The sequence below is a fragment of the Erpetoichthys calabaricus genome, chromosome 13, assembly GCF_900747795.2.
Source record: "Erpetoichthys calabaricus chromosome 13, fErpCal1.3, whole genome shotgun sequence".
Taxonomy (NCBI): Eukaryota; Metazoa; Chordata; class Cladistia; order Polypteriformes; family Polypteridae; genus Erpetoichthys; species Erpetoichthys calabaricus.
Genome location: NC_041406.2, coordinates 327,995 through 469,720, shown reverse-complemented (window position 1 = coordinate 469,720; position 141,726 = coordinate 327,995). Strand labels below are relative to the sequence as shown.

Genomic DNA, 141,726 nt, shown 5'->3' with positions numbered 1-141,726 from the left:
CCCTTCAAGCAGAAAAAAATCCAAATAAACCATCAAGACAATTGGAGACCACCGGGGGCCCCCCAGTGTGCGCACCTGACGACGCCTGCCTGGGCTCCGCTAGCAGCCCCCCCCCCGTCCCCCTTCCCATTTCCTCCGCTCAAATCTCGGCACGCATCCTGTTGAGCAGCAGGCTTCCTTCCCTGGACTGAAGCCCACGGCACCTCCCGGCTCGGAGTTAGGCTTCAGTTCATATAGCGCCATGCCTTTCACCGCAGGGGCCGCCACGAGGCTGCGCGCATGCTCAGTGCCTGCTGAACCCACCTACCTGCCGGCCTGGCCGCCCGCGCTCGCCGCGCGCACTTTGTGATCCGCTCCGTTTATTTGCTTTTACTCTTCTTGATGAATGAAGCCATTCATCGGGCGTCTGCGTGAGGACACGTGTGTGTGTGTGTGTGTGTGTGTGTGTGTGTGCGCACCGGGGTCGGGCCTGCTGCACGACAGGTCGGGGATCGCAATTCGAGGGTTTTAGAGCACCGGACTACACACCCAAGGCACCTGATAGATATGGGGTGTGTGTGTGAAATGGCAGCCTTGAGGTTTGATATAGCGCCTTACATAGCGACTACCACCCCAAGGCGCTTTACTGATACAGGATGCTGGTTATGGCCCCCTTTCAGGCTTTTTATGGTGCCTTTTAATAGTGAACACCACGTTTACAGGGACAAGATGTTTGATTTTTTATAGCGCCTTTCATTGTGACTGCCACCCCAAGGTGCTTTAAAGTTACACGATGTTGGGAATGGCCTCCTTTGAGGTTTTATATAGCGCCTTTTCTACTGATTATTACCCCAAGGCGCTTTACAGATACAGGATGTTTCAAATCACAGCTGCCCGCTTTATTGTCCATCATCTCACCCTGAGCTTTAGTTAATGACCACAGACAGAAAATGGAGCAATGAAGACTGGTGTTTGGTCACAATTGGCCCACAGTCACTGTGCTTGCCACCAAACTGAGCTGCTCTGCCCACCAGGAATTCTCCTGCTGGACAATCCATCAAGACCCTTGTAAGATGTACCCAGTGGGCCCGAATGATCAAAGTGTGACCAGCCATACAGCCTGGCAGAGCTGCACACAAATAAAGGGCATCAAGTGTGGGCCACGAGTGACCAGACTGCACTTCCGTGTATGGCACAGAGTGTCCAAGGCCACACGTCAAGAACACGTCTCATCTGACTTGTCACCTGCCTCCATGGCACGCTGGTCTATCGCCTGTACTCTTTGTCTTGATGTGCCTGTCCTCGTCATCAAATGCCAGCCCGCCATCTTCTCAAGTGCGCTCTCCTTGGACACAAGTGGACAGTCAGCTGGTGTATTTTTGAATGTCTGCTGGCACCAAACGCATCCCAAAAATGTAATGAACTGTGCAGTTGTGGCCACGGTGTCTCTCTGCAGATGGCTGGACCAGTCACAAGGGACAGGGTTGTCCCCTCACCTCCTGAGGTGGCCTGGGTTCAGGGCAGCAGGGACATCAGGGGCCAGTAGAGGGAGCTCTTGAATGGTGGCTTCAAGGCTTCTAGAAGTGACCTCTAATGGCGACTGGGTGAGGGAGTGTGGAGCTGGTAGGTGAGCAAAGAGCAGTGGGCGACTGGCATGAGGAGGAGTGGGCAGCCATGTGGAGACAGAAGGAGAGACAGGCAGCATCCTGGTGTTTGGTCACGTGGATGAGCCCCCCAGCTGGTAGGGACAGGGACGCCACACCTGAGGGAGTCACTTGAACTGCAGAAACATTAAAGGCAAATCTGCCACATCGCTGAAGGGATCTGAGGTGGCATCATAAAGTCCCCGCTTTAATCCCATCGCATCACTCTCTTGGCCAGTGATGTTGTACCAATGTTAGACCAGTTGGAGTGGACCCACCCAGTAATGGACTTTGGGAGGAAGGTGCTATGTCACTTCACAGGGTCACAGGTTTGGCTCCCTGGCACCCCTCTGTGTGCCACTTGCCAATATGAACACAAATTCACCGAACCGCTGAAGAGCTTTGGTCCGGAGCTCCACCATAAAAACCTCCAAGCCTCCCGCGTGTATAAAGTGCCTTGGGGTGGCGTTCACTCTAAAAGGCGCTAGAAAAACCCCAAGGCTGTCATCTCACAGGGTGACAGACGCTATATAACATCAACCCTGACTGGCGTGTCCTGTGGTGACATCCCCCGCTGTCCTCTGTGTTCTTGTGCTCAGGACCCAAGGAGGATGACGGCCCCCCAGGGTGAATTGCTGTGCCGTTACTCAGACTCCCTGTTTGTGTTTGCCCTGCCGGCGGCTGCTCCACGTCTTCTGACACGCCGGCTGCTTGTCCAGACTTGAGGCACAGAAATGTGCAGACAGCCGAGGAGACGGCGAGCACGGAATCGGGCAAAGGGCGGGCCGCACTGGCAGGGATGAGGGTGCGAGTGGGGAGATATGCATGCCAGCAGTCTGGGGTGTGTATGGTAGCAAAGTGCCAGTCCGTCTGAGCAGTCAGTCAGGAACAAACCCCGAACGGGACGCCGGTGTGGCACACAAGTGGTCTGTAGGCCGGGCGCTTGGCAGGCTTGGGCGCTTTCATCCCCTTTGTTTTATCAGCTGCCCTGTGGGTTACTTGGCCTGGACGCAGATGACCTCCTGAAGATCAGAAAGACTGACAGACGGTTCATCGGTCGGCGTCATCTGTTGGAAATGAACCAGCTGTGGGCGCACTTTAGGCCTGCGGGGGGCGCCGTCCACTTCTGAAAGGCAGCGTGAAATCTGAGCTCAGGAGTCCCGGCTGCTCACCTGTGAGACTTCATGAAACGCTGCTGAAGGACGTCTGTGTAGTTTATCCGCAGCAGCAGCAGCAGGAGGAGGAGGAGGAGGAGGAGGAGGAGGAGGAGGGCGCTTGTTGAGTTTAGCAGGACCGTCAGTTCTGACAATGGAACAGGAATTGCTGACCTTTCGTTAGGGGCAACTGAGGCATTCGTTCGTTCGTTCATTTCTTTGTTCATTCGTTCATTCATTCATTCGTTCGTTCATTTGTTTGTTCATTCGTTTTGTTTGTTCATTCATTCGTTCGTTCATTCGTTCATTCATTCATTTGTTCGTTCATTTGTTTGTTCATTCATTCATTAGTTCGTTCATTCATTCGTTCGTTCATTTGTTCGTTCATTCATTCATTTGTTCATTCATTCGTTCATTCACTCGTTCGTTCGTTCATTTGTTTGTTCATTCGTTTTGTTCATTCATTCATTCGTTCATTTGTTTGTTCATTCGTTTTGTTCGTTCATTCATTCGTTCGTTCATTCGTTCATTCATTCATTTGTTCGTTCATTTGTTTGTTCATTCATTCATTCGTTCGTTCATTTGTTCGTTCATTCATTCATTCATTCATTTGTTTGTTCATTCATTCGTTCGTTCGTTCATTTGTTTGTTCATTCATTCATTCATTCATTCATTCGTTCATTCATTCATTCGTTTGTCCGTTCATTTGTCCGTTCGTTCGTTCGTTCGTTCGTTTGTTCACTCATTCATTTGACCATTGTCCATCACCTGAGCCCAAGCTCATTCCACAGTCCAAATGATTTTTTAAAACAGAAGGAAAGTCTACAAAGCTGACCGGGTGTGCCAGGGAAGAAGCTGGCATAGATGCCCATCTCATGACACATGGCAGCGACTGAACATTACAACATTAGAAAAGTTTAGACATGACGAGGTCAGCAAAACTCACCAGTCCTGTTCAGTTCATTCCTCCCAAGCAACAGCAAGTCAAGCTTTGAGGGTCCATAAAGTCCTGCTGACCCCCACACCCCTCGCACACCTTCAATGCCCATCTTTCTTGGCTTCCTTTTGTGTCACATGTTAAATTTCTTTATGGACGCCCTGCATTATCATTATTGGCCTGCTGGACAAGAAGATGGCAGAAGTAACTTGATGTAGGCATTGGGCAGCATGCGGTGCAGTGGGCATATATAGAGAAGGAATGAAGCCAGGAGGGGCCGGGAGAGGGCTGAAGACCACCAAGGCAGCAGAGGGCAATACGTGGTCCCAGGCGTTACCCATTTAAGACATCAGGCAGGCAGCGCCAGTGACACCAGGGGCCACTAGAGGGAGCTGACGTGAAGTGCCAGCCAGAACAGGATAAAGAGTCCCCGAAGATGACTGTCAGAAACAAGCAGGGGTCTAAATACCAGAGGGGGTCCGGGTCAGAGCACCAGGCTGGAATCAAAGTCTAAAATAATGCAGCAGGACACCAACTTGGTCATCGTCCACAACAGCCCACCGAACTTCATGAAGAGGAGTTGTGGTCCAGACTGGGACATCTTGAGCTGGGCGCAGCCGTCTCAAGTAGGGGAAGAAACTGAAGTCATGTGACCTGCAGTGGCCATAGCAACGGTAAACAAGATGGCAGCTCCTGTGCCAAGAGCACACAAAGTGGCCTTTGAAGGAAACAGAAACCCAAAACTGATGCCATGCTGACAATTCAACCCCAAGAAAAGCAAAAGTGGCAGGGGACAGAATTGGATATTGGAATACCTGCAGGAAAAAGAATTGGCGGGTCAACCACATCATCAAATCATCGACCGCCATCCTTGGTGCCCAGGGTCTCAATGGCACACATGTACCCCTTCTAATGCACCCTGCACTTGGTGGCTGGCTGTGACTGGCAGCCTCTAAATAGCACTAAGTGTGCCATCTGACACACTCGGCCACCTTGCCTCTTCCCAATCTTTGTCCCACTTAAGTGAAGCAGGCGGCCATTTCATTTTCCATTTCCAGGGCTTGTTTAAGTGTTACCATCCCGGGATGGCGTCATCTTCCTGGCACAGCCGCACTTTCCCTTTCCAAAGCCAACAAACAACAAGAGGAATAAAAAACGAGCTGAGAGGCGAGGCAGGGCGAGGAGAGGGCTGCCAGCGGCGTGTCCAGTGGCTGATGACCCCAGATGTTTTCACTCGCAGGAGACACTCGAGAGATGGGGCGGGGCGAATGAAAAGGCAAAGCAAGGAGGGATGAGCACAGGGGGACCCCTCAAAGCCCACATGAAGCCTGAGCAACTGAACCATGCCAGATGGCACACCTACAGTACCTGCTGACTTAGTGGGCATCCATCTGTGCCTGGCTCCCTCTCACCTATTAATATGTGGCACCTCCAACCCAGCTGGCACAGCTTATACATTTGTCCTATCTCCAGGGGTTCATGTCAGGTGCCCTACAAAGCTCTGGCACATTTGAACCCAAGGTCGGGCTCCTCCTTCAGTTAAAGCAGCTGCCCACTGCTATCTGTTGTCTGATTAGCTCCATGCCAGCCCTGCTGTATGACAGGTCTCTCATACTGATGTGCCTAGGGAATTGCATTCTGAAGGCACACCTAACACATGTGCCACCCTAATAATGGTGGGGATTTGGGCACAAGGCAATAACTATCCTTGGTTGGGATGCCACTCAATTGCAGAGCTTTAGAAGAAAAAAATGTGCAGAAGGGGAGGACACCATGTGGTCAGTGCCTGGGCACGGGATACTCACCTAGGAAGTAGGGTCTTCCAGGAAGCAGGCCTAGCCGCTGTGCCACCCATGCCATAGAAAGTCTATTATCCCTGGAGCCACATTTGTGTTTTAGTGGTGGATCTGAATAAAGCTGGACTGGCACGTAGCAGGGTGTGGGCAACATAAGCCAGGAAGAAGGCACAAGATCAAGGAGCACAGTGCAGAAGAGTTAAAAGCACAGAAGGTCGGCAGGCCATGGCATCTGATAAGTGCCCACTTGAGCCTGGCAGCTGATATGGTAGAGGGTGGCCAGCCCTGGGGTATAAGCATTCCTGAGGGGTGTCATCTGGAACACGAGCCGACATGGGTTCAAGAGTGCGTGATCAGCAGCAGGCCATCGAGCTGCACTTCAGCACTTGTGCTCAGGGTGGCGCCGTGGGTATCCTGTGCTCCGCACTCATTTGTAGATCAGCACAGGCCTGCTGTGCAAATTCAGACTTGAAAGTGACTCAGAAGTCAAGTGGGACAGGAGTGGAGGGTCTCTGCACCCAGAATGATGCCAAGACAGGCAAAGGCAAAAGCCAGTTACATGTGCATTATGAAAACACACAAAGGGCGAGCAGTCAAAAAATAAAACAAAATCCAAAACAAGAGCCCTGCAGGGTCTGTCTAATAGGGTCTTGAACCCGTGTCTGCCAGGTAGAGGGGCCCATTCACTTGCTAATCTTTAAAGTGCCACCAGGCCCCCCCCCCCCCTCTCTTTTTCAGCCTTGACCTTTTCCTCCCTCCAGTGAGGTCTGAGCCCCCCTACTGTGCCCAGACCACTGGTTCAGTGGTACACAGGGTGGTCTTTAAAACCCATGCTGGGATCACTTCAGGTGTCTGGGCATTATTTCAGACAGCAGCTACCATAGCTCATGAGCGCCCTGCCCTCTTCAAAGGGCAACCCAGTCTCATTCAGGAATTGTGTGCTGCCCCCTAGTGCTCAGGGGGGATATCACCCGCTTCCTGCCAGTCTCCGGCTTGAGAAGAGGCCCAGACACGCTCAGCAAAGTTGGGCTGTCAGCCATTTAGTGTCCAGTGGCAATGCTGCCCTTTTCCAAAGAGATGCCACTCCCTCTCTCTTTCGCTCATTCTGATGCCCACGGGTTAAATAATTAGAGTCATTCATTAACCACCCTTGGCAGTACACTTTTTCTCACACTGGTGTGTTGACTTTATTACTCACTGCCATTGTAGGCACCATGCTGAGCTCTGTGCCTCTCCGATGCCAGTCTTACCTGCCTGGCAGACCCATCACAGCAGTTTTTTTTTCTTAATCTATGACAGTGTGGCCTAGTGGCTAAGGTGTGAGCCTGAGAGAGCTGCTGATTATGCCAACAGTTCACCTTGTGGGCACAGATAAGCAACTGCATCCTAGTAGGGTGGAAAGACGCTATATAGAGTCATGGCCATCACCACTGACTGCCCAAGGACTCCCAAACTAATGAAACTTTAGAGATGATTCCATTACAAATAGAAAACCAGAGGTGCCCACCTCTGGCAGCAAAGTGAACAACCTCAGCTGCTGGTGCCATGTTGTGGGCACATGAAAACAATTGGACTTGATTTGTAGGTTGATTTGGACAAATCCATCCTTTCATTCATTCATTCATTTATTTATTCATTCACACCTCCTTTTCATTCCTAATCTGCACCCAGGACCATCGGGTTCAAGGCAGTGGGTGGGTGCCAGCCTGGACCTCCTAGTCTTGTACAGCACACCCATGTCTATTGTATGGACCTCCATGGCAAGGTCACGTGGCACCTTTAACATGTCTGTGATGTAGCTTAGTAACAATCTTTAGCTTATATAGCACCATGCACTCCATGTTGTAAAGTGGATTTCCAGACATGGCAAAACGGAGTGGGAGGCCCCAAAGAGACCCCTAATGCAGGCCAGGACCGAAGCAGCCTGTCCACGTAAGGCCCCCCTCCCCAAGTCAGGCAGCCCCCAACGTCCACATGCAGGCTGAGGCCCACACAGGCCTATAAGTGAGACGCTGCCTTTAACAACCCGAAAACACAAAAACGTCTCACAATCCACAGACAGGCCTCCAAGGGAGAGGGTAACCGCAAACCTCTGGCTTGTTCTGATTTATGAATGAAGATGTTTCTTTACAAACGCAGGAGCAAACAGAAAACTATCAAAAATACAGGAGAAAAAGGGCCGTCCGAAGGAAACAAGTGCCAACACCTGTGCCTGCCACACCACCGAGCTGCTCAACGCCACTCTTGAAAAGGATTATGGGATGGCGGCCCACCCACTTTCACCAGCCCCCTCAGATGACCACACAGAAGTCCCCTTAATCTCGGGGGGCTCTGACTGTTTGTCCCCTCAAAATGGATGGCAGCTCCCCATATAGGGATCAAGCCAGAAATGTTAGAGCTGTGCCGTGCCCACCGCCATTACCCCAGTGTCAGCTGTCCAGTCACAGCAGGTACCCCACCATCAACACCTTTCAAGAGAGCCTGTGCTCACAACCTGGACAGAACCCTCTCATTTTCTTGAAGTACAAGTCGGCTTTAGCTGGAAACTGAGAATTCATGCCCGATGCCAAGTCTGGTGCGCAGGTACTGGCTTCAGGTGGTGCCCTGCTCATTCCAAGCTGTACCCATGATAATGTGGGCAAACCAGAGGCATTGATGGGGATGGAGAAGGAAGAAAGAACCCATCAACTGCATGGCATCTGGTGCCTGTTTGCAGCCACGTGCTGACTTTGGAGAAGGTACACCACCAGTTTGCCAGTGGCAGCAGGGCAAAGGCTGGTGAGCTGTGTGGAGGCCATGACGGCACTCATCCACAACCACCAGCTTCTTCACCAGGACCTGTGGGGCTGACCACTTTTTATGCACCTTTTGACCAGCAGCCTTTTCATTTGCCAGTACAATGCCAGTATGATGCCAGTCCAGTTCTCAGTATTTGCTGTAACAATGTTCATAACGGTAGCCATTCCAGTGCTGCCATGCCAGGGTACTCCTGCTGGGCCACTGGGTTCATCATGCAGCCGTTGGCATTGGACATCGGTTTGAGCCGACAGACTGGTGCTGTGCCTGTCTCTCTGCAGGTTAATGCCCGCTGAACCAGGCCATGTCTTTTATGGCACCTTTGGCTGTGACCATGAAGACCCCTGCAACTTGGTGGTCTCACTCCTAGGCTGAGTCAAGTGAAGAGGCTTTCACCACTAGGATCTTGAAGCGTGCCCATCTATTGTTACCACTTCCTCAGTGTCTTGACCACTAGTCTACTTGGCATCTTCAGACAGACAGGAGGGGGCTCCCTTCTGTTTTTAGTGCCAGAAGGTAGTGGAGAAGAGGGCATGACTGGTTACCTGCAGACTGAACGAGTGGTTTAGCTGACTCACCATGCAGGTAAGGGTGCTGGTGGTGGGCATGGATGACTGGCAAGATGGACTTTCCCTTTCAGTGTAGCCCCCTCCTGTGTTTATGTTGGCATGAGTTTTGGCTGCCACTTCTTTTCATGATTTCAGTAAAAGATGAAGGCCTCTGATGTGCTGAGTCCTCCTCCTCCTCCTTCATCTTGCCACCCTCAGCTGCCTGTCATGGCTGATTGTGCTCTGGGCCTGCATCCCCCTGGCACGCTTGAGTGCACTATGGGTAGGAGAGTGAGTGGGCCACTCTTACCAGCATCCTCCATGTCTCCCCTCTGTTTTTGCCAGCTGGTCCCAGTGGTGCCCGCTGGAGCCTCTGGTCAGAGTGGACACAGCATTGCTTTTGCTATGAATGACCATCAGTCCTGGCAGTGGCGGCCATTTCGGTGCCAAGCCCAGCACAGCAGAAGTGGTGACAAAGGACTGGACACTTGGAGGTCACCGTGAGAGGGCGGTGGGACGTGCGGGCCGAAGCTGTTGGAGGCTGGGCACTTGTGGCTTTATGGAGGAGGTGGTCTGGAGAGCCCACCAGAAGAGGAGGGGTGGCGCTGACTTGGGATTAGTCAGATGTGTGTCATCTGCTGGACTGGTCACTCCCGCCTGACTCCCACTTGTCTTATCACACGCCGAGTCATCTTAAACTCATGTGATGGTGTGAAAGGCGCCATACCAATGAACGCTGATTGATGAGAACTTTAAAGCTGCCTTCACCTGTCCTCTCGGGTACTCGAGTGGGTCCCACCTCCAAATCAGGGGTACCTGTGAGGTGGACGGGGGGGGGGGCTTGAGGGGGGTAACCAGTTCATTATCCTGGTGAGCTGTGTGAGGGTTAAAGGCAATGAGGGGGGCACCAGTACCCCCACAGAACATGCAGGCTCTGAAACTGAAGAGCCCACAAAGAAGGACTGATTGACTGGAAGGCTCCTGGTGATGAATGGCTAAGCCCCCCCAGACATGTCGAGCCCCCCCAATCCATGCTGTCAGCTATACTGTCACTTGTTAGTTTTGAGATCATGTCATACCCCCCACCCTGTACTTCAGATACCCCTTACCACGTTGGCAGCCTTTTTGTGTTCTGTAAGTGCTGCCCGAGAAAGGCGCCATATAATCTTCAAACATCAGACACTCAGTGAGGTACAGCATAGAAATGAAAGGTGGGTGGAGGGGGTCATGGAGCTGTCTGGACCACTGCTCACTCTCACTGTTATGACCCTCACGCTTCCCAGCTGCCTTCTTGTGGACCCCCAAGCCTCCCACCTTTGATGTCTGATCACACAGAGTGTCCCCGTCCCCGTCCCCGTCCCTGCAGTGCTCAATTTCAGTTGTGTAGTTGTGTTAGGGGTCCGCTGAACTTCTTATGTGCACACGTGACCACCAGAAAGTCACAGAATCAGGGAGACGTGTCTATGACGGCCGTCCGGGGTGTGGTGGGCTCTTATCTGGGTGAGCCAGACGCGGGTTACCATGGCAACGGCTCTGTCATTGGCCTGTCACGACTCGTCCTCGGGCCATGTAGTTACGTGATGAGACAGAAGTGAGAGAGGCCGCCGAGTGTCAGCGCGCACACACACACACACACACACACACACACACACACACACACCGAGACCCACATTCAGGCCTGTCAGCGTGGGGGTCTGATAAGAGGAGACCCCTCAGAGCCCCCACTTTTAACCCACTGTGTTAAACTTGTGCTTGAAATCTTCTTTATCCTGCAGCAGAAGTTGAAATGTGGCGTAGCAGATGCCTGTGTGTGTGTGCCAGGGGGCACCCCGCCTGCTCAGTGAGGTCTCGGCTTCATTGGGTTCAATGGAAGCTTTTCAGCGAGACTCCTTCTGGAATCGGTCACCCTCTGAAGCCTGGGTATCAAATGGCACAGCTTAATTAAACACTTGGATCAACTCGCCAACCTCCTCACCAAGTGCCAGCTGAGCCGCCTTGTATGGCGATAACATTTGGTGTGTGTTGAAGCCCCCTGTTGTACCCTGACGGCCAGCATGAGAGGACAGCAGTTATTGATGGGAGTGTGATGTTTGTGACACGTGGGTCTCTGTCCTTCTTGATGGAATGCGGGTGATGAGGATGGCGCCTTCGCCACCATCGCCAGTCCTCTGCTTGGTGTGGCTCGCTGACTGGAGGCCTGTGCCGCACCTCAGAGCCCCTGGCCCGTGTGGACTGGCCAGCTTAACTAATTTCACTGCAACGCAGGACAAATTCATGAGAGACCACCTCACAGAGCGAATTACGAGAAGGGCTGCTGTTAGCCCCCCATGACGTGATGCTTGTGTCACAGCAAGTCCCCCCATCAGTGCAATCCAACTCTCATCCAACAATGGGGGGCTCTGTGCAGGGAGTGCCAGGTTCACACAGGACCTCACTAGAACTGCAACTCCTCTTCACACTCCAGCAGCATTCAGAATCGCCCCCCACACGGGCATAGGTGACACCATAAGCCAATCACTGTGCCACAGTGTGCCACTTGGCCCTCTCTGTCCTCTGCACGTCTTCAGATGGCTCTGACTGCCACTTCTGTACTGTGGGGTCCACTGCTGCTGGACACTGGGGCTGCAGGCTCACTGCTTAAGCTTTTTGTCCACGAGACCCCCGGTGGGCTTCCTCAGTCTGGCACTCCGCTGTGCCCCAAACATCTGCTTCCCTTCACTGTTCTCGTGATGGCACCACCATTTTGTCTATGTGACGTCTTTACAGCTGGCCCACCTAAATGTTTAATGGCGTCACCTGTCAGCACAGATCCTCACTCTGGCACAGCAAAAGTATTCTGTGGGTCAGCAAGAAGCACTGGCATGCATTTGGGATTTCAAGGGATGGCACATGTCCTTCCACGGGCAGACATACCCATTGTGCAAAGGTCATCACGCTGTCACAAAGATGCTCGAAACATCTGGAACAGAACACGGCCACTCGGAGTCCCCACCAGGACAAATCTGCTGTCACAGGCCACACTCCAAATCCCAGGAGATTCTGGTGCCACCACTGCCGTCCTCGGGTCACAGTGTCCCTTCAGGAGCTCCAGGAGGTTCCACTGCACGACTGTGGTCATTCGTCACACTTGCTGGCCACCCAAAGTCCCTGAGACTTCATTTCCATCCCACAAGGTAAAGAACACGTCGAGCTGCTGGGACCTGCAGCCTTCATGCATGTGTTTTGGACATGGCACATGAAGGTGACAGTCCGTGTCAAACAGACATAGACCTTGAGCGTGTCCCACCACCACAGCAACCCCTAGAAATGGTCACTCTATCTGTGGCGTCACCTAAAGCAGAGTGTCACACACCTCCACCGAGTCCTCCTTGCAGTCTGAGTGGCCCGGTGTGCTGCCTGCCACAGGCTCTGTCACCACCCGTGCAACCATTGATGTCCTGCAGTCACTCTTTGCCCTTGTCTGCCTGCCACAGTAACAGACACCCAAAGACACAAAATCAGACAAGTACGTGACAATGGTGGCTTTTTGAAACATGTGACAAGCAGTTCAGTGTGGAGGCCCCATTTGTGTCTGGTCACACCTGGCATGAGTCGGGCACCGTGCTTAGTGGCACAAAAACAAAGCAGGATGGTGGACCTGTGGGCGACACTCGGACCTTCTACCTTCATGTGTACAAAGTGAGGAAGAAGACGAAGACCCTTGTGTGGTCTTTAAAGGGGGCTGCAGAAGGAACGACCCACCCATAGTCAATTAATGGTAGAAAGCCATCAGGATCTGTGCCAGGACCCCTTTACAACAGGAGGGCACTGAAGCCACAGTGTGTGTGTGTGTGTGTGTGTGTGTGTGTGTGTCTCTATCTGAAGTACTGTACTGTATATGGATAGCCCCCTAACTGTCATCTATCTATTGATCCAGTATGCAGTGCATTCGTGAGATCTACTGTAGCGCCTCTCGCTCTGTTTGTCTCTGTTACTGTGGCTTTACTGTAACTTTATAGTATTGTATTGTATTGTATATAGTATTGTATAGTATTGTACAGTATTGTATTGTACAGTATTGTAGAGTATTGTATTGTATATAGTAGTTTCACTCTGTTTGTCTCTGTTACTGTGGCTTTACTGTAACTTTATAGTATTGTATAGTATTGTACAGTATTGTATTGTACAGTATTGTAGAGTATTGTATTGTATATAGTAGTTTCACTCTGTTTGTCTCTGTTACAGTGTCTTTACTGTTTTCCAGTATTGCTCTGTGTAGAATGTACAGTGCGCTCATACAGTGCCTTTCACTCCGTCTCTTTGAAATTGTGCGTTCATAACATATAGTGCCTGTCACTCACTCACTCACTCAATCACAGTCTGTTTATAATGTACTGCGCTCACATGACTGATATGTCAGCCTGTTTATAGCGCCTGTCCCTCTACCTGACTGTCGTCGCTGCCTTTCCCTCCCGTCACGCGAGTCTCCTCTAGTATTTAGTGCCTTGACAAACCGCACAGGACCACCTCAGCACCACCTCAGGACCACTCGCCGCCCACGCCTTCTTCCCCTCCGTGCGCACGAACCACGCCGCCTGCGGGGCTCTGCTCACGTCCTCGTTTCCGCTCTGCACTCCAACAGAGGAATTCTGGGATTTAAATCTGCGAGAATTTCAAGGGAAAGGGAAGGGAATCACATGGAAAAAAAGGAAAAGGGAAAGTCCGGCGGGTCCCCGCAGTGGCCGCCCACGTCTTTTACTTCGCAGGCGCCCACCGATGGCTGCGCACTGATTCGTTCTGTCCGCCCGGCGCGACTCGCCTGCTTCTCGGCCCGTTGGTTTTCGCGCCTCACCTGTGCTCAGGTGTGCTCAGCAGTGCGCATGTGCAGATCCCCCCCCCCCCTCTTTCGGTGTGCTCGTCCTCATCCTCATCATCATATGGTGACTCCGTCGGTTACCCTGAAGTGGTCGCTCAAAGCCGCCCCCCTCCCCCTTTATACACACACAATTGTCGTCGCGTGCTGGTGGCGGAGGTGTCCGGTGATGGCTGCCGGTGTGAGCGGCGTGTGACGCGGGTGGCCTTCGCTTTGATTGCCTGTCATTTCAGGTGCGCCGCCGTCGGCTTTTCCTTTTCTTTTGCGCTTACAAGTCTCGGATTTTCACGACGCGTGTCTTTGTGCGTCTGGCCTTGTGACAATAATGGTGGCGGTGGTGGCGGCGGCTGGCCTCTCAGAAGCGCGCTTTGATTTCGCTGCGCCTTTTCTTGTCGTTTTTGTCCCCTGCTAAGCGCGCCTTTTACGGACACTTTACACCTCCAATTACCGTCAGCACAAAGGCGTTCACATTACACCCTCGTGCCAGGGCCTGCGGGCAGCACACGCTCAGGGAGAGCACGGGCTGGCACATAGGCGGGCGTCATTGTGGGCCAGAGTCCACAGCCGCTTAACTAATCAGTGGAAGTGGGAGTGTGGGGGTCACAGCTCTCTTGGCAGCCTATGGGTATTGAGTGGTACTGTGTGGACTGTGCGTGTTCTCCCTGGGTCTGTGCCACCTTTCTATTGCCCACTTGTTTCACTTCAACATCTCAAAGACAAGCAGGTATGACGGGTGTGTCTGAGTGTGTCCTCAGGTCAGGGTGGGCTCCTGCCTTTACCTGATGCTGCTAGAGTTGGCTCCAGCTCCTGCTATGACCACCTCCACCTAGCTGGATGTGCCCAGTGTCGGTCTCCATGCCAGTGCACACACATCGGATTTTGAACAAATTGAAGATGAAATCAAAAACCCTGCAGCTCAGAAGACATGAAGCTTTCTCCACAGGGCTGTCTGTGACCACTGACATACCAGCCTTGGCAGTGCTTGCTACGCACATATGGACCAGTGGTGCCCACATTGGTAGGAATTTGCCAGCTTTCTTGGAGGAAACACTAAGCCTGTGTTAGAACATGGCACTCCTCCTGGATGGGGGGCAGACCTGGACAAGCCGAAAGCCGAGGGACACTCAGCCAAAAATGAAGTCCCTGAAGACGAGTCTCATGTCCAGGATCAGCCTTAAGGCGGATGAAAGTGGGGGCCTGCTGGGTGGTCTGCACATCCTGCCTGTGATGTTGTGGCCATAAAGGGGACCACCAGAGCCCCTGGCCCACATAAACAAAACTTAGATATGCAGTTAGTTACACCAGCAAAAGTAAGTTCAAACAAACCCAAGGAGTACAAACACTTTTCTGGGGCTGCAACCCGCCTTGTACCCGCTGCTGTGCCAGGTGGATGACTGGACGACTGACCACATACTCCAAGTTCAGCAGATAAGGCGATTAACACGACACTAAAAGTCAGGGCTGGGGTCCTGAAGTGGTCCTCCCATGGGGTCCTGACGCTGTCCTTTGATGTGGTCCTCCCAAGTTCTCGACTTTCAGGCTTATGGCTTTGATGGCCCTTCGCCTGTTTTGGGCGCCTTTGCCCGACTTTTCCGCTTGACTTTTCAATCTCGACCCCTTTCTGTACCTTTAGACCCAAACCATCACCATGGCAGGACACACGGACACCCCGTCAGGCTCCATCTTTGTGCCTTCAAACACCTACCTGCCATGCCTTTGACACTCAGCGCCCACCCAGATCTGCACCCCCACCTGGCTTCATGCTGTCTCGCCCCTGATGAGGTGCCATGTTGCCTGGCAGGACTTCAGATTGGAGCTGCATTGAGTGTGCCATCTGCCTATCTCTTATATAGTGCCTTTCATTATCTATCTGTCTGTCTCAGGTATGGCTCGAGTGGAGACCACCAGGGCGGCCCACCTTAACATGCCTCACGTTTCAGCTTGTCTTATGGCCCACATGTGACAATTCCAAGCGTGACGAGCACACAAAGCACCGTAGCGTCGGGCAGCGACTCTCAATACATGAAAGCAGAAATGTCTTCCGGTCGACGCGCCTGAACACCTGCCACGTCAGACAAAGGTGCCAGTGTGTGTGCCAAGGGGGGAGAGCAGGGGCAGGGCACACAAACACACACACCTTGCTGCGTGTTCATATTAACACACCAGACACACAGACGTGCGATGACAGACGCTTACACGCACACACACATATGCAGGCACAGTAACACAGACTCCGGCTAACACACACACACACACACACACTCACAGACACGCATACACACTTCTACTAACACACACACACACAGCACATCCTCACACTTCTACCCTGTGTGTGCGTATGTATACTCACACTCACACACTCACACTCACACACTCACACACTCACACTCACACACACACTCACACACTCACACACTCACACACTTCACTCAGTCCTTGCCCTTTCTCGTTTGCACCCTGATGTCTCCTAAAGTGTTTTTATTTTTTTGTTTTCTTTCCCCCTCTGGTGGTCCCACACACACGCTGTCAGTCGATGGCAACAAGGTCGTCACTCTTTCTGTCTCTTTGACGTTTCCTCCTCTCACCTTCCTTTGTCACCACCCATGGTCTCCCTCAGGTTACTCCACTGGGCCCTCGCTGGCTCACACGGGTCTGCACCCCACCATAAGTGGACCATAGCTGCCATCTTTAATTGTGCTCTTTGTCACCAAAGCCACTTCATCCTGTCACCCCATATCCAGACAGATCTGTATAGTGACCACTAGGGGGCACCAGAATTCGCAGGACCTCCTGTTTGGGTGACTCGGACCTAAACGTGTGGGCTGGAAATTTGACAGATGGGTATGGCAGCTGGTTACTACCAAGGCTACCACTTCAGTGCCCACTGCCATTCAGACGTGGCAGTCCTTGTCAGTTGTGGCTTATTGGAGTGAGGGGTCCCCCTATAGTCTCATGTCACTGGATAAACCGTGTGACCTCACAGTCCAGGACCACCTCTACCCCCCCCATGGGCTTCATTCACGGGGCTGTCTGCAGCCTGTAAAGTGACCAGTGACAGAGAGAAAGACGCTATAAAATCTACAGCTGACTGACTGAGTATTGGGACAAGTGACAGTGTCTGGCAAGGCAGGTGCTATAAACCAATTTGACGGTTTGCTGAATGTAAGCAGGTGACAGTCACTTTAACATCTTTAGATTACTTGGGTTGTGGCAGGTGACAGTGCTCAGCCAGACAGGTGCTTTACAATCCACAGCTCCCTCGGTTTGTGACAAGTGACCAGGGACAGGCACTAAGAAATATGCATAATGATCGGTGACAGTGATCAGTAAAAAAGGGCGCTAGAAAATGTACAGCATGTTGGGTTTGGCAAGAGAGGCACTATATATATCTACAAGGGACAGCACACTGAATTAGTGACCAGTAGCCAGTGACAGGAGCACAGGGTGACATACCAGAGTGGAGGAAGATGCACGCAGGTAGATGACATCCTATGAAGAAGAGTCAATCTGAAGGACATTGAGGACTGCAAAGTGGTGGCAGGGGAAAGTGTAGTTAGGTGGCATAGGATGGTGGTCTGTAGGATGACATTGGAGATCAAGAAGAGGAAGAGAGTGAGGACAGAGCCAAGGATCAAATGGTGGAAGTTGAAAAAGGAAGACTGCAAGGTTGAGTTCAGTGAGGAGGTGAGACTGGCACTGGGTGGCAGTGAAGTGTCATCAGACAGCTGGGAAACTACAGCAGATGTTGTAAGGGTGACATCAAGAAGGGTGCTTGGAGTGATATCTGGACAGAGGAAGGAGGAAAAGGAAACCTGGTGGTGGAATGAGGAGATACAGGAGAGTATACAGAGGAAGAGGATGGTGATGAAGAAGAAGTGGGATAGTCAGAGAGATGCAGAAAGTAGAAAAGAGTACAAGGAGATAAGGTGCAAGGTGAAGAGAGAGGTGGTGAAGGCTAAAGAAAAGGCGTATGATGAGTTGTATGAGAGGTTGGACACTAAGGAGGGAGAAAAGGACCGGTGGGCTACAGAGAGGGGGGCCGAGCTGGGAAAGATGAGCAGTAGGTTAGGGTGATAAAGGATAAAGATGGAAACGTACTCACAAGTGAGGAAGAGTGTGTGGAGCAGATGGAAAGAGGACTTGAATGAAGAGAACGAGAGAGAGAAGAGTTTGGATGATGTGGAGATAGTGAATCAGGAAGTGCAACGGATTAGCAAGGAGGAAGTAAGGACAGCGAGGAAGAGGATGAAGAATGGAAAGGCCGTTGGTCCAGATGACATACCTGTGGAAGCATGGAGGTGTTTAGGAGAGATGGCAGTGGAGTTTCTAATGGAATCTTGGAAAGTCAGAGGATGCCTGAAGAGTGGAGAAGAAGAGGACTGGTGGGCCGATATTTAAGAATAAGGGGGATGTGCAGGACTGCAGTAACTACAGGGGGATAAAACTGATGAGCCACAGCATGAAGTTATGGGAAAGAGCAGTGGAAGCTCAGTGAAGAAGTGAGATGATGATTAGTGAGCAGCAGGATGGTTTCATGCAAGGAAAGAGCACCACAGATGAGATGTTTGCTCTGAGGATGATGATGGAGAAGTTTAGAGAGAAGGCCAGAAGGAGTTGCATTGCGTCTTTGTGGACCTGAGAAAGCATATGACAGGGTGACTGAGAGGAGCTGTGGTATTGTATGAGGAAGTCGTGAGTGTCAGAGAAGTACGTAAGAGTCGTACAGGATATGTACGAGGGGAGTGTGACTGTGGTGAGGTCTGTGGTAGGAGTGACGGAGGTGGGATTACATCAGGGATCGGCTCTGAGCCCTTTCTTATTGGCAATGGTGATGGACAGACGAGATTAGACAGTAGTCCCCATGGACTGATGTTTGCTGATGACATTGTGATCTGCAGGCTGAGGAGACCCTGGAGAAGTGGAGATAGGAGAGGAATGAAGGTCAGTAGGACCACCAAGACAGAATACAAAGTGTGAATGAGAGGGAGGTCAGTGGAATGGTGGGATGAGGGAGTAGAGTTGGCGAAGGTGGAGGAGTTTAAATATTTGGGATCAACAGAACAGAATAATGGGGAGTGAAGAAGAGAGTGCAGGCAGGGTGGAGTGGCTGGAGAAGAGTGTCAGGAGTGATTTGTGACAGACGGTTATCAGCGAGAGTGACAGTGAAGGTCTACAAGACAGTAGTGAGACCAGCTATGTCATATGGGCTGGAGATGGTGGCACAGGAGGCAGAGCTGGAGGTGGCAGAGTTAAAGATGCTAAGACTTGCATTGGGGGTGATGAAGATGGACAGGATTAGAAATGAGGACATTAGAGGGTCAGCTCAAGTTGAACAAAGTCAGAGAGGTGAGATGGTGTTGGTTTGGAGGGGTAAATTGGGAGAAGGGTGCTAAGGATAGAGGTACCAGGGAAGAGGAGAAGAGGAAGACCTAAGCGAAGATTTATGGATGTGGTGAGAGAGGACATGCAGGTGATGGGGGTGACAGAGCAAGACGACAAGGACAGAAACATATGGAAGAAGATGATCCGCTGTGGTGACCCCTAACAGGAGCAGCCGAAAGAAGAAGAAGTCAGTGACAGGGTGACAGTTTGCTGTTTTGGCTGGTGACCCTGCTTGGTGAGAAAGGCGCTATAAAATCTCAAGGGTTCTGGCTTATGATTAATGACCGATAGCAGAGCTCAGTAAGGAAGGCTCTATAAGGTGATCAGCCCACCAGTGCTTGGTGACTAAGGTGCCATTAAATGGCTGGTGATAGTGATTGGCATGAAAGACGCTATAAAATGCCTTATCAATTCTGGTTGAAGATGGAGTGCGGCAAGACAGGCGCTATAAATGATGTGTTGAGACGTCAGACAACAAAACTCCCACCTAATTGGGAGGAAGGGGAGAAGAACAATGGAGCATTGTGTGAGAGTGGCGAGGGCAGCAGAGAGCAGAAACACAGGAACTGGGAACAAAAGCCTGGAAGTAGGAGATGGGCTGGCAGGGAGCTGGCGCAGCAGAAAGCTGAGAACAGGGAGTGCCACATCAGGAACGAGGCCCCTAGTGGCCAACTCTCACATTGCAGTGGCAAAGATCGAAGACCGAGCCCAAGGGGGGCACAATCCCACATGTCATCGGCTCTTGGTTGACCACCTTCAGTGACCACTTGGATAAAAACAGGCAGGCACTGACTGAATACTCGAAATGCCAGAGTAAATGAGGGGGGTGGCTGGGACCACCTCATGCAGGAGAGCCCAAGCTGGTGGTCGCTGGCCCCTCCTCATCCTCACAGTCTGAAGCCCCATGGAGGTGTACTTTGGCTCAAATGGCTAACGTGGTTGATTTGTGCCTGGTGGAGGTGAATGGCATAGTGAGCAGTGCCAACATCATTCACGTGCCATCACACTGCTGCCCACTCTGCAGGTGGTGGCCAGGGCTGGTCAGTCACTAGACAGTGAGCTAAGAGCTTACAGATGACATAGGGCCGGTGGTCTGCAATGGTCAGTGCAGTGACCAGCATACGTGAAGCTCAGGGGCAAGGTGGGGGCCATCAAACAGTGGTTAGTATAGTGACCACCACATTACAGGTGGGGGGGGCAGTGACATGGAGTGGTCTGCTTGGTGACCGGCAGACTGGACGCTTGCAGATGACGGGATGACTGATAACTCTTTCTTCAGTCTAGAGGCAGGATGGCTTTAAAAGGCGCAACATTAAATAAATAAGAGGCACGGGGGTCCAGCCGTCCAGCTGTAGCAGGGGGCAACTGAAGGGACCCAGGTGGGCAAAAAGAGCTGAGGGGCTGACGGGCGGAAAGAGGAGAATCTGGCACAGCTCAGGTGGACGGTGTGAAGTCGGCCCGGGGTCTGGCGGCTTAAGCCATAGTTGGCGCTGTGGTCACTTGCCGCAGGGTGGTCTTGTTTTTATTTTTGTGATTTTCAAAGAGTAAATGATAATAAAGCCACAGAAATGACAAAAGTCACCGTATGTCAAAGATCAAAGAAGTGTGTCACCTTCAGCTTGAAAATCCGCTTAGCCATTCTGAGCAGGGGTGCCCAGACTTTTGCATGCCACTCTAGATGTACTGACACTAGAATGGCTGGCCACCCACGGCATTGCCCTCTGACCCACTCCCGGTGGCTTTTCTTTATTTGTGTAAACCTGAAGAGCTGTCACCGGACTGAAGGGGGACAATGGAGCGGACTGGCGCGAGATTAAAGCAAAGGAAGCCCCTCGTATCCTGCAGGGAGCTCGGGGACAGGAAACACCGCCATAAAGATGGGGAAGTGACCAGAAGGCTGGCATGAGGTGAATAGCAGGATGGGCCCCTGGAGGTCTCTCAGGCCTGGCAAGACCCCCTGCTCTTTTCCTGCCTCTCCTGCTTCATTTTGCTCTTCGCTTTTTCCGTCCTGGCACTCATCAGCCCACTGCTTCACTTCTTGTGCTCTTCATCATCGTCATCAGAGTGGGGGCGTGGCTTCTACACCACAAGGGGCGTGGCCTAGACCTCCTCACATTCCAGACTTTCCTTTTGATTCTCTGATGTCCAGGGGGCTTCCTCTGTGCACTTTGCATGTTCTCCCCGTGTCTGTGTACCGACATGCAGGTTAGCTGAACTGGTGGGACTTGTGCGTGTGTGTGTGCGTGTGTGAGTGTAGGGGTGTGTGTGCGTGTGATGCACTCACGTCCTGTCCGGGGTTTTTTCCTGCCTTGTGCCCTGTGTCACCTGTGATAGACTCTGACACCCCCCTGTGACCCTGGTCTGGATTAGGTGGGTTATAAAATGACCTGATGGTCTCATCGCTGGGCTTCTCCCACTCATGGAGGTACTTGAGATGGTCACCAGGTGGCGCCCCCTACCACACTTGAACTATTTTGTACCATCGTCCCAACAGTTACCCTTCAGTAATTTAGGGTCTGCCGCTACGTTTCTCGATTTCCGGTGTTGTCTCACGTCCACGCCGTCGCCCCCCATCATGTTACGACTGCTTTGATGGCTCCATCTCGAGGCTCCCAGTTTGTCTGAATTTTGCCCACTGACCTAGAACTGAACAGCTTGTTGTTTCTGAACCCATTCTGGTCACTCGTCCTCCTCCAATCTCTCCTGATTGTTACCAAAAGCTCAGGACCACCAGCCCGAGGAGGGCAGCAGACCCCAACTTGGCTTTGTGTTCTCACTTGTCTCCCTTTGTTCATCCCTCCCTGTCCCCTGGCGGCCACTCTGCTCGTCTCCTCTCTCCTCACATTCAGCACTTTGGCTTCCATTGTGTGAGCAGCGCCAGGCCCACCTTTGGCACAGTTAGACCATTTGAACCTCATAAAACAGCTGAGCGCTGTCGGGGGTCCACACGACGGCTCAAATGAGGTCAGGGGCCAGAAGCTCGGGTGGCTGGTCAGCTGTCCCACATCTAATTGACATCTCCGGGTGACAGCAGCAGGTGCCATGGGCCGATGGAGGTAGTGGCCTCGTCTCTTTGGCTGTTGTGACCAGAGTGACATGCAGAGTGTCATGCAGAGGATGACGCAGTGACATTCTGATGTGTAAAAGTAATAACAATAACACTTGGGAACGCAGCTGTGACACCCACTGAATGTCACCACCGGTGCAGACAAACACTTGACTGGTCAGCCAGCCTGGGGGAACACAGGTGGGCTGAGGTGAGTAACAGTAACAGACCGGGGGGCTTGGGCTGGATTGGGGGCGGAGTCAGGCCTGAACAGGACTGGGAGTCAGCTGATCCCATTGGTCCATCGGTGACAAACATAACGAGAAGGGCACAAAGAAACTCGCCGTCTCAAGCAGGACCCCAAACTCAGACAGAGCGCCACCTGGTTGGAAACATCTCCTGAGTTTGTCACCTTTGCCTTGACTGTGTTTTATTATTTTGGCACTTTATCCATCAAACACAGACACGTCTGTCACTTTTGTCACGCTTGTCCCCAGCCTGGGTTGTTTCTCCATCTTGCTGTCTGAGCTCGTGGATGTCATAGGTGGTGTGACATACGGGGGCTACAGCAGGGATTTGGGGGCATTTTGGCCAGCTCTGCGTAATAAAAAGATGAGCATAAAGGACCCTCACAGGACAAAACACAAAGGTGTGACACAGCTGGCCTGCTGACTTTACTGGTGGTCATGGTCTCGGATTTAGAGGTGCTGATTCTCATCCCAGCCGCTTCACACTCGGCTGCGAACCGATCCAGAGAGAGCTGAAGATCACGGCCTGATGAAGCAAACAGGACAACATCATCTGCAAAAAGCAGTGACCCAATCCTGAGCCCACCAAACCGGACCCCCTCAACACCCTGGCTGCGCCTAGAAATTCTGTCCATAAAAGTTATGAACAGAATCGGTGACAAAGGGCAGCCCTGGTGGAGTCCAACTCTCACTGGAAACGGGTTCGACTTACTGCCGGCAATGCGGACCAAGCTCTGGCACCGATCGTACAGGGACTGAACAGCCCTTATCAGGGGGGCCGGTACCCCATACTCTCGGAGTACCCCCCACAGGATTCCCCGAGGGACACGGTCGAATGCCTTTTCCAAGTCCACAAAACACATGTAGACTGGTTGGGCAAACTCCCATGCACCCTCCAGGACCCTGCTAAGGGTATAGAGCTGGTCCACTGTTCCGCAACCAGGACGAAAACCACACTGTTCCTCCTGAATCCGAGGCTCGACTATCCGACGGACCCTCCTCTCCAGGACCCCTGAATAGACTTTTCCAGGGAGGCTGAGGAGTGTGATCCCTCTGTAGTTGGAACACACCCTCCGGTCCCCCTTCTTAAAGAGGGGGACCACCACCCCATTCTGCCAATCCAGAGGCACTGTCCCTGATGTCCATGCGATGTTGCAGAGGCGTGTCAACCAAGACAGTCCTACAACATCCAGAGCCTTGAGGAACTCCGGGCGTATCTCATCCACCCCCGGGGCCCTGCCACCAAGGAGTTTTTTGACCACCTCGGTGACCTCAGTCCCAGAGATGGGGGAGCCCACCTCCGAGTCCCCAGGCTCTGCTTCCTCATTGGAAGGCATGTTAGTGGGATTGAGGAGGTCTTCGAAGTACTCCCCCCACCGACCCACAATGTCCCGAGTCGAGGTCAGCAGCGCACCATCACCACCATATACAGTGTTGACACTGCACTGCTTCCCCCTCCTGAGACGCCGGACAGTGGACCAGAATCTCCTCGAAGCCGTCCGAAAGTCGTTCTCCATGGCCTCCCCAAACTCCTCCCACGCCCGAGTTTTTGCCTCAGCAACCACCGAAGCCGCATTCCGCTTGGCCTGCCGGTACCTATCAGCTGCCTCCAGGGTCCCACAGGACAAAAGGGTCCTGTAGGACTCCTTCTTCAGCTTGACGGCATCCTTCACCGCCGGTGTCCACCAGCGGGTTCGGGGATTGCCGCCACGACAGGCACCGACCACCTTACGGCCACAGCTCCGGTCAGCTGCCTCAACAATAGAGGCACGGAACATGGCCCATTCGGACTCAATGTCCCCCACCTCCCTCGGGATGTGGTCGAAGTTCTGCCGGAGGTGGGAGTTGAAGCTACTTCTGACAGGGGGCTCTGCCAGACGTTCCCAGCAGACCCTCACAACACGTTTGGGCCTACCACGCCTGACCGGCATCCTCCCCCACCATTGGAGCCAACTCACCACCAGGTGGTGATCAGTTGATAGCTCCGCCCCTCTCTTCACCCGAGTGTCCAAGACATGTGGCCGCAAGTCCGACGACACGACCACAAAGTCGATCATCAAACTGAGGCCTAGGGTGTCCTGGTGCCAAGTGCACATATGAACACCCCTATGCTTGAACATGGTGTTCGTTATGGACAATCCGTGACGAGCACAGAAGTCCAATAACAAAACACCACTCGGGTTCAGATCGGGGGGGCCATTCCTCCCAATCACGCCCTTCCAGGTCTCACTGTCATTGAAGTCTCCCAGCAGAACGAGGGAGTCCCCAGAAGGTATGCCCTCTAGCACCCCCTCCAGGGACTCCAAAAAGGGTGGGTACTCCGAACTGCTGTTCGGTGCATACGCACAAACAACAGTTAGGACCCGTCCCCCCACCCGAAGGCGAAGGGAGGCTACCCTCTCGTCCACCGGGGTAAACCCCAATGTACAGGCTCCAAGTCGGGGGGCAAGAAGTATACCCACACCCGCTTGGCGCCTCTCACCGGGGGCAACTCTAGAGTGGTAGAGTCCAGCCCCTCTCAAGGAGACCACGGTGTGCGTCAAGGTGAGCCCGACTATATCTAGCCGGAACCTCTCAACCTCATGCACAAGCTTAGGCTCCTTCCCCTTCAGAGAGGTGACATTCCACGTCCCAAGAGCCAGCTTCTGTAGCCGAGGATCGGACCGCCAAGGTCCCCGCCTTCGGCCACCACCCAACTCACACTGCACCCAACCTCCTTGGCCCCTCTCATAGGTGGTGAGCCCATGGGAAGGGGGACCCACGTTGCCTCTTTGGGCTGTGCCCGGCCGAGCCCCATGGGTGCAAGCCCGGCCACCAGGCACTCGCCATCGAGCCCCATCTCCAGGCCTGGCTCCAGAGGGGGGCCCCGGTGACCCGCGTGTCCGGGCGAGGGAAAACAGCATCCAAAGTTTTTATTCATCATGGTAGGTTTTCTGAACCGCTCTTTGTCTCATCCCTCACCTAGGACCAGTTTGCCTTGGGTGGCCCTACCAGGGGCATAAAGCCCCGGACAACAGAGCTCCTAGGATCATTGGGACACGCACACCCCTCCACCACGATAAGGTGGCGGCTCGAGGAGGAGACCGACTAAGATGAAGGTGCTATGGGCTATAACATGAAAGGCGCTATATAAGAAGATCTGGAGCTCATTGCCCAGGGTGCAATGTACTACTGGGATACTGAAGGCCTGCAGGATGTTCTGGCATCATCATCGTCATCTGAGGGTGGGCCCAAAGTAAAGGTACAGCAATCCACCCAGCAGGGGGTGCCAGTCCATAACAGGCCAGTCAGCACCCTCAGCGATCACAAGGAGAACACAAACACATCATTTATGGACCCTGTAAAGGTGAGAGGCATGGCAGCGGACTGAAGGCGGGCACTGTGATGCCCAGTAATGTCTAGAAAAGCAAACCTGGAGACTGACGTCACGTAGCCCCCCAGAGACATTCGTAGCACTGTGGACCTCCTGACAATGCAGGGGCCACAGCCTTTTGGGCAGGAGCTCTCCAGTCCTCCGGGTGGCAGCCTTCTGTTTCTACCTGAGGCACTTTGAACAGGGAGAGCTGAGGCCACCAGGAGGTGCTCTGACCATATGTGTTTCTGCACAGCCTTTATAACCCCAGAAGTGGTCTTGGATTGGCACCATAAAGCGACCCCATTATCGCCAGTCTAGAGAGTCAGAAGTTGGCAGTGGGGGAAAAGAAGAGGGTGGAGATCTGGAGGGTGGTAGGCGGGGAGCAGGCACCCAGGTGGTAGTGAGGGTCCGCCAAAGTACCAACATGGGCTGTTAGGCCTCATGCTTCGTGTTCTCCCTGTGCTCTTTTCTTTGAACCTTGCACTCTGATGGACTTACTGGGGTCCACACTTCAGCCTCCTGGATGCTGGTTTGGGGTTGGCACAAGAGCAGCCCCTCGAGGGCACAACCAGCTTGTGTTCATAGAAACAGTCACCTCAGCTGTGGTTCCCATCCCACGGCTTTGGCCACGGGTTCAACTGCTATGTAAAGAGCCCAGTGACATGTTGTGGATTTCTTGGTGGTCCTAACATGACAGAATGCATTGAGCTTAGAGAGACCAGCAGAACAGTCACAGAAAGCAAGCCGACCCCCCCAGCCCCCCAGATCTTTCAGCTTGTTGGCTGTTTTCTTGCCCCCTTAGGACTCATTGAAATGCTTTCCAGGTTCCAGGCACATTTTCTTCCCGTAGATCTCAGCATTGACGTTCCCAGAAAAGTTGTGTAACGGGATGGGGAGCTGGCAGGGCACGGGGGGGTGGGGGGGGGATGGCGTCAGAAGACTCCACGGCCCCTTGTATGAATGTGCTCCGGTCCACAGAGGAGGGGCCATCGGTCAGCCCTTCTAGAGCCCACCTCGGTCACCTGAAGTGCACTCAGGGCTGCAGACACCCCCTCAGCAGCGCCACCTCCAGGCTCGGCGTCACACACCTTCATTTACGCTCAGTACTGCTGTTGAGCCAGTGGGAGGCAGCGCTGCTCAAAGCCCCCCCCCCCCCCGTGCCCAGCAGTCCAGCTGTTTTTAGTTTCATTTTGAGGGTGGGGGACTGCGGCCCTAAGGGACTCATATAGCGCCTCTGAAGGCTCAGGGTGCCCACCCACTTCCAGAGCACAAGGTCTTCAGTCAGCCTGCTGGGTTTCAAATCCACAGCGCAGGAGGAATGGCGGCCCTTGTGGCTTCTTTCATCTGGCCGGCCAGTCAATGGGGTCTTTGTTCTGTCAGCAAGGCCTTGGGATAAACTGAGAAGAGCAGACGGAGCCCACCGGCCTGCCCACCAGGAAGACTGTTTGTTTGCTTTGGGAGTCACACCTGAGCTGTCAGCGTCCTTTCAAAGGCCAAATCTGTCAAGCGTGGCCACTGCTCCATCAAGACGGGCCAACAGGAAATGAATTCTAGGGACCCCTATGGGAGGGGGGGTGCAGGCAGGGGTCCCAAAGTGCATCAGGGCTGGTCAGTTAGTGAGGATGGGCACCATGTGGGGGTCAGTTCAGGGAGGGACGAGCACAGCAAGGGAAGTCAGTGTCATCGAAAGGAGCTATAAAAGATAGATGGGGTCAGGCAGAGAAGACCCTGAAACACCCAACAGGGTGGGCTGAACGACCAGGAAAAGAAAATACAGAAGGGGTTTATAGAGGACAAGAGAAAATAATAATAATAATAATAATAAGGAGGCAAAAGTGCACCGAAACACCCAAACAGGCCACGACTCACAAATGACCCCAGTGTGAAAAAGTATCTGCCCCCTTCCCAACATCCCCCGACTGTGTGTGTTTGTCACCACACTTGGCTTCCGACCTTTAGACAGACTGGAACATTAGATTAAAGGAACCCGAGGAACCAAGTAGACCAATTTCTACTTTAGTATGTTTAAGTAATAAAGTTGTCCAACACCTGTGAAAAGGTAATTGCCCCCTCAGTTACTCCTTCACACACCTGACCAAAGTCCACTGCTCATCTAAACCTCCCTCTTGACCCTCAGCATGACAATGAAGTCACCACAAGAAGACCACCAGGCCTCCATCAAAGGAAATTCCAGAAGAGATGATGAAAAAATAAACTCACCAATCAGGACCATTTCAAAGACTCTGCAGGTGAGCCATCATCTGCCCATGGCCTGCCAAAAGGACCCAAGGACACAGCGATGGCTCATTCAGGGGGTGACCTTAGAGCTCAGAAGGTCCAAGGAGCTCCAAGGAACTCCATGATTAGAAAAGAAAGAAACTGAGAAGAACTGGGATTCATGGGGGAGCAGAAGGAAGGAAACACCTGATGACCCCAAGCTGATCTTCGGACAGACGAGTCAAATGGCACAAGGCCTACTTGGTCACAACGAACGTCAGACCTACAACAAGACGTGGCAGTGCTGGTGAGATGAGGTTTGTGATGCTTTGAAGACTTTGAAGGAATTGTGCACTTGACTGGAATGTCCATTTGGCTGTCATGACGCTGAAGCTGAAGCATAATTGGGGTGGGCAGCAGGACGGTGAGCCAATCCACAAAGTGCATGGACAACCCAACAGCTCAGAAGTCTCGGAGTGGCAGGTCAGAGTGCCCACTTGAACCCACCAGTGAGGACGTGAAGCAAGAGGACCTGCCAGTGTGTCTGTGTGGACGCAAAGAAGAGCGGACAAAAACAGTTTATGACTTCTAGAGGAACTTTAGACAAGTGCTGGAACTCTGGGGGGCACTGCCTTTTTCACATGGGTGGGAGGGCAGCTTTGTCCCTTGAAGAGGACACTCCTGATTTACCGGCTCTCGTGAGCGTCACTCAGGTCCCTTTTCTCCAATGTCAGATTTCATCTGATGGGCTGAGGTCGTTCATTGGGTCAAATATGTAAAAACCACGGAAGTTCAGAAGGGGCAAATCTTATTTCACAGCACTGCAAATAACAGTTAAGAGGCAGGACTGGGCACCTGAGTAAAGAGATAAGCAGACATGGGGGCCAAATCTGGACGGCAGCAGGTGGTCTTGTTGCAACAAAGGCCCCTCATCCAACCAGAACTGGTGGGCTCCTCACTGGGCTAGCGCCACCTGCTGGCTGACCATTTTGCGTGGCATTGATCTACTAGCGAAGAGCACATTGGTAACTGAGAGAAAGTCACCTCCTCCAGGTGTTAGTGACAGTGCGCTGTGATATTAAGGGGCTTCGTCTTGGACAGGCTGACCTGGAGATGGCGCTCCTTCGTCCAAGCTGAAGCATGTGGAGAACATACCAGAGACCGGGTGGTCGCCTGAAGAGGAATGGTAGCTGGGTATGGCTGGCATCTCTGTGGGACATGGATGATAGGCCTGGTGAGGTGGTGTATAAGGACAGGAGGGGACAGGAGGGGAGAGGATGCAGCACTCACTCGGGGCACTCCATGCTGGCCTGATGTGACTTTGACACCTGAGAGCAGTGCCAGCTGTGCCCAGGTCAGAGAGGGTGGAAAGTCAGGAAACTGAGACACCTTTGAACAAACCTCAAGTGGCTGCCATGTGTTTGGAGGAGCAGCAGATGGAGAGCCAGCAGTCTGAAACCAAGCAAACATCCAAATACCAGAAGGTCCCCATGAAGCCCCCAAGCCCACCAGCCGATCCCATTGTGAGACCCAAGCAATGGCTGCAGACATCCAAAATGGATGCTCCTCCACTAGCAGCTGCTGGGCATCCTATCGCATCTTCATTCTTGCCAGCCTTGCCATGTCTCAGCACAGTGTGGGTCAATTCATTCCATGAAGAAAGATTCCTTGTGTTTTCTTCTGAGAGTTCAGTTGGCCATGGCAGAGGTCAGGGGGTCAGGCATCTTCCTCAAAGTCCACTTTTGGCCTAATAAAGAAGTGCCTGTCTGACAATCCTGGGGGTTTTTTTGTCTTCAATGGCCGTTTTCATGCCAATATAACAAAGCCCGTCCTTCAGAGTGGCAGAGAATCTCAACCATGCAGAGGACCCCGGAGAAAAATCCCCTCAAGAATGGTGGCCTTTCATCTCCTTCGGGGTCTGACGTCAGGCATGGTGACGCCATGAGAAGGGCTTTGAGTGACCTCTTTGGGAGACCCACCGCAGGCTGTCACCACAAAGCTGGGTCGTTGTGGGCGATGGCACCATAGGGGGGACAATCGGCATCACCTACACTACAGTCCTAGATCTGGGGGTTCACTCCCTGAAAAGAGAGTACAATGGACTGAAGGCTCCAGCGCCCAGTGGGCACAGAGCTAACCAAAGAAAAGCGAGAGGCATCAGAGCTTGAGCCACTTAATGAGACTGGTGTTGGCATTGTGTCCATCAGGGGTCCTTCACGTAAATCAATTGAGCTTCAGAGACTTCAGGACTCAGAAAAGGCACAAAGTGGCAAAAGTGGTGCCCTCATTCAAGAGAAAAGCACTTCAGGCCTCAGTGATGTGCCAGCACACCACACATGACAAAGTGCAGAAACTGACCTGCGGGCACAGAGGGCACAACCCAAGGCTGCAGAGCATCCATGACTCAGGTTGGTCAACATGTCTGAGGGTCTTTAGGAGACAACATTGGGGGTCCGACAGCTGCAGCCCAGAAAATTGTTTTTAGGAGCCCTCAGGGGGTGTGATCATCAGGGAGGACCGCCCACTTACTCTCTTTAGACATGTGATTGATTAAACACAAGCTCCACCCTCTTAAACAAGTGAGATGTAAAGAAAGGGGGAGAGAGAGCGAGAGAGAGAGAGAGAGAGGGGGGCAGGCATAGTGTGAGCATCAGGACCGCCCACCTATACTCTTTACATGTGTGATTGGTCAAACACAAGCCCCACCCCCTTAAACAGGTGAAATGTCAGGAGAAGAAGTGAGAGAGAGCCCAAGCAGCAATCAGTGGGTGGAGACTTTGTGCTATCATTAGGACCGCCCACTTCCAATCTTTAGAAATGTCATTGGCCTTACATAAGCCCCTCCCCAAGTGAGAAGAGAGTGAGTCCTAGTAACAATCTGAGGGCGGAGATTTTGTGGGATCATCAGGACCACCCACTTGCACTCATTAGTCACGTGATTGGTCAAACACAAGCTCCACCTCCTCCCCCCTTTCAATTGGCAGGATGGAAAGAAAGAGCATGTGAGCCCAGTGCTGACCCCTGAGTGCCACCAACGAGGACCACCCATCTGCACTCAAAAGACACATGATTGGTCCAACTGAAGCCACACCCCTTAAACAAATGAGATGTAAAGTGAACACATGAAGGATAGAGAGAGAGTGCAGGTAAGTCTGCCCATGATGAGGACCACCATGAAGACCCTCGCACCTGTAAGCCTGATGTTACCTGTGCTGGTGTGGCAGCCTCAGTGCTCTTTTTTTTATTTTTCATTTTTTAAACTTCTGCAACAAACCAAAAAAAGAAAATGCCACCTGAGTACATACTGGGCCTCTGGGGGGCATAGGGCACATGCCCAGAGTTTTGTGGGTAAAGCACCGAAGGGGAAGGTGATCAGAGGGTGAAGCAGCAGAAGAGCTGACCCTGAGCTGTCCAGAGTTTGTGTTTGATGGTCTCTGACAGCAGGTGGTCAGTAAGGGCACAATGGTCCACCATGCCAGCCAATCCCTATGCAAAGCACTTATTGCTCACAAATCCTGAGACCTGTGAGTTCCAAACTCCTGCAGATGAGAAGAATCTCAATGAGTCCAATTATGGCTGCTGAGGTGCCCAGTTGACTGGTACTCATGGCATGCCAACTGTGCGCCCAAGCCAGAGTTCCCACCAGGAGTGGACATTAATGAAGAAGTTCAATCCAAGTGATTTTGCTATGACTTTATAACTCAGTGTTGGCCAGATGCCAGCCTGTGTGATTATTATGGGTATGGGCAGTGCCACCCTTGCCATTAAAATCTAACAAAGTGAGACGGTCCCTCTGGCTTTCACTTCCTTTAGTGACCCCCTGGGCCATGTGAGATGGTGACAGAAAGCTCTGTGGTGCCCACTGATGTGCTGCCAGTCCACTGCCCACTGGGTGTTGCTTCAGTGCATGCTGGGACATGTGGCCGGTGGCCCCACCCCTTCTGGAGCACCACTGAGGTGGCATGTAGCCAAACAGCCAATCAGATGCCAGTGTACTGAGGCATGCCCTGCGGCATTGTGGCATTCACTGAGCGTTTGGGGGTATCTCATTAGTAACTGGGGTCATCCTTCTGGACACCTCTTAACGCTTTCCGAGTATATAGCGACTTTCAGAGTGGACGCATTTCTCCTCGCGTTTAAACAGATGTTTCTCCAGTTTTCATGAATATCCTCATGAGGCTCAGAGTGCCCTGCTTTGGGTTGGCACCCTTGTACCCTACAGTGGATAAGCAGGTTAGAAAATGGATGGATGGAAGTTAAAGACAGAGGAGCCCAACGGTGGTCCTGAAGCCCCCCGTGTGTGCAGCTCCTCTTTCCCACGTCCGTCAGCTGGTTTCCATTTGCTCGTCTGGAGCGGTGAACTGGCCTCCTCCCTCGTCTGGGCCGCCTGTCGTAACGCCGGTCACCGCGGTCCACCCGTAACTCGGAATGCCAGACAGATGATGGGGCCGCTCACTCCGAGGGGCTCTGCTTTCGCTTCTTACTTCACTTCTTCCTTTTTTTGGGTTTCTCTCTGAGCCCGGGGGGCTGAAACACGGCGGAGGCGTCACAGCGCGGCTTCTTTTTTTAATTATTCTATTTACTGGATTTGTTCTCCAGCGTCCAGGAAAAGGGCTATAAATAATTTGAGCGTCTGAATTCTGGGAAGCGATCAGCAGTGGGCCCACCAGTCGGGGTAAGGTGGGCGAATTTGTTAACACATCTGAGCGGCAAACTGAAAGGCGCTATATAGAACCACCAAGAAGTAAGAAGTCAGCCATCCAGGTAACAGGAAGCAGAGCCCTGGAGGGGGCGCCGTGCCACGGGCACTTCAAATGGCAGCTGGGGCCAGTGGTTGGTGGGTGTGGGCCAGGAAGTGTAACTTTTGGATCAGTGAAGTCACAAAGACGTTTTGTCACCTGGGCTGAAGTCGCTGTGCTGTTGTGTGTCCTGCCACTAAGTGGTCCAAAAAGGAGCAGCAGACCTCCAAAAGCCACCCATGATGGCTGCCCTCATGTCAGCTCCACTCAAAGGGCAGGCTTCTGAAATGGGGCTACAGCCTCAAAGGGGTGCCACAGAGAGAATGAGGGGACAATCCGTGACAACCTCAAGTCAAAGGACAAAAAGGTCAAAGGGGATCACAAAAAGGAAAGGCAGAATAAAAAAACGGAGAAGCGTACAGGGAGGTCCCAACACCCATCCGCAGTACCATAAATAATCAGCAGGGGGCGGCGAAACACAAATCAAAAGAGGACCTGAGCAACAAGTGCCAGCGGGCAGGGGCAGGGCAGAGAAAACAAAGCGGGGCATGGCGACGTAACGCAGAGGGGAAAACAACAGTGCGGGGGCAACAACAATGCGCAAATCACAACGTAACCCATTTAAGAGGCAAGGGACCACCAGCTGACACACACCTGGCACTGCCCAAGTAGGCCAGCATTGGCATGGCGGTGGGTACTGGTGGGTTTTCTGGTAGGTGCTCAGCGTCTCACCTTCCGAAGGTCTGACTTTGTAGCTTGACGCCATCATCTGAAAGCGCTGGGTGGTGGCTCCACTCCTAAAGGCACTATATATGCCAGCGACTTCTCAAGCCTGGCATCACAGAGTTCAAATGCCTGGCACTGCTGTCTCATCCTCGTGAATGAAGTTGAGTATGTAGCGCCCAGGCAGGTGGCACACTGCTGACTGAGGGCGGGTCCTCACTTTGCAGCAGAGAGCTGTGCCAAGGCCACACACGGGTTAAAGCAGATGGAAGTTCAGTGCCGGAGACTCCCTGTTGAGTTCCTGTTTTTTTTGGGCACCTTCCAGATTGGCATGCCAGCAGAGTGGCAGAAGCCAAGCTGATCTGATCGTCTTTATTTAAAGATCCTTGAGTGGGCCACTGGTAAGCAAGCATCTTAGGTGCCACTTTGACACTAAGTAGTGGAGCAGCAGTGGCCGGGCAGTGTGGACCCCTAAGAGTGCCAGTTCAGCCTGGACCCTTTACTTGCCATGAATGTAAAGTGCCCTGAGGTGGTACTCACTATGAGAAGCGGCTAAGCTTTGTTTTATATAGCGCCTTTCCCCAGGAGATGCCCTCCCATTCATGTGTTCTTTACAGGCGGCTTAGGTGAACTGTCTAGGCACACTGTGCCACACTGCCCACCGCCATGAAATACACAGGCACTAAAAAATAAAATACGCTTGTGTCAGAGCTGACACTGAAAGGCGCTATACAGGCTGAGCCTCGAGTACCCCCCAGCTGGGTGAGGGTGGTCAGGTGGTAGATAGATGTTGGCACAGCTTCTCTTCAGTGACCGACTGGCACTCAGCGCACCTGCAGGACTGAAGGACCAGTTTTGCCAGTCCACCCACCTCTAAAAGGGGGCAGATGAGCGGTCAGTCCTTTATCTAGTATGGCACCATTCACAAAGCACTGGCATAGCAGGTTAATCCAGTGTGCATAAATGTGCACTGTATCAGATTGGCACCCATTCCCTGCTTAGTAGGGGACACCAGCTTCCTGTGACCCCAAACTGTACAGATGGGTGAGCGTCCAAGGAGGAGAATCAAGGCTGTCATAAAGTGGGCAGTGCCAGGAAGAGGCCCCGCAGGGGTGCCAAAGAGGTACGGATACACAAATCTGGAGCTGACAGGCACTTCCCGGCCCAAGCGCTGGGCTCACTCAAGCGTTTCCCTGACGTTTCCTGTTGATTGGAGATAAAGCCCAAGGCGGGCAGGAGAAGGGAAGGCGGCATCTATAGGGGCAGAGCAGGTCCTCCATGTCACCCTCCGTGTCCAAGTGGTGACACTGAAATGCTCAAAATGCTGCCACCTGATGGTGGGTGGCCAAACCAGGAAATCGCCAACATTGCAGCCTCGTCCGATACGATGAAGATTGGACTCGTTTGATCGAAGGTGGGCACAGAAAATGGTCAGAAGGATGCCAGAATTAGCCTTTTGTGAGGTGGCCTTTCTAACTGAGCCCCCCGTTTGGCACTTCGATGCCCCCCCTTTATTCAGTCCAGGGTCAGGCAACAGGAGTCTCCTCAGGGTCGAAGGTGCCACATCACAAGGTCTGCCCAGTTCCATGCCCCACGAGCCGTTCCCAGTTTTAAGGTTTGACTCTGTGACCTTTGAAGCTGCATATAGCGCCTTTCCACACTGGCACTAATTCTTGGGTATTTTTGTGTGCCAAGACAGGCTGGTGAGGATCACACAGGCCATTGGTGGAGCGGACTGAATCAGTAGCCCAGCATGACCACTAGGGGGCTGCACTGCCAGCCTGGCTCTGCCTAATCTGTCGCTGTTACTGACGGCCCCCCGTTTTCTTCACCCACTTTTCCAGCTCACAGCTGTGAATAGCAGGAGTTGTGCCAGCTGCGTGCTGCCCTGTAGGGGGCGCCAGTTACTCACAGCTAAAGCCAGATCTTCATGCTGACGAGTCAGAGATTACAGTAAGAATGGGCACTGCATGTTCACTGTGAAGCTGTGCCAGGCTAAGTGCCATGTTGTGTGGGCATGTGTGCCCTGTGACTCATGTTGTTGCTGATGTTAATGAGGCTGGGGTTCAAGAAATGGATGGTTTCAGGAATCGAGAACCAATGGTGGCAACAGTGGGCACCCAAGAACACCCTTCATTTTATGTGATGCCCTTTCTAAATTGGGTGGCAGCACCATGCTCAGGTGCTATAGCAGTATGGAACTGTGGTGCAGTCCACTTCTTCGGTGCCCAGACAGGACATATGACAATCAGACCGAGTGCCACATGGTGGTGACAGTCCAGTGCCTTGGCCACTAGCCACACTGCCACCCTAAGCCTTCCTCCCATCCACCCAGTTTCTTGTATGTTTAGCCTGGCACAGGAGCTAATTATGAAGCACTGAGCAGAAACCCACCCCATATAGGATGCCAGTCTGTGGTTGGGCACACTCACTCATGCCAAGCCAAACAGGCACATCTTGGGATGTCTTAGCAGAAAACCCACATTGACATGGTGAGGGGGCTTGGATACTACACAGAGACACTGGTGGGCCGGGGTTCAAACCCAGAATCACTAACCACTGTGCCACCATGCCACGTGTAAGACTGGCATGTCCAAGTTAAACGAAAGGAAGAAGTGGAAAGTTTAACATCAAGAACGGCAAAAAGATGTGCCAAGCGACTGGCCTGCTATTTGATTTTGAGCTGCTGAGGCTCATGCTTTGAGCACAGGAAAGGCACTATATGGATCAAGAATCACAAGACCACCGGGCATCCCCTCAAAGGCGTCTCCCCATCTCACTAAGCGCTTTTCCAGCCCAGGCTCAGACGGAGGGACACTCAGCTTTCCGGAAGGTTCCATTTAGGCTGGCAGGACAGGAAGGTGGGCCACGGGCTGGATGACCATCTTGGGAGCCACAAGTCGAGTGGCTGACATCACTAAGCGTTTAAACAGCAGGTACAGGGGGCCGTAAATCTCCGAGGGGGCCGAGGGCCTCCAACTGGAAATTAAATTCACTTCCATTTTGGCATTTGTGAATTTCCGGAATTCTGCCATAAATTGTCCCGTCACAGAAAATGAAAATGAAAAAGCGGACGTGAAGGTAATCAGACGGCGGGGGGTCCTTTGGAATCATCGCTCTGGAAAAGTGAGGCGAGGGGCCGGAAGATGGCCTGAGTGACATGAGGGTCACAAGCGGTGCCACCCTACCACAGACACACCACTCAGGTGCCAGGGTTCAAGATCACAGGGCAAGAGAAATCCAAGGGATGGCGGGCATGGTGGGCACTGCCACAAAGCTCCAGGGGCACAAGACGGAGCCATCCTGGAGATCAGAGCAGCCTTTTCATTTGTCCTGTCTGTCCAATCGTGACTTCAATGTGTGTGTGGGCGGAGTTACAGGGTGGAGGGTGGTCTCTGGTGGTGTGGCTGAAGCCCCTGAGCCCTTGGGGGGGTCCTCTAAGTGTCCACTTGCCATTCAAGTTGTGTCTAATAGTTCTGGAGCTGCGACTTGGTAGTTTTCTTTTTGGCATGTCATTGTCACCGCAGGGTCCTCCTCTTCCAGACAAGAAGGGCATCAACAGGACTTCAGTATCGTGTGACCACCACAACGTCCTCACCTGCTCTTCTCCATATTCTGCCCTAAAGACTACCCAGGTGGCAGAGACTCCGCCACCCAGTAAAATGAGCAGTTCGCTGGCATCCCTGTTCCTACCTGAGTGCTTCTCACACCACAAATGTGCTTCAGTGGTCTCTGACACACTGGCATAGAGAGCACAAGGCCCTGGTGGTACCTACTGTGCAGACTGGTTATGGGTGCCGTGTCATACCCTAATTTCTGTCCCTCCCATTTGATCTGGTGGGCACACGTCCATCAGTCCATTATGAGATGCACTTGATCTGAACCAGGGCTGTGGGCACCTCTGAGCAGCAGGGGATAGAACCCTGAATCAGATGGGCACACTCACTCACTAAATATACAGTGTGGTCTCACGACCACAGTGCTCCTCATTGATACCAGTGGGCTGTGTCTGGAGCGATGGGCCTGCTCTTCCTCCTCATCCTCCTCCTCAGGGTTGAAGGTCATCAGAAGGTCTCGGGTAACTTGTGGCCCGCTCCATCTCTTCTTCCCTTTCCTCATGGATGGCAGACCCCCATTGGTGACCCCACTTTGCAGAGCTGATTGAGATGACCCACCTGCTTGTGATGGAGGCGTGCAGGCTGCTCATCCACACAGGGTCACCTATTGTCCCCTTAGAAGCTGGCTCTCAATGCCACGTTGTGCTATGTTAAGTTCTACTTTGGTGTGCCAACCCGCTATATCCGAACACAGGGTCACGGGGGTCTGCTGGAGCCAATCCCAGGCAGCACAGAGTGCAAGGCAGGAACTACAACTTCATTCATCAATTCCAGTTTCGGGGGAATCACAGCCTGTCCTGGGAGCACTGGGCACCAGGCAGAAAAGCAAGCCTTGATGAGATGCCAGTCTGCCACAGGAGAACACGCAGGCACCACCGTGACTGGGCCAGGACTTCAACCCGTGTCTCCAGAGCTGTCAAAATATAAAATGGAAAATAATAAAATAATCAGATAAGCAAACAGCAAGTGAAATCATTGGGCGCTGCATCCAAGGCGCTATATAATCACACTGGCCAGCGGGGTCACTCAGGGTGTGGACTGCAGTCTAATATAGCGCCTTTCCAAAGGGGTCACCATGCCAAAGAGCTTTACAGGCATTTTCTAAGGTGCGTTAAAGCCCACCAGTTGGCATAAAAGTCCAAACCAACAGATCAGGAGCAGCCCACACCACACATCAGTTGGCATTCCTCATCAGAGATCACCCACAGCTGGCATCTCTGGAATGCTTGGATACATAAGTGAGAAGTCAAAGCACAAAGACCTCGGAATGAGGGGGCAACGCCAGTGGAAAATGTGAGTCACGCAGGACAAAGGCGCATTGTTCGGAATTACAGTCGGGGCAATTGTGGATGTGACAGCGAGGTGACAGAGTCACTTAGGGGCTCTGGGCAGCTTTGGGTGCATGAATGGAGTTAATCCTGGGGAGGTGGCACACTTACTCTACATTCCTTGCTGGCATTGCTGTCTCAGATGTCCATTTCGTAAGTGCCATCTTTGCCCCACTGCCCTTTGGAATGTAGGTGGTGGTAAAGACACAAACAACTGCAACGTTGGCCATTTGGTTGGCATTGTTATCCGTCCCATATATTGTGGGCACAGCCTGTTCCAAATAGAGCATCAAGTTGAGCAAAAATCCACATTTTTAGTTGTACCTCTAAAAAAGCCAACAGGTAAAAAAAGGTGACGCTGCTTTACAGCGGGCATCGAGCAGAACAAAGCTGGCACAGCATCTCATCCTGACGAATCCCAGTCTGACCACTGTGAGGCCAAGGTGAGGATTAGAATCATAGAAGTGCTCAGGCTAAACCCGCACCATACTTCTGAGGTGCCCGCTGACCACCCCCGGCATCACTTGATAGAGTGGCACAGCACCAATGACCAGGGATCAGATCCTGGCCTGGCTACATGGTTTTTCTTACCTACCTCACGACGTGCAGGTTGGCCCCATTGTGAGAGTGCCCTGTGTCAGACTGGCACCCCATCTCAGTTAGAATTTATAGTGCATTTACATATGGGATACCCCCTTTATCGCCCAAGTTCATATAACGCCTTTCATGGTGGCAGTTTACATCAACTGTCCCACTTCTGTCATCTGTGTATAGCGCCTTTCCCAGATCACTGAAGATCCACCTCCACATTTTGACAGGCACGCTATGGCTGGCTGGGTGGCTGGCTGGCTGGCTGGCACAGTTCTGGGTGCCATTTCCTGTATTTCGAGTGACGACCGATGACAATGTTCACCTTTCTTCCCTTAAAGAGACGCACCTCAGCCTTTCATTTCATTTCATCAAAAGCGTCGGCAAAATAAATAAATGGAACACGCATGTGTGTGTGTGTGTGCTGTGTGTGAAAACAGCCATATAGCGCCTTTAAGGGGGGGCCTACACTCCATCTTTGTGGGCGTGTTCTCTTGATCAGCGGGTGGGCCGGCTCCGCCTCCTTGAAGAGCAGACATATATTGTGCCTTTGGGCTCTTTTCGGTCCCTGGGTGAATTGAACCCTGGACAGCTCCTCGTAAAGGTGTGTGCGGTGAAAGGCGCCATATAAGACCGACTGACTGACACACCTGGCTGGACACCAACAAGGGAGCATCAGTCCACTGGCGGACCCCAAATAAAGTGGACTGGTCAGCTGCTCAAAAAGACTCAAGTGGTCTGTCACCCATCATGTCCCCAGCACATTGCAATGACAGCAGATGATCGGACGAGTCACTGAGCTAATGCCATCTCGGTTCCAGTCTGGGTGCCTGGCATTCGTATCAGCCAGCAAGTGCGTCTCGTTTCCTGGTGACAGATGGGGGGTGTACTTGGGCCACGAGTTTGTGTTCCCAGATGCCACCATTGCAAACTGCTGTCTTTGGTGGCCAGTGTGACTTCTCTGCCACTTTAAGCGCCTTTGGGGTGTTCACTGATTAGGTAAAATGGGGGCAAGTTGGGGGGGGGGGGTTTACAGCTGATGTGCTGGTTTGAGACAAAAAAAGGAATTGGTGATCTGGAGTCTTTGATGCTGAGTGGTCCAAAGGGGCCACCCTAAGCTTAGCAAAAGTAAAAGTGAAGTCTGCCAGCCTCAAGACTGGCAGAGGGGTGCCCACTTGCAGAAGGTGAAACAGCAAAACAGCAATTAGGGTGGAGGCTATGGGGTGGAGGGTGGGGTTTAAGGGGGTCCATGGAGTTTATTAGAGGTGTCCCCCCTAGTGGTAAGGAGGGGGTAGCTGGCAGATGCCCCCCACCTGTCTTCCTTGTACTTGTTTGCTTCTCAATTTCTTTGGCACGCCTGGTTAAAATGAAGCTGACTGAAGAAGAAATAACAAATCATCAACATCGATGCGGTAGCAGCGGCCATCAAAACAAAACAATAAAATAAAATAAAATAAAATAAAATAATTAAAAAGATTAAAACAATTAAAAAAGAGTGTCATTCGTATCGAGAGGGCGCCATCTGCTGGCTGCAGACACAAACTACTGCAAAGCCATCAAGGGGCGCCTGAGAGGACAGTCATGTCAAATTATGTCACTTTCTGACCCGCTGTAGCCAGAGCAGGGTCGCAGGGGCAGATGGGGACAGTTGTGGCCAGCACTGTGGGGGGCCTCAGGCGATGTGCAAAAGTCTTAGCCCCCGGGGTTTTTCACAGCCCTTTTGCTGTTGATTATTACTTTTTGCTTTCTGCATTAGTGCTCAGAGAATGGGAAAGGCACTATATAAATAAAATGAATGATGATCCATCCATCCATTTTCCAACCTGCTGAATCCTGATGATGATTATTATTAGTGTGTCAGCAGAAAAGAGCAAATCTCAGATTTCCAAATATTTATTTTCCATAACAATGCAATGTTACAAAACGTCTTAGAGGTTCCAGCAGCTTTTCAGGTACAGTATATAGCACCCAGCACAGGTGGCATGACTGATGACAAAACAGAATGAAACTGGGCAAAGGTCAGGGGTGGGCACAGAATAAGTGGAGCAATGAGACTCAAGGCAGGCATCCTCCTTCAGCCACGGGGACAGAAGATCAAGATGTGCCAGCCAAAGAAATGAGCATAGAAGTACTGCGAGTGCAGCAGGTGTGCCAGCCGGCCCATTTTTAAAGTGCCCTCACGTCTAACGTGTGCCATTTCAGTCTTTCTGTCATTTTGCATGAAACAACTCGGCCCCCCAGTGGGCGCTTAACCCTTAAATTCCCAGGAGTATACGTTTGATTTTCGCTGACGTTGTAATAAACGCGACTTCCAAAAGCCCCCACCAGAGCAGGGCCTGCAGGCTTCGGCCTCTCCGGACCCTAAAGATGGAAGATGAGCTTTAAAGTTCAAAATGCAGAAAAATTCAGGTTAGGACTCCGACTGGTAGGGGCAACACAGACAGCGGCCATCACGACAATTTTATTAAACAAAAACATAAAATAGCAACAGGGACCCCCAGGTCGACAATCCAGAGGCAGTAAAGTAAGAACAGAAAAACTGAGAAGAGGGGGGGGCACCAGAAGAAGGACCACCAAAGGAAGTGTGGAAAGTGACATCGACACACCAGCACACATTCATGCTCTTCATCGCGATGTGGCCCACCCTCCTCATTCCTGAGAATAAACACAAAGTCGGGACACCAAGGTCCCCAGAGTGCTGCAGTGTGGCCCAATACCTGGAAGTCACCCCACGGATGTGTGACGTGTCCCTGTTGTCACCTTCAAGAACTCAATTCAGTTTATTTTTCTGTGGTACTTTAATTCTAAAATGTACAAATTACAAAACAAGTCCACAGATAAAGACCACCAGCTGGTCGGTGGCCGATGAGCGTCAGTGGAGTCCACCGATGTCCGTCCATTCACACAACTGCTGTGTGAGAGCTGGGGGTCCGCCACATCAACTCCTTCCACCATCTTCAACCCTTCAGCTCTTTGTCAGTTTACACAAGTCTCTCTTTAAAGATTTGGTGGCTTTACAAACCTTCAAGCAGGGACGGTGAAGAATGACAATGACATGACAGACGATCACCACTGAAGGTCTCCCATCACGCTGCGGACAATCGAAGTGTAAAAACACCCAAGATGAACCCCTGGAGGGCACAGGGGACCAAATGGCAATTCAAAGACTTCACAGCCACTGACTTCCTACGTGTCACTCTTTACGTTTACTGACAATAAATGTCATCGTCCCCAAATCTGCCCAGGCCTGCCTGCTGCCCACGTCCCTCTGTGATGACCTGCCAGTCCACCTCATGTGGCTGAACCCATCCTGCCAACGCCAAGGCGGGTCTCTGTGGGTTTTGTCCAGTTGTTGACTCCATCTGAAGTGGACCGGACACTCAAGAGGCTCCTCTGTGTCCTGTTCAGGAACGAGAGGAGGAGGACAGAAGAAAGGCAGCCTGTCACCCCTCGTGTCCCTAGAGTGACAGAAGACAATGTCACAAAGTTGACGCCATGTCAGGCGCAGTGTGCAATGTTCCTGCTGCCCAGGCCAGTGTGTCCTTAATGTCAGGTGACAGGTATGGACTGTCCCCAAGTTCAAACTCCTAAACTCCTCTTCTGACAGCACAGTTGGGCGCCCCGCCATTGATGGGCTGCTTCACTTCTCAGGCTGCTGGGCACACTCTGGTGCCCCCTACTGTGCCCTCTTGTCTCTGCATTTCCAGTCCAACAGAACCCTGTGAGACGTTCACCGTTTCGGTAGAACAGGCCAATAAAGTGCTAGTCAGGAATCAAAGGGGTGGTCCTGAGGTGGGTCTGCAGCTGACATGCCAGGTGGCGATCTGCTCAGAAGGAATGGCGGATGGTCCAGTGCCACTCTGCAAATTTAGCAACAATTAAAGGGTCCTTCATGAGCTCAGCAAAAGCCCGCCAGCCTCAAAACTGGCACAGTGGTACTAATTTGTGGACAATGAAATGGTGAGCCAGTGATTGGTGGGGGCTTTAGGGGGTCCATGTGGTTAGTTACTTCACCCCTGCAGTCTGGAGGTGGGCAGCTGCCCTCCTGCTCTGTTTATAACTCGTCGGGCTCTCAGTTCCTTTTGAACGCCTGATTATTCATAAAGGGAAGGCGGGAGACGTTTACCCCCAGAAGATGAAATGACATTTTGTGCCAAGGAGACAAGGAGAGTGGCGCGTGTCAAGTGGGCGACCTCTGCTGGCTGGAAAGGCAAACTGCGTCGGAAGTCCTGCAGAAGGAGGAGGCCATCGAAAGGGAACTGTCCTCTGTCCCCAAGGAAAATGAAGACGGACCACCGCTAACACTGTGTGTGGTGCTGTGCAAAGGTCTTAGCCCCTGCCCCCCCCCCCCCTTATTTTTTATCTGAGATGTTCAGGTTTTGTTTTCAAATTTGAGATTTCCAACACAGCCTGTCAAGGAATAGAGAGCTTCTCTGGGGAAAAGTGCCCAGCGCCCAGCGACAGGCCCAAGGAAACTGGGCAAAGTGATGAGACATGAGGCGGGCATCCTGAGTTGGAAAAGAGGACAGGAGGCTGAAGATGTGCCACCCAAGTAAAAACAGGCGAGCAGATGGCACGAGCGCAGTGTCCCTCACTTCCTGTCTGAGTGTTCATACCAAATGACTTGTGGCTCGGGGGTCCGCATTGACCGTCTGCAGCAATTCAAGTGGTTTGCTGTCACCATGCATGACACACAGTGACAGCCCCTGTCTTTTGATTGCAGGTCTGACACCTGTATGTATGTATGACACCTGGGCAGCACGCTTTGACACACCCATAAAGTTGGCACCTGCCTGTAACCTGTGCCCTTTGGCACAGCTGAACGTAGTCTTTTGCCAGTCATTCATGTCTGTCACGTGATTAATTTTTTCACATGTGGCACTCTACTGCTCACCTCTCATCCCTCTGTAGACCCCCACAATGTGGGGATTTGTAGGATGGCATTCTTACTGGGGTGCTTGTTGGCATGTATAGTGTGTGTCACCCCAGCGGTGACTAGTGCCATGCTAGACAGATGGGATGTTAAATGAACTATAAAAGATAAGAGACAGGTGACGCCAGTATGGGGTATACTCTCAATGTGACTCAGGAGCAGACCCCACCAGTCACAAACCTCGGGTTGTCCTCACCCGCCCGCCCGCCTGCCCGCCTGCCTGCCTGCCCGCCTGCCATGTCCTGCTCTCCCTCTGAAGATTTCCACCTGAAAGGACCTCAAGGAATCACAAAGAAGAAGAAAAAGATTTCCTTTTAACAAAAAGAACTAAGGCCGGAGTCGGTGGGATTGTCTACCAGGCGGGGGTCCTGGAGGTGGCAGTTGTTGTTTTCCATTCTGGAGACATCAGACAGTCGAGGCCTTCGTATTGTTGGGGACGAGGAGGGTCTCCTACAGACGTGACAGCAGCTAGTGGCCCTTCAAGGCCTGCTTACTGACGTCACCCTGGCTAACTCCTGCTATGGGCCCTTTAGGGGACAGAGTGGCACAACCTCAGGTCACTCGTCTTCTTCACGTGTTGCGTGCCACTCCAGGTATCTTCTCTGTCCTTGTTCATCATCTGAAGAACTAACTCGACCTCCAACAGCAACTCACTTCGTGGCACCCCAGCGCTACAGAGTGGCCGCATTTTGATTGGCAACTCGACGTGGCATCACCAAGAGCCGCTGGTTAATGACGGCAGCGCACAAGTCAGCCACACAGCCACCTCTCGTGGAACCCTCTGGCCTTGTGACCTTGAGTCGCAGGGGACGTCACACTACACGTCGGTGGTCACAAGCGGGTGCCATAGCTGCGCGTGACATGCTGAGATTACACAAATGAAGGCTGTGACTGGACATCACCTGAACCGTGTGACAGCAGCCTGAGGAGACCACCAGGTCCAGGCAGTCGGTAGTTGTCTGGTGACTGAGGAGAGAGTGCCACCTGAAAGAAGATGCCAGTCTAGCCCTGTTGCCACCCAAGTTTTCCTCCCACACCCCGTCTGCCCTCACTGCTGCCCTGCATTTGCTTCACAGGTGGTGACCCCCAGCCGTGGCTTCATGGGCCCCACAGTGCAGGTCACCCAACCCACCAGTCTTCAGTTAGTGCCCTGCCCCCTTAGACCCATCTGACAAACGGCCCCCTCGGGTGACAAGCAGAGCACAGCACGAGCCACCTACGTCTTTTGAAGTCGTTTTTTTTATTGAAAGCTTCGTCAAAAAAAACAAAACTAAAGTTCAACGTCCGCTGATCTTCAGAAAGAAGGGTGGGCAGCGCTGCAAAAATGAAACAAAAGAGCCTTCTGTGCCAACGTCCGCACAGTCTGTGGAAGTGCACACCTCCTCCAAGGTGACAATGAAATGACAAAAGCCTCTAAAGCGAGGCGCCCTCTTGTGTGACTGCAGCCAATGGGAGGCCGGCATCAGTGTGACGTTTGGGAAGGAGATACAGAGACGGGGCGCATCAGCGGGCACTCGGCGGGCACTCGGCACCTTTCTACATTTGCATTAGAGGTCTGTCGTGTACAGCATCTCCTGATAAAGGTGGGCTGTGGCACGAACGTGTAGACCCTCAGAGCAGCACAACTTCAAACCATGACAATGAAACACGGGCGCTCGATTCCCTTTGTTTTTATATAGCGCCCTTCACTGAAACTAAAGAACGGCTGCCATTTATTTGACTGAGCGCGGGTAGCGAGTAGAAGAAGTGAAAGTGAAGACGACAAGAGCTCGACTCTCATTGGCCAGCAGTCACCTGATCACAGGTAACCAATGAATGACGGTGTATCGAGTAGGAGGGTCCCCTTCATCTCCTCCCCCTTAATGACAAAGCTGACGATGCGAGAGGCCATCACAGAGCCTCAGACCTGAAGGGGTCCAGCCGGCCACCTCCAGAGACCACCGCCTCATCACCTGCAGTGATGGGGTAAACCCGTCCCACCACCACACACTTTGAGGAGCCCACCAACATCACCAACCTGAGCTGTGCACAAACCCACCCTAAGGAACCAAAATTGCAACGCAGATGGGTGAGGTTATGGAGGGTCCAGAATGCTGAGGGGCTGCTCTGTAGGACGATTGGCTGGCGATTCTATGGCAGAATGGGCTGGGTGGGGGTCAAAGAATTAGGGGGTCCTCCAGCAGGACGATGACCAAAACTACATGTCCAGAAGAACAAAAGAAAAAACAACGGACCCCCAGCACCAAGAGCTGATCTCAATCTAATTGTGAAGGGAGGGTGGGACAGGTTGGGAGCCTGCGCTGATAGCACCCACTGCATGACGGACCACCTGCAAACATGCAAGAGCACAGCATCCCCCAAAGAGGGGTGAGAAACTTCTAGAAGGGGGAAAGAAGGGTCCGGAGGCCAGGCCAGGAATTAGGAAAGAGGACCTTTAACTGTGGCCAGCTCAGGGAGGACTCTGAGGACGGACCACCTGTGGACGCCAGTCCGGTTGATCCTGAAGATGTCAGACCTCAAATGTGAAGACCCTGTCGAGTACCCGCTTGTCAGTGGGTGGGGGGCACAGTGGCACAGTGCTCCTCAGGTCCTGCATTTCAGACCAGACCAGCACTGGCACCTCCTCCCTGTGTCTATGTGGTGCAGAATGCGCCCCCCATCAAGAGGGTCTTACAGGGTCTCACATCTGAAAGGCGCTACATATGTTTTTTTCTTTCCTCACTGAGTGGTCCTGGGGTGTGTGTTGACCCCCGTGGCAATTCGTAATGCAGTGCTGGGTCACCAACAGGGGGCACTGTGCCTCCCAGTTAGGCAATTTGGCATCTCATGGAAGAACAGAAGCGAGACCCCGTGAAGGGGAAGCCAAAGCTGTTTCTTCACCAGTGTGCTGTTTGGCATTTGCCACCCAAGATGGTGTTCTGAGGTCAAAGTAGCGTCGTCAGCCCTGGCATTTTACATTGGTATCCATGGCACATGGGTACAGATGAGAAATTTAAAAAGCTGCAGACCTCCAAGGAAGTCCCCGAGCCTGGTGATGCCTCTCGAGATCACGCGCACATCGTAAAGGCGCTGAGTTCACGTCACCGCAGCATAATAACCTTTGACCTCAGAGGGGGCGTGGCTTTAGCGAGTGGTGGGTTCTGAGTTCACAGCTTCATCACCCAAACCGTCTGACGATGAGGAGCTCCTGCTGAGGGGGATATGCGGCACGGAGGGGACTGGGGGGGACAAGCCCACTTTGTTACGTGCTCAGGCGTGGAGTTCTGAGGACAAAGGGGGGGTGAGGGTCTCGAGCTTTTTGGTTTTGTTTTTTTCCTTTTCTCTCGTGTTTCAAGGGTCCGCGCGTGTTTTCTGGGGCTGAGAGACGTGAAGGTTGACTCAGTGGGTTTGTTTCTGTTCTCCACGCCTGTTTATTCTGAAAAGACAAAGTGACACTAAAGTGCCCCACCATGTGCCCTCCCGTGAAGACCACCGCTGACTGCTTTACAAACACGTCACTCAGACCTCCAGGAGGAGGCGCAAAGACCCCTGTTGGCAGACCCCTTCTATTGTCACACAGATGGCACCTTCTCTTAAATTGAACCCTCAAAGTGGACACATTCAGTGCGCTTGTAGACCTTTACTTTCCAGCTGTGCCCGTATGTGTGCCCGTGCGTGCGTGTGCCTGTGCCCCAGGAATTCCAACCCAAAATGCCAGGACAGATTACAGAAAATGCTTCGCTTGAGAACACCATCTTGAGGGGCACAAAATACCACGGTGGTGAAGAAATAACTTGGACTTGAAAAAGGGCAAACTTACCCTTCAAAATGCTGACCACCCATTTTACTGGATAGGGGACCCGGGGGTCCAATAGAGGGTGCTGTGCGAGGGTCGCCCCAGGAGTGCCAGAGGTCAACCTGATCCCAACATTTCATTCCTGTGGTGGCTGGCGTGGGCTTTATGGGTGCCATCAGGCTGGAGTCGCTCTGAAGAGGCAGGAAGGTCAGGACTCATCCATGCCAGGGGAGGCACCCTAGTGGGGCACAAGGCACTAAAGCTGTTGGACGGGGTGCGGGTGTTGCACAGTAAAGCCCACCGGGGTGGCAGGCTCTTCATGTGGGGTCTGCTCCTACGGGGGCTTTACATTGTAACAGGTACTCATTCCTGGTTTCCTTTACATTGGGTGGGAGCCCCCTTAGTGAGTGCCCCCCAAGGCTACACATGATGGGCAGAGTTTCTTAATTGGTTTGAATGACTGCCAATCAAATTTGAACTCAGCTTATATTCAAAGGAGCCACCACAGCAGTGGGCACAAAAATGGCCCTGGGTGGGTGCCAGTCCATCACAACACACACTCACAGACCGCTGTGGGCACTTGGGGAAGGAAGGTCATTGGGGGTGAAAGATTCAAACGTCTGTGAAATTGTGGAAGGCACTCGCGAGCGGGGGGTCCTGCTGTAAACCATCTTCTCACCAATTAGGGGCTCCTAAAACTGGACGGATGGAGAAGCCCCCTGAATACCGGAGGCCATTGTGGGGTACAATCCATCCACCCATGCAGTCACTTCAGCTCTGCCTAATCCCACCGCTGGCACCAATACACACCTTCAGACCCAGACAGTGGCAGAGTGTGACACACGGACCTTGGTGACCTTACTGAGATGTGATGTTCATGACTTCTCCTCTTTTACTGCAGTCCTTGTTTGGAAAGCTGAGGTTCAGACGACAGAGACCCCGGGGGTGAAGGCTGGCATGACACCCGCTATGTCCAGCTTGGCAGCGGGGCGGAGGAGGATAACCAGGGAGGAGGCCAAAGATGTCACTTCTGTCCATGGTAGGAAAGAATTCCTCTTCTTCTTCATCTTCTTTAAGGGGGGATCTTTGCCCTGGACGACTGAAATTCGGGAGCACTTTATAAACGATTGGGGTGTTCTGAGCGGGGCAGAGGAGCACAGGTGGCAGGGACCTCCCTCCCTTTCCTGAATGCTCCTTTGTCAGCTGCTCTTGTGCCCGTCTCCCCCAATCAGGACTTCCCTTTCACTCTCGTTATCGACTTTGATTTTACTGTCACGTTTTGAATACATTGGGGGACGCCATCTTGTTTTTTAGACAATGGATGCCATTGTTTTGGCTGTTCAGAGGGCACCGTCCTCTAAGCCAGATGAGCCGCGAGCTTCATGGCACCGAAACACCAAATGTGTTTTACTTTGGCATTAAGAAAGGGGCAGCAGGAGTGTCGGCGGAGTCGAGACCCCAAAGGGCAGCGGGCCTCAAAGTTCAGATAAACGCACGGTGCCAGCGTCTGCTCAGGTAGCGTCACTCGACTGCGTGTCACCTGCACGTCACCTCTCCATCACGAGATCTGAGAGGACTTTGGCTCCTCGCGTGGCACCATTGTTTACTTCTGTCGTTAGGTCCGCTACAGTGTTGCTAGGGGCGTGGCCTCTGAGGTCGTGACCCTTAGTAATCGATGCTCCTCGCGCTGATTTTCACTTTTGACCGTCTTGTCCTCTCGACCGCGGCTCTCGTCTCTCATTTTGCTTTCTCTCCGTTTTTTGCGTTTTGTTTTGTTTTTTAGCGCATGGCGATGGCGGCAGCGGCAGATGAGACTTTTGCACTCTTGTGCCAATCAGATGTGTGTGTGTGTGTGGCTGGCACCCTGTCCAGTGTTTGTGCCCGATGCTCACCCAGATGGGCTCCAACTTTCCGTGACGCTGCTCTAGATAAGTGGGATTAGGAAGTGGGTGGACAGGTGGGTGGGTGGCTGGCTGAGGGTGAAACTGGTCAGAGCAGGCCGTGCCAGGACTAAACGTGTAAAACCAAATGCCACCAAATGTGACACACTGGGAGAACCATGAAGGCCTGAAAATGTAAATTGTGGTGTACTGGACAGGCAGGACTGGAGTGGGCATCTGTGAGGGTCCCATGGGCACGATGAGCGCATCTGTTAAGTTGGGGGGCGTTCAAGGAGAAGTATGAAATGAGGACCTCCTGTTAGACTCTGTGTGTGTGTGTGTGTGTGTCGGGGGGTCACCGTGGCGATATGAGGCCCACCGTGTTTTGCCCCCCGCTCTGTTATTTGCTGCCCTGCAAGGCCAGAAAGTGAAGCCGCTGGTCTCGTTGGGCTTGTGGCCCTCAGTGTTGGGCTTGTGGCCCAGCTGTGTGAGCATCCGTGTGCCATGTGACCGAGTGCCCCCCCCCCGTCATTATGTGAGCTGTCATTTGTCACTTTCAGTGGTCTGCATGAGTTTAACTGGAATGTTAATTTGGTGACAATGTCTCATCCCCACCTTCTGGCTCTCACCCCACATTTCTGGTTGTTTAAGCCCCTTAGTGGGTCTGACTTTGGGGTGCTGTGGCCTCCCAGTATTCATGTGTCCAGGTGGCAGCTCTACTTGTCATTTATTGTCACTGTTAGGATAGAATTAAGGGAGCAAAAAAGAAAAAGGTGACCTAAAAGGAAAATGACAAAAATGCATTCCGTCACGTCCACATGCAGCCACCGACACCGTGCTGTGACGACGGGGACTCAGAGTGACAGTGCCCATAAAAAACAAAATGGCAACAGAAAGGCACAGTCCTGTTTATTAGTAAGAAGTGAGAAGAAGAGGAAGATGAAGAAGAAATCAGAAGAGCGCTGCAGCCAGGAGCCAAAGGAAGCCCACCGGCATCACATGGGCGTCTGCTCACTCTGGGGGTCACGATGACGTGCCCACGCCAGACCCCCAAGTGACTATAGCCTATCACCAGTGGGTGTCCTCGTCCCCATGAACTGTCAGGGAGCGGAACACACAGAAAACGGGGAATTCATGGAGGAAGAGGAGCTCAGAGGGCGAATGAATGCGAGTGTGTGACGCTACATCGCCGGCCAGAGGGGACGCTCAAGCGGTGACTTTGGACTGGTGGGTGCGGGTGGCACATGTCTGCTTGGACGCCAGTGGAAGAAAAATGGAAAGAAACAAAGCGAGTGTCGCTGCCATGTTGCCTGCGTCCTCGGGGCGAGTGTCACTTGGTCTTTGGTATAAACGACTAGGAAGGCTACAGAATTGTCACCAATGTCCTCGATCTATTGCTTTTGGACTCGTCGGTTTTATTGATTCATTTTTTTGATTTCTGAGCCGTGGGCTCCTGGCTACGCTACATTTTGCTTTTAATTCTAACAAGCAGAGCGGACTAAAAACTCGGGAAGCTCATAAAAAACGTTGCGGATAAAAAGCAGAGACGCCATCAGCTGCAGTGAGAGACCCCCAAGGGCTGCCTTTCCGTCCCCTCGGCGCCACTTTCTCTTCTTTCTTTTTGTCCTTTTGTTGTCTCGTTTTCGGCTCTTGAATGTGCTCAGCCATTCAGCAGTAAAGTCCCAGCTGCTCTGCGCTCCGGAGCGGCCCCACCATCCTGCCACTCCGACGTCCTTACAATTAAGGCAACAAAGACAATGCAAACCCGAAAAGCAATGCGTCTTTTTCTAAACCCTACAAATGGAGACGACGAAGACTCGGGTTCAAACCGCAGGAAGACGCCGATCCTCAACCCCTCGGCTTTTCCCGACTTCTTTTCTTCTTCAAACTTCAGGCGGCTTTGTGGGTGACACTAAAGTGACGCGTCGGCCCGCCGCACTCCCAGCCTTTTCTTTTGTGTTTTTTTCTTTCTTCTCTTTCGTCGGGCACAGTAAGACATGAAAAAAAAAAAAGAAATAAGGGCTCCCTGGGTGCCCCGGAATGCGGCGTCCTCTTCTGCGCAGTCCTCGGGGTTCAAGGCAATGCTTCCGGAGTGACGTTCTTCAGCTCCGGCGTTACCTGCAAGGCGACAAAGAGAAGAAAGCATTAAAGACGGCCATGGAGAAACGCAACGCATCGGCACGTTTGGCGGCACCTCACCTCAGCGTGGCACGCGACTCGCCAGTCCATCTAAAAGCAAAGCCAACGAGTGGCCAGACCTGAACATAATCAGACGACCAATCAGCGTCAGGGGGCGGAGCAAGGGGCGTCAACAGCTGGGCTGACCTGTGCTCAGAGCGAGGGACCCAAACGGTGAGCAGGGTCTTGAGTCTCCCTGACAATGTCACATTGTCTCCATGACGACACCGGCGCCGCCTCCTTAACATCACCTGTGCTCCGTCACTGCATTGTCTGCTATTGTTGCCTGACAGGCCGCAGTGCATTCTGGGACGGGCGCTCTGCATGTGATGAAAAACTTCCCGCTAAGTAGAAAAACAACGGAAGTCTTTCATGTACGGTGGGCTACCTGGCAGGACACAAACACAATACGAAAACCTGAACTTGGCCTGCATCTCTCAGATGCTTTATTGTCTTTTCACATGTCCTTTGGGGTGGGTGACAGCGCGGGGACAGCACCCCCCCGGAGTAATTTTCAAGGGCCCAGCAGAGTGGGGTCCCTTATAGCAGTGACACTAGCGCAGACCCCCCCCCAGCCTCCACTTGCTGGGTGCTTCGACTTCACCTTACGACTCTTGGGGGTGTGAGGCGGTTTTGTCCTCTGCTGCTGTGGTGACCAACATTTGTTCCTTTGTGCCCTGGCACTGCTCCCTTGTGGGGTGCCAGTGTCAGGCTGTGCCCAAGCACTTGATCCCCCGTCCTTAAGTCATTGTCCTCTTCTAGCATTTAGCCCAAGAACAGGCCATCAGGCCCCCCATCCCAGTCTCAGCTCGCACGGGCTGCTCTTAATAAACAGCTCCTGCACGTCAGCTCTTCATCCCACCATCCTCTTCACCCAGGGGTCTGTCACGCCAGTACAAAGTCCCCAGCTGCGGTGGGCTTGTGACTCACTTTGGCCCCCAAGTTTCAGGTTCTTTCCCATCAAACCCACGACACGGCCTATGTGACTGGGGCCACCTGATGCCACCTGGCTGGTCACGTGTGTCACTCACCTCGACAGGAACAGCGGCTGGAGGCACAGGAGTGTAGGGGGGCATGAAAGTCCCTTGCATAGGTGCAGCTGCAGCAGTCAAGTACTGAGGAGAAAGAGAGAAGAAGAAGAGGAGACGTAAACAGGAGGACCACCACCAAGCACTGAGCAAACTTCGGGGGCCAGCGAAGGAAGGTCTGAGCGTCAATTTGGGGGCCTGCCTTTGACATTTTGGTTTTTTTACACCCGTGTCATGAGTAAGCTCCGCCAGTAACGCACGTCTGTCTTTATTTTAGTGGCACATCTTCTGTATGTCGGTAAGATTGGTGTTGCGTTAAGTTACTCGCTCCTCTGACTCCGTAACGCGTGTCACACACGTGCACTAAGGGGACAGTTTCAGGTCATCCCCCTCCAGACCAGGGGGTGGCGCTCTCACCTTTGACACTCTTCCTTTCTTCCCTCCTCAGGACAGGAGAGGTGAGAAGAGATGTGATGTCACTTCCACCTCCCACCTAAGCCCCTCCCTGACTCCGCCTCTTCCTGTCCTGTCACCACCTGATGACCATCTCTGCTTTTCCTGCCATACTTTATTTGTTCAATGGCCAACCTCCTACCACCAGGTGCCCCAAACCTTCATCCTTGTTTACCCCCGACACAGGGGTCAGCGTTGTCTGATTTGGGGTCCTCAGCCCACGTCATGTCCACCCATCCACATGGACAGAATGGCAGTGCCAGTCTGTTGCAGGGCAGTCATGTCTGCTCTGGAGCTGAACCCTGATCCACAGACTGGCAGGCAGGCAGCACCCCAAACACTGTGCCTGGCACACTCGGGAGGGGTGGACTCTCACTAGTCAGCTTGTGCCAGGCCAACACGCCTTACCTGCGGGCAGAGCTTGTTGGCTGCCATTGTCTCAGCTAATCGTCACATCAGAAACATCCCGGACGCTTTCACTTTGACTCCGCCTCTTGTGAGTTGCTTGGACATTTTCTGAGAAGTCCTCTATGCTGTTCGGGGGTCCGGCCATCATAACCCTGAGGGTAGAGTGTGGCATCAGCTGGTGGAGACGTTGTGATATTGTGACGGACAAGCTTTGGGACACGTTCACTGCTCTGATTGAATCTGGGATGCGCTCTCAGTGCGTTTGGACCTCTTTGGACCTCCATGTCACATACACACTTCTTCTTTATCTGTCACAGCTGCCACCACCTTCTGACAGCAGACGTTTCACAATTAGTGACCCCACAAAGGGGACCTTTGACTTTCAATATGCAGGTCCTGACTGCTCCATGACGGCCGACGTGTAGATGTGACGCCCCCAAAAGTGGCATCGGCAAGTGAACCTGTGGTGCCCACTGCCTGCATCTTCACCATTTAAGCAATGGGCCCTGTTATTGGACGCCGAGGCACTCAGCTCCACCCCACCTATCTTCATGGTGGCCACTAGTCATCGTCATTTCCTTAGGCCATTGTGGATGTCCAGACAATGTCTCGCCCTGCAATGTCCTCTCTTTGATGTTTGTCTGCTCACCTCTTTTTCTGGTTGCCTCTTTTCCTTCCACATGGCGCAGTGCCCTGTAAGGTGCCCATATCCACCTGCACTTCCTCTCCTTTGCAGCAGCTCTACATTTGGCCCGCTGGCTGCTCAGTTCCTTCCATGGACGTCTTCACGGGTGATGTGGCCCTCGTTCCATGACATCTCATCTCCAAGGTCTGCCACTTCGGACCAATGGGTATGACATTGGGGTGACCCCTGAGGTGACACTCAGTAAATAAGGAGAGAAATGGAAAGGACTGCAGATGACAGCTGGGCACTGCCACAGATAGGGGGCACTAACCTCTTCTGTCACCTGGAGTCCAAAGGAGCTGGCGGGGCAGAGTACCCACTAGGGGGCGCAATCTGGAACTTGGGCACAATGGGACACACTGAGACAGGTGAGTCTTTCATCGCTGGTGCAGTTCTGGGTGTTGAGACGTTTGAGGTTTTTCAGTGCCAGGGCCTCTGCCCCCTGACTTTGATGTGTCTGGTGACACAGTTTGTGTTGTTTGTCCTCAGTTTGGTCTTTTCAGGGTTGACTTACATGCCATGAGCTGCAGATGTCCCCTCCGACACAGGTGGCTGATGGTCCTGCCCGCAATGCCAATGATCTTCTCTAGGAGATGTTGAAGTGGGTGGTGGAGAGCAGGTGTCCCGGGGGTCTCCCAAGGTCCCATCATAGAGGATGTCGCTCTGATTAGTGCTGATACTGTACTTCTTCACGGTGGCCCATAAAGCCACTTATTGAAGTCACACTCTCGGTGGTCCTTGGTGCTGCTGGTGCTTTGCTTGCAGAGGAGGTGGATACTGAAGATCGGCTCTGTGGTGGTCTTCTGCTTGAGGAGGCTCTGCATGGCCCCTAAGGCCGATGGTACGGCAGTCCTGGCACAGCTGTAGATTGACTGTCTTGGAAGAGTCACATCAAGGGGCCGAGGGACTGGCCGTGGGTACGAGCTGTTAGTAAGGCGGGGGTCCTGTCGGTGTCGTGAAGTGGTATAATGGATGAACATATCCAAAAACTCCCACAAGCCAGGCCAAGAATGAGGCCTCAGCTCGGGCAGCCTGAGCCCAAACTCAATAGGTGGGCTTTGGCTTACGCAGCCCCACACGGGGCTCGGACTTTTAAAGTTCAGAACTTTGATGGAAGAGTTCAAAATCCACAAAAACACCCTTCAAGGGAGAGGATACCCCAGGCTGCCAACACAAAAGAAGCACAAAAAAGTCCAAATAAGACCAAAGGGGTTCCCTAAAAAGACAAATTCAACAAAAGAGTACAAAATGAATCTGCAGGGGGCTCACTCTCTGGGGGCGGTCCCTCAGTGGTGATGTCATGGCGGCCCCGCCTCAAACCGCTCATACACACAATACGTAATTACAACAGCTGTCCTAAGACACACCCTCTGTGTCTTTCTATTGGTCCTTTAGATCAGTGTTTAGGGGCCTGTGATTGGACACTGAGGTCACCTTCCTGATGAGACACCAAACAGACAGTGGGCAGTTTGAATGAAGACCTCACATGTACCATGCAGTGCCAGGGTAAGCTTGCTGTGCCAGGCCCTGCCTTTCAATTGGCTCCTCCTTCGTTCCTGATGATGCCAGGCACGCTGTGAAGTTAACTGGACCCTCCAGATTCTCCAAGGGGACACCCTGAAAGCCCCATACTGCCATGGCATGACATTGCCTGACTCTCATATGAATTCCACAGAGGACTGAGCCCTGTGCCATCTCTTGTCTCACTGCTGTCCCCTTTAAGGCTGTGGCTTCACTGCCTGCCATTCCTGGCTTTGTGCCCGGTGCTGTAATTCAGTAATGGAATTAGTGGGCCTGGAATATCCATAGACGGGTATAAGCAGGTGTGCTCTGCTACTGTGCCAAGATCTCAGTTCAAGTCCTGGCCCTGGCATCACTGGCGTGGGATCTGCACATTACCCCATGTTTTTTGGTTTACCCCCCACATGATATTGTTGATTCTTCTTCGGATTGTTGTAAGTGAGGCTGCCCTATGCCCAGTGCCAATAGCTGCCCCAGGGTGTCATGCAGATATGCCAAGTGTTTAGCTGGCAGTGACCATGGTGGGCCTTTCCATACTGGATTCAGGGGCCTGGCTTGGTCACAGTGCCACACATGCAGTTCCTCTTCTCCACCACAGGGGGTCGCAGTGACTGCCCAGTCCCGAGTGGAGCTTTGTGCCCATTGCCTTTGAAATCGAAGTCTCCTTTAGAGACCTCCATAATTTCAATTTATTTATAAAACAACGAGAAAGAAAAGTGGGACCTGCAGAAGTGACGTTCACAAAGAAGAGGAGGAAACCAAGGAGCATAAAAAGAGACTGAAAAAAATAGAGAGGAGCAGCACGCAGCGGGCATGTGTGCCAAGTTTCAAACTCCTGCTCTGTTTTAGTTGGCAAGGAGGAGGAATGTGAGCTGCAAGTTTATGGAAGAAATGGCAAAGCAGAAACAGTCAGGGGTCTACAGCAGGAAAAGACAGCAGGCTAATGTCAAGATCGGGCACCTGGGGTAGCACACAGCTGGGCAGTGGGCACCCCTGTTATGTGGAAATCAGCAGGCGGCTCCTAAAATGGAACGCTGAAGAACACGAACTTGACAAAGACTCGATCGGTCATGTGCAGCATATAGTGCCTTTCACATGGGGCGCTTTCAGGGCATCACACGAACTCTTGGCTTGGCTTGCCCAATGCCCACACCCTGAGCCCTGCGAAGACCTAAACCCGTTCATGTCGGCCTGCAGTGTGGCCTCATAGCCAGCAGGGGGCAGCTTTCTTTTTCTTTTTCCTTTTTTTCCGCTCACCTGCTGAAACAATTAAAGGCGGAGATACAAAGGACTGCTGACGGTGGAAACACGAGCCGCGGGTACGCCGGGGAAATACCGGAAACAAATAGTCGGAAAAATAGGAAAAGGAACGGGCACAAGCGGGCAAAGCCGAAAAGGAACGAAAAGAAACTAAAAACATCCAAATGGGTGGGTGCCCTGAAGACGACCTAGGATATAGCGCCTTTCACATCCGTCTGTCTGTCTGTCTGTTGATCGTATGGCGCCTTTCCTGTTGAGCCTCTCCAGCCATCTGTCTGTCCACGTCTCTCATGCTGACTTTCATGTCTCTGTCTCGTGATCGTATGGTGCCTTTCTGTCCATCTGTGTACATTCACCATGTAAGGCGCTATATAATTCACACCCATGTATACTTTCCAGGTGCCACCCGCTCACGTTTGAACCCACTGGCCGTGGATTCAGCTGGCAGCCCATGAAGTCAAACCCTTTGGCAGTGCCATGTGAGCAGTGGCACAGCATGGCACAGTCTGGCAGAGGAGGCTCTGCCCAGCAGGGACACTTTGGTTCCAATGACCAGGCACACCACTTCTGATGTTCCAGTCTGGGGCCTTTCATTGAGGGTCTTCTTCATGTGGGGGTCTTTTCCTTAGCCTGTGATGCCACAGCGACTCGCCTGACTCCACAATGCCTCTTTCTTCTTCTCTAAGGCACTCAGTGCCAGCGCGTGCCCCCATTTCTCTGTGTAATGAGACTTTGAGGTTTCTCGCTCGCTTGTTGCGACGTTTCTGGAATTCCTGGCGGACACAGTCTGCTTGGGCACACCGACTTCTTTTTATTCCCTCAAACCGCAAAGCCGCTCGCTGGCTAACATGAACCACAGAAGTACAGCCAAGGCTATTTTTGGGCACGGATTGGCATGTGACCACACATTGTAGGCCGAAGGGGGGAATGACAAAGCTGCCAAAGCTTCATGGGTCCCATACTTCAGACCAATGGGTACAACACTGGGGCAATCCCTGAGATGGCACTCAGTAAATAAGGAGAGAAATGAAAAAGGCCGCAGGTGATAGCTGGGCACTGCCACAGAGAGCAGGCACTAACCTCCTGTGTCACTTGCTGACTGGAGTCCAAAGGAACTGGTGGGGTAGAGTGGCCACTAGAGGGCACACTGGGGCACGCTGGGCAGGTGAGTCTTTCAAGAAGGACATCTACAGGCTCACCACTAGGGGGTGCTGTGGTGGGTACAGATTGAAATCTCTGCAGGGGCTTTGGTGGGCTGGCAGCTGGAGACCCCTAAGCAGGGCATGTGATGGCTAAAGAAAGTGGGTCAGCTGCTGAGGACGGGGTGGGCACAGTGGTGCAGTGGCAGTTCAGCCATCACAGTCAGGACCGCCTGGTGCCAATCGATGCTCTGATGACCCGACTGGAGTGGTGAACTGCTGGTCAGAAGGCCAATGTGGCTCATGCTGAGGGTCCAGTTCATCCCACCTAATGATAACCAAGCAGAATGGGCACTGATGATTCGTACTGCCCACCCAGTCTGCACTCTGTGCCTGCTGCCCCATATCTTTCTTTTATATAGTGCCTTTCACTCTGTCCAACTATAGTGCAGTGCCAAGGCTGCACTACATGTACCGATGACAGGGACATGCATTGTTGTGACATTAGTGGCCATTGGAAATGATGGTACAGGGTCCAACAGGCACTAGAGGTTCCACAGATGGGCACCTGGGCATACAGGCAGTTGCAGCCACACATGCCAACAGTAGAACCACCCAGAAAAGTGTCACCTTGCTACAGCATCGAGGACAGTCCACAGGGGCTGCCAGTCCAACACTAGCAGACATCACAGCCATGGGTGACGCCTCGTCCTGGTGTCACATTGTCTCATCCTGTTAAAGACTGTTGTGGTGACCAGGGGTCATCTCTTCACTGCTATCCTGGTGAGGGGTACAGGCAGTGCAGATACAAAGGCGGGCATCTGTGGCAGCAGTGTCTGGACCTAAAGGAGGCGCTAAAGGGGTCTGCCATGTCACAAATCAGGCAACAATGCTGAAGATAAGGAATCGATATTTATAAACCCACCAGGGTCATGGGGAAAAGAAGACCACCCAGCAGCCCCGGGTGCAACACGGAAATACAATTAGGGGTTGGCCCTCCAAAGGCCCAGTGGCACTTGTGCCACACAGGCTTGGTCACATCAAAGAACAGCAATAATTTGTACAAGCAAGTACCACACTGAAGACCCCCACCTGCTGTGCCCTCCCCCTAAGGGGCTGTGGCACTGAACACACTGTAGGAAAACAGGGACAACTCCCACACTATGCCAAGGCACTATATAACATCACACTCCATCAGGTCACATGTGGGGGCTTACTATGCTCTGTCCCTATGTCAGGACGGGGTGTGTATGTGTGTGTGGGGGGGTCTTTATGGAAAGGCGCTATATAAAGCCACAGATTCAGCGTCCACAACTGTGTAACCCACACCCAGTCCTCAGAAGGAGAGCTGACTTAACAGGATGCCCTGTGCCCACTTAATCCTCTAAGTGTTTTGTGGTGGGCTCTCTGGGCACACCATACTGGCACAAGTCCCAAAGAACTCATTTCCAGCTCCTGTCACTTCATGCCACATTTAATCGTGGGGTCATCTATGGCCTTCAGGTGGCAGCCACCTCCATAAGGACAATTATGCAATGGTGCCCTTTGCCACCCCCTTTCACTTACCGTGCCACTTGTACCCAATGACAGATGATTCATCTGCTGAGTGAGGGGGCCCATCATGGTGGCCGGCTGCATTGACATGGGGTGGTCCATCGCTGGCGTGATGACGGGACCCTAAGAAACAGAAAGGAGGAATGAGCCTTGGCATCTGCCACTTTGCCATCTGCACATGAACACTTTGGTGCCATGGCCTTTTCAGCCGACACTCAGAGGACCCCATAAGGTTTCACTGGCGGATGTGGAGCCCTTGCTGCTGCTCTGGCCTCTCATTTCCACCATCTTCCTGAACACAAGAGTGGCACAGGACTGGCGTAACGAGCCACGGAGCATGCAGTGCCACCGCCAGTCAAAACGGAGCCTTCAGTTGAACTGCAGGTGCAGCTTATCAAATGCCATAAGTCGAAGGTCAAGTCAGGGCCGTCCGTCCAATCCTGCCTGATTATATAGCGCCTTTCATGTCTATCTAGTATCTGGTGCCGCTGACTCTTCATCTGACCACAGTAGAGCCCCCTTTACATGCACTGCGGTGCCTTTTGAAGGTCTATGCATGATATGGCGCCTTTCATATCTACCTAGGATAGTGCCAATGTCTGTCTTACTGTTAACCTACATTTATACATTATGGTACCTTTGTATTAGTCCATTATATAGCGCCTCTCACATCTCTCCATCCATCAAACTATTGTATATGGCCTTTCACCCTGGAGCCCCCTTCATATCAATCCCCCTATGATATAGCGCCTTTCAGCTCACCCCCATCTATACATTACTTTACAGCACTCACTTGGGTCTAGAGAGCAGCGCGGGGGGACAGATTGACACTGAGAGGAAGACGAGGGGTGGTACCATGACAGGGTACCATGCTCCAGCTCTCTCTGTTCATCCCACTATGATATAGCGCCCCTCTCCCCATATCTACTAACGCCTTTATATCAGTTCTATCACACCTTTCATGGTGACCTCCTCACTATTCACCTACCTACAATATGGCGCCTTTCACATCTGTACTCTTGCCCTGATCTTCTTTATAGCGCCTTTCAGTTCATTCCCTTTCACTCTCTTCTGTTTTTTCTTTCTTTCCTGCTCCCAGCTGGCCTCAAGATGGCCTCACTGCGCCTCCCCACCCGTGTGTCTGGATGGCGCCAATGGCTGTGGGCTGAGGGGTGGCACCTGTGACACATCATGGAGACTCGCTGACAGACACAGGCAGGCCCGGCTTATCTTTGTAAGGTCAGAGGTGCCCATGCCAAGTGAGGTGGGCACAAATTGGTGAAGATGGGCAGCACCTGCATGGTTCCTTGCTGTGATGCTCCACTCAGGACTAAACATCACATTGATGAGGCGCTGGTTCTGCACCCTCCCTGAACTTGGCATCTCTCTTGTGGCCCCCCGAGATGTCAGCCATGGGGTCAGCTGACCGGCCATTTTGGTAAAACTGGTAAATGAGAGGTAGCGGGGGTCTCATTTGATTTTATTCAATTACAGCCCACCAGGTCCAAGGCCACCAGTGCACATTGCTCAGTCAGCCAAAGTTTCTCGTGTATGGTGACATAATTAGGACAATCTGGATGAAAAGAGGCCATTGAGCCCAACAAGGCTCGCCGGCCCACCAGTGACATGAAGTGGCATTATGTTTGAATGATAATCCAGTGATGTGCCCTGTGCCAGTCTGAATGGGGTGGAAATGTCAGCAGAACTGGAAGGAGGAGGAGGAGGAGGAGCAGAAAAGCGCTATATGTGAAATAATGCAAAGGCCACCCTCCCTCCATCTTGGTGAGGCACGTGACATTTTCATGTTGTTGTTATAAAATGTCATTGTCATTTCAGAGTCGCCATTTTGTTTAGACACTGGCACTGTCACAGGCGCCATGGTGTCTGCTCCCAGGCAGAATTGGGCCAAAGATTGTGTGACAGGTGATGTCATTGCACCTCCGTCACAGAAGATGGCGCTGAGTACAAACAGGTGTCTGAATGTCACATCATCTACAACTGTGGGCACTAAAGCAGACCACAGAAACACAAAGTTTGGGGGCATCAAATGCCAATGGCTTTGCAGGGAAACTTTGGGCAGCCAAAAACTGCCACTTGAAGTCACCTCAAAGGCACTTAACGCCCCGGTGACACCAGCCTGAGTGGCGACCTGCCCTCCTCGTTCTTTTGTCACTGGAGTGTCTCATGTGCTTCTGTGTTTCCCCTCACAAGTCGAGGTCCCATTGTGGCTGTGGAGGTGGCATTGGTGACCCGTCCTGGATGAGTGCCAATTTGCTTTGTGGGTTTGCCCATTCTCTCCATATTTGCCAGCAGCCTGTGATGATCTTGTATTCACACCACCACCCACTGTCAGCTCAAACTTCCCACCCATGAAGACCCCTGAATTCATGCGACAACATCTCGGCCCACAAGACCCCTGTGGTAGATGGCTGACTTACTGTGGGCTGCATGACATACGGCTGATGGGGCATCCAGGACGTGCTCTGGACCTGCGGGCAGAAACGAGGACCATTAGAAGGGCAAATCGGGGGGGCAGGGGGAATCAGTCGAGGGGTCCCTCAGCAGTAGAGCTTTGGATCTGCAGTGCATTATGGGAGATCAGAGAGAAGGGGTGCCACCCTCAGTATGCCCAACTGGACACCAAAGGCAGAAGAGGACATGGGCAGGGCGCTGGGCTCACTTTAAGTGGATTTTAGGTGTTGCCATTGAGAAAGAGGCACCCCTGATCAGTGTGGGCACTGCCATCTTAACACCCACCAGCAGGCTCCTTCAGCCCCTCAGATTCTCATACAGAGATACAGGACAGAAGAGAAGCCAGCCTGGTGCATCAAGTAGGCCGGGGGTCTTACATTAACCGCCATGGGCATACCTGATATGTGGAGACTGGCGAGGCGGCAATGAATGGCGTGATTGATGTCTGGGCGATCATTCGGTTGGTGGCAATGCTGTATGGTGTTGAATAGAATCTGGAAGAGAGAACGAAGATTTCAGGGTCAGTCGTTGTGCCAGCATGCCTTCTCCAGGTGACATCCAAGGCCACCAGAGACTTGCCACACACAATGGGAAACTGGCACTTTCCACAAGCATGTGTCCAGTGGGAGGAAAAGGCCAACAAAGCATGTCAGAATGGTGCCATCCTAATGCCATTCTTGGCCACAGTGGCTCCCTTACCCGTTCTGCATGGCTGCTGTCGGGTCATATGTCAGTGCCATCCCCATCTGTAAAGAATGCAGAAAGAAGACTTTGGTGAGAAAACAAGACAAGCAGGGAGCTGGCAGCACTGGGCACAATCAGGACCGCCGCCCTCAAACCACACGTGTGCAGCAGCTGGAATTTCAGGGAATGCAGCTGCCATCTCTTTGACCAGCATTCCCCTGGCAGAAGACCAGTGGGACAAGTGGCACCTTAAACGGGAGTGTGCCATGTGGTTGGAGGTGGGGCCCCCTAGTGCTCAGAACAGGTGACTTCACTCATCTGCTGCCCATCCGTTGTGAGCCCACATACAGTAAGATCTGATTGGCTGACGGGTTAAACATTTGTCTCTCCTTTAAAAGTGTGCAGCCAATGAAAATACTCCAGAGTGTCACTAAAGGTCTGTGATATAAAATACTCTGTTGTGTCACTAAAGGTCTGTGATATAGCGCCTTTCAGATCTGCCTGTGTACTACAAGGTTACCAATAATAATACTGGATGTTATTTATATAGCGCCTTGGCGCTGAAGAGTAAATGACCGTATAAGAATGGTGGGTGACCATCACACAGACAGAACTTTGTATAGCGCCTTGGACAGGGGGCTCACACTCGAGATGTGGGGTGAGACACACCTGCAGACAAACGGACAACTAAATAATACTGAGACCACACTCAGACGCAGAACTGAAATGGGCATATGGGCGCAGGTTTGACAAAGCAATGACAAGTCCCATCATTGGCTGGCTAGCAGTCAGCTGCTTGAGGGGACATCAGGGCTGCCGGACAATCACACGCTGCTGCTCTCAGTAGACCCTCTAGGTGGTGCTGGTGGCACTTTATGGTCACCACTCCCAGGCCTGCTGACAATTAAATGGCAGAGGGTGTCACGTGGTATGTCCTCTAGGTGTCACTGTTGTTATCCTTCCATCAGTCCATCCATCCATTTTCTTGACATGTTTATCCTGGGCAGGTGGGCAGGGACCCTGGAGCCCATCCTAGCAGACATGGGGGACAAAGCGGGAACAACAGCTGGACAGGATGTCAGCCTGTCCCAGCCCAGGGTGAACACACACACACTCACACACACACTGGCCAGTTCCCCTAAGCTGCTGTTTGATGCCAGCTGTTGCACTGATAAATAAATAGATGAGGTGTTCCCAGTTGGTCCTCTAGGTGTCACTGTGGACACACATTTTGTTCAGCATTTCCAGTTTACCCAATTAAATGGCCGAGGACGTCACACAACATTACAGCTGTCACTGTGGGCACAGCTTGTTTAGTCCTCACAGACCCACTGCTAATGAAATGGCGAGGACGTCACACAGCATTACACAATATGGCCCCTAGGTGTCACTGTTGTCATGTTTTGTTCAGCTCTCCTGGCCCCACCATTAACTCAATGGCTGAGACTGTTGCCATTTCTCCTGTAGGTGTCGCTGTTGCCGAGTTTGTTCAGCACTCACAAGTCCACATCTGATTGAACGTCTGAGGACATTGCCCAGTGTGCCCTCTAGATGTCACTGTTGTCACATATTGTTCAGTACTCGGAGGTCGACTGCTCATTAAATGGCTGACGGTGTTGCCCAGTGTGCCCTCTAGATGTCATTGTTGTCACTTTTTCCAGCACAGTCTGTCATTTACTTGTGTGACTGCTGCCTACTGTTTGGTCAGCCCATGAGATTTTGGGGCCTTGAGTTCTGCTGACCACTTGTTTTGTGCCCACCCAATGGGGGTGTGCTGGTCAAGGGGCAGGCCATAAAACACTAAAGCTGTGCCTGTGGCCCAGTATACAAATGAATGCCATTTTTGGTCAAGGGGTGGCCATGCGGGGCAACAGGAATGCTGTCCCCCCCACCTGCAGACCCTTCCAGAATGTGGCTGATGTGTCACCATGCTCAGTAGACACAAGCCCAGGGGTCTATCGTGACATGTGTGCTGAGACCCCTCCGTCATGTCCAGCCGAGCCGCTTGGGGTGCTGACCACTGAGTTCACTTCTCTAATGCCCCCCCCCCCATCATTGGCCTTTTCTCCCGGTGGTCTCATGAGGGTCCGCCAGCACCTCCTGAGCTCAGTGCACTTCTTCTCCACAGACCCTCCTTGGATCCCCTTGGATTGTTTTTCCTCTGCTGGCCTCGTGTGGCTCACTCTGAGGGGGTCCACGGTTGGCTCGGACCTTGGGGTCACTGCTCTTATGTAGTCAGGGAGACGAGGGCCCCCAGGGGCCACTTTGGAATTTCAGGCATTTTTAGAAGTTTGCAATTTGTATAGACCCCTCACACCCCAAATACTAAAGCCTGGCACTGCTGGTGAGCCCACCTAGTGGGGGGCAGTAGACTGGAGGAGAAGGATGGCAGAGATAAAAGAAATGGAAGCGGGCACAGGGGTGGTAATGGAAACAGAAAGAAGCCCATCCAGGTGTCTGACGCTGAGTCACCTCACCTGTGAATGCCAGTAAGACCCCCGGCGTGAAAAGATGCCCGGCAGGATGCCATCACCCTGCAGTACATTTCTTTCATGTCACAGGATGCCGTGCCATGGATGTTTTGCTGCAGCTTGGCGCACTCACCATCCTTAGTCCATAAGAACGGCCAGTGACGGTGACGCTGGGCGGCCCACCCAAACAGCTCCATAAGTCAATGACTGAGACCCAACGTCCCTGTGCAGCACTATAAAGCACCTCAAACCAGGCGGCGGTCCCTGGTGCTCCTTGCCAGCCTTTGACTGGTGTGGCCCCCCATTACATCAGTCCCTTGCCCAAAACTGCCTGGGGGGTTCCAGCTGATTCACATCTTCAAAGGTCACCCGTTCTTCCTGTCCCTGCTTTATCTTGTGACAATGGCTGGTGACAGGTGACCAGTGTTTCATCCCCCCCAGACATGCTTACCTCTCCGTCTCTGTGCCAGGGCCTGCCATTCTGCGAGTATTTGCTTTGACTTTGTCTCTTCTTCTGCCCGCCGTCAGCAAACTTGCACAGCAAAGGCTCACTGGGGGCTGAGGAGGAGAAAAAAAAACACAAAGAGGTGAGCGGACCACCGGGGACAACGGCAAAGCAGAGTTGTGACAGTCAAATAAACCAAAAGGAGGAGGAAGACAGAAAGCAGGGAGTGAGAAGAAACAAAGAGGGGGTCCCGGTGGACTGAAGCACATGGAGGTCGGCCTTTCATCTCATCAGGACCACTGAAGTGCTTTTGGGTGTCGTGGCAAAAAGAAAGAACCCTCAGGGTCCGCCACGATGAGGAGGTCGCCGCTTTGCATTGTAGGCCAGTGGGGTGATTCGATGTGCCAGTTAGGGGGCGGGACTCAAATAGTGACATAACCAAGTGACATAAGCGTGCAATGCCATTGGCTGTTCAGAGGACCTCCAGATGGCCTCCAGGTGGACCACAGAGAGCCAGCAGTGAGTGACACCGGAGTGACATGGAGGGTGGACGAGGACAGCCTGAAGGAGTCGGACCATTCAGGTCACCCCCGAGTGTTTTGTTTACCCCCAGAAAAACGAGCCAAAGTGGGTCTGCAGAACAGACAAGCAAAGACAAACCAACACCTGCAGCTCATATAGCGCCTTTCATGTTACGCAGCCTGCAGGTGACGTGACTGGGAGTCAAAGGCGGCCACTGAAGCACCAGCCCGGTGGTCTAAGGTAGCCCCCTACTATGGTCCACTCCTCAGTGGACACTCTGCATGGGCCATCTTGTCATTTGTAGGTGCAGAGCACCAGGGGGCGACGTTTCCCAAGTTTTGTAGCCAGTGCCAGTTTGGGCAGCACATCCAGATGAGGGGACTGCCAGTGGGGGTGGGAGGCAGTGCCCCTCACTTTACAGTACTAGTGGCTCTAAAGAGGGAACACTGGTAGATGAAAAGGGGTCAAGTGGTGAGCAGACACTCCGACAGCCCTCAGGCACTAGGGGGCAGCACTGCCGGTCACCGTCATTTTCTAATGGCCTCCACTTTGTGCCACTTTGCAGGTGAAGCTCACTTTTGTCCTCCTTTTTATGTGAGCAATGGGCACATCTACTACAAAAACCAGCAGGGGGCACCACGATGCCCACAAAGAGCTTCAGACTGTGTACCCCTACCACATTTACACCAGTTAGGACAACTGGAGACTTGAAATTGGGCCAATGTACCCACCAGAGCCTCAGAGGGGCCACATCTTCCTAATCCAGCTGAGGTACACTGGTGGGCTGCAGGAGACCCCTCAATGCCCATCATCTTCTGTTGCTTTGTTTCACTCCGTGTCTCTCTAAAAGGCACTATATGGACTCTGACTGCCCAAACCTCTCGTCTACCGCTGCCAGGAGTCACTGAGACTGGCATAGGCTTGAAGCCGCTATGCCCGTTCTGTCATTCCAATGCCAATAACAGACACCCACAGCTGCCCTCTTGGTTCTACCAAAAAAACAAAAAGGACAAAACATGGAGACCAAAGGCACACGCAAGAGCCACACCCAGCCCCCTTGGGGTCACCTGTGCAGTGACTGGCATACCCCAAAAACGAGTCTTGGGCATCACTGGTGACACCGGTGGCCATTCACTGGACTGGCTCCAATTTTTCTTCAGTTTTAGTCAACTGGGGACTCTAAACTGGCACTGAAGTTGCAGGCTCCACCCCCTCCCCATGGCCCTAAACTGGTAACTGATTGGTTGTTCATGGATGAGTGGATGGATGGATGACACAGGAGGGTCTGGAGGGTGCAGGCAGCTCAACGGGAGAGACCACCGAGATAAGCCCGAGTCTCAGGAGCTGCAGGTCCTGCACCCAGAAGGAAAGAAAAAAAGAAGTCCTCTGCCAGGCTTTGGACCCGCCCACCTTTGTCAGAGGCTCCGCCCCAGCCATTCATTTCACCTGCTATTTACCTCCACAGCCCAGCCCACCTTTTCCTGAGGCCCCTCCCCAAACACTACTTTCAGGGAGTGTCTATCCCTGGCACTTCCTACCTTTGCCTGAGGCTCCGCCCCAGCCCTTCCTTTGATGTGTCATTGTCCTCTGGCCCCTCCTCTCTTTGGTGCATACTCCAGGACCCTTAGGAGTTCCCCTCCAATTCATATGTAACTTTAGGTGCCACTCCACATGGGCAGAGGTAGGGTCTGAGACACCTGGTGCCAGGCTGCCAGTATATGAGCCACTGGGTGCTGTTAACGGGGGCCTTGGTGGGCAGGCCAGCACTTCTAACGAGGTGAGTACCACCATGCAGAGTCTTTTTAAGATGTTGAGTTGCCCATCAAACTCCTTCTGTGAAGTGCCCTCTGTCTGTGCCTGTGTCACTCTGTCTGCACTGTGGTGGCTGAAACTTTGTAATCAATAAAGACATCAAGAGTTGGCAATCATTCTTGAATTTCTTCTGGACTGGTCTCTCAGGACCCTCTTCTCATCTGAAGTGTGGAGGTGAAGATGGCAGATGACCGTCTGCTGTCACATACCTTGCTGGTAACCCAGTGATCTCATGCAAGATGGCATCAGTTAGACCAATCCAACATCAGGCACCTTAACAATACTTGGGTGGTCCCCTCTGGTGTTCTCCCCCAGCGTCACATACCAGTTATAAAGTGGAGATTTGCTGCCCTTGGGCACCGGAGTATGGCAAACTCACTGCGTTGAACTGATTTGTGTGCTGAAGGAACTCAGCCATTTTAGATTTAGCTGGAATCATATCAGTGGCAAACACAGTGCCATCCAGGGGTCTGTGGGCACAAAGACAGCAAAGTGACATAATCAAATGCCAAATAACTGATGCCATGTCTGTGAGATGACAGCGGGCACTGGAACTCTTGGATGAACATGGAGAGAATATGCAAACTCAATACAACAGCGATGCCACCTACTGTGGTACTGACTCCATGCCATCATCATGCTGGTGAAATCTGTAGTGTAATCTAAACAGGGCAGCAAATCTCCTGCTGGGGGGGAGAGTGGGGGGGGGGGTTCTGGCAAAGAATGTACTGTAAAAATGCCAACTGACCTACCCAAGCAAGGAGTCCCTGGAGAAATTCAACAGGAAGAACGCAGTCAGCTGGCACCCCCGCTAAACATTTCAAGACAGCAATGCTGCCCACCTTCCCGCCGTGCCATGTTGAAGTGTGTAATGGAAACTCTTAGTGCAGAAAAGCCACATGACGCCCATCACTTACTGAGAACTGGCATCATTCATGCCTGCCGAGGACATTTGGCCGACTTCCGCGGCGTCTCATGCCAACGCCTCACTCGTCTGGCTCAGGCACAGAGTGGCACGTCTCCTGGCAGCTGTTTCTTTACTGTGCAAATGAATGAAAGGTGGCAGCCAATGATCAAGGCAGTGATCCCAGCTCAAAGAAATCCATTCAGCCGCTGATGACATCGCACCTCGACGTATGGATGAGGAAATGTCTGACATATAAAGCGTCGATTTGCCAGAATCTTTCCTTCCTACAGTGTCGTGCCTTGAATCCTTAAATATCACATTTGTTTTATTGCGCCTTTCATAAGCGAGCACTTCAGTTAAAGTCTGCCAGCATATTTCATATAGCGCCTTTCATAGGTGGCAGTAAAAGCTTCTTTAACGTACACCCTGAAACACGGCACCAGGTAATCGTCTCCATGTCATGTAGCACCTTACAGCCTTGTCATCTCTACACATATTGTCACAAAATGCCCCCTGCGTGATTAGGACACTTCAGTACTCTGGATTTTATATAACGCCTTGCCGTACTTTCAGTGACTTTGTGTGATGTCACATGGTGTTTCTGTTATTGCTTATTTAATAAAGCGCCTTCAGATATTTTGTCGTGCCCTCAGTTTCCCTTATATAGCGCCTTACACCGCTCATGCCATGACATCTCTACAGATGTCAGCCCATCTCACTTCACCAGGCTGTCAATCAATCTTCCATGAGTGGGTGAAATGAAACCACATGTGCCCCTTCAGTAAAGCTTGTCCTATGTAGCACCTTGACTCACTTTGGCATTGCCACAGCAATGCATGGATTTTATATAGCGCCTTACACCCTTAATACAAAGTAACCCTTGACGATTTAGGTTACATAGTGCCTCCTACAGGTGAGTGTTGTCACCAAATAACAAAATAGTTTGAAAGGCAATGAGGACTACAGACTGGCATGATGATGACACCTGCAGGGCTGGCATTGGTGTGCCCACCAACCTGCTCCCCATTCACACCCAGAGCACAAGGGGATGCCAGTCTGCAGCTCCCTTTGACTCACAGCTCATGTTGACATGGGACTTAAAAACGGGTGAGTGAACACCCTGGTGCCCTTCATGAATGTGGCATCATTCTGAGGTTTCATTTCAAATTTTGAAATACAGATAATGATAGAGGCAGATGTGCACCCTTGATGTGCTGGTCATAATTATATACAGTAGGAGATAGCGGCACAGCAGGGGGTAACACCACCAGGACCCCCATTCATCTCCCCAGACAACAGGAACACTGGACAGTGCCACTGTACAGCTGGGCACACAGACGTAAAGACACCTACCTGGCACACCTGGCGGAGTTTTCAGGTACTTCCCGTTGAAGTGTTGAATCACAACTTCACACTTCTCAGTTGATTCCATTCTGGAAAAAAGCAGGCAGACAATGGACAGGTGAGTGACTGGCACCTCTGTGTGCCCCTCGGGACTGGCAATACGCATTGAGGGGACTGGTTTACTGCACAGTCCCCACATACAGTCGGTGCATCTGTGCTCTTATATAGCGCCTTTCACAATGAAACACATAACCCCGTGCTTAACAAAGGCTCCTCAGTAAATGGACGTTCTGTTATATGGCGCCTTTCACACATCAGCACTTTCCCTTCATTGTTATGTGAGGAAACAATGGGGAGCTCAGACCACCTCAGTCATTGATTGATTGATTGATTGCCTGCAAGTTTCAGTCCCCAGTTTACATGCCAGCCAACTTTACCGAACCCATCCCATTGAGGTGGCATGGTGGCACAGTTGGTAGTGCTGACTGCCGGGGTCTAGCTGGGTATGTGTGAATCTTTCTCTGATTTCTACCCACCGTGCCAAGTCAACTGGTGCCCTGTGTGCTGAAGTGTGCCCTGTGGCAGACTGGCATCCCCTCCATTGTTGGCTCCTGCTGTGAGTGGACGATGTCGATGGAGGGGCCTTTATAAGCTTCTGTGCTTTGACTTTAAATGAAGCTTACAAATTATAAATAAAGGCGCTATATAACACAGTGGAGCCCACCTCTGAGGTGGTCCTGCCTTCTTTCTCCTTTAGGGATGACATTGTCTTTCTACAGCAGATGCCCCCCCTGGATTTGAGTGCAGCACATTTTTTATCTCATGGCTATGCCAGTGTGGGTGGCACAGTGGGTAGGACTGCCACCGTGCAGCTGCTGGGCTCATTTGCCAGTGTGTCTGCCCATCATGCCTGTGTCTGTGTGGGTTTTCATCCCTAAAGATGTCCAGGTGAGGCAGGCTGGCAGCTTTCTGGGCCAGTGGCCCCTGTGATGGCCTGGCACCATGTCCACAGCTGTTCCCGGTAACTCCGTATCGTCACACTGCTCCATACCAGTCTGCCGTGGATTCTGCCAGTTGGTCAGCCTGATGGACACCATGTGACGCCGGGCCCCCCTCCCCCATTTCTTTTACTACCATGCTTGTGCCTTAAAGTGCCCACCTGGCGAAGCCAACTCCTCGGCTGATGCCGCTGGCGTCTCTCAGGATGCGTGTGGAGATGACGTGGCCGAAGGGCTTCAGCGTGCTCTCCAGCTCCTGCTCATCCATGGAGGCGGGCAGATTGGAGATGTACAGGTTGGTGGGGTCCTGCTCCTGCTGCTGCAAGACAAGAACAAGGGGGGCACAGGTGGTGAGTCACCATTCAAAGACCTGAGCCTCAGCTTTACGATAAGCAGATGGCCCCTGACTTTGGAGACCCCAGAGCAGGTGCCACCCAAACCCCTGGGATCAGAATGTCTGGGCCAACCAATGTGCCACGTGAGTGCCTAACCCTTAGACTTGGGGGTTTCAGATCTTTTTGATGTGGAGATCAAATCCAACCAAGTGACCCCAAAACTGAGGCCTGCACCTCTGGGGATGGAGCCTCATGCTGGAGTACCTGCAGGTGTCCCTACTCAGAGATACCCAAGTGGGATTGCCTCCCAAATCAAGCCTCAGGCTTCAGCTCAGGCCTACAGCCCAAACAGTGGGACACTGACAGGGGAAGCTCAGCAACATGTCAGGAAACCATAAAATGTCAACAAAATAAAAGGGCCATAAAATGTCAAAGGACTGGTTAAAAAAAATATGAAAAAGAAAAAGAAGAAATAAAAAAAACAGAGAGGAGGTGTAAAAAGGGGGGCAGCAAAGTGGCTCAGAATCCAGCAACGCGAATCCACAAAACTGGAGGAAAATAATGGAAAACACAGGAATGAAAAAAGAAAAGCTGCATCATGGGAAGGGGAGGGGCCTTTGGGTAGCTGTCACTAAGACCCCACCCAAGCTCCACCCACAGACAAACAACCACAACTTTAACACTGGAGTGGGGCCACTCAGATATGACAAAGGCCCCCAGTTGAACTTTATAGCGCCTTGAACACCACCTGAGGGGGGCTGCGAGGGGCAGTGCAGCTGTTTGTGTGTTTGTGCAGCACCGTCACAATACACCAGTTCAGCCACCAGGGGGCCAAACAGAAAAGAACGGCCGTCAAAACAAAACCTCAGAGGGCAGGCTGAGCTGAGAGAAGACGCCAGGCACTTAACACACCACCCACAGTGGGCTATGGGCACGTCAAAGTCTCTGGATGACTCATACATACTACGAGCGCTGGCATCTGTGCCAAGCTTGGTGCCAAGGAATTCCCGTCCGTCTTCTCTGCCTCTGGCCTGGTGTTCTCAGGAAAATCGACGTCACCTCTTTGAGCTCACGGACCCCGTTAGAATGGCACGATAGCCACAGCAGATTGGCAGAATCATGCCAGGCATGTATGTAGAGCATAGGCAGAGGGCAAAGAGAGGAGAAAGCAAATGAAGAAGTGGTGGGCAACAGGTGACTGAAGAAAAGAACAGAGCCACAGAGAAGTCAGGCAGAGAAGAAACAGGGACATGGGAAAGGCGCTAGATAGATAGATAGATAGATAGATAGATAGATAGATAGATAGATAGATAGATAGATAGATAGATAGATAGATAGAGTGAAAGGCACTATATGATAGATAGATAGATAGATAGATAGATAGATAGATAGATAGATAGATAGATAGATAGATAGATAGATAGATAGATAGATAGATAGATAGAGTGAAAGGCACTATATGATAGATAGATAGATAGATAGATAGATAGATAGATAGATAGATAGATAGATAGATAGATAGATAGAAAGGCACTATATGATAGATAGATAGATAGATAGATAGATAGATAGATAGATAGATAGATAGATAGATAGATAGATAGATAGATAGAAAGGCACTATATGATAGATAGATAGATAGATAGATAGATAGATAGATAGATAGATAGATAGATAGATAGATAGATAGATAGAAAGGCACTATATGATAGATAGATAGATAGATAGATAGATAGATAGATAGATAGATAGATAGATAGATAGATAGATAGATAGATAGATAGATAGAGTGAAAGGCGCTATATAATAGACAGGCAGAGAGCCGATGGGTCACATCCCGTGTTTTGCAGTCCCAGCAGTTCTGTTCTCACTTGTCCACTTGGGGGTCCCACTGACTCGGCCGGCCGCTGCGCTCCTTGACCCCTTGTCCCCGTCCCCTCCCTCGGTCTTCACTCTCTTTGTATTTCTCGTGTTGTTCTTCTCTCAGACTCTGTAACTGCACACGGCCGTCAAGCCGCAGCTCCATAATTGAATGCCGCTGTGTCGGGGGTGCCGGTGGTGGAGGGTGGGGGTCTTCTCTCAGCGTCCTGCTGCTTACAAATTGGCTCAATTAAGTCCATTAAACTCCGTACAGAAGAGAAAGGCCTGCAAATGGCCGAGTCAGCAGAGCCGAGCGTCGATTGTCTACAGACGGCTGACTTTTGACCCCAAAACAAGCCGATGGCCGATGTCACACTTGTGGACACCTCACATGATGGGGGCTCCGGACACAGTGACTGAAAAGTGTGGGATCAAAATGTGACAAATGCAAGAGGGCCTTGAGCATGGGAATGAATTATATATATAAAAATGTATTATTATTATTAATATTTATTATTAAAGGAGAGTTGGGATCCGAGAGACTGTGTTTGTGGAGGGATGGAGACTTAAGGCGGGTGTTGGAGTCACGTGATCATCTCCCCTCCCATTCACCTCATTTCATTCACTTCATTTCGCTCCGAGCTGAGCTCCGCAGCTGGCGCGGTCTTGCTGTTCTTGATTTGCTTTTCATACGGCCAAGTATACGTTGCATGCTCAAGAGTAAGCTCAGCGCACAACTTGGTCATATTACAACCGGAGGGGCGAACTGACAACATGGTAAACAAAGAGATCCTTAACAAATAATTATTGGTATAATTTCCCTCAGTTTATTATTTAAAATTTTAAAGCAGTACTTCGCCGCTGCGAAGCACAGGTATTTTGCTATATATATGTGAATGTATGTATGTATATATGTATGTCTATATTTATATCTATATATATCTATATATATATATATATGTATATATATATGTATATGTGGATGTGTGTATGTATATATATGTATATGTAGATATGTGTATATGTAGATATGTATATATATGTATATATGTTTATGTATATATATGGTTACATAACCTCTTTAACACACTACTTCTCCGCTGCAAAGCGTGGGTATTTTGCTATATGTATATATATATATATGTGTCTGTATGTGTATATACAGTATATATATTTATATATATATATATGTGTGTATGTATATATGTGTGTATATGTATGTGTATATATATGTTGATATATGTATATATATGTGGATGTCTATATGTATATATATATATATATATATATATATATATATATATATATATATATATATATATATATATATGTATATATGTAGATATGTGTATATGTAGATATGTATATATGTTTATGTATATATATGTTTACATAACCTCTTTAACACACTACTTCTCCGCTGCGAAGCACGGGTATTTTGCTAGTGAATTATATATATAAAAATGTATTATTATTATTAATATTTATTATTATTACTAAGGCAATAACAAAGCTGGGTGTCACAGACCACCCCCAATGTGACCAGAAGGGGGCACTCTGGAGTGACTTTAGACTCTGACCAGGCAAACAGTAGGAATTCTAAAAATGGAAGGAGGTTCAAATGCGCTGAGCCCAAGGGAGCCTTTACTGAAGGACACCGGCCCCTTCCTCAGCACACTGGCCTCATCCTCTTCCTCCCTGCCAGGCCAGCCCTGGGGTCCACTCTTCTCCTGCCCGTCCTTTAGTGCCAGGCTAGTGGACCTCTGCCAGAGACTACACTTCCCATGAGGCTCTGTGCCAATCTGCCTCCATACAGCAGGGCAGTGTTGCTGCCTCAAGTGGCTGGAGGTGACGTGACATCTTGAGAGCACACAGACTGCTGTGGTGTGGCATCCTGGGCAGGCAACAGTAGCCCGTCTGGCCTGTGGACTGCCTTGCCATGCCCACCTTCCTCTTGCTCTTCCTGGCATGGCCATTAAACATCACCAATGGCTTCTGGCCAGTTAGGAGACATTCAACTAAACCAGTGGGTGGACAACACAAGATGGTGCAGCAGGTGCCATGTGGCCAGTCAGGTCACAGTCACTGGGGGGTCAGGTGACTACAACTTCAAAGAGGGATCCTTGGAGCCTGTGGACACGCAGGATGGCTGGCACTTCATCCATCTCCTACCCAGGTCACCCACACGAGTGACAAGCGGGACTCAGACAGGTGGGCAAGGAAAACAAATGAAAACCTGTCAGCCACCATTAATGTCCACACATCAGGGCACCAGACCATCTGTCTGATGTTTTGAACAGAAAGCACAGCCTGAGCAGACAGGTATGATATGAGTGGCAGTGTTCCCTGGGCACTGCCCTGTGTGGGCATTCTGCAGGACAACAGGGAATATGAAAATCTGGGGACACAGTGCTGATGGGAAAGATGATATGAAGGACACTATATAATAGAGAGAGATAGATAGATAGATAGATAGATAGATAGATAGATAGATAGATAGATAGATAGATAGATAGATAGATAGATAGATAGATAGATAGATAGATAGATGGTAGCACCCTCTGAGGATGGAAGGCCAGACAATGGTGGGTCAGTGGTAGACATGAGACAGTGAACCCCCCTGCCCTCTAGGTGGTAGTGCCCCTCTGGTGATGCTCCTGCTTTGACACTCACAAAACTGTGTGGTCTTTGTTGCCTGAACTGCAGCCCTGCTGGGGTCCTCTGGAGCCACTAGAGGGCACTGCTTCCTAAGATACACCTGTGATGTACCTGAAGTGCCCCCAGGTGTGGCTTTTGTGTCTCCTCCTAGTCTGCTGGGTGATTTGGAGTCAGTGCTGGAGGAGGAGGAGGAGGAGGAAGAGAATGATGAAGAGTGGGGATTGTGAACAGTGAGGGGTCATCATGAGCTGGTGGCTTTGCAGTGACCAATGTGCTCCTGGTTATGGGAGCCTCACCACGTGAGGTCAAAGTCCAATCAGACTGGTGTTCCTACCTTCGCCATCTGGGCCTGCACTCCGCTGGCCTTGAGGGACGCCACTGCTTTCTGGGCCGCTGCTGGGCTGTCGAAGTCCACAAAGCCGTAACCTGAAGAAGAAGAAGAACAAAGTCAAGCGATGAGGAGCCTTCAGGTCAAGGAGCCAACCCGTGCTGCCCCGTGGAGTAGAGTCCCTTCTGGCCGTGATGAGATTTGACCCTTCCAGATAGCAGTGCAGGCCCTGAGCCACAGAGCCACCTAAATGACAAATAAAGGACATTAAACAGAGATGCCACACAATGGATGGACATGAAGGTACAACATGAGGGGAACATAGACAGGGTGTAAAGGCACTATATACTGTATATTAGATATACCATATACAGTAGTAGTTAGATAAAAAGGCGCTATATGATAGATCAACAGACAGGCACTATATGGTATGGCACCGTATAACAGAGAGATACTAAAGAGGCAGGAAAGGCACTATATATCAGACAGATAGAGGGGCACACACCCTGTGGATGTTTTTGTCCTTTTCCAGTGAAGTCCACCATTCATTGTCCCTCCACCACCTTGCCATACTCGATTGCCTTTGCCAGTCTCACCCTTATTCTTCAATGCCAGTCCCAATGCTATAGGGCTAATTGGCTCACCTGCATGCTGCTAAAGGGTCAGCTAGGCCGGGCACACTAAATGTCTCCCACGCTGGCACCTCATGCCTTTGTCAGCTGCTCTGGGGTCTCCAAAAAATAAAAAAAGTAGAAAACAGATGGCGTGGTGCCAAGTAGTCCTGTAGGTGCCAACATGACTGGTTACTCGGGCTGGACTGACCCACTTTTTTGGGCACACAGTGCCTAATTCTGGAACTCTGTAGCTGGTGCCCATTGTCATTTTTTGATGCCAGGCATTATTTTGAACTGGACCCATTAGCTGGCGCCAGTTTTTATGCTCCATTTGAATATAACTTTACAAATCTTCTGCTCAGAGGAAACTCATGACAGAAATGGGCACGAGGATGGCACCCCCAATAGGCACCATTACATCTTCTCTTTCCAAATCATCCATCCACTTTGTAAACCTGCTTAAGGAATGGTTAGCCCCATGGTGGGGGCCACAGTGTGCCCATGCAGCTCTGTGCACAAAGCTTGAAGCAGCACTGGGCAAAGTGCCAGTCCACCATAGGCCAGCAGTGTAAAAATGCATTTTCAAAGGCAGCAGAAGAACTGGCAGCCATTAGATAAAAGTCAGTGATGGGCACATGTACAGGGAGGGGCACAAGTCCCAGTGGGAGTGCCAGTCTGAGGGTCTGAGACATGTCTTTGCATTCCCATGAAAAGCAATTCCCAGTGGGGCTCCGATTTCATGAAACTCCGTGAGCACACAGCGCCAATCAAGATGTCTCACTCCGCTCTGCTTGACCAGGCCTCACCTTGGCATGCCTGCCAATCGGCTTTTCCTTTTCCTCCTTTGGTGTAATCTGAGCCTCCTGGTCTTGTTGTTTTTCTTCCTCATTTTTGCCTTCAGAGAGCTCCGGTGGAAGCGCCAACATCAGATTGGTGTGATGTGACCCAGGGCAGCACATGGCGAGAGGCCTGCCAAGCGCCACATGTGAAAAGCAAAAGCAGCATGAAATGGTGGGGTAAGGGAGGGACGAGTCAAGGGAGAAGCCAGACAACATCGCTGGTTAATGAGCCAGTGCCCAAGTTCCACATTGGTTGTGCCAACTCACATCCCAGTTCCAGACCCGGGGAAGTCAGTGCCCCTTTTGTCCATTCAGGAAACATCACCCATTATGGAGAGGTTTGGGCACCCATGTTAGCTCCTGGGCAGCAGTCCACCATCCCTCATACTCTGGAAGTCACTCAGTCAGCAACACCTGGCGTGGAGAGCGTGCCACCTTGTGAGGGCATATGGGGGTCTTTCATTACATTATTAGAAGGTCAGCACATCAGTGAAATTCTGACCGATGCTATTGTGACCTTACATAGCATCTTTCAAAGCATTCACAGAGCATGGCTGACAGGTGACAAGTGACAGGAGAGGGAGTGGTGGCGAGGATGTGGAGGCCATTCTTGGCAGAATGCTGCTTGACTGGCACACCCTAAGGATTTCTCAAGGAGGTGGAACAAGTGGCTCGTGGTCACACCAGAGGTGCTCACGCTGCTCTTACAGTCCTTGTCCACCAGGGGGGTAATGAGCCTCCTGCCTGACATCCTCTGGCTCGTCCTCGTCCTTGTCAAGTGGCACCTGTTGACTCCCAAAGCTCCTCGCCCTGCAGCTGAGAGGGTCACACGGGAGACAGCCTGCAGCTCTGTGCTGTGATATAGCGCCTTTCCAGGAGAGTCCCATCCCAAAGGGCCCTACAAGCCCCACACACAGGGCACAAGGTGACCTTGCCAGTGAGTGGAGATGTGATATAGCGCCTTTTCATGGTGCAGTGCAGCGGCTTTCTGATGCCGAGCTGGTGGGCCCTGGAGTTGGACGAGGTGTGCCGAGGTGTTGGTGACACTTTCGATTATTGTTATTAATGAGTTACAGACGCGTCCCGATATGAACAATGACATGATTTTAGGGACACATTTTGCTTTGTTTTTGTTTCTTTTTTAATGTATTTTATAACATGGCGGCTGCTTAACTGATACTGCGTTATCTTATATAGCGCCTCTCAAAGTAAGCCTTCGAACTGCTCCAGTGCTTGAATGACAGGGCCCGTGTCACAGGGGAGCCAGAGGTGACAAGGACACACAGGATTCTTAATGAACTGGCATTTGATTGGCTTGTGTTTACGCTGCTGTCCTGTCCTTGTCCACTGGGGGGCCACGTGCTTCTTCAGAAAGGGTCATGGCAGATGTGCCCTGAGCCCCCCCACAGCTCCTCCTCTCCGACTGAAACTGTAAAAGCCTCCGTGGAGTCCTGCCGGCCAGAAAAGTGCACCGCAGACCTGCTAATGGAGGTCCGAGGGGGGGCAACTGTGCTGAGAAATGGGACCCCCGGGATGAGATGCTGCTCTGAGTAATGGACACAGATGGGCCCACAAATGGACAGCTGAGGTCCCAGTGGCTGGTCAAGTGAAGGTGACTCAGCCAATTGGTGGGTGGAGGGACCATCGATGTCTACTGGGGGCACAAAACGAGGGCTGATAATTCTTAACGGTGCTTTGTACAAGGAGAACCAGACCTGAGGGCCATGCCAGGGTGCAAGGTGGGATGGTGCCACTAGGACCCCTGGGCAGCATTAAGAATTACATGGGATGGCAACATTCAGAGAAGATGCCGTTTGTGAAGTTATTGGGTGAGGCCCCGTCTCTCCAAATAGGGTCAATGCCAGTCTCTAAGGTGCCCCGTGAACCGATTATGGCATCCTGCCCTGTAAGACCCTCCACTAAATGGCCTGCCCATGCCCACTTTGGCATGCAATGTGCAGGGCATGAGGAAAAGGAACTTCTGAACTGGCCATCTGTAAAGTAGAGATGTGGGGTGGCCTGGCAGGGAAGGTAACCACGTTGATGCAAGGTGCCTACAGAAAGGCGCAATACAACATCCCAAGTGCTTGTCACGTCTATACTGAGCAATGGTCCTTCTTGTCTCTATCTGACTGGCATGAATGCCCTCCTCTTGACCTTATGTGGGTGCCAATCCCCTGTTATGGTCCAAGTGTTATGAGGACTTCAAAAGCAGCAAGGGAAGCAGGGCCTGAATCTCACCCCCCTGCCCTGAGGAGCACCATTGCCTGGTGATGTGCCACTTTGCCTGGCATCCCCCTTTACTCGTCCCTGCCTTACCCTCACCTCCACTAGAGATTCAGGCTTCGGCCTACACTGGGCCACAATGTGCTTCAAACTCAAAGCTCAAAAATGGACTAGAAAATGTCCCACAAGGGAGGGGATCACCATCAAGCCCTGGCTTGTACAGAGCAATGCAATGCAATGAAGAAACTTCATTAGGGAGAGGAAGAGGAAAACAAATCAAAATAATAATAGGCAAAAAAAAAAAAAGAACAAACTGCAATCCGAAACAAACGAGACCCCAAAGGGAGTCGAGAGCCAGAGCCGGAAATCCAAGAAAGTACAAAACTCACAAATCCCACCCAAACCCACCACTCAGAATGAGATGCCCTGGACTTCACTTCCCAGCCTGCCTTGAGTTGGCCGAGGGCGGACCCTGACAAGTGATGGATGGATGGATGGCCCCGCCTCCTGGAGAAATCCACCAAAAAAACCCACAAGAAAGGTAAGAGGAACACAAGGAGATGTGAAGGGATTTTGGAAATGGGGTCTACGGGAAGGAAAGTGACAGGAAAGTGTTGTGGTGGCATGGATGGCGGCTCGTTGGGTCCTCACTCTCCATTTCCAGGACTTTTTGTGCTCCTTCATTTCCTGGTGACTTTTCTCTCCTTTCATTTTCCACTCCATTTCTCCTCCCTTTTGGGCTCCCTGGCACTCCTGACTGGCACAGCTACTCCTGCCCTGGTGCTTTGGGTGATTTCATCAGAATCAGAATTTGGCCCCAGTGATGCCTCACCCTAAACTCCTTTCCCAGACCCTGAGCTCCTGATGTGGGCTTTCATTGGATTTGATCTTTTCAGGTGTTGACAGTTGGGTCTTCTGATGTCCTCCTGGTATTGCCACCTTGGCACTTCTTTTCTGTCTCTCCGTTTGTTTTCATCCCCCTGCTCAATCAAACAAGAGCTGTGTGAATGTGGTGGAGGTGCCCTGGTCCAGCGCTGGTTCACCACACTCCCCCTTCGACACTCTGCCCTTTGCCTTTGGTCTTCACACTGTTAGCCTGTTGGCATATGACCCCCCACTGCCACAGTCTTCAGCAGGTACCTGGCATGTCGGTGCCACTTTGCCATTTTTGCTTATCCACATCCCCACACCAGCCCCAGTTGGCTCTGTCAGGATGAATGATGAAGCCCCACTTCACTTCAATGGCTGCGCCTGGTCAGTCAGCACCCAATGGTCCTTAAAATGCCCAGTATGAGGACAGGCCACTCGGCCCAACGAGCTCCCCATTCCCGTCAACCCAACTGACTCTGGGGGTCCCCACAGCCCTACTGACCATCACACCCCTTGGACATGTCTTCTGTGTGTTTGTGGTTCTTTGTGTGAAGAAGAGCTTTGTGATGTTTGTGTCCTTCAACCAACTCCTCTCTAGCGCCCCCTCTAGTCCCTTAAAGGGACGCCTCTGACTCACTCCACAAGTTCCCTTCATAATTTGAAACATATCATGGTCACCTCCTAGTCACCTCATGGTCATCTCATATGTCACCTCCTAGTCACCTCGTGGTCAACTCGTGGTCACCTCCTAGTCACTGTTTGCTGGTTCAGTTCCTTCAGCCTTTGCTCCTCAGCTGCTCTCCATGGTCCTCAATCAGCCTGGCTGCTCTCCTCTGGACTTTGTCTTGTGCTGTTTTGTCTTTTTTGGAATATGGAGACCAGAACTGGCCACAGATGTCTCGGTGAGTCCTCACCAGTGCATTTGAGAACCTCAGAATGGCCTCATTTGACTGGTACTCCACGTGTCAGGGCGCTATATGACATAACCCCCTACCAGCCTTCTTAATGGCATCTGTCAGCTTCAGGTTCATTCAGCCTTCCTCATTTGTTGCTCTCCATGGTCCTGAATTGCCACCAACTGTCCTCTAGAGAGTAAGACTTCGTCCCTGAAGATTACTGAGAGTGACAAGGAACAGGAGATGAAGAGACAAATGAAAATGAAAGCAACCGTAACAGAAAGACCACTGCACTGGGCCACCAGGACAACGCCAAGGTAATGCCAAGGCAACGGGGCAAAAAAAACCCGAGAAAGATGACCTCACAAACATAAAGGAGAACCAAACTCTGAGCAGGCAAAGCAACTTCAAGTAAAAGTGCCCTGCTGTGCTGAAATGGGGACAAACTGGGGACACGCCAGGGTCGTTACCATGGAGACAAACCACTCTGTCACCGAGCCACAAGCGAGAGACAAGAATCCGAGCCGTAAGCCAGAATGAAGGTCAGAAAAACGAGAACGAAAAACAGCGGCAAACAGCACATTCAGGTTAGAGAAACATGGCGGACAAAGTGACACCCCAGTGATGTCACGCGAGCAGGTGGAGAACTCTGGGGGTCACTGTGTCAGCAGCCAGCATGAACGTCACCAAAACGGCACTGCCCGTCAATATTCAACATGGACGCTAAACATGTACAAGTTCATCAGGAATCGACGGAATTCAGTGGGATTCCTCGAGCTCGGAAACTCCAGAATGGCTGACAAGAAGTCCTAGAAACCCACCAGGAAAGCAAAAAAAAAAGGAGTGACCACCAATCACAAAAAAAAGGATGGCAGTACGTGGAATCACTGCCACCGCCACTGCCAGTGTCTCCTGTGTCACGCGTGTCACGGCTGTGGTCATGTGATGCCATTCCTGTATCACCAAAGTAAAAGTAAACCAATCCAAGGGGACAAACCCCCCCCCCCCCCATAAAGTAGACTCTAAAACAGGAAAGCCTGCAAAACACCCAAAGCACGGGCGGGACAATGACGCTCGGGACCCCTGGCCTGTTTGATTAAGACCCTCGGGACTCACTCTGGCACTGCTAAGTAAGATGAAGACCCGAGGGTGAGGGCTGACCGGTGCCTTATATAGCGCCTTCTGCCCGTCCCTGCACCATATCCACAGCCTTCTGCTTAGATGACTTTGTTTCCCCTCGTCAGGAGACCCCCGACATCCCAGAATGACAAATCAGAATTTATGCAAATTTATGAAGACTAAAATCCTGAAATCTCCCAGCGACTCGAGTGCTCAGAACGTCACCAACGCCCGTGTGGCAGCCATTCCAGCCCGGAGTCTTCTTGTGTGACACGACAAACCTGGCACAGCAGACCCCTCTCTATGACCTCCGGGGGTGTGTGTGTGTGTGAGACAAAGGGGACCTGGTTACCTTGGCAACAGGGAAGGGTGCCGCCCTCCTGTGGGAAAACGAGATTTGCTCTTGATTGACCACACCTCCATCAGACACTTATTGGCCACGCAGAGAAGCTCCTCCTCCTCCTCCACCTCTTTGAGTGACAAAGAAACCCCAAGTGTCACTCGTTGTCAACTGTGTGGGAGTGTCTCTACAGTGTAGTGTGACTGTGTATGACCGGGCACAGTGTGACAAACAGGCCTTCCCAGACAGATAGATGAGAGCTTTATGGGCATTGGAGTGGGCAGTCCTGTGACACGACAGGTGACAGCGCAAGTCACTTAGTGTCCACAGACATGCGGGGAGGAAGGACGGAAGGAAAAGGTGCTTTGGAATTCCACGTCCCGACTCATCAAAAAGAGCAACGGAATGAGAATCCAAGTGACCAAGTGACCGTGTGACTGAGTGACTGATTGACCAAGTGACCAAGTGATCAAATGACCAAGTGACTGAGTGATCGATTGACCAAGTGACCAAGTGATCAAATGACCGAGTGACCAAGTGATTGAGTGACCAAGTGACAGAGTTGAATGAATGAGTGAGTGACAGAGTGAGTGAGCGAGGCTCTCCAGACCTCCGGTAACTGCTGCCCCTCTCTGTCACTGAGATGTCCCACCACACCGTCAGCGCCGTCACTTCTGAGTGTCCTTCAATAATCAAGACAGGGTCTACACGTGGGACACTGTGGACATGCAGCCTATTCTTGACACCTACTGACAGAACGTCACAAACCTGCTTCATCCAAGTCAGGGCTACAGGGGGCTGGCGCCTGCCCTGACAAGAACAACCTGGAGGGGGCGCCAGTCCAAAGTGGGGTCGATTCACTCACAGAGGGTCAGTGAACTGGACCTTCTGGTCTCTGGGTGAACATGCATAGTGCACATGGAGACGAGGGGGGCAGCAGCGCCAACTGCTGAGCCGACTTGTCACCCTATGCTCTGTTTATTTAGCGCCTTTCACAGCCATTCTAAACTTCAGGTACGCGTTTGCCTGCCTTCTTTCTTTCTTTCTTTCTTTCTTTCTTTCTTTCTTTCTTTCTTTCTTTCTTTCACGGAGGTCTCACCCCACTTCTCACAAACTCATATAGTGCCTTTCACCCGTATGCTAAACTGATTTTGTTTGAACTTTGTCCTCTTTTTCCACCCCTGTGTCCTAGGCACCATTTCCATACAGCCGGGCCCACCCACACTGAGACCCTTACACGGCCCCCCAGTCTTTCGAAGCCCACCACGTACCTTTGCACTGATTCGTGTTTTTGTCCAGAATTGCCTTCGTTGAAACGATTTTTCCGTATCTGAAAAGCAAAAAGAAGAAAAAGAAGATGGATGAGAGAGAATCCATGTTGGACCCCCAGGCCAGCCCACCCTCATCCCCCACTGGGTCACTGGTTTGGAGACCCCGGTGGAGGAGACACAGCAGAGAGACGTGCCGGGTGTTTGAAGCAAAGCCAGGTGGTCAGGAAGAGGCCAAGGACCTGGGGGTCTGACTTGGATCATAGCTTAGATGGAGGAGATGAGAGCTCTGGAGGAGCAGAAAGTCTGGAAAATGAGGAAAGACGAGGGGGGAGAAGACACGGAGGACCACAAGAGCCACAGAGACATCAAAGCAGTGAGCGGGTGGAGAGCAGAATGACAAGATGGAGGAGGTAGGAAAGCTGGACAATGCCAAGCCAGGACACAGAACCCAGAGGGAGTTAAAGAGGAGAGGAGATGGGCACAAGCTGGCAGAGACAACTCCAGGCCTGAGGGGGCAAGGCTGTGCCCCCAGTGGCCACCTTATGTCTTAATCCTGAGTCGGCCTCGTAAGAAGAGCTCCGTGCTTATGGTGGGCTCTTGAATTCATCTTTTGTTCATTCAGTTCAATAACGTTTGCGCCTTTTCCCGATGCCACCATTTTGTGGTGTGGCTGTCACCACGTCACTAAGGCAGAAGGGGCGACCATTCGAGATTCCAGAGGATTGTGTTTTTGTATTGGGCTTTTCTCCGTCGTTCTTCACCTTCTGGTCCTCACTTTAGGGGGTGGGCAGGGCCTGACCCAGAGCTCCGCCCACTGCCCACAGCTTGAACTACAATCCCATCCTCTGGGGGGCGCTGCCATGCTGCACTCATTACCTTTGGTTTCCTGGAGATTTTCTCGGATGTTCTCTTTGAGCCTCAGGCTCTGGACATTCTTGTAGTTTCCCTGCCAGCACTTTGCTCGGTGGCATTCCTGGGTCAGGGTGAGGAGGGGCAGACCAGCTTTGGGCACAGGACCACTGGCACATGGAACTTGGGATGGGGTGTGCTGAATGCCCATCGTGAGATCAGCCAAGGAAATGCATGGCATTGACCCTCCGACCATCTGATAAGCACGTCATGTGCCACACACACTGCTGGCAGCCTATCCAGCCCCTCAAGATGGTGCCCAGGACTGGTAATTCAGAGCCAAACTGCAAAGTCAGAAGGAAAGATGGTGAGGAGCACAAAAAGGAGAATGGCAATGCTGGAACCCCTGTCTGCCTGGCACGGGGGGACCATCTGCTTGCACTACCAACCTGTGCTTTGGCTAAAGGGTCACTTCCAGGGTCACTCCTTTACACATGTGACCCTCATCTCAGAGTCAGCACCTCCAATGGCCTCCCTGCTGCCCCCTGGAGGATGGGCTGGGGACTAACAGACATCGTGCCAGTCCTTACAGTACCTGCAGCTGTGCCCTACTTGTCCCAGCTGGGTCATGTTGTGGGGGCTCAGTGCTCTCATCTCTCTTTCTACCTCCCCCCCCACCATGACATTGTACCCATCACACACACAGACTTTGCTGCCCTCTTGTGGCCACTGCATTTCCACACTGCCCTGTCCAATTGCTCTGCCCTGACAGTGGGGGGTGGGGGGGTCAGTGCTGTCACCTCCGGTGGTCTCAGGTGGGGCTGTCCTCACCCGTGGCACCCCCTGTCAGCCTATTCACGTGTTATCATCCAAGATGTGACCCCGTGTTTACGTTAGTCACTCTGAATAAGCCTGGTGTGCCACATGAAGGATGAGGATGATGATGATGATGATCCTTTAGCGTCACCCTAATTCACCACTCCAGACATCTCAGGGCACCAATGTGCCTTCTCTGCACTTCACTTTCTATGCTTTGATGCGACAGGAGCCGCCAGCGAGATGGACGTGAAGAGAAAAGAGAAGGGGGTCTTCACTGTGGCATCTGGGTCTCTGTGGCAAATGCAATGAAGAGTGGGCAAAGACCACTGGGGGGACACATGGAAGAGCAAATGGACAGTCGTCAATCAAAGTGATATGGACAAGGCGACTCGACAGAATTGATGCAAAAAAAAAATGACATGGCACAGAGCTGGGAAACATCCCATAACAAGGCCACGTGCCACCCTAAGAAGGAGAAGTGGCACATGGCGAGAACACACAAAGTCCACACAGGCAGTAAGAAGCTATGAACCTGAGCTATGCGGCTGCAGGGCTAACCTCTGAGCCACCAAGCCTGTCCAAGCATAAGAGGCAGAGAGATCAAAACTCGACAGATGAAAGGCGCTGTATAAGTGGTAGACCTTTAGGACATAACAATAGTATTGCTCTCTATAACTGGCAGACCTTCTGTTACACTGCAGGGATGACTGGGGTGCAAGGTGGCAGGTTATGAACTGAAAGGCGCTATATCAAGTACAGAAACAGGCCTGCGTGGCCTCCTGGGCTCTGAGATGGACAGGTGGGTTAGAAGAGGATGGCAAACACACCCAGTCGCCATGCCGATGGAGTCTTCCTGCCATGAAAAGCGACCTTGGCAGACTGGCACTCGGTGACGCTCTGCATGATGCCAGCTGACACCCACACAGACTCTGAGGGCTCCGTCAGACCGTGTTTGGCATGTTGTGCCAGAATGAAGTCTCACTGCCACCGTCAACACATTTGATAAATTAACAAGGCCGTAATTGCCCTGAGCTGGCAGGCCAGATGAGGCCCAGGTGGTCAGGATGGCACATCAGCATTCCACATTTTCCAAATCATAGCACTTGGCAATTTGAGCTCCTTCACGTCTGCTTAATTCACATTTGCAGTAAATAGGGCATGGAGGTGGCAGTGCCACCCGGCTGTGTTTGGGCTGATCTGACCCGAGGTGCCACTGAGTGTTGCTTGGGTGAACTGAGCTGCATGTGTCCTCCACAGACTGGCAACTTCAAGACCTGCTGTTGCTGGGGCAGATGATGCCCTCCATGAGCTGCAGATGATACGGTTAGTCGAAAATAAACGAGAATTAAAAAAGGCTCTTCATTCAGGGGTCTTGTGCTGCCCTGCTGTGTTTCCTGGCAGGCTGTCATTGGCACAGCCTCTTGGTGTCTGCTGCCTTTTCTCAGCTCATCAATGAATCGTTTAATCGACGAATCAAGAGTTCAGACTGACAGGAGGGTGGCCAGCAGAGGGCACCACTGAGCTGACAAAGAGACGGGCTGCTGGTGTTAAGAAGTCCAAATGAACCAAAACTTCCTTCCCCTCCATTAATGTAATATGGCGCCTTTCACTCTATCTATCTATCTATCTATCTATCTATCTATCTATCTATCTATCTATCTATCTATCTATCTATCTATCTATCTATCTATCTATCTATCTATCTATCTAGCGCCTTTCCCAGTTCTCACTATTTCTGTGCCTTTCACTGAGGCTGCTAGGCTCAGTTTTTAAATCAGTTTATAAAGTGCAGGGGTCCGCCCTGCGGTGCCACCCTGACATCCCCAGTACAAATACTTGAGGAACACAGGCGTCAACAGCCAAGGGCTTTAAGGGTGCCCCCCCCCCCCATCCTGCCCTGCGTGATTATTATGGGATGTCTGTTAAGGTGGGGGGCATAGAGGAGGCAAACAATAAAGTTGGGGACTCAATTCAGAGAAGCCAGCGGGTGTACTGAGGTGACATCAGGCAGGCTCACGCAGAGGCGTCGCTAAGGTTTTCAGCGCCAGGGGACAACTGAAGATTTCGCGCCCACTCCTGTTTGCCAAAATGCGATGGGGAAGGGAAAGAAACATCAATTTGGCGCCCCCTGGATGCTGTGCCCGGGGACAGATGTCCCCCCTTACCCAGCTATGCCACTGGGCTCATGAGACAAGGCTACTGGACTCTGTACATGCCAACACCAGCCAGGCCGGTTTACAGAGCCATGCCAGTCTGGGTCACAACCCAGCCTCATACCCGCATCGGTGAGCCAACCTTGCTGTCATATGGCCAGTGCCCTGCACACCTCTCTCTGGGGTCCTCTGGTTACTGGCACTGTGCCAGCTAGGTACCTTAACTTACAGACTGGTTCTTTGACCTCAACTCCATTCTTCAGCAACAGGCCTAAAGGGGGCGCCAGCTGGATGGTCACTCTGGAGGTCACACTGTCCTTACATAGCGCTCACCCTGAAGCCCTGACAGCTTAAAAATAAGGATATGATCACAAGTTGAGGGCAAAAGGGGGCAGCATGAGAGGCTGGCAGTGGCACTGCTTTGGGGTGCCCTCATGAACTGAATAGGCAGATAGATTCAGACGGACCTGACGGGTGCCCCTCTGAGGCCTGTCCTGTGATCCCAAAGTCACCCACCGACGGGTCTCTTAGTGATGGACTCATGCAAGCGCCGTCTGTCTCGTTGGCTCCCCCTTGGTCCAGGGTTCAAGTGCAGCGCTAGAGAAGGTCCGGAGTGGAGCAGCCCTGTGGGTTCAGGACCATGGAGAGCGATGTGGAAGTCACAGTAGGCTGGGCACAGTAAGTATGCCAGTCAGATGGTAGGTCATATAGAGAGTCAAAGGAGCCAACTGACAGGCTGGTGAGGCCTCCTCTGTGTCCAAATTACAAAAATGACCAAGCCAGGCTGGTAAAGGTGAGAGGAGAGCGGCTGGGCTGGCTGAAGACCACCCTTAATTAAAACAAAACACAAGCCAACACAATGAGGGTCTGTCCAAGAACGCCACCCCATGCCACTGCATTCAGTTGTCAAGGCAACCAGCCCAGCAACCGGTACACAACATGACTGCCACCAAGAGAAGGTCCAGTGAAAGGGCTCTCAAAGTGGCAGCAGAGCAATGTCACCATTGTACCTAAATAAACTCACAACACCCACTGCCGCATCACAGGTGAAGCTCCTCCCCCTCAGCCGATAGGTCACTAGATGACGTCACTGGTGTTTAAAGAGCAGCATCTACTGGGGAACACTGGAACTGCAGGCTGCCTGGGGGAGTAGAAGGTGAGCTGTGACAGGTGAAGGGCTCACCCGAGGGTCCCAAACATGCGGCGTTCTCACCCAGAGCTGAGCGGAAACTGTAAAGCTAAATGCCCCAAAGGGGGTACCCTCATCAGAGGCGGCGGCGGTGGTGGCGGCGCTGGGACTTACGGTTGGCAGAGCTTGATGAGGTCCTGGTCGGTGGTGCCCGGTGGGAGACCTCGGATGTACAGGTTAGTTTTGCTCAGCTGCTCACTGCTGCTGCTGTTGCTGCTGCTGTTGGTGCTCGGGCTGGGGGGCGCCATGGGATGAGGAGTCAGGGCATAGGATTGCTGCAAGGGAAGGCAAGGAGACCACTTAATATAGCTCCTTTCTCGAGACGCATTACAAAGAGATGAGAGGGGAGCCTGAAGCCATGGGGTGGCAGTCATGGGGATGTCACCACCAATGCAATTCACGGAAGTCGACACTTATATATAGCGCCCCGCAGGCGTCACGCACACACACGCTCAGTAAAGCACAACATTTACACACACGTGACAGACGATAGAAGGGACTTCAAGATAAGGAACAGCCAGAAAAGAAGCAGAAGCCCAGCCTGCAGGGGGCAGTGTTGGCAGTGCCAGCACAGGAAGAGCCGCCTTACGATTGCCCACCTGGCCCACTCGGATTGGCTCTTTGGTTTGCCTTTGTACATGTTGTCATTTTGAACCCCCCCCCCCACTAATTGTGAAGCTGAGACCCCAGATGTTCTCTTTCTGCTTTGTACGCATCGATGGGGTGTGGCGGCATGAGAGGCAAGTGGGAAAGGCGCTACATGACATCAAGACAGAGGTGAAAATAGGATAGATAGATAGATAGATAGATAGATAGATAGATAGATAGATAGATAGATAGATAGATAGATAGATAGATAGATAGATAGATAGAGTGAAAGGCGCTATATTACAGATAGATAGATAGATAGATAGATAGATAGATAGATAGATAGATAGATAGATAGATAGATAGATAGAGTGAAAGGCGCTATATTACAGATAGATAGATAGATAGATAGATAGATAGATAGATAGATAGATAGATAGATAGATAGATAGATAGATAAGGGTCATAGTCTCTTTTGGAGTGACAGCTCAGTGTGCTCCGTGTTGTCAGGTCAAAGCCCCCTCTGTGATCTTGCACGTTGACCACACCAGGAGGACACAAAGACTATCAGGTGCAGTTCAGCACCTTAACCAGCAGGGCAGCCTGATTCGGGGTCAAACCTGGGGGTAGGGACACAACTTCCTACTGTGGACCCCCCTACTTAGGAGTCTTACAGGTGACATGGCTCCCTGAGTGACACCAGCAGCAGAGCTTGATGGCATGTGTGCTGACGAGTGGAGGGCTCAGTAGGTGAAGGGGGCCTTGACGTGACAGATTTTTTTATAGCGCCTTTAACACTCAAGACCACCTCAGGGTATCCCGTCCACATCAGTGGGAGGGCTGACGAGGGCCATCCGAGTACTTGCTTGTCATATTGTGCCTTTCATACCCAGCAGTCTACTGTATTTTATTGCATTTCAGCCATTTGTCACATGGATTGTGCTGCCTTTGTGACATATAGCGCCTTTCCGGGGTCACTAACTTGCTTCCTGCTTTTCCGCCGTCACCTTTCCTTGACGGTGGGATGCCATGACAGGCTCGTCCTCAGCTGCTGTCTCGCAGTTTCCCTTGTCATCCCGCTTTTCCAGTTGTCCCCTGCTTTGGTGGCCTGGCTGATTCATTCCGATGCTCTGTCTTTTATGATTCCCCTTTAAGTGTCCTAAGGGAGGCTGAATTCAGACTGATAAATAAATAAATAAATAAATCAATCAAACAGGATGCTAAGTGGGCTCGTCTTCATCCAGACAGTCTTTCTGTATGTCAGTTCAGTTGCGGCGAGGGGGCCGGGGGGCTTCAACATCTGCTAGTCAAAGAAAAAATAAATAAACAACAGCCGTTTGACAAGGCCCTGAGTCGAGACTTTAATGGCCGTCCCCGTGGAGTGAGTGGGCCGCTTTAGGACACCCGCCTGTTCAGTGCGCTCGCGGCCCACTTGTCTGTAACAGGGTGCCCCCCTGCTGGTCAGCAGAAGTCATGCGCTTGGACTCTTCCAGCATAGACTAGTCCTCCTTCTGCTCAGGACCAGCTCATCTGTAATGGGGAGTGCGGCGCCCCCTACTGGTCAGCAGACAATGAGTGCACTGGCCAGGCGCTGGGACTCCTGCAGTGTGGACCGCTCACTCATTTTAGTCACAAAGACCATCAGCAGCTATGGGAATCAGAGGAGCCAGTGTGCAGAAGACGTGGAGGCTAACATGGGCATCCTCAGGGTCACACCATGGGAGTCCACCTGGAGGGCCCTAAATGTGAGTGGGGGGAGTGGCCAGAGCACGAGGGGCATGTTCAATCCCATAAATCCTCTGGTGCCAATGTGTGCTCGTCCCCTGGTCTGGTGTGCCCTTTCATAGCGTCCGAGGCCCCACACCTCTAGTTGGCACCTCCTATTTGATTTTTGGCCAACCTGAAGATAAAGATGGGCAGAGTCGATGGATGTGGCGAGCAGACTGAGGTCATGAGGTCTCCTTATGATGCCAGCCTGACACCATCCATGGCACCTTTTTTCTCCCAGGTCCCAGGCCATTTTGAATACCTTGAGAATGGGAAAGGCACTATATAAATCAAATGCATTATTATTATTATTATTATTATTATTCATCCTTCAGTTTCAGGATGGTTCCCGGGGCCAGTGATGCCCAGGTGATCTTCTTCTCTGTGCCAATGCTTTACACAGCAGTAGCATCACATGATGGGGATCACAGCATGCCAACCCATCTCCAGGAATTCCCCATAAGGCCGGATGAGATGTCCACACTTCCTGCTGTTCTATGTGACCAGGTGTGGCCCCCCCATATCCACCCTGCCTCACTTCACCTGTGCTGTGCTGAGATGATGCCAAGCAGATGGGCACATCAGTGCCAGCCTCCTGTCCATTTCTCACAGAGCTTTACAGAGGGCTGCCTGCTGCCCTCTATCTGAGCTGTCACATTCACTCTGAGGCTCAGGTGTCACTTTGTCACTGTCACCTCCACTGGGGCCTCCTCGCCCGGCAGCTTGTCACACTGCTTCTTAGTCTTCTGTTGTAGTTTCATTGAGATGGGGTTTCTGTAAAAGGCGCCATATCACACAAACATTAGGACTGCAGAGTCTACCTGGTGGCATTGGGCATAAGTGCAGCCAGAATGGGTCACCAGTCACATGGAGATGTCCAAATATATCCTGACGGTGGCTTTAGACTCATGAGAGGACAAGCAAAGTCACAGTGGAGAGACGGGACCTCAGCGACATATGGGACAGAAGGGCACTGGGTGGCATGACAAGGAGAACTGTAGTCTAGTGGAGGGACAGCCAACCCTCACAGTTTGAGAGGTGGATGATCAGGCGCCACCAGGGGGCAGCAAACTGTTAAAGAGAAGAGGCTGTCACTGCAGGAAGTGGGCATGAGAGATGAGAAAGATCACAAGACTGGCACTGCCATTGGCACACTGGGGTCTGACTGCCAGTTGACTTCATACCACAGTTCAAAAGGCTACACTTGCCAGGAGGGGTGAAGTGCCAGCCAATAGAGAAAGAGGAAGAGGAGGAGTCGGATGTGAGGGGGTGGAGCCTGTCCTCCACGCCATTTCTCGTTTGCTCCATTTTTGCAACTCTCTGCTGCACTTGTTTTAGCTCAGAGTCTCCACAAGGGGGCACCCTGTTAATTTGCATTAGGGCTGTAGGCTCAGCCATCTTGAAGGGGCTGAAGGGGCAGCTAAGGTGCCCCCACCCCCCATCTGACCCCCTCTGTTTGGGAGCCTTGGGTTCAAATTGCTGCCTATGTGGAGCCTGCATGTTGTCCCCATTGCCATACTTGAGTCTGCATTAGTCTGGGTGAAGGGGGCATGTGGTGACCATGTCCTGTGATGGACTGGCACCTGTCTAGGAATGCATCCTGCCTTGTGCCTGCTGCTGCTAGGATAGGTGGTGGGCATGGAACCAGCCCTGGATGGGAAGCCCACACTCACCCACTCACTGATGCCCTCTGCTCCAAGGGTCACCAAGTGACCTCCAGCTTGGCCCTGGGCAGTGACAGGTGACCACAGAGTTGGCACCCCAGTTAGAAGTGGAGAGAGATGGCAACGCCATTTAATGTGCCCCGCCATTTATCCCCATTGCTGCATCAACAAAAATCAACAGAGTCACATGAGTAGAAGTGTCATATCCTGCAGCCATTTGTCACTACCAGGTGACATCTAGAGTACAAGGACTGGGAGATGGCTGCACTACCTGCTGTGCCACCTGTACACTCCAAAGATGTAAGGATGTTTGTTGATTGGTGCAGCATGAGGCCGTGACGCCCTCCGTAAATGAAGAGCTGCTGAAAAAATGGAAACGTCGACCACCTGGGGGCGGCAAATGGGCACCTAAGACATGCAATCAGCAGCAGGGAGTGCCAGGCGCAAACTCAGCCCGGCAGGGAGCCCACAGGCTTTCTGTCACTCACTCGCTCACTTGTTGTGCCACCGTCATGGTTACTCTTTGTCACTCGCTAAAGTGACGACTTCAGACAGCTAAACAGCGGGCCTCCTCTGAAGGTGCCAGTTTTGGAAGTCGAGTCCTCGTGTTCACAGTGGCACTGTGGGAGCCAACGAGAGTCTGGAACTCTGCAACTGGAGGGGGTGCCACGCTCAGTGGGCAATAAGTAAATAATCCAAAGGCTAAAGGAGCAAGAAGGGCAGGATGGATGGCAGGATCTGAAAATGGCCCTGTGACACTGGCGAGTGACAAGAAGAAGAGGAGCGCTGACCCAACGTGAGAGATGCCCGGGCCACCTATCGACTTTACTATCTGTCTGTCTTTCTTATTCATACCTCTATTATATAGTGCCTTTCACTCTATCTATCTATTGATTATATACAGTAGATAGCATACGCCAGTCTGAATGCCCGCTCCTCTTCAAACCTTCCTTCTAATTTCCAAGTGAATTATTGACCACCAGACCCCCCATCAGTCTGTCCACTCATTTCTTGAACTTGTCATCCAGCAGAAGGCTACAGGTGACCAAAGCCTGTAACTTGGCAGCCTTCTCCTTAGGGAGCGCCAGTCCACTGAGACACATGGAATCTGTTCAGCTCTTTACCTTCACCCGGGCCAATGCCAACTGCATTGAGAGGCGCCACCTGAGCCAGCCAGGAGTTGTCGGGTTCTGTTGGGTCAGCTGCAGGAGGCCCTCACTTTCACCATCTTCACCATGCTGTCCAGTGATGGCATGCCTTGGCACAAACAGCTGTGGCCATCAGCTTCATATCGATAGACGTGAAGATGAAGGTGCCCAGGCTTGGTACTCCTCTGAGGCCAAAGTGCTGGCGCCAGATGTCTCATTTTTTCCTGCGGTGCAGGCACACTGCCAAAGACCCACTGATGTGGCATTTAGGAACACGTCCTCCACTGTGATTCTGATGGAAACTGTATTTACCATTTGATGTGGTGGCACCTGCTGGCACATGCAAAGCCCCAGAACAAATGACACCAGGCATGTGGCCCACACAAGCTTTTCAATACAGAGCCAGCTGTGCCCACTAATGGCTGTGTGGATTTAATACAGAAATGTGAGGAGGCACAGAGGGCTGCAGGGCTTCATGGCATCAGTCATCTGCATGCCACTACACCTTCATGAGCCCCGTTCTTCAGGTTCTTTGCCTGTCCTTTCTCCCTGGCATCAAGTTTTGGACTCAGATATGGCATTCAGTGCCAGCTGGCAGGCAAGTGAGAGAATACTACCAGCCTCCTGCCTGCCTTTACTTTTTCAAAAGGGTCTTGTGGGCACACTTCTTTTCAACTGGGACCACAGACTGCCCTCTGTTGGCCAGGTGGTGTCATGATGTGGTGCCAACCTTCCAATCCCAATTTCTGGGTGATCCATAGGACCTGAGGATGCCTGCTCTGGCACTGAATGCCCTTTGCTATTCTGGACTGGCAAATACTGCCACCTGGTGGTGTCCCTCTGCCTACACAGGTATGACGATGTGCACCTCTACTGCTTTGCCCGTCCTTATCTCGTGCTCGTCCATTTTCGAGATGGTCATTGTCCATGGGCTGGCACCGTTTAAGTAAAAGACAGACTTCTGCCCAGTGTGTGTGTGGGGGGGGGGGGGGGCATACAGTTGGCATGTTAGGACAATGAATGAGTAAAGGGGCAACCAAACTCTTGTCTACGGGCTGCCAGAAGGGCTGCTGTGCCACATGTCACAGTCACTCTGAGATGAAGTCCCCTGTCATCCCACCCGCTAGGTGTCTCTGTGGACAATCCTGACAGATGTCACCCGCAGGTGTCATTGAATGTCAGTGAGTTGGCCAGTCAGTGTTAGGAACAGCGACCCCCTCAACCAGAGTGAGGAATAGGGGGGCAAATGTAGTGCATGTGACACTGCAGTGTCACATAAAAGGGACATGCTGAGGACGGCTGTGGAGTGAAGGCACCGCGCTCAACCGTCTCTCGTTGATTGATTGATTGATTGATTGATGTCCGCATGTCTGTGTGTCTGTCTGTATTTATTTATTGATTGATTGATTGATTTTGCTGCCAATCCTCTGCCCCCTCACTCTTTTCATTTTTTTTGATGTCACCCGCTGTGCTGCCACCTCGCCAACCGTCCAATTGTCTGTCATGGATCAGCTTACATGTTGAGCTGGCGCATTGGCGCTGGTACTCCTCAGGGTCCCTGGTGGTGGCCGCTCTTCTTCACGTCATTTCCTGTTCCCCTGTGACTCTCAGCAGGCAGCCGATGAGCTAAATGTCTCTGGGGCATTTGCAATGGCAGGGGCACAGACCTTTTAACAGGCATGTGCCATCACACCAAGGGCAGCTTGAACTTTGTCACTGAACTGATGTCCTTGTCATCGTCTTTCACATCCAAGTTTACCCCAATGGCCCAGCTTGGTTGACTGTCACCCTGCTGTGTGCCTTACAGAATGTTTTCTCCTGTGGGCACCTGGGCACAATTGTGCCAATGCTCCTGCTAATCACCTTAAACTAAACAGCAGTGTATATGTTGTTAGGACGACTTTAAATTCTTTGTGTCGAAATCCTCAGACCCTCAAAGCCCCTCCAAGGCATTTTAGTCTCATAATGAGGTGGTCCACACAAGGTGGAGGTGACATCGACACTGGCACAGCTTACAGCTGGCCAAAGAAAGAGAAAGCAGTCAGAGAGTTCAGCACCCTGGTCAGCGCCTCAGCAGCGTGGCTGGCGACAGAAGCGGGCACAGCACACCCACATGAGAGCTCAAATGCCAGTCGGTGTGTGACCAAGGGGTAGAACTACAGGGGGCTGAATGCGCCCACACTGTCCATTGTTGGTGTGTCCCTCTTTGCCTGCCCTTCAGGACCCCCGCGCTCTGTCACCTCGCCTATGACGACTGTGAACGTCTCATTGCACGTATGGCTTTTGTGGGGTCCCTGTCCTTGTCACTGTCCCTGTTATTGAGCTTGAAGCCAAATGAATGAGTGGCAGAGCTCAGTTCATTTCACCTTCCGTTTCCTGTTCCCCACTCCTCTGCCTGTTGGTGCCCCCTTTATGCTCCACAGTGGCACCACTACAGTAAACTCTTAGTTCAGCTGCCCACTGGCTGCCACTGGCCCTGATGTTCATGGGCAGAGTGGCAGAGTGAGGATGCTCAGCCAATGCCAAGGCCGTGATCTGTGCTGCCAGCTGGCATATGGTGCCATGTGATGGGCCAGTTAGGGATGTCGGGGGTATTAAGGCTCAACTAATCCAGGATGTGCCCACCACACATAGCCCCCCATTCAATTTCTGTGCTTCACACTTTCACTACTGTGCCACAGCACCCCCTAGAGGCCATAATTAGCACAGGAGGTGTTGATCCAGAGAACCAGAAGACATGGGGGGCTTCCCCATGGGACCACCACACACACTATCAGGGTCATATATGATTGGTCTCCAAAGAGCAAAGGGATGAGAGGCATCCGAGAAGACCCACAAAACAGGCCTGCCCAGAAGAGGCCTCACCCCAGGCAGCCCACAGAAGTTTCAAAGTGACCTGAAATGCCCACAGGAGCCACGAAAAGCCTCTGGCCTGGATGGGCGGGGCCAAAACAGCAACTTTACTACTAAAGATTTTTAATTTCAGATTTCAAACGGAAGCACAAGAAGTGCAAAGTGAAGGTGAGCTAAAAAGCAATTGCAGAAAGAAAGAAAGAAAGAAAGAAAGAAAGAAAGAAAGAAAGAAACCTGGGACCCCGAAAACGTCCAGAAGGAACTCAAAGAGACAGGCTGGAGGCGGGGCTTCAGAAGTGGCTCCTCCCACAAAGCTCTAGGAACACAGCAGAACAGCACAAAGGAGAAACAGGACAATATGAGGACACGCGAGAAATGACAAAAGGGACACGAAAGTAAACACAAGCCAGGGAGCGGATGGTGACAACGTGACAAGGGCCATTCTAAGCAGTCGGGGGTGCTGGCCGTCTCCCCCATGACAGCTGCTTATTTGGACTTTCCGTTCCACCTTAAATCCTGTTTCATATTATGTGCCATACAGATGGGGGGCTTCAAGCTCCACCCTTCAAAATAGGGTGGGCCGCAAAGTCCGAGGAAGTAGCCATCATCAGCCATGCTGGATGTCCCTGTGCTGGGCACCAAAAGAGGGACTTGATGGCCACAACCAGACACCTCAATCAGACAGGTCACCCAGAGGAGCAGGATGGGGGGCTCCATTAAGACCCTCATGAAAAGCCCGGGCTAACAACAGAAAGGCAGCATGAGGAGAGCCGAGAAACAGTGACACACCTGTCCCATGCCAGCACACCGGGGCGTCCATTTCTAGTCCAGTGGGTTAAGGACTGGCGCCTGGCCATGGCTGCATGTCACAAATCAAATGAACGTCACATAACAAGTGGCCAGCGTGGCACTACGCTCCACACTTCCAGCGCTGACACCTGACGACGGAAACAGAAAGACAACGGCACTCACAGGCTGCTGTGCCAATTTCAAATCGCCTCAAACAAGCTTGTCACGAGCGAGTGATGCCAGTGCACCCTGTTGACAGACGGAGGGAGGCGGCTTCACACCGAGGTGACATGCCAAAGATGTCATTTGAAGAAGGCAGCTGGCAGGGATTTTAAAGATCCCCTGAAAATAAGCAGCATCTGTGTGATTGAGCCAAGGGTGGCACGCCGTGGCAAGACGCTGGAACTGCGCAAAGCCTTGTCTGGCTTTAACATCGGGGGGCTCGTGCGATGCTGTCACCTGGAATGACACTTGCGCCGTGGCCATCCCACAATCCCCTTCTTCTCTGAGCTCGCTAATCATGGCTGCCCCTTTAACAAGTGACGAGTGAGAAGAGCAAGTTCAGCCACCTTTAACATCACAAAAAGCCATCAAACGGGCTGCAAGTGCCCAGGCCGACTCGACTGGCACCAGACAATTGTGATGCCATCATCTGACAAAGGCAGCCCATGAAGGGAGAGCCTCGCAAGGCCCTGCTGCTCAGAAAAACCTCGGGCCTCAAACTGCCCCACAAGTTCAGAATCAAAAGGCTTTGAGGTGACAAAGGACAAGTGACCGTGACATGCACAGACCTGGCACAGCTCAAACACCACACCCCACGTCCATCGCTCTCCACCACACAGACCTGCTCTGTGCCAACTCCGCCAACTGGCAGGGCCACCTCAGTGGCACAGTGTCACGTCTTGTGCCCGACACAAGACGTGCCATTGAGCAAGCAGGTGGTCCGGGACGTTTCAGGTCTGCATGGGAGAATTGCAAATGTGGAATCACAGAAACGCCAACGTGTGACCCTCACCATCACATTGACGATGCCCTTCAGGCCCCATCGCTAGACCACACGCTTCAGGTCACACCTGCATATTAGGACCACTGCAGAACCAATTGGTCACCTGGAGCAGACCACAAGGGGACACGAGAAATGACCCTGAGCATGTGGTGGAGAATTAGGAAATGTCTGAGGGGGCCTATGGCCCTGGTGGGTTGTGCCCACCTGCCCTCAATATACAAACAGATAGAAGTGGTGGGTGAGACAAAACAAATCATGACCAGTATCAGGCCAAGACCCCTTACTGGCACAGAACCATTGTGCCCATATTTTGAGAGAATGGCTGGTCAGGAGCCTTTTTCAACACTCCGTGTGGTGGGTTCAGTACAGTGCCCCCTGCACAAAGGTCACTTACAGACATAGGACACTTGTGTCCTCCAATGTGACATAAACTCAGTCACCCACACTGTGAAGACAAACCGCTTGATTTTATATAGCACCCCTCCTAGTGAGCGTCAGGCCAGAACTCTTCACAAGTCACGTGAGTCACTGAGGGTCACTCTGGAGGTCCGCGGCAGACGTGAAATCCTCGCAGCAAACATCCACATCAGGGCCACACAGCTGGCTCAGTGACAGAGATGAATCGAGACACAGGAACAGTACAGCTGTCACTGGCCAGTCACATGACCCACTGTGGGCAGGCAGCAGACTTTAACCATGGGGGGGGCTCGCCTTCAACTTTGCCAATCAACAGACAAGCAGGACGGGCAGACGGGCACTCAGCATGTGGACTGAACCCGTGTTCATCCAGGGGCACTACGAAACATGCCACACTTATTGTTAGGGGTGAGTGCCACCCAGGGGAGACAAGGCGCTATAAATGATGGGGACATAGACAGAGGACAAAAAAGAGAGAAGAACAGCAGGAAGGAGGATGAGTGAAGGAGGTGGACAGCCATAGATAGATAGATAGATAGATAGATAGATAGATAGATAGATAGATAGATAGATAAGTGAAAGGCGCTATATAATCCATTGTCACGTGTATTTGAAAGGCGCTATATACAATACCAGCTCCCATACAAGATCGTTTGTAGCTAGACCAATGTCCCAAGGTTCAGCCCCTCCTTGTGCGCCCTCTTCTGGCTGGAGTGTCACCTTTGGTCATTTCTCCACCTGTAAATGCCACTTTTCTTAACTGGAGCAAATCTTTCACTGTAACGCAGCCGACGAGCCACAGGGCGAGGGGTCCATTGTGACATTTTGATGACCAAATCCCTTTGCACTTCTTTGCCCTCTTTATGACGTTTTTGCTTCTCGGGGGTCTTGAGCTGCTCCGAAGCCCCAGGATCAGATCTCAGGCCTATTCTGGTCTGTGAGGAGTTTGCATGTTCTCCCGGTGGTCTGTGGACCCCCCTCTGGATTTCTTTGCTTTTTGCAATGTTAGCTCACAATGGGCCTGGCTTAGGATGGCTGCCATGTTATGGAAGCCCCCCGTCCTTATACACCAATATGCCGGCTGTTCTGTCATATTGCATTTCTTGGTCCTCACATTACGCTCAGAGCTCCGTTGGGCGCCCAGTTAGCCCACACTGAATGGCGTGTGGTGAGTGAGTGGGCTCCGTGTAATTGAGCTCGGGGGGCTCGAGCTCCCTGCGGAATGAAGACCCTCCACTCCCAGCCCCTTGGTTGGACAGAGTTTGTTTCAGGTGGCTGAGCAGCTAGCATCGTACAAGGTGGTGGTCCCAAGTTTGTTTGCTGGGCGCCCAGTGGGATGGCTCCCTCCCAGGAGTGCCACCCGTGTGACGAGATGCAGGTGACGCAGACATGAGTGTAACCTGACTACGAGGGACATGGCACCCTGTGAGGTGACCAATTTGTTAAAACTGCTCAGAAACTCAGAGACTGAAAGGCAAAATGGAATTGACATGTGGGGGGCTGTAAGGCACTTGATGGGGAGCCACCGGCGGGAAATGTGCGGGCACAGCGTGAGACGATCAGCATGGCGAGGCGAGTCGCACGGTGGATTATTTTGGGAAACTAATTAGTCTTCACGGAAAAGAAATGCCGCCGAGCAGCCTGGCACAAAGACCGCGACGCCGGCAAATTGAATTTTCTGCGCCGTTCTGCTCGTGTAATTAAACAGGCAGCCGAGCTGCCCGCACCCACCCTGAAAATTGGGGGGGGGGGGGGCTTTGGCTCAGGGCTGCCCTCCCCCCAATTGGCAGCCACAGCTGGCGGGGAAAGTCGCTGAATTCCGACATGGCGGCCATGCTCCCCATTCACACGACATAGTGAGTGCTGGCAAAGAAAGAAAGAAAGAAAGAAAGAAAGAAAGAAAGAAAGAAAGAAAGAAAGAAAGAAAGAAAGAAAATCCACGTGTGCCCGTCAGCCATGAAGGACTTACGAGAGACAAAGGCGCTTTATGACGACATTAGCGAGCCCTTAAAGGTGCGGCACACTGGAGGAGCTCAAATGTTCAAAGGACAAACCCTAATGAGCCAGGCCAAGCCGCTGTGATGGGCACAATCCAGTGCTGGCACCATTGAAAGGAATGATTGATTCTCATGTTCTGGGGTGTATGACAGGACTCGTCCTGTAGGGGGCAGCAGTCTGTTAAATGAACACACATGGGAGCAGCTTAGAGCTGCCAGTCAGCCTGCCCACAGTCCAAGTGGTGCTCTGTGGTGCTCAATTCAAGCAGGACGGGTGAGCAGGTGGGCACACAGGACCCATCTGTCGGATTTGATTCTGTACGTTCACGGTAAGCGATGACCTTTAACGCCTTCACGGTTTGACTTTGATTCACTGAGCGGACGACTTTCTCCAAACGAGGTCGATGCCATCGTCAGTCTGATTTGATTTTTTTATCGATTGGTGCCACGGGTCAAATTCGACTTCAGCCCATTTTAATAAAATGTCCGACTAGAGAAGGCCACCAATGTCCTTTAATTTAGTGCTCTTGACCAACACCTGCCACCTGGCGCACAGAGTCCACACTTAATGCCAAATGACAGTGCGACGGGACCGAGAGACCCAAACCCAGATAACCAGCGAGGCTCCGTGTCGGGGGGCATTCGGCTGTAAATCTTAGTAAAAGCCAAAGCCTTAATGATGGCATCAGTCAATCCAATCTGCTTCGAATAGAGAAGAATAGAATAGAATAGAGGGTGGCACAGGGACAGGACCTGTTCTCAAATCTTACTGCCGGTGCCACACTGGCATGCTCTCCCAGTGCCCACTGGGTTTTCTTCTCCAGTCCCAAAGATGTGCACATTATGTGAGCGCCCTCTGCATGGTGTCCCTTGAACTGGACAAAATGCTTTAATCAGGTTACTGGCACCTTCAGCCAATGTGATGCCAAGTGTCATGGCAGTCTGACGTGGCCATCTTTGCCAAGGATAGCCTCTGCCACAGTTGCAGTGGGATTGGAAGGCCAGTGAGTGAATGAATGGATGATGTGATGAAGCCCCAGCTCCGCGTGTCCCCTGCGGTGGCCGAGAATCACTAGAGGAGTAGGTGGGTGACACTGAGGACTCCATGCAGGGACTTTTAAACCACCGGCACCTTCCACCTTCAGCGTCTCTTCATCAGTAAAACCAAATGAGACCCTCAAACGAAGAGACCCTACTGGGAGGAAGGCAACGTGTGTGAAAATCTGCCAGTCAGAGTTGAATTGGACTCCATGGGAACAGAAGGCACGATGTGACATTGCAGGTGACAAAGCCCACATGAGTAGCACAGTGTGCCCGTCCACGGCAGGGTCCATTGGGACTCACCTTTAGGCATTTGTCAGGCACAGGTGACCCCTTAACGCAGGACCCCGATAAGCGGTCACGTGTCGATTTGGCACCGTCATGGACTCGGAGCTCCCGACTGCGCAGACGCGTGGCATGAAGTCCTTTTGAAATGGCGTGGAGGTCCTGCGGAGGTCCGATTCAGCTCTGCTTTGAAAGTGAATGCGTGACAACTGCCGACCGCACGTGACTCCGTGCAATCCCACCCCGAGTGTGGCGCCGCAACCACGACAGCGACAGCCCAGAGGAGGCCCAGAGGCCAGCAGCGGCGGCCCCAGTTGTTCAGCGAGCGCTCAGTAACGGGCGCCTAACGGGCACGAGCCTGCCCAGACATTTCGGGTGCCCGATGTTTGTGACGTCACTGACCCCTTAATGTACTGGTGCTATTAAAATGGAGGCAGGTCCCTGTGAAAGGCACTATATACAACAACAGCTACTCTTCTCTGGAGTCACCTGCTGTGATGCAATGCCAGAGCCACCAGCCAGACTTCAGACTGGCACCACGAGCACGAAAATGAATGTAGTAAAGCGCCTTTCAAGCCGCTTAAGAAGTGTCCCAGAAGGACTTCTGTGTTCCTTCAACTCACACACAAGTCACCATTGTGATTCTTTATAGCGCCTGTCCAGAGAGTTTCGTTAGCCATTCGTCCGACTGACCGCCGTCTGTGACCCTAAGGCGCTTCTTCACCTTAGCCCCTAGGGGGCAGCCCACCCGAATAAGGTACGACATGCTGGCTGTCTTGTAAATAACATCCATAATAGACACAGGTCTGGTGATCGGGCATCAGCCACAGGTGCCCTGCAGGGGCCATCATGGCATCTCTGCCAACACTTTGTTTGAGTGGCATCACATGTTCTTAAAGGTGAAGAACATTGGTGGCAGGTGCTGTCAGACATTGTTAGGTCACTTTTCTGGGTGTCATTGGTCTGGTCAGTTTAGCACACAAGTGCCAAGGACAGTGCCAGCCCTGGGTGTCTTCTTTGTCTTCATTTTTAATTTTTCATTTTTGAACTCTGCTGCTCTTCACTTCATGTCCTGACCGACTGGACCAGCAGGCACCCGAAGCTGACAAGAACACGGGGCCCAAATCTCCAATTCCTGCCAATGCCTGAACTTCTGAATTGAAAAGTCTTTCATGAGCTCAGGGCACTGCCAGCTGCAGCATGGTCTGTGACACGGGCACCTCAGGGGGCATCTTACAGGACTCAGTGGAGGGCACAGATCCAGGCCTGGAGAAAGCATTTATAGAGCCTTTCCTTATGGAGATGAGAAGAGCTGTGAACATTTAGCCACTAGGGGGAGCGGGAGGTCCTGAGAACAGTCGGAATGACCAGTGGGAGGCCGAGAGCGGGGGGGTGGGTGGGGGAGTTGGGAGGGGGGCTATGAATGGTGGGTTATGGGGGCGGCGACACAACGAAAGACAAAAATCAAATAAAAATACAAAGTGACGGCGCGGTCCCTTGTGATATCCGTGGGCGCTTTAAGATGACCAGCGTGGCGTCTGTCTGTCATACAGCGCCTTTCACATCGACTGTGTCCATCAGTCCCACCTGGCGCAGTGGGCACGTTGGATCCAACTTGAAGAGGACTGGGGGTCCTAAAACAGATTAAGCACTTGTATCCAGACATGGCTCATGTGCCATGTGATCATATCTGGAAGGCGCTATATACAGTAAGTGCTTTATCTGTTTTAATAATAATAATTTTTTTTTTTAATTAATTTTTTGCATTTATATAGCGCTTTTCTCACTACTCAAAGCGCTCAGCAATTGCAGGTTAAGGGCCTTGCTTAAGGGCCCAACAGAGCAGAGTCCCTATTGGCATTTACGGGATTCGAACCGGCAACCTTCCGATTGCCAGTGCAGATCTCTAGCCTCAGAGCCACCACTCCGCCCTAGGACCCCTCTTACCCCTCACACAGGACCCCAAGCTGCACACGTCCGCACCCTGACCGTCTCGGACACACACACGCTCACGACCACGCGCTCTTACTTTGGAGTTTTTTTCATGTGAATTCTTTTTTATTCAGAATTCATTTTAATAATTTAATATTTTTTTTAAAGCAGTGGACAGTCCACCGGTGGCCTGTCTTTCCGCGTCAGCAGCTCTCCAGTCTTCCTACACTGCCAGTCTGTATTTGCTTTGATGGCGCAGCATGCCAGTGTTGTAAGGGTGGTGCCATCCACCGTGTGCCACCACTCAAAGAGAGGACAGACATGGAGGAGAACTGCCAACGATGGCTTGTGTACTGCCACCAGCCTATATGGCGCCTTTCAGGATCCCCTGCTGTAGGGGGGCTGAGCTGGACATGAGGATGTGGCCCAGTGGCAGCAGTCCAGGGCGCCTTCAACTGCCATACATACAATGGAGGGGCAGCCTGAGTGTACAGAAGGGGCACGGGACCTCTGGGCCATTGTGTGGTCAGATATTTGATGCCAGGCAGTGGGATTTTCAAATGGGGAGCAGGACAGAAATGTCTCTCTGGTCAGGACAGTCCAAAGGGGCGTCACAGCAAGGGCAGCCTCTGCCCACCCCTGCCTCTGCCACCCTGGGGCCTTCATCAAATGGGTGGCTCACACTGGGCGATGACCATTTGAACCCTCTTCCCCCAGGACTGGTACCGAGGCAGATGATGCCATGCTGAGCCACGCCAAGCTGTCCTGCTGCACTAAGCTCTGAGAATTGTGGTCTCCGCTGCCACTCGTTACGCTTGCCAAGCCCCCTGACCGCCGGCCGCCTTGGCTGACTGATGGCTTCCCGTTCATCAGGATGTGCTGAATCGACTCTCCCAGCTTCCTGTCTGCTGGCCACCGCCGCCGGTGACGGAGCCATTGGGCACTTCCTGCTGCTCAGGCCTCCTTAAAGTGACAGGAGTGATTAGATGGGGTCCTTGTGACTCTGATGGCCCTTCGGGCAACGGCATCAGCTTTGAAAAGTACAGAAAATCAAAGTGAGTGGAGGAAATGACCAACCAGTGACACTGGTGACACACATGAGCAGCAAATGATGGCACAAAATGACGCCAGGCGTCAGGGGGGCTACAGGTGAGACAGATGGCTGCACAGATTGACAGGAGTAAAGGAATACGAACGGGTGATGGCCAGCTGGGCACGCGGGTGTCACTTCTGCTGGTCACTGTGGGCACTGTGGTCACTTTTCACCTGCTCAGCCTCTCTATCTCCTCCTTGCCATTCCCAGCCTGACCCTGATCCTCCATGTCCCCTGTGTCATGTGACATGCTGTCACTGACCGCCACTGCCTTTTCAACCTTTGAACATGTGAAGCTCGTCTAGATGCCCGCTGTTTGGTCACCTCTGCCCTCCATACTCGGCTTCGAGTCGGCCCATCTGCTGTGGTTCTGAAGCCACTGGTAACGGCAGTGTCACCTGCAGAGTGTCACCCAGCTGTGTGGACAGCTGACCCGAGACTCTCCTTGAACCCTCGCAGTTTGCACATGTGCACAATCACCATGGAACCTTCAGGGGCATTGGCAAGGCAGAAGAAGACCATGGTGGTCACAGTCGTGTCACTGAGCCGGTAAAGGGCAGCTGCTTGTCAACTTCATGGTGCACAGAAAGCCAAGCAAGTGGCCCAGTGGTCTGCTCTGCTTCCCAACATCTCACTGGACCCCAACCTGTGTGTCTGTCTTGGCTGGCATTGGTGACTACAAGTTACAAAAGGGGTGGGCACTGTGAAAGTGACACCAAGTGCCCCTCCTTTGAAATAAGCAGGCATCTAAAGACCACCCCACAGCTGCCATGCTCCCGGTGTGAATGTGAATAAAGGTGAGGTGGGCACAAGCAGGTGATGGGTATCGGGCCTCCTGGACCGGCCAGGCATACACAAAGTCACATTGGCTCTTCAAGGCTCTGGGCGATTGTCACCATCACAGAGCCAGCTTGAAGTGCCAGTCTGAGCTTTGGCGTCTCGGTTTCTGGTAGACCCAATGTGCAGTTCTTGAGTGCCACATGCAGATGGCATCCACTGCCTCAGCCCCCCTCTGAGGGGGTCTTGCCTCCAAGTGCTCAAACTGCCAAATGACATTGCTTAGTTGGATGGCATACTCAGTGGGTAAGTTTGTGTCTGACCTGGGCGAGCAGATGGCACATTTCAGGACTTCTGGCTGGTGGGGCTGTCACGCTCGGTGACCGAGGATGTCACATTACACAACAAGCCATCGCTGGGCATGTCAAGTTTAATGACGGCTCTCTGCGCAGGCTGACCCCGCCCCCTTTCCCTGACAGCCAATAGCATGCTGCCTGCTGGAGCTGGCACTGTGCAAAGGGTTAACAGGTGGGGCTGTGATGGACTTCACGACAAATCAACTTGAGGCGTCACCGGCTGATGGGCACAGAAGCCTCCGGAAGTGACAAAGTGAAGATTATGCCGCCTTTCCTTTCTTGAGCTGACACCCATGTTTGTGACCCCTGAATGCCACCTGCCACCTAGTGGCTGCACTCAGGTTGGCCTTGAAGCCTCAGCTCTCCACATGAGAAGCCACTTTGGGGGCTCCTTGAATGCCATTTGAGTCACCTGAGCCTTCACTTCTGTGTTCTCTCAGTTGGGGCTCCGGGTGTCACCACTCGAGCCAACCTGGTGCCATGAAGTGCCAGTCTGGGTGGCCACAGCACACATTCAAGGTGTTCGTCACCGATCAGACGATGCCCCCCGACTTGCTGGATGCCTCCCAGCTCTTGACGCCGACTCTCGTCTCTTTGGGGCTCCACACACACACCGGCCAGGGGGGGTTTGAGCGCCTCACAGTGGAGGGCTGCACTTGGGTGACATGACGGCTGTGGCTGCCCGGCTCTGCTCGGGCACAAACAGCGCTTGCTGTCTGAGGTATTTGAAGTGGGCGCTATGTTGAGCGGATTGGGGGGCGAGGACCGCTAGAGAGCCCAGAATGTCCAATAGCCCTGCCGAACTCACACTTGCCAGTCCACCACACTGTCAGATGGCAGGGGGCTCAGCCCACTGGGCACTCTCGTTCATGTGGCACTCCTTCTGGCATTTTCTGCAGTGCTAGTGGGAGCCCCCCAGGGGTGGTGGGGGGTGAACAGCACTTCACATTGAGTTGAATTGTGACATTGGCAAGGAGGAAAGGCGCTACACACTGCAGCAGGCAGCAGGCAGGTAGAGAGAAGAGTGTCCCAGTGTAATAGGCAGACGTGAAAGGCATCCCATAATAGCAGACTACCGCACCTCAGGTCAATATGAACGGAGCTGAAAGGTTTGATATGACGGACGTTCGGGTCAATAGATTTGAAAGGTGCTATATCGTAAATAGGTTGCCCTCCATTCTGTGAACCCGCTTTACCCCAAACAGTTGGCATGGAAGCTGCAGCCGTCCCCAGCAGTCTGAGGGTGCCAAGCAGAGAAAGGTCGATAGTTAGATGTGAAAGGCACTATACAATGGATTGCTAGATAGATAGGAAAGGCACACTCCAGTCACCAGATAACGTGAAAGGCACCACATCCTGAGGAATGGCTATGGCAGCTGGCACTTAAACATGGAAGGCAAGATAAAGAATGCCAGACGACAGTGAAAGGCGCTATATATCAAAGCAGATGTGAGCGTCTTGTTGGGCTGCCGCTGCTGTGGATTTCCATTTTTTTGGTTTCAGCTTCTGGACCCCTCGTTGTCCCACTCAGCCCCTCAGCCCCCAGCTGTCTGTGTGTTGTCCCCAGACCACCCTGCAGTGACCCCTGCAGTCCCATGAACAGGGCCGTGGCACATTAGGTGACATCGTGCAGCAAGCAGGACCCCCCGGACGTGTGTTGTGTTGGCCAGCTGGTGGGTGCACACACACAGAGACACATACACACATAGGGTGAGTGCCATGTGTGGCATTAGGGCATGCCTGGGGGTCCTTCTGTTTTCTGGGTCCATTGTATCCATTTGAGTGTCACTGCTGGCACTGGCCCTGGCACAAGATAAGAACAACACCAGCATGCCAGCATGAGAGGAGCAGTGCCAACAGAGGACAGTATGCCTAACATGGGGGGCACCAGAAACTGAGGGGGAAGCCCTGGTGACCTGGCATGAGACCTCACATCATCAATGTTGAGACAAACAGGTGCCACATTCAGCCTCCAAGAGGCCAGGCGTAATGCTTTGGATGGCCAATAGATGTGACAGTGAAGACCACTAGGGGGCACTCTGGTCACCCTGTGGGGGAGTTTGAGGTCTCACAGGAGGAGACCCTGGCCAGCCAGCTCAGGTGTGGACCTGCCACTCTGGATGTCAGTGACCACATTGGCATGGCCTCGCCCTCTTGTGCCAACTGACCATCTGTCAGGATTGGTAATTTAAATGAGGGGAAGGCCCACCTTAAGCCCCTCACTGGCTTGTCATTTACTTCTGTGTGATGGTCGATGCCACTTTGCTGTCGTTTTATTTGTCATTAAAATCATGAGGTGTGGCCGAAGGGATGAACGCCATTGTCATTGTTCTCCTAACGGGGGCTCCGTGCAGCTCTCGTGTCTCTCTCAGATCTCAGATTCCAAAATGACGGCCCACCGCCAGAGGGAATGTAATTAGGCTAATGAGGAGCGGCCGCGGCGCCCGACTCCACGCCATTTCAAAAGTGAGCGAAGATTAATTGCGGTTGAAAATGGCATTTTGGCTGACAGGCCTCCCCGGGGAGACGTCGGCACGAGGACGAGGACTGCGGCGCCAACGCTCTCTGCTTCTGCTTCTCCTCCATTCGGTGGTCCTGTGAAAACGACGGCCAACGACGGAAATGAGCAGACCTCGAGAAGAAGGAAGTGGCGCATCAGCAGGATGGGCCAGTCGGGCAACGACACAGCAGGAAATGGGGGTCGGTAGACAGGGCGAAGCCCCTGGCACACAAAAGGACACACTCAGTCACAATCCGGAGCCACCAGAGTGAGGCATTCACACTCACTGGATCCCAGCTGTGAAAAAGTGACACACCCAGGGTGTGATACCAGGCAGGACGCAATCAGGTTGGAGACCCACCTTGAAGTCAACCTGGCAGAGGACAAATCACGTGGCCTGCCACCACCAGGAGACACTGAGCCCAAGGTTATGCAGGAGGACCCACTGATCAATGCGCTTGAATGACAGGTGGAACACTGGGGGGCGGGAGGGGGTAAAGTGAAGTCCACCTTTAAGCCTTCATTTGTCCAGCAGGTGGCAGCAGTAGACACTTTACGTTAGACTTAACTCCCTGCTACCCATTATGGTGGGCTTTGGGACTGCTTGGCACTTTAATTGGGATCCTGGGACATTTTTTGGCCTGTTGTGGAGGCCATTACTGGATGGCCAAAATATCCCTGGAAGTGTCCCAGGCAGAGAGTGGGCAGGACAGCAAGAGATGGGACCGGGCAGGAAGAGGAGCCAGAGAAAAGGAACATCAGGTGGGCAAGTGGACCAGCCAGACCACCACACAAAGAGGGCACTGCAGGGTTTGGGAGGGGCCAGCTAGTTCTTGGACCTCAGGTCTTCCATTGCTCAGGGGGCTTCCCTTACTTTTAATTTTGGGCAAGAAGTCAGGGCATCCTTGGTGGCCTTCATCTATCTGTTCATCTATCTATCAGTTATATAGTGCCTTTCTATCTATCTATCTATCTATCTATCTATCTATCTATCTATCTATCTATCTATCTATCTATCTATCTATCTATCTATCTATCGATCTTTCTATATATCTATCTATGTATCTATCTATTATATAGTGCCTTTCATCTATCGATCTATGTATCTATCATATAGCGCCTTTCACTTCTATCTATCTTTCTTTTCTATGCTGCCCTTCCCTACGTCTCCATGCCATATTGCTCAGCCTAAGCTGTAATCACCCAAGTGATCTTTGACTGGCCCACCGTACCGATGACCACGACCTCTGGTTGGTGCCCATGACAATGAAGTGGTGGGTACAAGTGTCCCAACAGAGGCTGCCCCTCCCCCAGCATGGGTGAGGCCGAGGACCTAAGAGCTGAGCCATCGTGCCCCTGGCGAGGCTCCCGTATGGGTAGTCCAGGCCCATTCCACACTGGCCGTCGTCAGGCTGTCCGCTGCGGGGTCTTCCCCAAGAGCCGTCTGCTGGCTCCAAAGTGCCACGAGGTTTGTTTACATTCAGAAGACACCGAGCCTGATGAAACGCAGACATGAAGAAGAACGTCGTCCATCTTGTGCTGACATCCAGAATGTGTCGCTCTGACAGACCCTAATGCCAGGCGTAGTCAAAGTGGATCTAAAAAAACAAATAAAAGAAGGCCTGGACTGGCAGGCACGAGACCACCGAATGATGAGGACAGGGAGAGCAGTGATAAAGGGCAAGCAACAATGGCCAACTTAACAAGAACTGATATGCCACCTGGGGCCAGTCTGAACCTCATGTCTGGCGCTGCCAGGGTAGCTCCCTGTGACCCCAGAGTAGGATCCGGGTGGACTTTGGGCGAGGCCTGGTATTCTGCCCTCTTCATAATGCATGGCAGGTCTGGTTGGGATGGCTTGGACGTTTCTGGTCATCTGTGCTTGTTAACATCACGACTTTCAGGATTTGGTTTGAAGCCAAACGTGCATCATGGTGACCTGGGCATGTCAGGGAGACTTCAGGCCAGGGGGCTACTTGAGTGAGAATCCATGCACTGAACTGATGTGGGGTCAGATGATTAAGACAGCTAAAGACAGCTGGCATGGGGGGGCATTATGCCAGCTCCAAAGCAAATGTTGAGGGGCACCAAAAAGAAGGAAGAAGAAGAAGAAAAATCTGACGGACCCGAGTGATGGATGGACAGAGGGACAGACACACAGAGGGACAGACTGACTGACTCCTTGATGGATGTTTCTCCTTGTTGTGCAGCAACATCTCATCAGATAAGCTGGACAGATGGACTGACTGACCAATTGATCGACTCATTCTGTTGCCGCTTTCCTCTCCTCTAATTTGGCCCCCTCGATTCTCCCCAGATGTGCCCCCCATGCTCACCGTGCCACCTTGACACCCGTGTGAGTACAAACAAGCAGATAGCAGAAGCCCACTGAAGATTCTCTTTCAGTGACTCTGCCACCACTGCCAGGAGGTCATCCTACCAGCCTGCCAGCCTGCCAGTGCGGTGTAAACCGCTGCTTCTTCATGGTGGCACCTTGCTGGCTCCTCCCCTTTTCTTTTTTTTTATCTTCGACCAACTAAGTGGCATTTTGGAGTCACGAAGCAAGCATCACCCAGGACAAACAGACCGATGCCAAGGCAACTCAAGCCCAACGGCGTTTGCCCTCTAAGTGGCCTGCTGGACCCCATTGGGGCTCAAGTGCTGTCACTGATCTGCAGCCCCCTTGTGGCAATACCAGGTGATGGCAAAGCCTGGGCAGGAGGAGGACAGTCCTAGTGGCAGCATGTGGCAGTGATGTGTTCTGTGGTGCTATGGAGGCACTGGGGTTGGCACTCATTGGAGGTGGTGACCCTGGTCCTGTGTGAGTGACCACGTGTGTCCTGCTATGATGGACATTTGGTCTGCTCAGTGATTTTAGGACAAAAATGATCTCCAAGCTGCCCATAAGTCGCTGCCAAGTGCTTTTGATTTTTTATATGTGCCAGGCTCAGTGTTCTGGTTACTCAAGGGACCAAAGCAGGTACCCATGACACTGTTCTGACCTCATGCCCAGCACCATCACACCACTGAACTGGGTCAAATGGGTTCATGAATCAGCGGGCAAACACATTTCTATAGGTTTTAAAACCCTGTGGCCACTATGGCACCACTGGGCATGATTAAGTCAAAGTGAGTAAAAGTGAAAGGGCACAGCAGCTGCACATCTAAGGACATTCAAACTCCCTGCGGCTTTGATACCCATGCCAGTCCGCAAGGGGCTCCTGGATGGCTCCATTTGACTCACTGGGCATCTTCTCTCATTTACTGCAGGAACAGCACTGACTGCCAGTAGGCATTCATGAGGGCACAGAGGGAAGCTTTTATTAAGACCACATGTCATGATTCATAGGAGTGACCAACCTGGCACAGGATGCCAGACTTTCTCTAGAGGTACAACTGCTGGAGTGAATTTGGACTGGAACCCGGGTTCAAAGTCTGCCCATGTGCTGTGCTTGCTTATTGAGCCCTCCTGCCATGTTTGGTAAACCTGCCAGGGTGCTGTGCCCACTTTGGTGAGTGCCCTGGTGTAAGCGGGCACAGGAGCCACCATTCTTAACTTCTTCTGGTGTGTTTTTAGCTCATATCCAACTTCCAGGCCTGCCTAGGCACAGCTGACTGTGATGGCCCGTGCCATGAGAGACGCTATAAGAAACTGGAACGTGCCACTAATGCCAGTCTATTATAATATAATATGATGATAGCATGTGTGTGATGGACTGTCACCCTGTCCAGGCATTATTCCTGCCTTGTACTCTGTGCTTGATGGGACTGGCTCCTAAGTAGGTTGAAACAGGCTGTGGGTCCAATGCCAGTCCTTCACCATATTATAGAAGGTAACAAACTGTAATACAATGCAGGTTGGCACAGGTTGGCCTGCTGTCTGTGTCTCTCCCTGTGCCCATATGGGTCTTTCTGCAGTCCCAAAGGCTATCTAATGACTTTAAACGGGTCCCTGATAAACTGGTGCCCCCTGCGTGCTGCCCCCTGCGTGCTGCCCCCTGAATTAGACTAAGTGGTTTGATCAGGTAGCTGGCACCCTGGGCCAAGGTAAGGTTCTGTGTCACAGTGCCCCTTCCAGGCTGGTGTCGCCCTCTTTGCGGAAGACAGCTTCAGTCACAGACTTGGCACAATTATGGTGGTTCTCCTTAGCATTTTACACAGGCATGCATGGCATGCCCATCACACACGAGGATGGACAGACTGGTAAAACCTCAAAGAGATCCACCCTGACAATGAAGGGGGTGACTGAACTCCTAACCTGGCAGTGGGCGGTCCTGTGCTTCACCTTCGAGGCCACCTGACCGTTTTCCTCCATCCCCGTGCTGCCCTAACACTTTCATGCCAGTTCGTGTGAGTCTGATGCCATTTGGGCAGACAGACAGCAGCTTCCTCACCGTCTTCTCCATCTTTAGGATGACTCCAGCGCCAGGCTGATGGCAGACCACTCAGGTAAGGAACCCGTGGTGATGCCTGGACCTGTGCCAGGCTGCAGATGGCCAGAGACAGGCGGTTCAGGTGGTGCGCGCTTGATTAATTACCCTGTTCACCTGGCCCTTCCTTGGCACCAGGTGCCAGGCAGCCCAGAATCTGACAGTCGAGTCAGAGAGCTTGTGGCTTGGGGTACTCGTCACGATTACCTTCTGGAGTCGCAGATGGGCAATGATAAGAGCAGAGAAATGGGGGTCCTGACCGGAGGGAGAAGTGCCAAGCACAATGGCATTGAGATGGAAGCTGGCGGATCAAACAGATCCTGAAATTACATGAAAGAAGAGCTCTTTGATTTACAGCCAAGGTGTGGCTGCAGATTGGCAGTGCCCACCCAATGAGGAACCAGAAAAAGTTGGCTTTCCATTGCCCACCCTACATATCCACATGCCCACCCCAGGATGCCATCTGAGTAAAGCCCTGGCATCCTCAACGACGAGATGTAGTGTTCCGAGAGGTCACAAGGTCGATAAATGCCACCTCCAAATACAAGCGGTCATGCCTGGATGCCAGATCTATGCCAGTTTTGCTGACTGAAGCTCATTTGCTTGTGTCAGTCGCACATGTCACCAGTTATCCCTTCTTTAAGGTCACAGATGTCACATCCTGTCATCGGTCTGCCAGCTCTGAAAACTTCATAAACTGCAGCAAAAATATGCAAATGAGCAAATGGCCGCCCTAAGCCAGCAATGCCCCGCCAACTTGTGGTCAGGTACCTGCCATCCTGCCGACGGCACCAGTGTCCTTCTCTGACCTTCTAGAGAATGTGCCGTAACCGTGAAGCTCTAAAGAGCAGTAAAGGCACTGAAGGCGACCCCCCAACATCAAACGCGGTACCCACACGAAGCCCCGAGAGTGGACAAAAGACCGAAATCCTCAAATTCACAAAAAGCTTGGAATATTCGGCAGAGAAGCTCACCAACGCCAGCGCATTCAATGAACCGCAAGGGACTGGGGGCGGTCCCTTGACAAGGATAGGCAGGTGGTCCCACCTCTTTGGGGACCACCCATGAAGCACATGGCACACATACTTAGGCATAAAGAAGATAAACGATGAAAATGAACCAAACGGACAAGACATTTGAACCTGGATGAAGGATACCAGCTGCATGGTAACATCACACTGTCATGGTATCTTCTGAAGAGCCCTGAGCGACATTCTGCCCACCACTTAAAGAAGCCTTACACTGAATGGCATTTGCTCTCTGAAGCGGGCACCTGAGCAGACGATCATTCAAAATCTTAACGTCCCAGGTAACCGAGCGCTTGTCACGGTCACAATCACCATCTCAAGATCACAGACTAAATAAGGAGCGTCGGGCACCACCCAAAGTGTGGTGCCAGTGCCAAGCAAATTACAAAGTAAGGAAGAATAGAAAAACAATAAGGAGAAATGCAAGAGAACGGAGAAGACCACGGGAGTCGCTCAGAGACTTTGCAGAGCCTGCAAATGTCCACCCATCCATCCTCTAACGTGCTGCTGACGTCCAATCAGAGTACAGAATGCACTGCAGCCATCCATGGGCGCCAGCTGATAGTGGGCATTGCTTCAGAGCACAGCAGAGGTGATGAAAGAGTTAAATGAGAATTAAGGGCAGAGGCTGAAATACCCCAAACAGAGCAGCGAGGGGCAGAGCTGAGCTCAAGGACCACCGACAGAGACTGCCTGGGCAGGCCCTGGTGACAACGTGAAGCTCCTCAGCCAAAGGTTCAACTGCCAATGAGATGTGCTGAGCAAAGGGCACACTGCAAACACATGGCATTGACTGGGCAGGGACAGAGTGGTGAAGAGAATTCCAGTGCTGAGTCTGACGTCCCTAAAGAGATGGAGTGGCACTACATTTAAGGATTGTGAACTGGCACTACAGTTGGCATTTCAGCACTGGGTCACTGTCCAGCACCACTGACTTGGCAGACCTTACTGGGGCACTGTGGTCAGCCATTGTATCTCACCAACATTGTGTTTCAATTCATTGTTCAATAAAACCCAGACAGTCTGTCACTTTCCAAAATGAGTACACAGCCGTGCCAGGTCAAGGCGCTATATAAACCGGGCTGTTATCTGGGCAGTAAGCTCCTCCTATTGGTCATTCCATTTCAGCACTACAAACTCTGACAGTGCACACCTGGACACACCTCAGTGCCCGCTCAGAGCCTGCAGATGGATTGAGTTCATTGGAAGCACTGCTCTGTGTAAGACAAATGACACATGTGACACGTCACGCATCCAAACTGCCACCTGTCACCTTTCTAAACCTGCAAAGGAAGACTCTGCATAGGACCACCACAACAGCATTCATCATGGGGAGGACACCCAGACGGCCTTGCCAGCTAATCCAATGCCAGTCCTGCGGACGCCCCCAACAGGCGTGCCCTTCAACACCTGTCATTGCAGGTAAGACCCTCACTGAGCGCCCAACGCCATTGTTACTTTAAGTGAGCCTTCAGCATGCAGTGACATAAACTGACGGGTCACTGCAATTAAAATATAAAAGCTGCCAGGAAGACACTGGAGGACATCCATGGCCTCTGTGCCCTCAACTGGGCATTTACTTCTGGGGCATCATCACTTGGAAGGGTCTGGGGAGGCACGGGACTCCTTTGTGCCTCAGATTTGGTCATGTCAGGGTGGCATTCTGCTCAAGAGGACGTCCTGAGTGCCCACTGACTTGCCATCAGCGTCACCTTTACTTGTTTTTAACCTGCTCAGGTGTGTCTCTGGGCACCTCATGTTACAAACCTCCGAACTCAGCGCTGGGTGCAAAGCAAGAGAAAACCCAAAAGGGGCACCAGTCCAGCCAGCCTAAACGGGCACACTGGTGCAGGCCTCAATGACCAGTTTAGAGGTGCCGGGTGACGCATAATGCCTTTACCAATGCATTGTTTAAAAAAATTAATTAAAAAATGAAAATGGCAGAGGAAAAGGCGCAGACAGATAGACTGTAAGGCATTATACAGCCTAAAAGAATGAAATGTGCCATACACTAGATGAATAAAGTGATTGGCAGAATAGAATAGACTGGCGCTACTGTAAAAGGCGCTATAGAACAGTAGTGTAGTGTTTTGGGATCGGGTTAGGGTGATTTCACTGAGGAGCATATCTCACCTCCTCATCTGTTACATTTGTTTTCTGTTGCCCACAGTGGTGCCAGCTGGGCACTTTGCCCTTCTTTTCCTAGACCTTTGGCTTTCCCTTCCTGGCTTTCCAGTTTATTTTCCCTGACAGGCTGCCAGTCCCAGGTCATCAGAGTGAGCCATGCTGGCAGCACAGGACAGAAGGAGCCCTTGAGGACCTGAGGGAGAACACATGCTGAAGGGTGCCAGCTTGGTGCCAAGCAGGATGTTGATCAGCTATATAGCTCATGCAGCTCAGGCTGAGGGGTAAGCTGAGGCCACTACAGATGACCAGCTGCCCACACAAAGACGTCTTTAGGGTTTCTGTGTCGCCCCTCAGAACAACACGTTCCTTTGTGATGAGATGTTTGGCTCCTGAACTCGAGAACAGAAATGGAATGATCGGGCACACTCAGACATGGCCATCGACGCCAGAGTAGTCTGTCCAGCTGTCCCTGTCACTTTCAGGTGACTATCACACGAGGACATGTCGGTCAGGACAGAGAAAGAGCTCTGAAGGGCACTATAAAACCTGCCATGTGGGCCTCAGAGCTCTCCGTGGTACCCAGAAAGGTCACCGCAGATTCTCACACACGAGGACACCTAGTGGAGACTGTGGAGAAGTGTACCTGAATCAGCAGGCAGGTGGCCTCCAAAACAAACTGTCCAGTCGGGTGGGCGATGTGGTGTCCCTGGTCACTTTTACAAACAGCACAATGACATATTGGAACAGCTAAGCTGTTAGACCTTTAATGGTGCAGAGGACGGGATCTTCTCGCTCTGTCCAGGTTCACTCCTGCCTTTCACTTAATGCTGCCATTACTGGCTCCCCATGAGCCTTTACCATATGAGCAAGTAAAGACTGAACATCTTCTGCCATTTCTATAAGGGGCGGCTGAGAGTTACTGAAGTGCCACAGTGTGCAGGTCATTGTGATGCCACAGTTGCGTTGCCTGGGCACCTTGACCATTTTTGTAGTTTTCTTGGACTGGTGGCCTTATGCAGATCAATGAGACTTGTTCAGTCTAAAAACTACAAATATGGCTGCCAGTTTACTGGGTAGGCCCGCAGACCTCTAGAAGGCTCAGGCCACAGACTGAATGGACAGCAGGAGGTCAGTTAGCTGGCCACATTACTGGTATCTGATGAAGCAGGGCGCCAAGGTGCATTCTTCACATGGCACAGCTGCCCTTCTCAGCTGATGAAGGTGCCATGCTCAACAGCATGTGGAAATGCCACGTTGGCACTCTGAGGGCAACTGCACCTCTGGCATCCATTGTGACGGCCATCCATTCACGTCTGGGCTGTTACAAACCCTGGATGGGATGCCAGTTCAAAGTGAACATGGGGGGCATCAGTGTTAGCTTCTGAGTTCCAGTTCAATGACTACCTCAAAACATCTATAGACCCCAAAGAGGATCGAGGGGTCAGCCAGTACCAGTGGCCGATGTCCAGACTTGTGACCACTACTGGACTGTGTCTATGCAAACAGAGTGCGGGCTTTTAAAGGTCCCGTCCAGCACCTGACCAACTCATGTGACCTTGAACCGGATTAAGCTGGTCAGGTCATGTGGGCCTCTTTGGGGGAAACACCTAGATGAGAGGATGGGGGGGGAGGCAAGGGGCGAGGTGGACACACCGGTCACTTCTGCTCAGATGCTCCCAGACATCCTGGAGGAATGAAACCAATGGCAGCCTTCCCACAGTTCCCAGCCCACATTTGTCCAGATGCCCCCCAAGCTTCCCTGCTCTTGACCTGGTGCTGTCCTTACTGGGCATCAGTTGTTTGTCTTTTCATTGTTCTTAGACCACCCAGAGGGGCTGACCAAGTTACCCAGGGGGTCTTTTGGCCCCCCAGTTTTACTCTGATTGCCCGTCTTCAGTTCTCTTGTCTCTCATCTTGTGATGTGCGGGTGGCACTCTGGACTCCATCAGCATATCTGAGTCCTCAGTGGGAGGTGGAAGGTCCACTGTGGTCACAGCAGCTCATTCTCCATTCCGTGTTTGAACTATGTGCCCTCCTGCGAATGAGTGTGCCCAGGGGTGGCCTGGCATCAAAGTGTAAGGTTGGCACAGGATGTGAAGACCCAGGATCACAAAATGGACAGAGAGAGTGGGGCAGACATGCAGGGGTCTCAGGTATGCACACATGTGTCAGCCAAAAGGTGCCCACTTCTCCAAGTCCTAATAATGGCCTCCTGAAATGGGAAAAGCCCCCCTTAATTAGAATGAAAATGGCTGGAAGTTTGGGGCACAGTCTACTTGGGGGGCTGTCCGTGATGGTGGTGCTGCTGAAGTAACAGCCGACTAGGCTGGTCCAAAGAGACAGTGGAGCCCACCACTCGGGCACAAAAGAGAAGCACTGGGGACCACGAAAGAGAAGAAACCCATTAGCACGTAGAAAAACAAAAAGGCCACAGGAAATAAATGGTGATGGTGAAGGTGGGCATCAGAATGTGGAGGGTGAACCTATGTGGGCATGAGACAATGTGCAGCAGGGTACATTGGAAAATGAAAAATCAGAAAACACGACCTGGGCCAACTGGGCACAATAAGCCTCGATAAAGTCAAAGAACGAAAGGGGAGATGTCGGGTGAAAGAGGACGGTGACTGCCAAGGCAACATTGGGTGCAAGGAGGGCACCAACCCTGGACAGGGCGCCAGACAACAGAGAGGGTGTCTGAAAATGGGACAGAAGTACCCAAGGTGCCATATAAGGGACAGGCAGGCAGAGGCTATCAGAAGGTCACCAATAGGGACTCTGCTCTGTTGGGCCTTAGCCTGAAATTACTGAGCACTTTGAGTAGAGAGGAAGGCGTGATATAAATGTAAAGAATGAAATATTAAATATTTATATATATATATTTATATTTACATATATTAATATTAAAATGATTATGATTATATATAATAATATATTAAATATTACAATTAATATTTATATTTATATATTAATAATATTAATAAATATAGAATTCAATATTAAATAGACAGCTACCTAGAGTGAGGAGGCGCCACATAACAGAGTAACAGGCGCTGTACCACAGATAGGAAGGAAAGGCGCTACATACTAGAACACCAGACAAGAAAGCCATTGTGTAAAAATCAGTGCTGTTTGCCCCACACTGAGGGGTAAAGTCTGCGTGGAAATGAAAGGCACTATATCCACCACACTGCCCCCCACCCCATCTGGAGTCTCTGCTGGCAGCTTTGGGGACAATGACAGATCTTGGTGCACTTCTCAGACCATACATGCGGTCCCACTCCCATCCGTCATGTCACCCACCCGTCCTTGCCGTGCCCCTACCCAGCTGTTCTTGTTGGTCATGTGACCCCAGTGCCCACATTTTGTTTTGCTTTCGTTTCCCCACTGCAGTGGGGTGCCACACTTGGCCCGAGGACGATGGCCGTCATGTGAGGCGTCGGCCCATGTGGCCTGCTGGCAGCCTCACTGACTGGACTTGTGTTGTGGACAAGCCGGGAGCTCAGCACTCACACACATGGCACGGGATGCCCGCTCAGCTGTGCCCGCTGAGAGTGAAGCCAACACGCACATGCCCGGCTATTTAGAGCTGCCAGTCCAACTCAGCCACATGTCTTCAGCATCATGCGGCCAAACCTGCAGACCAGGAGAGAAAGTGCCACGGACACGCAGAGAACACGTGACTGGCCGGAGAGCAGAGGCAGGGCTGGGCATTGCACCCGTGTCCTCAAGCACTTCACCTCAAGCCAGCGTCTGTGTGTGCCCACCAGTCAGCTCCTCAGACGCTCAGCTCGTCGAGTTCAGGGACGGGGGCTCACAGTCTACCCGACAGCACCAATGGCATAGAATGGCTTGTTGGGGTCCCTCACATCTGCCCAGTTTGGGGTCATCCATTAGTAGGATGTGGCAGAGCAGCTGCAGTACTGGGAGGAGGGGTCCGGACATGCCAACAGCCCACCAGCTGTTTTGAACCCAGGTCCGTGTTTCCTGCGCCCCCTTGAGGCCGCTCTCTCATCACAGACGCCCGCATTGACGGCGCACTGGCTCTCCGGTGGGCTCCCGACGTTGCGCGCTTTCCGCGTGTTGTGTCGGGTTCACGTGGCGCCCCCCACCGGTGACCTTGCGCTGCCAAGCCCGGCTGTGGAGTAGAGAGGCAGCGAGCGAGAGGAGCGGCGACGGCGGCGGCGTGCCTGTGCAGCTCCGGTCGGGTGTGGCAGGAGGGTCCGGCCGTTTACTGGGGGGGGGGGGGGGGTGTTGCGGCCGGGGGTGGTTTCACTGACTCCACACACACGTGTAGGAGCGGACCTCAGTCGCACGTGTGCCGGGCCTGCATGTCACCGAGGCCAGAAACGCCGTAGCTCGAGTGTGACAAGTGCGCGCAGACACCCGGATGTGCAGGTGCTTTACTGAGTCGGGGTGACGGGGGGATGGCGTGTGTGTGTCTGTGTGTGTGTGTGTGTGTTTGTCTTGGGGCTCCGTCACATGTCCTGATATAAAAACAACTGAACAGAAAGAAATTAGGAGAGTTGAAAGACAGGCGGAATGCCACTCGGGACCACCCGACATGTCCTCGGAGGTAAAATCCAATTGAGGTCGACCTTGAAGGAAGCGACAGACAGACAGACAGACAGACAGCCTGCTGGCTGCGCACACGCCGCTGTGCCTCCCGGCTGTAGGGGGCGCTGCGCTCGTCCCCGGCTCCCGGCCCGGTGCCTTAAAGAAAGAAGCGAGCCACGCGGGAGCGCGCACAGCTGGCACCCCCACGCATCCTAACTGAACACCAAGCCGCACAAGTTTTTGGTCTCGTCGAACTTGAGATCGCGTTCGGACTTTCCCGACCACCCTCCCCAACCCCCCCTCACCCCCCCGAGTTGCCCTTTTCGGGGGTCCCGTCGGCGGCAGCCTACCTTGGTCTGGATGTAATGAGGGTAGTAGTAGGTGTACTGAGGGTACATTGGTCGATGCTCCAGTCGTTTGCCCATGTAGCTGGAATCGTTAGGTCCGTCGCAGGGGAATCGCTGCCAGTCTGTGTTGCCCCCTGCCCATCCCCGGGACGGGATGACGGATGAGACGTCGGGACGGCGGCTCGCTACTTGTCACTCCTGTCGCTCTGCTCGACTCAATTTCCAGTTTCCGAAGGCAGAGCCAAGCAGAGGGGACACCGGTAACGGAGGAGAAGCAGTGGGGTGGGGAGGGGAGAGGAAGGGAGAGGGGTGGGGTGGGGGGGGGTGGGGGCTATGAGTTACCAGCCGGGCCGCTCGGCTTCTAATCGCCTGCCTTTCTTTGCCGGTCCGGGGCTCCGTTGAATTTCCCTTTCGCTGTTTTCCTCCCGGTGCCCGTGGCAGGCTGCGCCGAGCTGTCTTTAGCGGATCGTCACATGCGAGGCTCCGATCAATGCAAAAAAAAAAAAAAAAAACCCCGGGGGGCGTATAGTAGGGGGCCGTGGGGGTGTCAGGAGACCGTAAATTCCCCAAGAAGTGCGGCGGCGGCGGTCAGGTCCTGTCAAGACGGCATGCGGGCAGACGGCATCAACTCCAGGTAGTTTGTGCCCACAGGAAGGGGGGCGGACGGCTCAGCGGTTATTCCAAAAACGCCCCCCGCCCCCAGAAAAAAACGGAAAAGAAAAAGAGCCCCGCAAATCTCGGCCGCCGGCTTGTCGCCCCCTTTTCTTGGGATTTCGCCCTCCCAGCCTAGCCGCTGCTGTCTCCTTCACACAGTGACATGGTGTGCGGGGCTCGGCTTGTCTTTCGCGCAGACCACCCCCTTCCCCGAGGTGGGCGGGACTTGCAGCGCCCTCCCCCACCCTGGAGAGCCAGACGCAGTCCAGAAGGCTGCAGTATTTCCTAGCAGAAGGAGCGGCGAGCGGGGCGCCTGAGGCCCTCTGCTGGCGGACCCGGGACTCGCAGCGGCGGCCGCCGGACCTCCTCGTCTGCTCGCTCCAGCTGCTCGTGGATTCCTGGCAGCTGCCAAAGGACATTCCTGTCCCTTGTCATCATCACTGCTCCGCACCTGCAGGCGCAGACCGAGACCCCGAAGTGGGCCATCCAGCAGGAATACGGCTGGCACGATGGGTGCCCTGACAGCTCCATGGACCCGAGTTTCATTCCGGCCATTCCAGTCTCTGCCTTTGGATAGGCTGCCCCTTCTCTCAGTGCCAAGGTGGCTTTCCACTTTTCCTTCTCTGGGATTTATGGCTGGGAATGTGCCTGGTGTTGAAATGATGTCCCAGGTGGGCATGGTGCCCAGTGCTGTGTGCCTTCCAGATTGTATTCTGTGAATGGACGATTGAGCTGGCACCGTGGTTCTGAAATACTGGGAGCTGTGGCGTGATAAACTCCCCAAAATCCAACAAGTACCAGTAATTAATGCTGGGATATTTGGGGGCTTAGCCTGAATGAAGGGCACCCTGGAGCCATGCTGGGGTCTAGCAGATGGTGCATTTCAGATGGTGGTCTGTGTTGTGATTCACTGCTACTGTGTTAATGTACGCCCAGCCCAGCTGTTGGTCCTGCCTTGTGCCCGATGCTTGCCCAGTAGGTTTCAACGGGTTTTGACCTTGGGTGGAGATGCTGAAGCGTTGGTCCCACTGAGGTGTGCCATAGCAGGTGACGAGGACACTATAAGCTCTGAATACAGGATGACATGGTGGTTAACTGCATGGCCGCCACATCCTCTAGACACACATCTCATGCTGTCTGCATGTTCTACCCACGCCGTGTTCTCCGTGAACATCCCATACATTGTGTGTGTGTGCCCACCCGGTAATGGACTGGTGTCCCATTGCTTTGTGCCCAGTAATGCCTCCATGATTTGGAAACGGGATCGAGGGGTTCAATAAAATGGCTGTGTGAACTGAGTGAGTGAGAATTGCCACTTTGGGTTAGTGGATGGCATGCATAAGGCAGTGGGAGAGGTACGGGGGCACACAGCTTCAGGGACCTGGGTTTTAATGCCAGCCCCTTCACCCTCTGCATTGTGTTTCGCCCTGGGGGTGACGTGTGATCGACCCGGCAGCGTTTTTGATGCCAGTCTACACTCTGCTGCTGAGCTCTGATTTGATGGGCATACAAAGAATGGCTTCATAGGAATGGGCAGCAGGGTGGCACAGTGGTTAACACCCGAGTTTCACCTACACCTGGGCGACTTTCTCCAGCTCATCTGCTTCACTTACAGGTCGCGCCTCTCAAAGTGTGCAAGTGTGCCGCCTGTGTCCTGGCATCTCACTGTGGTGGCTTCCATTCCTCTACCTGATGGTGTTGGCACCTCCACTGGACTGTGGGGTTCACAAACTGCTTGGGCTGGGAGGACAGTCCTCCATAACAACAAAGCTACTGGCAGGAGTGTGCCAGGCTGTGAACTGACCCTTTCCTAACACACTTATGCCAGCTAAACCCATGTCCCAGTCACCTCCCGAGTCAAGTTAAATAAGCCAGGGTGGCAGAGGAACACTCCTGTGGTTTGCCAGGGCCCATCGTCCTCTAGTGGCCCTTGGTGGTCCTGCACCTCTGAGACTCAGCTAGCATTTAAAGGGCCCGTCCTGTCCATTTGCTGCCACCTAGTGGACCGGAGGACCCCAGAAGGTTTACCCTCGTCAAACTGGCCCTTGGTGACATCCTGCTCAGGGCCATTTCCTCCCCCATTATCAGGCCCCTGGACAGCCCCCTTACCCTTTGGGTGCCCTCCCACCCTGGTCTTGTCCTGGCACACCTCTAAAGCAGCTGATCTGAGGGTGGACAGTTCACGTCATTCAATGCCCATTAGTGAAGGAGCCGAGGAGAGATGGCAGCAAGCTGAGAAGAAGGCACAAGAAGAAAAATGGGCAGAAGAAGAAGACGAGGAGGAGGAGGAGGAGGACAGAGTGAACAGCTGCTGAAAGGGTGGGAGGAAGACCTAATGAAACCCACTTTGGTGGGAGGTGTTTGTATCAGACCAGCCGAGAACGTCATTGGTTTGGTCTTGGCGGTAGGTGGGGGTGGCATCTGAGGGGGCTCTTTGGAGAGACAAGCTTGGGGGCAGAGAGGTTGAGGGGGTCCTTGTTGGTCTTCTTCATCTCATTAGTTGCTGTGCTTTTCTGTGTTCCTCAGGTGGGCTGCCATTGGGGGGGGCCCTCTTTAAACACCTTGCTGGTGAACGTTCCCAATTGTTGAAACGATTCTGTGATGGAAGATTTGAACCTCAGACAATTCAAGTCTCTTTTTGTCTGAGCATTGAAACCCATTGCTATGCCATGTTGCACTCGGTTGAGCCGTGGCTAAGGGGGCGTGGCCAGGGACGTCACACGCGATGACATCATCGTCACAGCCTTATAAAGATCGGTGTTTGTCCAAGATGGCAGATACCTCAGCACGTTTCGGGGATTTTGTGTCAGTGGGACTTCATTTAGAGGGTCTGTGTTTGAGTTACGGGGGGCTCGGACTGCAAGCTTTGGCTCAAAATGAACATCCAGCTATCTGAGTGGGTGTCTCTGTCCAGGCATCGACTGATTTGGGGGTCCATGTTTGTGCCCAGCTGAACTTCTTCATGTATGTTGGGAGCTGCTGGCTGATCTGCCATTAGTTCTGGGGTCCTCCTCCATCCTGTGTCGGTTTGTTCTTGTTCCCGTCTGGGGGTCTTATAGGAATAGTCAAGATGCCCCATCCATGGAGGTCCTTGTGTTTCATTACAGGATTCTAGCAGAACATCATTTCGACTCTTGAAGGTGCACCATGTCCCTGCTCATTTCCTTCAAGGGTCTGCGTGTGTGTGTGTGTGACCCCTGCCCTTGATAAGATCCCCACTAGTGCCCCCCTGCGGTCTTGCTGAAGATCTCCTGTTAAAGTAACAGCTGGGGGGTCCACAGATTTTAGACTCCTCATTCAAGTCAGCCCTTAACGTCTGCTTGTTTAAACGAGTGACGTCACCTCTGGTGGTCTGTCTGTGTCACCCGCTAACCGTGGTCCTGAAGCAGTTCTGCTTGTTCTCCTCTGGACTTTTTCTTGTGCTGCTTTGTCTCTTTGTGGCCTGGAGACCCAAACTGCACACAGGACTCCAGAGGAGGCCTCAGCAGTGCGTTATGAAGCTTCAGCACCACCTCCTTGGGCTTGTACTCCACACGTCAAGGCGCTATAATTATAAGCTGACACTCTGAATGACTTCTGAACTGAGACACAGACAGACAGACAGACAGGCAGGCAGGCAGGCAGACAGACAGACAGACAGATAGATAGATAGATAGATAGATAGATAAATGAAAGGCACTATATAAATGACAGACAGACAGACACACAGACTGTCAGACAGACAGACAGACAGACAGACAGATAGATAGATAGATAGATAGATAGATAGATAGATAGATAGATAGATAGATAGATGAAAGGCACTCTATAAATGACAGACAGACACTCAGACAGTGAGACAGACATACAGATAGATAGATAGATAAATGAAAGGCACTATATAAATGACAGACAGACATACAGACAGTCAGACAGACATACAGATAGATAGATAAATGAAAGGCACTATATAAATGATAGATAGATAGATAGATAGATAGATAGATAGATAGATAGATAGATAGATAGATAGATAGATAGATGAAAGGCACTATATAAATGACAGACTGACAGACAGAACTTTATTTGTCCCCAGGGGTCACAGATGCACCCCAGGGCACTATATAATAACTTGACATCCTATTGGCCTTCTTGTGCCCACTTCAGTGGTCTCTCCGTTTTGGTTGATCTCCTTCAGTCTGACTTCACAGCCCACTTGCCCTTCTCTGCCTTATCCAAAGCTGCATGCTGTATGCCAGGTGAGCCCCCTCAAAGGCGCTATATAGTCTCCAGGGTGGTGTTTATGTTTTGGGTGTTCTCCCCGCTGGTTGTTCCTAAATCAGCTCTTCAGTTTCCTGCTAATTTGACTCAAGTGGTGTTTTTAGTTTTCCCTCAGTTGAGTTTTGGTCACTTTTGTCACCTTCTCGTTGGCGTCGGGGGTCTTGCTTTTCACATAAACACTCATCCTAACATTCTTGACATAACCAAATCCTGAAAGCCGAGACAGGATGCTAGAGGGTGGGATCAGCCCAGCAGGGGGTCTGCGGGGTGACGGCGCCTCACTTTGCGGCTGTCTGAGCTCTTAAGGTGGTCTGTGGCAGTCAGGGTGGTCTCGCTGGTTTTTGTGTAGTTTCCTTTTTATTGTCATTTTTGACTTGTTTGTTAATGTTGTTTGATTTAAATATTATTTGGGTCCTTTGGTTTGTCTGTTTTTGTTGTCTGTGGGTGAAGCCCCCCGAGAGGCGGGGTCAGCATGATGTCACAGCGGAAGCCCCGCCCCTCCCTGTTGCACACAAGGAGGTGGACTCCGTCAGAATGTCACCGAGTGTCCTCAAGTGTGGATTTGCTGTACGTCTTGCTTGGCTTCTTGGGGCTCCTGATGTTCGGACCCCTCAGCACGTGGGTGGGCCTTGGCTCATCTTGATATGCCGGCCGGTCGTTTTTGAGATTATTTTGTGTTTTTCTTTGCTTCATTTTTTTCTTCCTCGGCTTTGTCTCTCAAGCAGGGGTCTCGGAGGCCTCCTCTCCCTTGATGGCCATTGTTGACGCTTTCGCTTCTGTTGTTTGTGGATTTTTAAGATTTCATTTTGTGAATTTTTTTTGTATTGTGGGGGTGAATTGCCCAGGAGGCGGGGTTATCATGACCTCATCGTTAGGGATGCCCCCCCCCCCCGCCCCTCATCTGTATTTTCAGGCTGGACCAGCAGATGGCGTTGGTGGTCTTGCATGTTTCTCATTTGTTTTCTGACCTGGAGCTCGGACCCCCTTTGTTGACCAAGCCCACTTGTTTGCTCCTTTTCTTGACAAACACATTTTGTGGACTTGTCTCTGCTCCGGCCAGTTTGTCGTCTGTTTCCTCACATTGCCACCCAGGCTGGCACCCTGGTGATGCCCCGCTTTGGATGAGGGACTTGGAACTTCTGTACGTTTATTGGATTCGTGTCTTTGTTTGGTTTCCTTTTTTCTGTTTGCTTATCTCATTTGGTTTCTTGTGGGCGTCGCCAGTCTGGATTTGGCTTGTGTGTAGTTGCTAAGCAACGGGAGGTCACGACCTGTGATGTCACTGACCGTGACTCTTTGAACGCGGCGTCTGCTTCACGTTCCGCTCGTTTTCACTTCTCCATTTTATTCCTCCCTCGACAAAGAGCTCAACCCTGATGTGCTTCATCGGCCATCTTGGACAGCAGAAGGCCGAGGTGACAACTGGATCATCGTAACAACAACTTAAACAAATTAAAGTGCTTACCGCCAACTTTAAAATGACAAAAGGAAACACGAGAGAAGGTGGCACAGTGGGCACTTGGGACGGGGGAGGGGGCACTTCAAACCTTGTTCCTGTGATCCTCTTCAGTTGATTGTCATTTCTCTTTGCTATTTTGAACAATTGGATTTCCACAAATGGCGCCCTCTGGTGTGTGATGTGTGACGTCATCACCCGCCCCTTATAAGACCTGGTGGCGCAGCTCCGGGCGGCTCCAGGGCGGCTCCTGGTGTTCAGCTCTCCTCGACTTTCTGGCTTTGGCCTTTCCTGGGTGGACGTTTGGCTTTGGGTCTCAAAGGGGCTTTGGGTTTCCCGTCAGGTCCTCTCCTGTCATTTCCAGTCGTGCAGTGCAGAAGCTGGTGACGTGACTGAGCTGGCATGTCCTCCATGTGTCGTTCTAGGTGGCTCGTCACCCGTGAGGTCCCCGAGTCCAGGCGTGTCCAGGGGTGACACAACAGGGACAGGGCAGCATTGAATGTGATAAAGGGCGTGGCCGAGTGACACAGTGGCTCAGCTGAGTGTGTGTGGTCACCTGTCCAGGTATTGTCCCTGCCTTGTGCCCGATGACGGACAGATCTGATCAGAGGCTGACATGGGGCTACTGGGATCCCACCGGTGGTCTGCCTTGTCTGGGTGTCCACTTGTGGTCACCTGCCAGTTCTCCATATTTGGAGCGAGGATCACAGTGACAAAGGGCCCACCTGCCAGGCCAGGCCTAACAACATGTCCCTGAAAGGCCAGAGTGGGGCACTGATGCCAGCGATGGCTCCAATCTTTGATTATTGTGGTGAATGCCGTGTGTGTCATGATGGTGCCAATCATATTCTGGGCCACCTCCATCAGCCTCTGCAGTGAGCTGGAGGTGACAATGGACTCCACGGGCACCTGTGCCAGTGGGTGAGAGCAGAGAGAGAAATGTGAGTGGCCAGGGGAGGAGTTGGTGAGCCTGCTTGGCAATAGACAAAATATGCTGTGCCAACATCTGTCTGTCACCGATGGTCACGCCCAGTGGCTCACCCTGCTGAGAGGATCTTCTCTGATGGTCTGACCTCCTCTGCCTGAAGCCCCTGCCCAGCTCCTTGGCATTGCTGGCATTAAGGATGACATTGTTGTCCTGGCACTGCTGAGTCACCAGGCTGCCTGTTCTGTCTCATCACTGTTGGTGACAGGCCTGTGGTGGTGGCGTCGTTGGCAGTTTATGTGGTGGAGATGCTGCAAGTCTGCATATGCTGGCGTGTTTGGGTGGCACTGAATCCTCACCTGAGGGGAGTAGGACTGGCAGAGCAGTTTGTGTTGCCCGGTACCAGGACAGCTGCAGTGTACCATGGGACTTCATCATGGGTGGAGCGAGTGCCACCTGTCAGTCAGACGCCCCTCTTCGGTCTTCTTGTATCTGATGTCCCTTTGGAGCAGGTGAGGACCCCCAAGTTCCACAGTGGAGTATTAAAGATGTCACTGCAGAATTTCAAAAGACGTCCTGACATTCCACCGGACGCCTTGTGCAGCTGAACTCGCCACTCCTGGTGGCACTTCCTGCCACACTTTGCACCTTTGGGGGACCCAAAGAGACACAAGGCCATCCATCCTCGTCCTTGTCACTCCCCTCAGCCGGCACGTCATGGGTGATGCCTGCCGTTGTCCTCTTGTGATGTCACCAGTGACAACTGTGCCTCAGGACAGTCCGGGGCTTTGGACACTTATGAAGCCCACAGTGTGGACCTTGAGCTCAGTCCTCAGTGTCACAACTGTCTCTGCACGAAGCACTTTGAAGATGGTGGCATTTGGTGTTTCTATAAATTTACTTCAGCAAGGAGACTCGTGTCTGTGACACACGCCTGTCACCGTGCCCTCAATAACTGTCACCCAGACATGACGCACACGACTTTCAGAACCTGCTGTGACATCACAAAGTGGAGCTGGGATGTGCTGCAGAAGGGCTGAGGTGACGTCCCTGTCATATTTGTTAATTTAAACATTTCTGAATGACGCAGCCAACGGGGACTTTGAATGTCTGGTGACAGAGCTCACCTCTGATGTGTCCTGGCGCGGCCACGTGAAAGTCAAGGTGACCTCCAGCAAGGCCAGCGTGAAAGAGCCCAGGAATCTGTGATGAGCTCCCGCACAAAGGCTGAAAGCTGGCACTGCCAAGGGGAGCCACTGCCATTCCCTGGGCTCTGCTGCCCCCTCCTGGCTGTTTGAAGAGTAGCAGGTCTGACGATTCAAGGAAGCTTCAGGAGATTTGCACTTGGGATTCCTGCGTGAGCCTCACGACAGACAGTGGGCCGAATTACAACAGAAACCCCCCGATGGCAGACGAGTTGTTGGGCTCCATCATCGGTTTTGTCTTCTGTGTGAGGTGGGCAGTGCCATCTAGTGTGGCCATTCCTTTGGAAAGCCCCTTTGGGTGGCGCTATATGAGCCAGCAGTGACCACCCCCCCACGTCAGCTGACTTTAGTCAAAGAGGAAGAAGTGGAGGTCAAGGCATGGGACACCGGGGGGACAGCACAGCCCTCTAGTGGCCAAAGGGTGTTATGCACCAAACTCACTCATGCCAGCTGGTGGGGCGCTATATAAGCTCTTCCTCCACGGCCTTTGTGGTCAAATGTGCTAGGGGGACGCCAAGGGGTCATGTCTGCTGAGGACCACCCTCAATTAGTAACTCCTGAAGTGCGGATTAAAGGAATGGCAGAATTTTAGGGGAAGCCGGAAGGCAGCAGCAGCAAAACAGGAAAATGTGAGGACAGAAAATGGGAAATCAGCACAAACACGGAGGGCAAAGGATGAGACCCAAACACTGAACCCTGAGTGGCAAACCTGAAGACCGCCAAGGAGTGGAATGGGAGGCCCCGCCCCCTTCGGTTCCAGTCTTAACAATGACGTGAGATCTGGCACCAATGGGTGGGGGGGCCGTGATGGAGATTTGACCCTGGCTGCCCATGATGGAGATTTGAGCCTGGCTGCCCATGATGGAGATTTGACCCTGGCTGCACATGGGCACTTTCTTGTGTGACTTGGGGCTGTGAAAGGCGCTCTATAAAATGAGGACTGACTGATGACAGAGGGCTCACTTCTTCAGGTCCTTTTCTTGCCCTTCTTCATGGTGAGACCCCTGAACTTTGAAGGCCACTCTTGAGCAGCACTGCCCACTAGCCCCCACCCCATAGAAGCAGCCCCCTAGTGGCAAAGGAGTGCATCTGAGCCCCTCACTGAAATGGCCTAAAACCCTCCAGTGCAGACCCCCACTGTGCCTTTCACTGTCAACAGCCAGGATGGCACAATCTCAGTGTTGTCACATCCGGAGTCCATGTAGCCACTGGTGCCAGTGGTGGAGGACTGGCAGCACTATTATAATTGTACGCACACACTGTGGGCAAAGTGGCCCATGGCTAAACATCGCCAAGTCTGATCTGCCAGGCCCAGTGTGTGGGAAAGGAGGCCAGACACGGTGTGTTAGAGTGCCCCCCGAAGGACAAACTCAACTCCGACACCAGGAGGGTGGAACAAAGGGAGACGACAAAGGCAGATAGAAAATCTCAGGTTGGTCCCTCAATAGCACCTTGAACACACCTTGTGCCCCCCGGTGCCAACTCTCCCTGCCAGCTAGTGGGCAGCCATGACACCTCCCCTGGGTGCTCCTGGCTCATGTGGAGGCAGTGTCTGCTTTTAAAGGTCCACTGCCTTTTATTGGGGTGTTCTTTGAAAGGCGCTATATAATACAGTCTGCCACTGGCCTACTCATCTAAGCTAAATGTCATGATGCCCAGTGGCATTGCCTGTTTTGTCACCTCAGCCCTCGCCAGTCGGGCTCTGTGTGCTGGAACACAACAGAAGTGCCTTTCACAGGATGGCACAATTACTGGAGAAGACTGGTTCATCTTGGTGGTGGCGCCCAACATGGATGGCACTGTGTGAAGATGTGCCCACCATTCATCATGAGGACAATAACAAAATCAAAAGGTGAAATGCAGCGGGTGCACTTTCCTTCTCCTGGTGCTGACGTTGGTGCCAAGTTGGAGACCAAAGGTGGCACTGCCAACTATCTGTTGGCACCTTCATTTCAGCAATGGAGCATCGGGCAGGACAGGTAGGCACAGGAGCAGACATGCTGGGGTTTGTATAGTGTCTTTCTGTAGTGAGAATGCGTCTTGGGCCATCTCTGATATAAATGGATGGTTTGGATGTTGCGGGTCGCCGTGAATGCCAGGCTGGGGTGTCGGCTGTTAAATCGAGGAGGCCTGCTAGACTCACCAGGATCCCCTGTAACGGCTCCCTGTGCCACGCACATGTTGTTCAGCAGTCCAGAAGGAAGCCCACCTTCGTCAGTGTCCCCTCCTGAACTGTGAATTCTCCAGACAGAGGGGCTGAAGACGAGGGCTTCTTCACTTTTCTGCCACCTGCATTGGCTCAGAATATTAGCTGGAAAAGAAAAAAAGAAAACGGCTAAGAAGGTGAAAGGAGCCTCGTCAAGGAGACTGGCACACGGTGGGACCCCCTGAAGACTCCCTGCGTTTAAACCTGATGCTTTGATCTTTATCTTATTGTTGTTTGCTGAGTAACAAAAACAGGTGAGGCCTTCAAAGAGACCCACTGATCAAACCGGCCAGAAAGCTGACTGGCCAGCCCGACATCAGAGGCACCCAGGCGGGGTTGTCTCCAGGCAAATGGGCGGCTTCGGGGCAGGCTAGGCCTCAAAATGGAGAGGTCAAATAAAATATAATAAAAAATAATATTAATATTAAAATAAGAACAACGGCTCTGAAAAGGGTCACAGCACTGGGTTTGGTGGGGGGGTTTGGGGGTCCAGGCAGGCCTACCACACAAAATCAAAGGTTTATTCACTGAGGGGGTTTGTTCACCAAAATCTGAAAAGATAACAAAATGGGAGAAATGGGAGTCTTAACACCAGACACGGGCGCAAGTTGGCAGACCACCACACAGAATGAATGGAGAGGGACTGCATTACCCATGAGCCTTTACAGGACTGGGGGCGGTCCTTGCAGTGTGAACGACAGATGGCCCCACCCACATTTAAACAAACAAATCTCTTAAAACAAAACACAATAAAATCAAACAAGAATCAAACAAAGGCAACCAAATCAGCAGAAATCTTCTTCTTCTTCTTCTTTCAGCTGCTCCTTTTGGGGTCGCCACAGCAGATCATCTTGTTCCATATCTTGCTGTCCTCGTCATCTTGTTCTGTCACACCCATCACCTGCATGTCCTCTCTCACCACATCCATAAACCTTCGCTTAGGTCTTCCTCTTCTCCTCTTCCCTGGCAGCTCTATCCTTAGCACCCTTCTCCCACTCTACCCCTCATCTCTCCAAACCAACGCCATCTCACCTCTCTGACTTTGTCCCACCTGAGCTGACCCTCTAATGTCCTCATTTCTCATCCTGTCCATCTTCATCACACCCAACAAATCTTAACATCTTTACCTCTGCCACCTCCAGCTCTGCCTCCTGTGCCACCGTCTCCAGCCCATATAACATAGCTGGTCTCACTACCGTCCTGTAGACCTTCCCTGTCACTCTTGCTGACACCCGTCTGTCACCAATCACTCCTGACACTCTTCTCCACCCATTCCACCCTGCCTGCACTCTTCTCTTCTCTTCCACACTCCCCATTACTCTGTACTGTTGATCCCAAGTATTTAAACTCCTCCACCTTCGCCAACTCTACTCCCCTCATCCTCACCATTCCACTGACCTCCCTCTCATTCACACACATGTATTCTGTCGTTGTGGTCCTACTGACCTTCATTCCTCTCCTCTCATATCTCCACCTCTCCAGGGTCTCCTCAACCTGCAGATCACAATGTCATTAGCAAACATCACAGTCCACGGGGACTCCTGTCTAATCTCGTCTGTCCATCACCATTGACAATAAGAAAGGGCTCAGAGACGATCCCTGATGTAATCCCACCTCCGTCACTCCTACCGCAGACCTCACCACTGTCACACTTCCTTCATACATATCCTGTACAACTCTTATGTACTTCTCTGACACTCACGACTTCCTCATACAATATCACAGCTCCTCTCAGTCACCCTGTCATTTGCTTTCTCAGGTCCACAAAGACGCAATGCAACTCCTTCTGCCTTCTCTAAACTTCTCCATCAACACCCTCAGAGCAAACATCTCATCTGTGGTGCTCTTTCTTGGCATGACACCATCCTGCTGCTCACTAATCATCACCTCACTTCTTAACTGAGCTTCCACTACTCTTTCCCATAACTTCATGCTGTGGCTCATCAGTTTTATCCCCCTGTAGTTACTGCAGTCCTGCACATCCCCCTTATTCTTAAATATCGGCCCACCAGTCCACTTCTTCTCCACTCCTCATCATCCTCTCACTTTCCAAGATTCCATTAAACAATCTGGTTAAAAACTCCACTGCCATCTCTCCTGAACACCTCCATGCTTCCATAGGTATGTCATCTGGACCAACGGCCTTTCCATTCTTCATCCTCTTCATCGCTGTCCTTACTTCCTCCTTGCTAATCCGTTGCACTTCCTGATTCACTATCTCCACATCATCCAACCTCTTCTCTCTCTTGTTCTCTTCATTCATCAGCCTCTTTCCATCTGCTCATCACACTCTTCCTCACTTGTGAGTATGTTTCCATCTTTATCCTTTATCACCCTAATCTGCTGCTCATCTTTCCCAGCTCGGCCCCCCTCTCTGTAGCCCACCGGTCCTTTTCTCCCTCCTTAGTGTCCAACCTCTCATACAACTCATCATACGCCTTTTCTTTAGCCTTCGCCACCTCTCTCTTCACCTTGCGCCTTATCTCCTTGTACTCTTGTCTACTTTCTGCATCTCTCTGACTATCCCACTTCTTCATCATCCTCTTCCTCTGTATACTCTCCTGTATTTCCACATTCCACCACCAGGTTTCCTTTTCCTCCTTCCTCTGTCCAGATGTCACGCCAAGCACCCTTCTTGATGTCACCCTTACCACATCTGCTGTACTTTCCCAGCTGTCTGGTGACACTTCACTCCCACCCAGTGCCTGTCTCACCTCCTCACTGAACTCAACCTTGCAGTCTTTCTTTTTCAACTTCCTCCATTTGATCCTTGGCTCTGCCCTCACTCTCTTCCTCTTCTTGATCTCCAACGTCATCCTACAGACCACCATCCTATGCCACCTAACTATACTTTCCTCTGCCACCACTTTGCAGTCCTCAATGTCAATTCAGATTGACTCTTCTCCATAGGATGTCATCTACCTGTGTGCATCGTCCTCCACTCTTGTATGTCACCCTGTGTTCCTCCCTCTTCTTAAAATACGTATTCACCACAGCCATGTCCATCCTTTAGGCAAAATCCACTATCCTCTGACCATCTTCATTCCTCTCCTTGACACCATGCCTACCCATCACCTCCTCATCTTCACCAACATGTCCATTGATATCTGCTCCAATCACCACTCCAGAGATCTTCTTTCTCTTCCATCGCACACCCAACTTGTGGGGCAGATGCACTAACAACCTTCATCATCACACCTTCGTCATCCTCACTTGGTCTGGCCCTCTTGACCTGCTGTTCCTACACACCATGACAGAACAGTTTGAACCCGTCGCCGATCCTCCTGGCCTTACTGCCCTTCCTCTTAGTCTCAGCATATCAACCTTCCTCCTCTCCATCATATCTGCTAACTCTCTCCCCTTACAGGTCTCACTGCCAGTTCCTCCCCTCAGTTCCACTCTCTTTACCTTCTTCCTCCGTCTCCCCCCTCTTCTTCTTCTCCTTCTTCTTCATCAGCCGATAGTTGCCCAGTTTCTGCCAGCACCCTGTTGGTTAACAGTACTGGTGGCGGTCGTCGTTAACCCGGGCATCGACTGATCTTGTTGTCCACATATCGATCTTTACCTCGGATGCCCTTCCTGGCGTAACCTGTGCCATTTAGCCGGGCTTGGGACCACCCTGAAGAAACACGAAGGTTTGTGTATCCCCTGTGGCTCAGTTAAGCAAATCAGCAGAAATAGAAACCTAAAATAAACAGAAAGGACACCCAAGAGAAGGCAGGGGAGGACCCCCAGCACACACCCCCCCCCCCCCCCCCGACTGCCTCCTTCCTCAGAAACGTGAAGTCAGTCGAGAGGAGCAGAGCCCCCCGTGTCACCTGTAAGGGGGGGGGGGTGTGACATGCGGCTCTTCAAACGGACTTTTGTGACAGTCGGTGACAGGGACCCTTCTCTTATTCTGCCTGAGGGGAATGTGGTGGTCTGATTTTTACACGTCAGAGATGTTGAGGGTGGCACAGACCCCCTTTAAGTTGTTTTTCTGGTATTTTGTTCCCTTCTTTGTGTCCCAATGGTAACCATTAAAAACAAGCAGAGCAGACCTCAGCAGGTGACACTAAATGCTACTTCAGTGTCACCCCAGACTGGCATAAGCCAGTGTGAGCTGTGAACGGTTCTGCCACCCCTGTGCAGGTGGGCAGAAGTGACAAATAAGGAAGGAGTGGTGGGTGCTGGCATTCACTCTTAATGAGCTATGGCGGCCCTGAGAGCCCACGATGGACGAGACAGACAGACACAGGACAGGCCACTTGTTGCTTTGTCCCTTTTCTGTGTAGTTTGCCCCCTTCATTGTATCCTAATGAGGACAGTTGAATACAAGCAGATGTAATGCCCACTGCGCTGCCCAGACAGACAAACATAATGCCTGATGCACTGCCCAGAGTGAGAGGCAGACAGACAGACAGCCGTAATGCCCGCTGCACTGCCCAGCCTTACTATCACCGCAGCCTGTCTGCCACTCGGCCCACCACGTGTCTCTTTAGTCTCAGACTGATGTTAAGCTGTGCCCACCTGGCCTGATGATGCCCACCTGAACTTCTTCTTCTTCTGTTAAAGTGCAGTTCAGCTCTCCTGGCGCATTACTGCCATCTGCTGTACGCTGGGAGAGTTGCTCCTTCCATTTTCTTCACTGAATACAAGAGTAGAGCTGCACGTGGTGGGAAAAGGGGGGCAAAACAAGAAGAGGAGACGAGACATCAGGACCCCGAAGGAGTGGGCAGCATCAGTCAGGGGTGTGAGGCAGCAGGGTGTGGATTATTCAGGTGGGCCATCTGCCATTACTGAGGGGTGTCTGTTTTATTCGAGAGCACTGAATTGGATCACATAGTGCAAATGTCCCACCCCACAGTGGGGTTTGTTTTTTGCCCCCATTTCTGCACCACACTCCAGTCCAGTTGGTGGCAGTAAAGAGCCTTAAGTTGGTTTGCCAACCGCCATTGAACAAATGAAGAAGAGGAGGAGGAGGAACTTCCTTGTGAATGTGAGCCCCGTGGTCTTTGCCCTCCTGAAGACCCCTTCACTCTGCGGTGGTGGTCTTTCGTTCTGCTACAGGACGTGGTGCAGCACCCACTGCAGTGGATATAAGAAGTCGAGATTGTGGGTTTTGTGTTATAAAAACGTGAAGCCCGGAGATATCCTGTCGTCTTCCTCCATAATTACTGAAGCCGTGATCCCCACAAAGAAGGAGAAAACAAATCAGAAAGTGAGAAGAGGAAAAGTAAAGTGCGAGTGTGCGGCCCCCCTTAATGATCGAGGGTGTGGCCACGCTCAGAATCAACCAATCACAAGGAGCCCTTATTAGTCACCTGACATCGACTCAGGTCACGTCTGGCTGCTCCCGGGGGGTCATTAGGATCTCCTCAAACTCCACCAGCGCGGTCAGCGGAGGGCTTTTACAACACAAACGGGGGTCTCGTCACTGAAAGATCTCCGTCAGGACTGGGGTACAAAGACGTATCCAAAGTATTAAACATCCCGGGGAGCGCGGAGATGAAGACAGTCATCAACAAGTGCAGGAAATATGGGGGACCCTGCCAAGAGCTGGGACGAGAAGGAGAAAACTGGTCAGGGAGACCACCATGGGGTCCACCACAACGTTAAAGCAGCGCCAGGATTTCCTCCACACGTCATAGGTCTGCCTTGCAAGGTCGGGTAGTGAGCGGGACGAAAGCCTCTTCTCACAAAGAAAGACATCCTTCGACTTGGCAGGAGGGTCTCCCCGGTGCCCCGCTGCCACGTGGACCAAGGGCGGAACTGCTTACCCAGAATTCCAAGAGGTACGTCTGTCACAGAAACAACACGGCACATCATCAAAAGAACGCCATGAGACCCCCAGTGAAGTATGGCGGAGGCAAGGTGTCGGTGGGGGGCCAATGAGCCCCCCCAAGCATCAGGCTGATGAAGAGGAACATGACATGGCTTCATCAGGAGGGGTGGCCCAGCCAGAGCCCCGGGTGACCTGAAGAGAGTGGCACACACGAGACATCCTTGTCATTTGACACATCTGGAGGACGAGGGGGCAGAAACCGCCAAGTGCAGACGTGCCAAGCTGACGGAGTGTTGTCCTCACATCAGGAGGGGCTTCAGCTAAGGGGTCTGCTCACTAATGACACCAGGCTTTTGGAGGATTTTGTTCTCCCTTCCTTCTCTTGTCTTCATGTCGCGGTGTGTGGACTGAAATGTGACCCGGCGGCCGAGACCCCGCCCCCCCACTGACGCAGACATTAAAACAGAGTGACGTCACACACACACACACACACAGTGCGCGTGTTCTTTGTTGGTCTTTTTCTGCGATTTTTAATGTCATTCTAACTTTTGGATTTGTCGCCCACTTTAGTGTCTGCTCTTTCCTTTCCCGCCGCTTTTTCATTTCCGTTCAGCCCCACGTGTGCAGGACGTCTGCCCGAATTTAAAAGGCGTATCCGGCGGCGCTAAAGTGCACCCCCAAGCACTGCCAACTGAGGCTCAAAGGACTGGCGCTTAGCGGGCACCGTGAGGCGCGGCGGGTCTGACATAACGGGCACAGCACGCGCGCCTGCGCAGGTGTTCACCTTCACACGCCCGTGTCCCCACAGCCCGCCCGGCGCGCCTGGCATCCAGTCAGAGGTGGGGATCCCGTACTCTGAGTACTTAAACTTTACTTACCGGAGCGTCGGCAATCCGCGTGCTGGAGCTCAGCATAACCGCCCGTGAGGGGGCTTTAACACACGCGCGCGCCCGCGCCCGCGCCCTCCCGAAAAGGTGTCTTGATTTCAAATAGAGAGGAGCGCGCGGCGGGGCGGGGCGGGGCGCGTTCGTGAACGCGCCAGCGTCTACCTGGATAGGCGCGGGAGGCACACGGATTGACAGGACGATCTTTAAGGAGATGCCGGCCAGCAGGGGTCGTCAGAGGACCTGAAGACGGGGCAGAGGAAAAGGAATGGAAGGAATTATTAAGGATAAGATTTAGCAACACATGGCAGGGACAGGATGTAGGATGTGAGGGGCAGTTACGTTACTGTGCTGCTGACTGTACACCTGCTGGCCTAATTCTTCGGCTTCAAAGAGCCGCAGCTACACCAGAGGGTTGATGACACCCTTGCTTCAAGTACTTTAATGGATGTGTATAAGTACAGTCAGTGTGTGTGTGATATTTGTCAATAACGCACAACACACACAGTTACAAAAAGCAGCAGCAAACAAGCAGGCAGAGTGTGTGAGCGGCGCGCGTTACAATTCAGGAACAAAGCGGCGTGCATGCGCAATAGTCCTGTGAGGGGGCGTGTCTTGTCAAAGTTCAGCATCAAACACGGGAGTCAATAGGAACAGTCACGTGGGCTCAGAAGAGGGCGGTCGTGGAGCTGTATGAGGAGGAGGAAACAACAGGATAGGACCAGAGAGGAGCTCATGGGATTACTGGTGAAAATATTTGATAAGGTGCCACATGGCAGGGTGGGCATCAAAATAAAAGAAGTGGCAGTTCAGGGTGTGGGTGCAGAATTGGCTCAGACACAGGAAGCAGAGGGTGAGGGTGTGAGGAACCTCATCAGAATTGGCTGATGTTCGGTGTGGTGACCAGCAGGGGGCAGTGTTGGGGCCGCTGCTATTTTTAACATAAATAAATGATTTAGACAGGAATATAAGGAACAAGTTGGTGAAGTTTACAGATGATAGCAAGATTTGCGGATCAGCAGATAATTTGGAATCCGTTATATCATCACATTGGGACTTGGACAGCAGACAGGCTTGGGCAGATTTGTGGACAATGAAATTTAATGTCAGTAAATGTAAAGTATTACACATAGGAAGGAAAAATGAGAGGTCTGAATACACAATGGGGGGGGATCTGAAAATCGAGAGTCCACCTTATGACAAGATTTAGGAGTCACCGTGGACTCTAAGCTATCGACTTCCACACAGTGTTGAGAAGCCATGAAGAAGGCTAAGCGACTGTCAGGTTATATAGCGCCTTGATGTGTGGAGTTCAAGTCACAGGAGGCTTTATAACTCACTGGTGAGGCCTCATCTGGAGTCCTGGGTCTCCATAAAGACATAGCAGCACTAGAGAAGGTCCAGAGAAGAGCGACTCGGCTGATTCAGAGCTACAGGGGATGAATGATGAGGAAAGATGAAAAGAGCTGGGCCTTTACAGTGATGAAGAGGAGACCTGAGTGAAGTGTGCAAAATGATGAAGAGGAGTTAGTCCAGTGGATCGAGACGGTGACTTTAAAATGAGGTCATCAACAACACGGAGACACAGCTAGAAACTTGCGATGGGAGAATTTCGCACAAACATCAGGAAGTTTGTCTTCACACAGGACCCCAAGTGACCAGGTAGTGTGGTGGACAGGAGGACTTGAGGGGCTTTCAGAAGTCAGCATCATGTGACTTTGGAGGGGCAGCTCTGGCGTCTTTTTTTCTTTCTCTTTGCTTTGGGACAGAGTTTCTTTTGGGGTTGATGCCGTTGTATTTCCATTTGCACACACGCACACGTCCCACTCGCTCGCTGGCTGGCTTTCCTAAGTGGTCCTCCACTAAACATTTCACGTTAAAATCCACGTT

General features: G+C 52.1%; 1 protein-coding gene across 3 annotated transcripts; it reads right to left on the bottom strand.

Annotated features, from left to right (window-relative positions):
• Window positions 1-50,422: 50,422 nt before the first annotated feature.
• Window positions 50,423-123,607, bottom strand: rbms3 (RNA binding motif, single stranded interacting protein). 3 transcript variants are annotated; one of them, XM_028817843.2, is made up of 13 exons: window positions 122,486-123,605; window positions 89,898-90,058; window positions 84,774-84,832; window positions 76,605-76,696; window positions 71,579-71,736; window positions 70,429-70,508; window positions 65,841-65,947; window positions 62,934-62,980; window positions 62,632-62,728; window positions 62,201-62,251; window positions 59,775-59,885; window positions 52,746-52,829; window positions 51,396-51,654 (listed from the first exon to the last, which is right to left on the bottom strand). In XM_028817843.2, exons 1-13 carry the CDS (start codon window positions 122,558-122,560, stop codon window positions 51,610-51,612), a joined length of 1,167 nt encoding a protein of 388 aa, XP_028673676.1. In that variant the 5' UTR covers window positions 122,561-123,605; the 3' UTR covers window positions 51,396-51,609. The 3 variants fall into 3 exon arrangements, with proteins under 3 accessions (XP_051791620.1, XP_051791619.1, XP_028673676.1); XM_051935660.1 differs by lacking the exon at window positions 62,934-62,980 and having other exon boundaries at window positions 50,423-51,654; window positions 71,579-71,733; window positions 122,486-123,607; XM_051935659.1 differs by lacking the exon at window positions 62,934-62,980 and having other exon boundaries at window positions 50,423-51,654.
• Between the last annotated feature and the right edge of the window lie 18,119 nt (window positions 123,608-141,726).

Excerpts from the sequence above, each read along its gene's own strand:
- rbms3 (XM_051935659.1), bottom strand. The coding sequence starts at position 122,560 with ATGGGCAAACGACTGGAGCATCGACCAATGTACCCTCAGTACACCTAC. Across the intron at positions 90,059-122,485 it reads CTCATTACATCCAGACCAAG|CAATCCTATGCCCTGACTCC; the intron begins GTAGGCTGCCGC and ends CTTCCCTTGCAG. Across the intron at positions 76,697-84,773 it reads AAACACGAATCAGTGCAAAG|GTTACGGCTTTGTGGACTTC; the intron begins GTACGTGGTGGG and ends CTTCTTCTTCAG.